Source organism: Adiantum capillus-veneris, chromosome 21 (assembly GCF_014529385.1).
Source record: "Adiantum capillus-veneris isolate H3 chromosome 21, ASM1452938v2, whole genome shotgun sequence".
NCBI lineage: Eukaryota > Viridiplantae > Streptophyta > Polypodiopsida > Polypodiales > Pteridaceae > Adiantum > Adiantum capillus-veneris.
In genome coordinates this window covers 70,654,971-70,799,149 of record NC_140951.1, presented here as the reverse complement: position 1 = coordinate 70,799,149, position 144,179 = coordinate 70,654,971, and the positions used below count along the sequence as shown (strand labels likewise).

The 144,179-nt window shown below is 42.7% G+C and overlaps 1 protein-coding gene across 2 annotated transcripts; it reads right to left on the bottom strand.

Moving 5' to 3' along the window:
* Nucleotides 1-74,192: 74,192 nt before the first annotated feature.
* On the bottom strand, nucleotides 74,193-133,444 carry LOC147431138 (pentatricopeptide repeat-containing protein At4g21300-like). Of its 2 annotated transcripts, XR_015185675.1 has the most exons (3): nucleotides 133,070-133,444; nucleotides 75,301-78,160; nucleotides 74,193-75,141 (listed from the first exon to the last, which is right to left on the bottom strand). XR_015185675.1 is itself a non-coding variant. In XM_086493781.1 (2 exons), exon 2 carries the CDS (start codon nucleotides 77,862-77,864, stop codon nucleotides 75,387-75,389), a length of 2,478 nt encoding a protein of 825 aa, XP_086349907.1. In that variant the 5' UTR covers nucleotides 77,865-78,160; nucleotides 133,070-133,444; the 3' UTR covers nucleotides 74,193-75,386. The 2 variants fall into 2 exon arrangements, 1 of the variants encoding a protein (XP_086349907.1); XM_086493781.1 differs by having other exon boundaries at nucleotides 74,193-78,160.
* Nucleotides 133,445-144,179: the final 10,735 nt, after the last annotated feature.

Here is a 144,179-nt window from a genome sequence, read left to right as displayed (position 1 = left end):
ACTAAGAAGGTCACTAGACGCCTATAGTCATCTTGGTCAAAAGGGTAGGCTTGTGCAATGGGAGAAACGCTCTCTACTAAGTATGGATCAGACGTGGTCAAGAGACGTATCAACCATTCTAACTCCTCAAAATTCCTCTCACATGCTAGCGTACCTATCAAATCCCATTCACATGCAAGCACTGGAAAGACCATGTGAAATATTTGTGAAAAGTAACGAGGGTACCTCTCACCCAAGGCAGGAGTGGATGACTCTAGCATACTAGCCATATCTGTTCACGCAAATAGATGATGGTTAGAGTGCAAATATTACAAGGGTCGTGTTCTTGTGCATAATTTGGTTTTATGATTTTGTGTTATGGCTCTTGCTCTTTTACTTTTTTATCTTGTTTTTGTGAGTATAAGGCTTTATATATACATTCCCTAAGATTGGAGATTAAGGGCTCAGGGGGAAAGGTTGAGAGGGAAGCAAGTGAATGATGGATGTCCACAAACACTCCCCCCTTCCTTGGGTAGATCATACCGTTTGAAATGATGTCGTCACCCTTTGAAACCAATTGTTCCAGTTGGTAATAGGTGAGGATTTTTGCCAGTAGTTTTCTATTACCCTAGGTGCCTCGTCAAGTTGCAAGGGCGGTAAGGTACTCTCCCAGGATCGAACTTGAAGTGGTTCATCAGGTGATTCTTGAACACTGGGAGGTGTGGATTCTTTTGTAGCTTCATGGAGGTCCATTACTATAGATGGAGGCTGTGTAGAAGCTTTTACCTCTATGGATGTATTACATGAGGAGCTAGAAGCTTCATGGAACTCCCCCCTTCCTGAGCTAGGTGGAATAAATTGGTTTTGCCTTGGAGCCCAAACTAGCTCTGGACTAGGTGTGTAGCATTCTGTGATCTTTCCCTTCCCATGGTCTGCCATTGGCTTTAGCGTTACACTGTTTGACTCATATAGGTTTGTTTTCGATAGGGAAGGACACATTTTACGTTTAGGTACCCAAATTTGCTCATTTCCATCATAGTAGCCTTGGGCTTCTAATAGTTGTTTTGGAATCCATCGTGATTTGGTCTTGACTCTCCTAGGGCGCGCTCTTGGTTTTCCCGGGAAATTTTTTCTTGGAATGTATGGGAGGGTTGAGGTAGTTGGAAGTAAGGCCTTGGGGACCCATTGATATGTACTCTTAGATCGTGCAGGTTGAGTACTTGCAATATTACTGCTTGCTGCAACTACAAGTGTTGAAGTGCTAGATTCATGGGTAGACGGCAAAGACGAGTTAACCACCTTGGCTTGTGAATGTTGGCTATCCTTCAACTTTTCTAGAGTTTGCAACGTAGGTGACTTTGCTTGAATGATAGGGATAAGAGTCGGTGGTCGCGTCGTGACACTACCAGTATCCCAATTAATAGTGAATTTGGTTGCCAACATCCACGTGCGTCCCAGGTTAATGTTGCCTTCCATAGCTCCTGCGGGCATGACTAGAAACCTCTGCACTATGCTTCCATTGTCATAGACAACAGGTGTCTGAAGGACTCCAAGAATAGCAGTTTTCTTTTTATTAATTCCCGTGACTTGCATCGTATTCGGGGATAGGGTCGGTTTCTCTAATTGACACCAAACTCCATAGGATAACAAATTGTGTTTAGCTCCCGTATCTAATAAGGCATTGTATAGTACTTTTCCATAGGGGCTATTTAGCTCAATTGGGTATCGTAGGGGTGGCTCAGATTCTAATGAGTCGTCATCTGTGTCCTCGAAAAATGCTTGCGTGATTCCCAGATTAGCCTCTCGTTGGCGTCTAAGACGTTGTTGTCGTTCTCGAGCCTGAACTCTTGCTTGGAATTTTTTAAAGCTCTGCTTGTTCCTTGGCAGCCTTCTTTTGATGGATGGCTTGCAACTCTTCCTGGCTTAGAGGATCATAATATCTTTTGAATTTACTCCCATTAAGGAATCCAATGGTTTCAACTCCATCTAGAGTCTCCACACGAATGGTACCTTGCGGGGTAATTTCACACACTCGATATGGTCCCTTACCAACGTATTTCAATTTCTTCTTTTCATTACGTACCCCGTACATAAGAACTTTATCACCAACCTTGATGTCTTTATCCTTTATATGGCTATCAAACCACTTCTTTCTCCTATCCTTCTCCACTAGAGCATTTCGCACAGCTAATTGCCTCTCTTCATCTAGCCTTTCCAGGATATATAATCGCTCCACTAAGGGGTTACCATCCCAACCTTCTTGAGAAGCTACTCGAAGACTAGGAATGACAAACTCCCATGGCATAACTGCTTCTTGGCCATACACCATCTTAAACGGTGTGCAATTAATAGCAACTTTATACGCGTACGATAAGCCCATAAAGCTGATGTAAGCTTTAGGTCCCAATCAGTGCGATGAGCCTCGATTGTCTTTGTCAAAATGGAGATGAGAGTTTTGTTGGTACTCTCAGCTTGGCCATTTTCTTGGGGATAATAGGGTGTAGACTTGTGGTGAGATATCATGAAGTTTGATGTGAGTTCTTTTATTACTTCATTCATAAAATGAGTTCCATTGTCACTCACAAGTTCAAAGGGGCATCCAAAACGTGTGATAATGTTCTCAAAGAGGAACTTAGCTGTTGTTTTTGCATCCGCCTTTCGTGTTGCTTTTGCTTCAACCCATTTGGTTACATAGTCGGTAGCGACAATGATATATCGTGATTGCGTGTTACGTGCAGCCGGACTAATCAGTCCTACAAAGTCTAAGCCCCACTTTTCAAATGGTTGGGTTACCTTGATGGGATGTAGAGGCATCCTATTACTTCTTTGTGGCTTCTTGAAGCGTTGGCATTCATCACATCCCTTTGCAAAAAGTGATGCATCCTTAAACAGAGTGGGCCACCAATAGCCTGACTGTAAGATCTTTCGGGCAGTCAAGTTTCCTGAAAAGTGAGCACCAGCTACGCCCATGTGTGCCTCTTGTAGAATATATAAATACTCATCCTCGCGGGCACAGCGTCTAAGAACATCATCTTTTCCTCTCTTATAGAGAGTTCCAGCCAGTAAGCAATAGGGTTCGCATTCCTTGATTAATTTTTGAGCTATATCTTTTCGCAGTTCTTTGGGTGGAAAACCATTAACTGAGAAGTTAACAATCTTTTCACTCCATTCAGGCATTGTCTCAACAATGAACAAAGGAGTATCAGGCAATTCATCATCAACCCCCGTAGGAGCTTCGCCATTAGGGATACGAGATAAATGATATGCCATGACATGTTTCCTCCCAGGCCTCACAACAACGGTGAAGTCAAACTCAAGAAGAATTAACAACCATCGTGTAATTCGACCTGTGGAACATGGCTTGTTTACCAAATATAGCAATACTTGATGATCAACATAAAACACAAACTTGGTAGCAAGAAGGTAATAGCGAAATTTCTTTACTGCGTAAATCATAGCTAGATCTTCGCGCTCTGTAGTAGTGTAGTTCATCTCAGCATCATTTAATTGGCGACTTGCAAAGCTAATAGGGTTGTCCAATTTATGTTCTCTTGGTTGAGTTAGAACACACCCAATAACAAAATTTGATGCATCAATATGCACATGAAAAGGTACATTCCAATCAAGTGTTCGCAGGATTGGAGCACTTGTTAGGGCCTTCTTTAATAACTCATAAGATTGATGACATTCTTCCGTCCAGTGAAACTCGATAAGAAGCTTGTACAATGGACGCGCTATCTCGGCAAAGTTTATAATAAATCTTCGATAATAACCAACATGGCCCATAAATCTTTGAACTCCTTTATAGTTCGTAGGTGGTGGCAAATCGGCAATGGCTTTAATCTTACTCTCATATGTGGATATCCCGTTCTTGGACACTATATGCCCTAGAATGACTCCATGCTTAACCCAAAATTGGCATTTGAAAGGGTTCAATGAGATGCGATAAAATCTGCACCTTTCAAATATTTTTCGTAGATATAACAAATGCTTCTCCCAAGAAGAATAAACACAAAGGTCGTCTAGGAAAGCTTCACAAAACTCCCTTAGAAATTCTTTAAACTCAGTGTTTATTAATCGTTGGAATGTAGCAGGGGCATTCGTTAAGCCAAAAGCCATAACACGAAATGCAAACACTCCAAACTCTGTGATAAAAGTAGTTTTAGCTTGGTCCTCTAATGCAATTGTGATTTGATTGTAACCAGAGTACCCATCTAAAAAGCTATAAGCTTCCTTGCCCGCAACTCTTTCAAGCACATGTTCTGAATATGGCAAGGGATAATGATCTCTCCTAGTGGCTGCATTAACTTTCTTGAGGTCCACGCACACTCTTAGTTTCCCATTCTTTTTTGGCACAATGACTATTGGAGAAACCCATTGTGAGTGCTCAATAGGGTATATGAATCCACATTGGATAGTTTTTCAATCTCCTCCAATTTTGGCGTACTTAGGATTCATTGGATAGGGTCGTTGCTGGACGGGTTTAGCAGTGTTGATCATGGGAACTATATGTTGCACCACAGAAGGTGGAACGCCCTTCATGTCATGATATGTCCAAGCAAAGATATCCTTGTATTCCTTGAGGAGCTCCTTAAGTACAGCCTCTTCAGTTTCGGTAAGGTCTTTAGCAATAAAGACTGGTTTAGACTCCTCACCTGGTTCTGCTAATTCTATCTCTTTAACTACCGCTGGACCATCATAGACTCCACTGCTTTCATTGGTAGGTATTCGTTGGGCTTTGGCATACACAACCTTTCGCTCCCCCGTGGTATAAGATTTAAAATGTTCAGGAGCCGTATGTAAGTCAACAGGCTCTTGTCCTGACGGAGACCTTTCTTTTAGTTCTGCCTCCTTTTGTTGTTGTGCTAACTCTCGGTTTTGACGTCTTCTTATAGTTAGACTCAATTTCGGCTCTGTAACCTCCAATCGAGCGAGGTCAATGGGTCGCGGGCTGCACCACATGACACTCTGGAGATGTTCACCCCAATTGTCTACTAGCTTTCGATGAGCATCACATGCCCCTAGATAGCTAAGCCATTCTGCAGTAGATCTTTCCTTGTTTATCCTAGCTCTCACATTTGCTCGATATCGTCGTCTCTTATATGACCTTTGTTTCTTGTTAAGGTTTTGATTTTGGTAAATGTTTGAACTCGACTCGCTTGATAGGTCTTCGCTTGTATCTTCTTCACTCTCATATAAATTACCATAGATGGTCGTTCTAGACCTTGATTGTTCAGTTTCTATACTTGGCTCACTCGATGTTTCCTCAGGTTCTGAATCCATTTCTTCCTGAGATTTCGTTTTCGATGTGTATTGGCCTGAAGCCTTTGAGGAATCATTAGTTTCACTCTCAGGTAGGTGTGCCTCTTTCTTATCATCGGATGTTACATGCGCTACACCTAACATGTTTACTGGTGCAATGTGTGGTATCTCTTCCTCATTTGGTGTTACCCAAGTTGTTCCTCTAGCTCCCCATGTATCTATAGTTGCCGCTAGGTGTACCCAATCGACATTGTCTGACTCAGCCATTCCGGATAGGATATCCATATAAGGAGAGTTCTCCCCAATATCCGTGTCTTCGTTACACGTGTAACAATATTGTAATGGAGCTGAGTGAATTGTTGTGTCTGATCGATTATCAATGATGAATTTATTTCCTAGAGGATGCGTTCGACCACTTAAAAGATCAACTCGAATGACAGAGTCTTGGAACTGTAAGTAGACGTGGTTTTTGGACCAGTCATGCACCGTTTTTGCTTCCCTCATGAATGGACGCCCTAAGATCATCTCAAATGACATAGGATGCTTGGAAAAATCCATAACAATGAAAGTCTGCCTTACCTTGTGTCCCAAGACCTTGATCCTGAGATCCTTAAGCATTCCAATAGGCGTAACAATAGATCCATTAGCCATTTTTACCACTACGCTTGTGGCTTCAAGGTGAGGTCGCCCCATAGACTCCCAACAACTCTTTGTCACCATGCTGACTCCCGCACCACCGTCAAGGACCCCCTTTACAGTTAATCCTTTAGTAGTGATTCGCAGAGTAGCATTAGATTCATCACCTTCAAAGTATTGCCCCAACTTGTTAACGGGTACTTCAATTACAGATTCATGTCCCGCTAGGTCAGATGGTGGTGCTAAATGTTCCTCATCATTCATTACCGAGTCAGGTTTGTTCATATGTGCAAACTGTGGTAATCCGGCCTGTAATTCTCCATTGAGGAAGGCTCGAAGAGCTGAGACTAGCTCGGGGTCTTTATATAGTTTGGACATGATGGTGGTTCTAACTTCTGAAGACATGAAATCCATCAATTTGGCAACATTTAATGGCATCTTGTGGGACGTAGGACCCTGACAAGAGAATGGTGAAGATGGAATCTCCACTTCCTCAAGGGGGTCGGGCATTCCCTCACCAAACATTCTCTCTAGTAGGAAAGGTGTGTGTCCACTTTTAGATGTCCTACCCTCACTCTCTTCCCGAATGATACTGGGTATAGCTAACGGCTTGTAGTTCTTGTGAGGTTGAACTTGTGTGGGAAACACTGTGTCCGACATCTGGATATGTTTGGGTTCGGGTTCTAATGTTCGTTGAGTTTCTTTCACCAAACACCTCAGTTGTTGGACTCGTTCAATTTCCACTGTTGGGTTTGGATAGGTTCCAATCGTTCTCTTGCAATCCTCATTTTTCGTCTCTCGTGGCTTATCTTGGGGGTTCGCAACTAGGTGGTTTAACTTTGAATACTCTTTTGGTGTTCGTCATAATTCCCTCTCGTGATCCTCCTCACTGGCTTTTTCCTTTGTAGTAATAGTTTTGGTCTTCGTGGTCTCTATCGAATCTGAGTCATCCTCAGGGTCATTCATATACACGGGATCCTCTCCTGTCCCTATGTTAGTCTTTGAACTAGGTTTTGAGCTAGAAGCATTAAGGGATTTTTTTCTTCGTGTTTTCTTCTTTCTCGCTCGGCCAATGGATGCAGCATCTCTCTCTTCGAGGATGTAATTTTGCTTTTGGAGCATCGACCGTGTGAGTGCATTCACTGGTGCTATGTTTATAGTTGGTGGTGTCCCATCAACGATCTCTATTATGTTCAATGGTGTGATTTTAGGTGCGTTTGGATTTTTAGGACACTGTGCAATCAAATGATCTATGCCACAACGATTACAAATGAGTATTGGCATTGCCAATGCACTCCCTTGACTTGTTTGCATTAGTGCAGTATTCTTTTGCATTCTAATGGGGCAATCAGCTACTCGATGTGGTCCACCACATTCGTAGCACTGAAGAGGTGGTCTCTTGGTAAAACTATTAATGTTTTGGCCTCTTGCTGCTAGCGCAGTAGCTTGATATACCGGTTTGATTTGTCCCCAATGGTCTTCCATATAGTACATGGGACACTCCTCAAGCATGTCGACTCCATAGGTGATACTAGAGTCTATGTCCTCTTCACAATCTACATAAGTACTAGATGACTCGCAACCTATTTGGTTCATAGGTGTAACTCTTGGATGAGGGGGTTGCGGTCCTAGCACTGGAGGTGGCAACGGTGTGGTTTGGACCACATTTTGGGTTCTAGGGACCATGTGCTGTAATGACAATTGTTGCTCCATGGGTGGGGTAGGCATCAATGCAGGAACTCGAGGTGAGTCTGCCCAAGCTATAGGCGGTCTATTTTCCATGATGCGTTTAAGCATTAGGCAATCCTTCGCTTGATGGCCATACCTACCACACGCGTTACAAGTCCCGTTAAACTTTACTCTGAAAGTAGGGCATTCACTCGTAGTATGTGGGCCCAAGCAAATTGAGCACCATTGTTGCTCCCTTCTTGGATACATATGAGTGTTTTGTGGAGCACGATTACCCCTAAGGCTTTCTTGGATGGCCTTGGTGAGATCTGCCAAAGTCATCTCAGATATCGTTTGCTCTTTCACGATTGGCTTTATCTTCATTGGCTCATGCCCTGACGCTTGCGAGCTACTAGACTTCGGCTCGACGGACACTGTTTCTCTTGCAATCATTAAATTATCCTCCAATTGGATTGCATTCATGGTGACTGCTTCCCAAGTAGTGATACCTCTAATGACTAGGCCATTATAGATACTTTCATGTCGTAGTCCCCTAATGAATCTATCGAGCAATTGGTTGTTGTTGAATCGCTCGTTTGGATTGCATCGAGAATTCAAATTCTTTAGGCGACTAATGAAGTCTCTCACGGATTCACCTTCTTCTCGTTGGGCTTTCTGGAGCTGAGAGGCTACACCCCAAAGTACTCCCTCTCGTATGTATTCTTTTAAGAACAGTCTCCTAAGAGTAGAGTAGATCGTTTTCTCTTCTACTCTTAAGGTTCTATACCAATCTCCAGCCTTTCCGCTTAGGGTCAAACTCAAAGCCTTACACTTATGTAGCTCATTGTGCTCTTCCAAGGAATCGCACACATGTTCAAAGACTTCCATATGCTTTCTAGCATCTCCGTCTCCACTGAATTTCTGTGTGAGTTTAGCTACTTGAACTGCCTTGCTCCTAGGCTCTCTATCAGGTGCACTATGCATGTTTTCCGCAATAGAGCGACCGATAGTTTGAGCAAATGCTGCCAAATCTCCTATTTGAGCAGGTATAATGGGTGTATGTGCTCCTGGAACCACATGTGAGATGGGAGTTGGCCTTGGCCTTGGCATACGCGCGGCTCTTGGGTCCCAAATTTTGTATGGTGGTGTACCAGACGGTGGTCCAAAGTTTATAGGTGTGGCCCTAGGCATAGGGGGTGCCTGATATGGCATGTTATTATAAAATGGCATAGCTCCACTTGTATAAGAGCTTGGATAATTCCATTGTGGATTGTAAGCTCTTGGAATAATCGGAGGTGTAGGAGCTACATGAGGCTAAGGTACGACATGTGCACATGATTGATACATACATGTAGGTATAGTTGGGGGCACTGTGCTACTAGGCATCGGCGCAGTGTTAACAAATGAACTCCATGGTGTACTTCTTGTCATGCTCACCATTGGGATATGCATGGTAGCCGTAGTGTCATTAAGAGAAAGATGAGCTAGATTTGGGAAGGTAAAGCTGCCACTTGTGGGCTCAGATTGTACTGAGGCTCCTGGCGAAACAACATATGGAGGATCAATGGGGCTCACTGAGGGAGTCTCCATTTGTGACAGGGTTGGTTGGTTGGCCTTTCCCGTATCCAAGAATCTCATTAGGCATGTTGAAGGCATGTTGATCCCTGTGTTCTGTCTTTCTAACTCGACAATCCTATGGAGGACATCACAAACTTTCTGTTGTTGCTCATCTATGCTAGTAGCACCCGATGTGGATTGTAGAACATCTAACCAACCCACATGATAGGTGTGTCCTGTGTACCAATCAGTTAAAGCTTCTGCTTGTAGGTCATACTCCCAATTTTCGTTTAGGAATATCCAATCTAGGCCTGGCGTGCTGGAGGTTTCCCTTGAAGTGGAAGCATTATTGCTCCCCATAGCTTGCCCCTCCGTGACTGCTACCTTGGGAGCACTCGGTTGCTCGACTGGCATGATTGTTGTCATAGGAGCCTTTGCTTTCAGGGCTTGACTTTGTTCTAGCCTTAGTAGGTTCTCAATTTCCCTCTCCCTTGTTGCTTGCATATAGCGTTCGATCTCTTGTACTTCGGCAAGACTCCTACCATCGGGTAGTAAAACCTCAGAGGGAGATAGTCCTAAAGGATCAGGAGGTGCAGTGGATGGAACATTCACATGCACACTCTCAAGAAGCATAGGGTCCATTTTAGGCATGAATGACGAATTTACTTCCGCACTCCCTTCATTTATTTCATTAACCGCATGTTCGGAGCGAGTAGCTCTACTAAGGGTCTCTTTTAAGCGGCTAAACACGCTGTACCCGGGCCGTGGGCCCATGGCATGCATGTCTTGACTTGAACTATCAGGGTTTGGTGTAGGATACCCCTCCATGACTTCGTAGTCAGAGGAAGAATCACTAGACGCGATATGAGGATCTTGGGTCGCGCTACCTTGAGTCCCGGCCGAAGGTCCAGAACCTAGGGTGGAGGAATAATGGGTGCCCGCGTAAATGGAGGCACTACCAATATGCTCATGCTCTAACACTCGTCTAGAGCGTAGGTTCATATGACTTGGATCCCCTAGAAGTGTCAGTGAGGGCCCGTGAAGGCTGCTCACCTAGTAATTTTGGGTGTTTTGCAACCCAAGTCTTTTCTTATTTTTTGATTTTTTGGTCCTTTTTTTCTGACCCAGCTATAGAATAGAACATATGATAGCTCAAAACGAGCGTCTCGGTCAGAGAGACGTGCCGTGCTTTACAACCCTCCGTTTGGTCACTTTATGCCCTCGGAATCCCTAAAACCGTCAATTTCTAGTGGGGAACTAGGCCCAAATTAGAAAGTCTAAGGGTGCAAGTGGGAAGAGAAGGGAGGAGAGTGGAGGACTTGCCCCACATGCTCTCATTCCCTCTTTAGGGGGTAGGGTATATATATAAGAGTGAGTCTAGTATATATCACAAGACTGAGGACTGAGGCCTGGGCTTGGGCTTGGGGAAATGATCCCGATCAAAATATTTTTTTTTTAAATTTTTTTTTGGGCGACGACCGCGCGCGGTTTTGGTGACCCTTTCTTGGCCACACACACTGTCACCTACCTACCCTCCCAATCAACAGCTCACAGCTCACAGACAACTCACTACCTTATCTACTTACTAACAGTGCTGCTAACCACTAACTAATCTACTAACTAATCTGTTAACTGCTTACTGATAGTGAGCTAGCTGTCCACCTACTTCCTCTCTCACTACCTTACTGTGCAAAGACTGTGTGCAGGCAAACCTTGACAGAAAACTGTGTGCAGACTGTGTGCAAGCAGAAATTGCTAACTGCCTTCCTACTTATTCATTCACTGCAAACAAGCTAACGACTACTAATTGTGCAAAGACTGTGTGCAAACAGAAAACACAACATTATGCAGAAATCGCAGAACTTGCAAACAACACAGAAATTAACAACTTGCAGAAAAACAACTCATTCCTCTTCCTCTTCCTCTTCTTTCCTACTACAAACAACTCATAGGAGAAGCACAAAGTGCCTCTTGGGCTTAGTGCAGGGCGATTCCCCGGCAGTGGTGCCAAAAATGTGCGCTCCTTGCCGCACTGTCAAAGCAAGGGACTTGCCGATACACCGTGTGCGAGCCACAAATGGCTCCAAGCACACAACAAGACTAATCTAGCAAGCTCAAAAGAGGGCAATGGTGTGTCACTCACCGCTCTATGCTCCTGCCGTGGAGGATTCCTCGCCACGATGAAGAAGAAGGCAGTTGTGCCACGCTCAACCGCTTCGCCGCCGTCGTGCCTTCGTAATGCTCGATCGCACACACACTCTCCCTCTCTCTCTCTCACACATACACACACACACACACGAGGAGGTGAAGAGGAAGAAGATGGAGATGGAGATGGAGCAAGAGCACTCTTCTATTGCACAAATGAGAGAATGAGTGAATTTTAGGTTTAGTTGGCTTTTATATGAGCTCACCCCATTCACACTTGGGCGCCCATGATTAGCCAACTAATCCCTTGAATGTCCCAGTTAGAGTGCGCCTCTCATCGGCGATCACTCTTACCCTTTTCCTATTGGTCCGACAAGCCCGATACCTGACTCTACCAAATACATAATACACGTCCGTCGTAGGTGATGGGGTGCCCGTGAGCCGTGAGGGTTAACACCCATGTCGGCATGGTAGCGGGCAAGCACAGACGTGCGGCATGCCATTGACAAAGAGAGGTAGAGTGCATCATTGCCCATGTCGGCATGGCAGCGGGCAAGCACATACGTGCGGCATGCCATTGACAAAGAGAGGGAGAGATTTATATGAATGTGCATGCAATGATGTCAAGCTTATGGAGAAGATTGGTGAGAAACTGCACTTTAGCGGGCACAAGAAGGAAGAAGAGTAGCAAAAGAACTGGCATCACCCCTACACCTGCAGGAGAGCAGTGAATTAAGCATGCAACCGAGTATGGAGAGGAGTGAGTAGTTCACCCTCCAAGGGGTGCTCATGTAGAATTATCTCCATATGGTGACAAGCATGTGGTAGGGCATGTTGGAGGAGAGCACTGTCGTAAACAAGGTCTTTGACTTAAAAAGGTTAATATCTTTGTTATTTTTTTGCAATATACGAACTGCATTGTAAGTCTATTAACAAATCACGGATTTTTCCATAGAGAGAATCTGGTGGCTGCATTTGCCCTCAGCTACAATTGTATACAACTAATGTTAGAGTAGTGTTAGTGATCCAACAAGAAGGTTGTAATAAAATTTAACTAAGCTAAAGTAAGGCTATATATAGAAACCTACTCTAGTGCTCATCTCCATTCCAACTCTTGCATGTGTTGATAGAGCCATGTTCCCCTCGGTGCTTCTTGATGTTGTTTATAGAGCTTCTTCAAGGATGCAATATTCATCAATGATGCATCTTGCATGAGAAATTTATCAAGCTTTGTAGCTCTAAACCCACTCCCCAATACCTTTGGCCATTACTATCCTACTCCATGCCCGCAACCTTTAGTGGAATGCATTGTTTCCATTCCGTTTAAACACCCTAAGCCCTCTAAAGTTTATGCTTTGGAATGAAGGACGTTTTAATCATTTTTTTTCTTGCAGTAGATGCCTATCCTCTCCTTTGTCCTTGTCATAAAAACTAATATCTAACACTCCCAAATGATTTTCTCAGGTTAAACTGATCATTTAATATGGGGAAGTACCAGGAGACTAAAAGCTAGAATATTGGTAAGGCTGCAAACCGGTCTCTATTAGGGATCCAAAGGAGGGAAAATAGGGATTCAAAGGGGGATAGCCTGCAAAAGAGCAATGTGCTTCAATGGGGCTTAAAAGTCCTAAGGTTCAGCTCCATTAAGACTTCCATAGGCTAAGGTTCCAAAAATTAAACCTTTTATCGAATGGCCAAAGCATAGGGGAATTGGATGGTAATGGGGAAGACTAAAAAGCCTTCCCACATCCCTAGGAAGGAGGGGGCGAGCCCATTTTGTAGGGGATGAGAGAGAAACACACACACACACACACACACACACACACACACACACACACACACACACACACACACACACACACACACACACACACACACACACACACACACACACACACACACACACACACACACACACACGCGCGCGCGCGCACACACACACACACACTCCAAGGCTTCCCCTTTACACAAAGGGAATACTAGACACATGTCAAGCTCCTAGGCCAGTTGCCCCCAACCTCCCCTCAAATCCTATTAGATGGCCATAGAGGTGGACCAATGAGGATTAGGCTAGTGTAAATTTAGTCTAATCAATTTAAAAATGCTTGATAAAAGAACCAATAGAAATTAAGCTCCCTAGGACATTCTACCAAGGGGTCCAATGAGGATCCAGTAGCCCAATGGCTTGCCTGATTCTTATTGGCCAGAAGACAAAAAGGTCCAATGAGAGTTTAGATGAATTATTTAAATACCTAAAGCTCTCACAAAAGGGGAAAGGGGGACACTTGTCAAAAGGCTATCAAATATGCTTCTAATTTGTGATTGGCCACGCTTTACAGGAGCCAATGGGAGGCCAACAAGAGCTTTTAGCAAGAGGGGTCAACCAAGACGAGAGTAGGGGCTGCATTTTACACTAACTCAATGCTAGATGCACACACACACACAACCTATGTGTGTAAGAAGAACTCCATCTCGTTCTCTAAGCATTGAGAAGTAGAGGCCTACACCAACAACTCTTGGCTATGGAATGCAAATCCAGCCAAGAGCCAAGCTTCACGGCATGCTCATCTCCTCTACCATGCTAATTACTAAGCTAAGCTATGCTATTAGAGTGATTATGTGAGGAGAATACTTCTTTCTCGTAATATACCTCTTCTTCCTCTCAATCTATCCTCATTCCCTGCTAGCTCTCACCATTTTTGAAGGTGTGTGAGGTCTTGGGACTGAGGCTAGGGACACTAGTTGTGTTTTTCAAGCATAATTTGGTGTATGAAGCTTCCATCTTCATTGCACAAAAAAGTGTTGTCAAGGAACACAAGAATTGTATTGTACATAAGTTTCCTTTGATGGGAGAAGCTATAATACAAAGCCTTTATGGAGGGGGGACCGGCTCCAAGTAAATCCGGTCCTCAACTGTCGTCAATTGTTCCATTTCTCTCTCTTTTCAAGTATCGTCAATGTCAAATTAGCTAGGTGTAAATTATTATGTTGCTTTCTCAAATTAAGTACTCTCTCTATGCTCATTAGGAGCTTGTTCTTAATGAAATGCTCACTATGTTATCAATTTCTGCTACACACAGGTTATTAGTGCATTAAATGCTACATTGGTATCAGAGCTATTGGTTTCTCTTTTCTTGCTCAAGAAGAGAGGCCCTCAAGCTTGCTAAAAATGGTTGGTGTTATCAATTGCAAAAGAGTAAGTAGAATAGGGATTTTTTGTCCTTGAAGCATGCCTGCTTTATGGAGTTAACAGGGACACCGTCAAGAGCTTTGGTCTTAATAATGGAGTCTTACGGGGCTTGCTTATGGCTTAACCATTATTGAGCTATTAGAAGCTTGACATGAACCGGTGCTCTCTTGGCTCTGTTGAACCCTCTCTTCTATTCCTTGCAATAATAATATTCAAGCCACAGGTATAGATGCTTGAGTGCTTATCTTTGAAGGTAAAGAGGAGTAGAAACTAGGGCTTGAAGTTCCAAAGTAAAAGTAAAAGTTTACACCTAAAATTTGCTAGTATGGATGACAAAGGAAAAGAGATTGAAATGCATGTTGATAGCTTTGATTTTGCTAATGAAAGAGCAACTAATGATGCCCCTATGCTTGTAAACTATCTTGTTTCTAGGCTACAACAAGCTCTGGGCAACCCATCCCTCCAAGGCAAAGTGCTACAGCAATTGCGCACCCATGGTATTCTCCAAACTCCCCACCAAGAAGAGAGAGTACCTAGGAAGCCTCCTTGTGAGACTTCCAAAAGAGGCCTCTCTCCAATAAGGGAAGAAGAAGAGGATCCGTACGAAGGGCTCAACAAAAATCTACTACTTGATGACGCATCTCCTTCCCAAAGGAGAACTCAAGTTTCAACAGTAGAGCGCCCACCGAAAGAATGAGAAAGAAGTGAGTCTTCTGCCACCTCGGTGGAGATGGCTCCATGAAGATGGCGGCAAAACGCTCTCCAGCACCCCCTAAATAGAGAAGACCATCGCACACTTCTCTACACCATAATTCAAAGAGGGACAAGAGAAAACAAGAGAAGAAAAAGGCAAGAAAGAGGTCACCCTCTTCTCCATCTTCTTCATCCTCTTCCTCTTTTGAAGAAAGTGATGGTGCAGACAAGGAGGAATAAGAGAAGAAAAAGGCGAGAAAGAGGTCACCCTCTTCTCAATCCTCCTCATACTCTTCCTCTTCTGAAGAAAGTGACGGTGCAGCTCTTGAACCACCTAAAAGAAGAGGACATAGGAAGTCCTATGCCATGTGGAAGAGGTAGTCCAAGTTCAAAAATTTCAAAGAGGTGGGAAAAAACATCTCTTTCCTTACCTACGATGGCACCTTTGGTGCTACAGACAAAGTCTTGGTCTTTATCCAACAATTCGATGCAGAGTTTGGAGATGAGGGCTTCACGGAGTCCTCTAAGCTACGGCATGTGGCGATGCATTTTCAGAAGTCCGCCAGGCAATGGTGGTCTAGCCTATGGGCAAATGGTGAAGCTCCATGAACATGGAAAGCTTTAAGAGCTTCCATCATGAAGCAGTTTTTGTCTACTAATGCCAAAGACAAAGTACTCACTGAATGGTGAAACTTGGAGTCTCTCCCTACGAATCTATTCACAAATATGTAGACAAGTTTTGGGATTTACATCTCAAAGCCATTGTCTTAAAAAATATGGATTTTGGAGAGCAAAAACAACAATGTTGTGTGGGTTTAATTGAGGATATGGCTGAGTATGTTAACTCCCAAAGGCCACGCACCATATCTGCGCGGTCATACACCATACCATGGTGGCTTCACAAATCAACTTCCAACAAGGGGCTAAGAGAAATCTTAAGCCCACAAAAAACAAGGACCATAACGAGCCTAAGGGGAAGGACAATGTCCAAAAGTTTCCCAAAGTCAACGCCAACAACAAAAAAGCTAAGGAGAAGGGGGTTTATAAAGGCAAAAATAAACTCTCTCCTGAAGAGATAGAGCATTATAAAAAACATAACTGTTGTTTCAAGTGCGGGGAGCAAGGGCATGCTTATCGTGCTTGCCCCCACAAGAATACACATAATGAGCCTCCTAGAGCTACATTGGTCAAAATTCAAGAAGAGGATGGTCATCACAAAGGATCTCCTCTATGCCATGTTGGGGAAAGGTAAGAGAACATGATGCTTTTATTCTCTTTGACCCTCGTTCTACTCACAATTTCATATCGACAGAGTTGGCCACCAAGCTAGGCATCCAAGCCTATGAGATGGGAGATGTCCTACCTATCGATGGTGCTTTCAAGGTGCAAGAAGCCTCAGTCACTCCCTTAATTGGGAAATTGAGGCTCCATGTCCAAAGCTATGTGGACAAGGAGGATTTCTTTATCTCTCCTCTCAAGCACGAGGACGCAATCCTAGAAGCACAATGGTTTGATCGCATGGCTACCAATGTTAAATTCCCTAAAAGGGAAATCTATTTTAAGTTCAGGGGAAAAGATATGTACATAGATGCTAAGGAGTTGGGTAGTACCATACCTCTTGTACTTAAGAAAGCTTTTAATAAGTCAATAAAGAGCTCTATTTCCGTGTACATGATTTCTGTTAAGGATTCTCAAAATGAACCTAATGCTTTAGCAAAAGAAAATATAAATAATCAAAAGGAATTAGAGTTATCCAACTTCCTCAATGGGTTCCAATATGTTTTTATTGACAACATCCCTTGTGAACTACCTCCCAAACGAGGCAATGACGACCATGCAATTTAACTTCTTCCAAGAAGTTCACCGCCTAATAAACCTCCTTATAGAGTTTCCCAAGCTCAACAAGAGGAGATTATGCGGCATGTGCATGAGTTAGTTGAGAAAGGCATGGTTAGGCCTAGCTCATCTCCATTTTGTTCACCTGTGTTATTAGTGCAAAAGAAAAACGGCACATATTGTATGTGTGTCAACTATAGAGAACTAAATAGGATCACTATCAAAAATAGGTTCCCATTCCACGGGTAGAATACCTATTTGATAAGCTACAAGGGTTGACCTACTTCAGTAGGATTGCCCTAAAAAGTGGCTACCATCAAATAAGGATAGTTGATTAAGGCATTGTAAAGACCGCATTTCACGCTACGTTTGGTCTTTACGAGTACATTGTCATGCCTTTTGGCTTGACCAATGCACCGGCCATATTTAACCGCTTGATGGAGAAGCTATTCAAGCCTCACCAAACCTTTACTGGAGTGTTCTTTGATGATATAATCATCTACTCTAACTCACTAGACAAACACAAGCAACACCTCAGGTAATATTTCAAGTTTTACAAGAGAAACTTTATATTAATTGAAAGAAAAGTGAGTTTTTTTAACAAGAGATTCAGTACTTAGGTCACATTATCTCTCAAGATGGCATCCAAATGGATCCATCAAAGCTAGAGGTAATAAAAGGATGGCCTAATCCAAGAAATCTACACAACTAAGAAGCTTTATAGGTATGTGTGCATACTATAGACGCTTCATAGAAAAGTTCTCCCAAATTGTAGGACCATTACATGACCTAAAAAAGAAAAACGTTAGGTATATATGGTCCACCAAGGAGAACAATGCTTTGAAAAGATTAAAGAGAAGCTTATCTCTCAACCTGTGCTTACACTGCCGGATCTCTCAAAGCCCAATGCGACGCCTGTGGTGATTGCCTTGGAAATTTTTTCCTCCAAGCAGGGCACGCCATAGCCTATGAAAGTCGAAGGCTCGACCCTGTTGAGCAAGCTCTAGGCATATATGAGAAGGAACTCTTAGCAATTCTACATGCTCTAGACTCATGGAAGCACTATTTATTGGGGACTCCTTTCATTATGTGGATGGATCACCAAAGCCTTCAGTACTTCATGACGCAGACCAAGCTCTCTGACAAACAAATGAGGTGGGAAAATTTCCTTTTGCAATTTCATTTGATATTGCTCACATTGCTGGCAAGCATAATCAAGTAGTTGATGCACTCTCAAGACAATCGAGAGTGAATGCAGTATCCATAGCAACTCACAATGATCTATCTTCAATGATAGATGAGTACGCTATTGATCCCGATTTTGAAGATGTGATTTTAGCCCTTGCACTAGGGAAGAAAGAAGAACCATTTACTCTACAAGATGATTATCTTCTCTATGGCAATAGACTATGCGTTACTAACTCACTACATGAGAAAGTAATGTATGAATCTCATGCTCCTCCTTATGTGGGGCATAGAGGGATTCAGGCTACCCTAAAAGGGATAGAAATATATTTATATTGGCCTGCCATGAAAGAAAACCTATAAGAGTATGTTCAAAATGTGTGGTATGCCAAAAGACAAAGTTTAATAGAGGGAAGCGGCTTGGATTGCTTCAACCTTTGCGAATACCTAATTCACCGTGGGAGAGCATATCCATGGATTTTATCTTTGGTTTGCCCAAGTCTATCCATGGGAATACATGAATATGGACGATAGTAGACAAGTTTAGCAAACAAGCACATTTCATACCTGTCAAAAAGACTATCAAAGTCCATCAAATGGCAACCCTCTTTATATCACAAATCTTTAAATACCACGGCTTGCCAATGTCCATAGTGTCAGATAGAGATCCTAGAATGACCATTAATTTATGGAAAGGTCTCTTTGAGAATTTAGGTGCAAGGCTAAACTTCTCTTCGGCCCATCATCCTCAAACGGATGGCCAAAGTGAAATAGCTAACCTAACCATTCTTGATCTACTAAAAGCTTATGTCACAGAAGTAGATCAAAAGTCCAATGGGAGAAGTACTTAGTGGAGTATGCTTTACAATAACACTATACATACTTCCACGAGAAAAGCACCTTTTGAGGTAATTGAGGGAGGATCAAAAAGTCCCTTGCTACTCAAGGTACATGGGAAGATCTTCGCCTGCAGATGAATATAGCCGAGACCTGCAAGAATATTTCCAAAAGATTAAGGATGCTATATCCATCTCTTAGTAAAGGCAAAAGGTTGTTGCCGATAAGCACAGAAGAGCCCTAGCCGTTAACAAAATGATTGGTTCTTGCTAAAGTTTCCCAAGGCTTGGATTAAGGCACACAATGGGCAAGAATCCTATGGAACACCAAAAGTACTATGTTAAGTTAGCAAAAAGGTACTATGGTCCCTTCAAGATTCTTAGACCAATCAATGAGATGGCCTATCAACTCAAGTTGCCCAGCCATTGGCTCATACACAATGCTTTCCATATGAACCTACTAAATCCTTACAAAGGAGAGCCACCTCAAGAACCAATTATTGCGGACCCACCGGGGATGGAGGACCAAGAAGAGGTGCTGCAGCCCGAGTCCATTCTATGACACAAAGACAAGGTATTACGAGGCGGTAAGACTATCCGAGGATATGGTATCAAGTTTAAAAGTCATCCTTTTGAAGATGCTAGATGGATGCAAGGCATACAATTAAAGGATAACCTAAACCTTGTCAATGCTTACAATGATTCCCTAGAGTAAGCAAATGTAAATATGTATAAAGAAAGAAAGTTTTTCTCTTATAAGACTCTCTTTTTCTTTATTGTGCACACATGTTAATAAGAATTCATGCTTAGGATCATGTTTGTGGAGACAACGTCTCTTGAACACCAAGTAGAGCTTGTCACTCTACTATGGAAGATTGATACTGACTAATGTGCAGACATGCTTGTGACAGCTAAGGCTCTCAAGCACCAAATGGACTAGTCATCCATTCTGGGACAATGTCGTAGGGTAAAATATGGGTCTTCTACCCACTAGCAAACGGACTAATGACTAGGCTTTATCTTCTCTACCTCATAGTCACGAATGACTATGAGAGAGAGGTATTGTCATAAAAATTAATATATAATACTCTCAAATGTTTTTCTCATGTTAAACTGATCATTTAATATGGGGAAGTATCAAGAGAGTAAAAGCTAGAATATTGGTAAGGCTGTAGACTGCGGTCTCTGTCAGGGATCCAAAGGAGGGAAAATAGGGATCCAAAGGGTAGCCTGCAGATCAATGTGCTTCAATGGGACTTAAAAGACCTAAGGTTCAGTTCCATTAAGACTTCCATAGGCTAAGGTTCCAAAAATTAAACCTTTTATCCAATGGCCAAAGCATAGGGGAATTGGATGGTAATGGAGAAGACTAAAAAGTCTTCCCACATCCCTAGGAAGGAGGGGACGAGCCCATTCTGTAGGAGATGAGAGATAAACACACACATACACTCCAAGGCTTCCCCTTTACACAAACCACATGTCAAGCTCCTGGGCCAGTTGGCCCCAACCTCCCCTCATGTAACATTTAATGGCCTAAAATCTTTTGTGTAGCGGAATTTAGCATGACATAGTGGGCATTTCATTAGAGTTGATTCCTAATGAGAATTACAAGAGTGCTTGGGTGGAGAGAGCAACAAAAAGCATAACACCTAGTTAGATAGCATTGACAATACTTTCAAAAGAGAGAGCAATTAAGCTATTGACAACAGTTGAGGACCGGATTTGCATGGAGCCGGTCCCCCCTCCAAAAGGCTTTGTATTATGGTTTCTCCCATCAAGAGAGACATTGTACAATACAATTCTTTGTGTTCCTTCAAGACTAGCTAGTGCAATGAAGATGGAAGCTTCATACACCAAGCAAAACACTTAATCAAACACAACTTGAATTATCCCCGTTCTCAGACCCAAGACCTCACACACCTTCGAAGATGGTGAGAGCTAGCAGGGTATGAGAGTAGATTGAGAGGAAAAAGAAGTATCTTACGAGAAAGAAGTACATCTCCTCACATAATCACTCATATTAGCATAGCTTAGCTTAGTAATTAGCTTGGTAGAGAAGATGAGCATGCATTGAAGCTTGGCTCTTGGTTGGATTTGCATCCACATGCCAAGAGAGTGTTGATGTAGGCTTCTATCTCACAAGCTTGGAGTAGGTGATGAGCTCTCCATTAAAGCTTGGGAGGAGATAGAGTATTTTCCCTTCACACATGGTCAAGTGTGAGAGTGTGTGTGTCCATGCCAAGCAAAAATCAGCCCCCTCTCTCTCTTGGGCGAGCCCTAGCTGCTAAGTTAGGCTGGCTTTTGCCTCATTGGACCTCCCCAGGTCAAGCCAATAGGGATTAAGCAGCATAAGTGATAGCCTTCTGACATGTGTCCCCCTTTCCCCTTTTGTGAGAGCCTTAGGTAATTAAATAATTAAACTAAACTCTCATTGGACCCCTTTGCCTCCTGGCCAATAGGAATCAGGCAAGCCATGGGGCTCCTGAATGCTCATTGGACCCCTTGAGAGACTGCCCAATAGTCTTCTAGGACACTTAATTCTTATTGGTTTCTTTTATTAAATGTTTTTAAATTAATTAAACTAGATTTACTCTAGCTTAATTCTCATTGGTCCACTTCAAGGGTCTTCCAATAGGAATTGGGCACACCTTGTGGGCATCTGGCCTAGGGAGCTGACATGTGTCCCTCATTCCCTTTGTGTAAAGGGAGCCTGTGTGTGTGTGTGTAGCTTTCTCTCTCATCCCCTAGCTTTGGGGCTCGCCCCCTCCCATGTAGGGATATGCAAAGACTTTTTGAGCTCACACTAAGCATCCAATTTTCCCTAGGGTCAACCTTTGGACACAACCTTTGAATTTTGGAACCTTAGCATTTTGGAAGTCTTAATGGGCTGAACCTTAGGGTCTTTTTGGCCCATTGTTTCACATGGCTCTTTTGCAGATGGCCCCCCCTTTGGATCCCTATTTTCCCTCCTTTGGATCCCTACTGTGGCCGGTCTGCTAACTTAACCAATATTCTAGCTTTTTCTCCCTTGGCACTTCCCCACATTAAATGATCAGTTTAATATGAGAAAATCATTTAGGAGAATTAGATATTGATTATTATGACATTACCTCTCTCTTGAAATCATAGTCGTCCTCGACTATGGTGTAGAGAAGATAAAGCATATGCATGAGTCCTTTTCTTAGCGGGTAGAGGATCCCTATGTTACCCTACGACATCATTCCCTAATGGATGACTAGTCCATTTGGCGCTTGAGAGCCTGAGGCTGCCGCAAGCATGTCTGCACATTAGTCCTATCAGTCTTCCATAGTAGAGTGACAAGCTCTACTTGGTGTTTGGGAGACGTCGTCTCCACAAACTTGATCTAAGCATGCATACTACTTCATTTTTGTGCACAAATCAAGAAAAAGAGAGTCTTATAAGACAAAATTTTTTTTGTTCATTTTTAACATTTTGTACATTTGCTTACTCTTGGGAAGCATTGTAAGCATTGACAAGGTTTAGGTTATCCTTTAATTGTATGCCTTGCATCCATCTAGCATCTTCAAAAGGATAATTCTTAAACTTAATAAGATATCGTCTGATAGTCTTACCGCCTCTTAATACCTTGTCTTCATGTCGGAGAATGGACTCGGGCTGCAGCACCTCCTCGTGGTCTTCGATCTCCGGTGGGTCTTCAATAGTTGGTTCTTGAGGTGGCTCTCCTTTGTAAGGCTTTAAAAGGCTCACATGAAAAGCATTGTGTATGAGCCAATGATTGGGCAACTTAAGTTGATAGGCCATCTCATTGATTGGCCTAAGAATCTGGAAGGGACCATAGTACCTTTTTGCTAGTTTAGCATAGTACTTTTGGTGGCCCGTAGGATTCTTGCCCGTCGTGTGCCTTAATCGAGCCTTGGGAAACTTTAACAAGACCCAATCGTTTTCTTTAAAGGCTTGGGCTCTTCTGTGCTTGTCAGCAGCAGCCTTTTGCCTTTGCTGTGAGATAGAGATAGCATCCTTAATCTTTTGGAAAGATTCTTGTAGGTCTCGGCTATACTCATCTGCAGTGAAGATCTTCCCATGTACCTTAAGTAGCAAGGGACTTTTTGATCTTCCCTCAATTACCTCGAAAGGTGCTTTTCCTGTAGAAGTATGTACAGTGTTATTGTAAGCATACTCTACTAAGGGTAAGTACTTCTCCCATTGGGATCTTTGATCTACTTCCGTTACATAGGCTTTTAGTAGATCGAGAATAGTTAGGTTAGCTATTTCACTTTGGCCATCAGTTTGTGGATGATAGGCCGAAGAGAAGTTTAGCCTTGTTCCTAAATTCTCAAAGAGACCCTTCCAGAAATTACTGGTCATTCTAGGATCTCTATCCGACACTATGGACATTGGCAAGCCATGGTACTTGAAAATTTGTGAAATGAAGAGGGTTGCCATTTGATGGGCTTTGATAGTCTTTTTGACAGGTATAAAATGAGCTTGTTTACTGAACCTGTCTACTATCGTCCATATTCCCGTATTCCCATGGATAGACTTAGGCAATCCAAAGATAAAATCCATGGATATGCTCTCCCACGGTGAATTAGGGATTGGCAAGGGTTGAAGCAATCCAAGTTGCTTCCCTCTATCAAATTTTGTCTTTTGACATACCACACATTTGGAAACATACTCATGTATGTTCACTTTCATGGTAGGCCAATAGAAATATGTTTCCATTCCCTTTAGGGTAGACTGAATCCCTCTATGCCCCGCATATGGGGGAGCATGAGATTCATACATTACTTTCTCACGTAGTGAGTTAGTAACGCATAGTCTATTGCCATAGAGAAGATAACCATCTTGTAAAGTAAATGGTTCTTCTTTCTTCCCTAATGCAAGGGCTGAAATCACATCTCTAAAATCGGGATCAATAGCATACTCATCTATCATTGAAGATAGATCATTGTGAGTTGCTATGGAAACCGCATTCACTCTCGGTCGTCTTGAGAGTGCATCGGCTACTTGATTATGCTTGCCAGCAATGTGAGCAATATGAAAATGAAATTGCGAAAGGAAATTTGCCCACCTCATTTGTTTGTCGGAGAGCTTGGTCTGCGTCATGAAGTACTTAAGACTTTGGTGATCCGTTCGCAGAATGAAAGGAGTCCCCAATAAATAGTGCTTCCATGAGTCTAAGGCATGTAGAACTGCAAGGAGTTCTTTTTCGTATATGCCTAGAGCTTGCTCAACAGGGTCGAGCCTTCGACTCTCATAGCCTATGGCGTGCCCTTCTTGGAGCAAAACAGCCCCAAGGCAATCACCACAAGCATCACATTGGACCTCAAATGGTTTTGAGAGATCCGGTAGTGTAAGCACAGGTTGAGAGATAAGCTTTTCTTTAAGCTTTTCGAAAGCATTGTTCTCCTTAGCAGACCACGTATACCTAACATTTTTCTTTGTTAGGTCATGTAATGGTCCCGCAATTTGTGAGAACTTTTCTATGAAGCGTCTATAGTATGCACACATACCTATAAAGCTTCTTAGTTCATGAAGATTCCTTGGTTTAGGCCATCCTTTTATTACCTCTAACTTGGATGGATCCATTTGGATTCCATCTTGAGAGATAATGTGACCTAAATATTGAATCTCTTGCAAGAAAAATTCACTTTTCTTTCGATTAACATAAAGTTTATTCTCTCTTAAAACTTGAAATATTACCTGGAGGTGTTGCTTGTGTTCCTCCAATGAATTAGAGTAGATGATAATATCATCAAAGAACACTCCAGTGAAGGTTCGATGAGGCCTGAACAGCTTCTCCATCAAGCGGTTAAATGTGGCTGGTGCATTAGTCAAGCCAAAAGGCATGACAATGTATTCGTAAAGACCAAATGTAGTACGAAATGCGGTCTTTACAATGTCTTGATCAACTATCCTTATTTGATGATAGCCACTTTTTAGGTCAATCCTACTGAAGTAGGTCGATCCTTGTAGCTTATCAAATAGGTCTTCTACCCGTGGAACGGGAAACCTATTCTTGATAGTGATCCTATTTAGTGCTCTATAGTCGACACACATACGATATGTGCCATCTTTCTTTTGCACTAATAGCACAGGTGAGCAAAATGGAGATGAGCTAGGCCTAACCATGCCCTTCTCAATTAACTCATGCACTTGCCGCATAATCTCCTCTTGTTGAGCTTGAGAAACTCTATAAGGAGGTTTGTTAGGCGGTGAACTTCCTGGAAGAAGTTCAATTGCATGGTCGTCATTACCTCGTTTAGGAGGTAGCTCGCAAGGGATGTCGTCAATAAAGACATCTTGAAACCCCTTGAGAAAATTGGATAACTCTAATTCCTTTTGGTTGCTTTTATTTTCTTTTGCTAAAGCATTAGGTTCATTTTGAGAATCTTTAACAAAAATCATGTACACGGAAATAGAGCTCTTTATTGACTTGTTGAAAGCTGGTGTATGTACAATGGGGATGGTGTTACCCATCTCCCTAGCATCTATATACATGTCCTTTTCCCTGAACTTAAAGGAGATTCTCCTTTCAGGAAATTTAACATGGGCAGCCAGACGGTCAAACCATGGTGCCCCTAGGATTACATCCTCATGCTTGAGAGGAGAGATAAAGAAGTCCTCTTTGTCCACATAGCCTTGGACATGAAGCCTCAATTTCCCGATTAAGGGAGTGACTGAAGCTTCTTGCCCCTTGAAGGCACTGTATGCGGGTAGGATATCTCCCATCTCGTAGGATTGTATGCCTAGCTTGGTGGCTAACTCCATAGATATAAAATTGTGAGTAGAACCAGGGTCAAAGAGAATAAAAGCATCATGTTCTCTTACCTTTCCCCAAGCATGGCATAGAGGAGATCCTTTGTGGTGAATTTGGTGAATCTCCTCCTCTTGGATTTCAACCAAAGAAGCTCTAGGAGGATCTTGGCGGTTGTTCTTTTGGGGACAAGCGCGGTACGCATGCCCTTGTTCGCCGCACTTGAAACACCGGTTATCTTTACGATAACGCTCAAGCTCTTCAGGAGAGAGTTTATTCTTTCCTTTGTAAACTCCCTTCTCTTTGGCTTTGTTGGAATTGCCCTTAGGAGACTTTTGGACATTGTCCTTCCCCTTAGGCTCATTGGAACCTTTGTTTTCCGGGGGTTTATTATTTCTTTTACCCCCCGTTTGGAAATTGATTCGCGAGGCCACCATAGTATGGTGTATTACCGCCGATATGGTACGTGGCCTTTGGGAGTTGACATACTCCGCCATTTCTTCGGTTAAGCCCGCACAAAATTGTTGCTTTTGCTCTCCAAAATCCAACCTTTTGAAGACAGTGGCTTTGAGTTGTAAGTCCCAAAACTTGTCTACATATTTGTGTATGGATTCATTGGGAGAGAGCTTTAAGCTTCGCCATTCGGTGAGTACTTTGTCTTTGGCATCGGTGGCCAAAAACTGCTTCATAATGGAAGCTCTTAAAGCCTTCCATGTTCGTGGAGCTTCACCGTTGGCTCGTAGGCTAGACCACCATTGTCTGGCGGACTTTTGAAAGTGCATAGCTACATGGCGTAGCTTAGAGGACTCCGTGAAGCCCTCATCTCCAAACGCCGCATCAAATTGCTGGATAAAGGCCAAAACTTTGTCTGTAGCACCGAAGGTGCCATCATAGGTAAGGAAAGAGATGCTCTTCCCTCCCTCTTTGAATTTCTTCAACTTGGACGACCTCTTCCATGCGGCATAGGATTTCCTATGGCCTCTTCTTTTTGATGGTTCAAAAGTTCCACCATCACTTTCTTCAGAAGATGAAGAATTTGAAGAAGGTGGAGAAGAGGGTGACCTCTTTCTCGCCTTTTTCTTGTCTTGATCTTTGTCGTCTTCACCATAGCTTTCATAAGAGGAAGAGGATGAAGAAGATGGAGAAAAGGGTGTCCTCTTTCTCGCCTTTTTCTTCTCTTGCTTTTTATCATCCCTCTTTGAATTATGGCGGGGAGAAGAGTGTGATGGTCTTCTCCGCTTTGGTGGTGATGGAGAGCGTTTAGCCCGCCGTCTTCGTGGAGCCATCTCCGCCGAGGTGGCGGGAGACTCGCTTCTTTCTCGTTCCTTCGGTGGAGGCTCTTGAGTTCTCCTTTGGGAAGGAGATGCATCATCAAGAAGTAAGTTCTTGAGCCCTTCATATGGATTCTCTTCTTCTTCCCGAATCGGAGAGAGACCTCTTTTGGTAGTCTCACAAGGAGGCTTCCTAGGTGTTCTCTCGTCATGGTGATGAGCTTGGAGAATCCCGTGAGCACGGAGCTGCCGTTGCACTTCACTTTGGAGAGATGGATTGCCCATGGCTTGTTGAAGCCTAGAAACAAGATAATTAACAAGCATTGAAGCATCATTAGTAGCTTGCTCATGAGCAAAATCAAAGTTATCAACATTAATTTCACTCTCTTTAATATTGTCAGCCATTCTAACAACTTTTAGGTGTAAACTTTTTAGGTGTACTTTGGCACTTCAAGCCCTAGTTGCTACTCCTCTTTACCCCTTTAGAAAAAGCACTCAAGCTACTGTACCCACGGCTCGAATACCATTAATTGCAAGGAATAGAAGAGAGGTCTTTCGACACCAAAACAGCACCGGCTCCTGTCAAGCTTCTAATAGCTCAATAGTGGTTAAGCCGTAGGCAAGCCCCGTAGGACTCCACTATTAAGACCATAGCTCTCGACGGTGATGCCCCGTTAACTGCACAAAGGCAGGCGCACTGCAAGGCTGAAAAATCCCTATTCTACTTACTCACAGGCAATTAATAATACCAACCATTTGTAGCTAGCTTGAGGACCTCCCTTCTTGAGCAAGAAAAGAGAAACCTTGAGCTCTGATACCAATGTAACATTTAATGGCCTAAAATCTTTTGTGTAGCGGAATTTAGCATGACATAGTGGGCATTTCATTAGAGTTGATTCCTAATGAGAATTACAAGAGTGCTTGGGTGGAGAGAGCAACAAAAAGCATAACACCTAGTTAGATAGCATCGACAATACTTTCAAAAGAGAGAGCAATTAAGCTATTGACAACAGTTGAGGACCGGATTTGCATGGAGCCGGTCCCCCCTCCAAAAGGCTTTGTATTATGGTTTCTCCCATCAAGAGAGACATTGTTCAATACAATTCTTTGTGTTCCTTCAAGACTAGCTAGTGCAATGAAGTTGGAAGCTTCATACACCAAGCAAAACACTTAATCAAACACAACTTGAATTATCCCCGTTCTCAGACCCAAGACCTCACACACCTTCGAAGATGGTGAGAGCTAGCAGGGTATGAGAGTAGATTGAGAGGAAAAAGAAGTATCTTACGAGAAAGAAGTACATCTCCTCACATAATCACTCATATTAGCATAGCTTAGCTTAGTAATTAGCTTGGTAGAGAAGATGAGCATGCATTGAAGCTTGGCTCTTGGTTGGATTTGCATCCACATGCCAAGAGAGTGTTGATGTAGGCTTCTATCTCACAAGCTTGGAGTAGGTGATGAGCTCTCCATTAAAGCTTGGGAGGAGATAGAGTATTTTCCCTTCACACATGGTCAAGTGTGAGAGTGTGTGTGTCCATGCCAAGCAAAAATCAGCCCCCTCTCTCTCTTGGGCGAGCCCTAGCTGCTAAGTTAGGCTGGCTTTTGCCTCATTGGACCTCCCCAGGTCAAGCCAATAGGGATTAAGCAGCATAAGTGATAGCCTTCTGACATGTGTCCCCCTTTCCCCTTTTGTGAGAGCTTTAGGTAATTAAATAATTAAACTAAACTCTCATTGGACCCCTTTGCCTCCTGGCCAATAGGAATCAGGCAAGCCATGGGGCTCCTGAATGCTCATTGGACCCCTTGAGAGACTGCCCAATAGTCTTCTAGGACACTTAATTCTTATTGGTTTCTTTTATTAAATGTTTTTAAATTAATTAAACTAGATTTACTCTAGCTTAATTCTCATTGGTCCACTTCAAGGGTCTTCCAATAGGAATTGGGCACACCTTGTGGGCATCTGGCCTAGGGAGCTGACATGTGTCCCTCATTCCCTTTGTGTAAAGGGAGCCTGTGTGTGTGTGTGTGTAGCTTTCTCTCTCATCCCCTAGCTTTGGGGCTCGCCCCCTCCCATGTAGGGATATGCAAAGACTTTTTGAGCTCACACTAAGCATCCAATTTTCCCTAGGGTCAACCTTTGGACACAACCTTTGAATTTTGGAACCTTAGCATTTTGGAAGTCTTAATGGGCTGAACCTTAGGGTCTTTTTGGCCCATTGTTTCACATGGCTCTTTTGCAGATGGCCCCCCCTTTGGATCCCTATTTTCCCTCCTTTGGATCCCTACTGTGGCCGGTCTGCTAACTTAACCAATATTCTAGCTTTTTCTCCCTTGGCACTTCCCCACATTAAATGATCAGTTTAATATGAGAAAATCATTTAGGAGAATTAGATATTGATTATTATGACACCTCAAATCCTATTAGATGGCCATAGAGGTGGACCAATGAGAATTAGGCTAGAGTAAATTTAGTCTAATCAATTTAAAACTGCTTGATAAAAGAACCAATAGAAATTAATCTCCCTAGAAGACTATTGGACAGTCTACCAAGGGATCCAATGAGCATCCAGTAGCCCAATGGCTTGCCTGATTCTTATTGACCAGAAGACAAAAAGGTCCAATGAGAGTTTAGATAAATTATTTAAATACCTAAAGCTCTCACAAAAGGGGAAAGGGGGACACTTGTCAAAAGGCTATCAAATATGCTTCTAATTTGTGATTGGCTAAGCTTTACAGGAGCCAATGGGAGACCAACAAGAGCATTTAGCAAGAGGAGTCGACCAAGATGAGAGTAGGGGCTGCATTTTACATTAACTCAATGCTACACTTACACACACACACACACACACACACACACACACACACACACACACACACACACACACACACACACACACACACACACACACACACACACACACATACACACACACACACACACACACACACAACTCATGTGTGTGCAAGAAGAACTCCATCTCCTTCTCGAGGCATTGAGTAGAGGCCTACACCAACAACTCTTGGCTATGGAATGCAAATCCAGCAATGAGCCAAGCTTCAATGGCATGCTCATCTCCTCTACCATGCTAATTACTAAGCTAAGCTATGCTATTAGAGTGATTATTTGAGGAGAATACTTCTTTCTCATAAGATACCTCTTCTTCCTCTCAATCTATCCTCATTCCTTGCTAGCTCTCACCATTTTTGAAGGTGTGTGAGGTCTTGGAATTGAGGCTAGGGACACTAGGTGTGTTTTTCAAGCATACTTTGGTGTATGAAGCTTCCATCTTCATTACACCAACGAGTTTTGTCAAAAGGAACACAAAAATTGTATTGTACAAAAGTCTCCTTTGATGGGAGAAGCTATAATACAAAGCCTTTATGGAGGGGGGACCGCCGGTTCCAAGTAAATCTGGTCCTCAACTGTTTTCAATTGTTCTATTTCTTTCTCTTTTCAAGTATTGTCAATGCCAAATTAGCTAGGTGTAAATTGTTATGTTGCTTTCTCAAAGTAAGTACTCTCTCTATGCTCATTAGGAACTTGTTCTTAATGTAATGCTGACTAGGTTATCAATTTCCGGTAGACACAAGTTATTAGTGCATTAAATGTTACAGTCCTAGCTTGACTTGTATATCCTATGGGCTATTTCCAAACCTTCTCCTTGCCTACTCACCACCTTTGGCATAGCTTTGCCCGTAAAGCTACCTTCTGATGCCTCATCACTTATGGACCATTGAGGACTATAGAACATAACAAATTGCATTTTTCTTTAGCTTATGGTCTACAATCTAACATCTTCAATCAAATATTTTGCAGTCAAACATTGTAATACCCATGTTTCCCCAATAAAGAACACCGGCATGTATTGTCTACCTGGTCCTTCTCCCAACAATGTGAGGAATTGTTGACTTTATTTTTCCCTGTAAAGATGGACATTAGCATCCTTCTCGTGCTCATGGAGCAAGTTTAGAATGGTGACCTTCTTGAAGAGGAACTCCTTCAAGTTTCTTTACTTGGGGTCAGTGCTTCCACCTAGAGGAATTCCTTCAAGTTTCCTCTCTTGGGGTCAATGCTACCACCTAATTTGGATGTGGCTTTTTATAGTCCATGATACCAGGTAATGCTTCTACATGCAAACATATGGATATTGTTCCTTGTCTTAATCCTCTTCAAACCTTGACCTTTTTTCATTTAGATGTAATATTTTCACTTCCTCTTTCAATCTCTTGAAGTCCTCTAGCCATTTATTTTGCCTCAAATGTCCTCCTTCAACCAAGAAATAACCTTCTACTCCTGTTTTAGTGAGACTTCTCTTGCTTATGACCTCACCCCTAATATTTTTGGTTATGGTCCCTTTTACACCATGCTAACTCATCAAGGTGCACCTTTTTTTTCCCTTTTCCATTCACCTAGTTTATGTATTGATTAAACCCAAATAGACCCTAAGCTTGAAGCCAATCCCACCACCCCACAAATTCAATACTCACAACTCTAATCGTTGTCTACATCTCAAAACATCCTAGCCAAATGAACTTTCCTATAACTGGACTTCTATTTCTCCCTACCATGAAACTCTAAAGTCCCTTCTAATGAACCATTTTTGAAGTCCCTATTTGATTACCTTAGTTATCCCACCTTCATTGCTAAAACCACCCCTCTCCAAAATATGTTTCCTTTGTCCCAAACCCTTTAGCCTCTACTACAAGTATTCAAACTTGAGTTCCTCTTACTTGGGGTGAATGCATTGTACCATACCTACATTCCCGCTTGATACATCTTGAGCTTGAAAGTAAGAATCTTTAGTGTCTACCCTTTTCTTACTACCCAATTCTTTGTAAAGTGAAGCAATGTTGTTGTAATATTTTCCTAGGGTACACTTTGGTTTTTTATTATAGTTCATGAAAAGTTTTAGGTTAAGATACACACTTTTGGTCTTGAAATTTGGAAACTTTCTTGTCATGGTGACGTATAGATCTCGCCCTCTCTCTCTCTCTCTCTCTCTCTCTCTCTCTCTCTCTCTCTCTCTCTCTCTCTCTCTCTCTCTCTCTCTCTCTCTCTCTCTCTCTCTCTCTCTCTCTACAAAATTGTTTCCAAAAAATCTCAAAAAATAGTGTCGTATTTTGGAGAGCACGAAATGAAAATCTCATAGATATAATACACTCAAGTGATCACTTTGTTGATCCATCTCAAAATTGTATGCTAATACATACATCCATACCCACAAGCCAATTTTGCTATGTCTGAATTGTTTCGATCTAAGGAGGTGCTCTAGCAGTTTGTGGTGTACCTTGCAAGTTGTTGCTGCACTCTTTGTGCTTTAGAATCTGCAACTTTTCTTCCTCTTGAGCCTATGCTTTATTATCTTGGGCTTGATTCCTCCTTTTTATTGAGTTGTGGATCTTTTCCATCATTCAACCTGCATCCATTTATTCAACTTGCATCCATTTATTTAGTTGGGTATCTCTTCTTCCTCTAATGTTGGAAGATTTATGGCTCCACTTGATGATATGTAATGAATCATGAATGGGTCATTACCTCGCTTTTTTAATTCTTAAAGTGTTTTTTTAAGGTGCATACTAATACATGGTCACCCTTTCTAAACTCCTCGTGTGATTACATGTTGATCATGAAACTCCTTCATGCATCTTTTTTATGTATATATACTGCAGTAGCTCTCAAGCTTCATCTAGCCTTTTGAGAGCATCTCTAAAGTCTCTCTGATAATTTGTGACATGTCCACTCTAAGTCCTTGGCTACTCATAGTGTGGGAATCAAGAAATCTCAGGGAAGTATAGCATTAAGTCCAAACACCAAATTAAATGGTGTCATTCCAGTCAATGTTTTGTAAGCTACTCAATATGCCCATAAAGTTGAATGTAGCTTTTAATCTTAATTGGCTCTCAATCCATTCACTATCTTTGTGAGCACCATGCATAGAATTTTGTTTGTGCTCTCCACTTTTCCATTAGCTTGAGGGTTATAAGGTGCTGATTTGCGAGAATTATCTTGAACTCATACAACAAGAATTCAATCACTTCATTTAGAAAGCGAGTCTCTCTATCGCTACCTATTTCAATAGGTAGCCCATATCTTGTAATAAAGACATTCTCATACAAGAATTGAGCTATCTTTCTTGCATCATTCTTTTGGGTAGCTTTTGCTTTGACACATTTGATCAGATATTGTGGCCACTATGATATATTGAGCATGTGTACAATATGCGGGAGGTGCTATTAGTTCTACAAAGACTATACCCCATTTGGCAAAATCTCTTGCTCCCATCATAGGTCTTAGAGGTATTTAATCTCTCCGCATAGGTACTTTTATTCATTGGCATTCAACACATCTCTTCACATATGCTTCAACGTATATGAATAAGGTAGGCCACCAGATTCCTACAAACAAGAATTTCTTTTGCAATTTTGTCAGAAAAAAAGATCCACCTACTTGTCCAACATGAGCTTACTCAAGAATCAAAATGTATTCACTTTCCATGGCACACATCTTAAATTGATCGTCCTTTCCTCTCTTGTAGAGGTGATTCTCTATCAATATGTAACTCTCTGCTTTAGTCTGAAAGGATTTTATTCGTGCTTTTCTCAACCCCTCTGGTAAGGTTCCTATCTGCCAGGTAATCCACAATATATGAGCTCCACTTAGATGCTACCTTAAGTTAAAACAGTGTCACATGATCTACAGGTGCCTTTATTGCACAGATATTGCACGAGCTAATGTAGTCATGGAACATCTCTGCATTCTAGGCCTATATACATCTGGTCTCATCAATCTTAAAAAAAATTGCGCTTTTTCATTGTGAATTCCCATGTTTTTCACATGAGCTTGGCCCGAGTACACTTTTCATAGCCTCAATATACCATCACTTCCTTTCTTATAAAACCTTCTAGCTATTATCATAAGTGCTCGGGTTTGCACAATGATGATTGACTACCTCTCAATCTAAAGTGATCCAATGGTGAGAAAAGGTATGCCATGTTCACTCCACCTTGGCACCATTTCAATGTTGATTAGGTAAGAATCTAGAAAGTCATCATCAACTCTGGTGGGTGCTTCTCCATGAATTAGTCTTGAAAAATGGTCAAATCTATGATTTGTGGTCCCCTTTTTCAACATGACTGTGAAATCAAACTCAAGCAATATTATGAACCATCTAACACTACGTTTTGAATTGAAAGGTTTGTTCACCAAGTATAATAGTGCTTGATGATCGACAAAAACACAGACGTCCTCGAGAAGGTAGTGTTTTAGCTTCTTCACTGCAAAGACCATTCCTCACTCTTCTCTTTTGTGGCCATGTATTTTTTCAGCACTATTCAACTATCTGCTCGAGTAATATACAAGAAAATCTATGTTGTTCTCGCCAGACTTGCCAATATGCATCCTATAGCATAAGCTAATGCATCAACGTGGACATAAAAGATCTTTGGCCACTCATGAGCTTTCAAAATTGGGACAAAAATCAAATTTTCGTTCAATAATTGTAATGCTTCTTCACATTTATTGATCCACTCAAACGTCACAATAAGAGAGTACAAAGGTTTGGCAATGATTGCATACATATATATGAATCTTCTATAGTATCCACAATGGCCCATGAAGACTTGTACCTCCATAAATTTTGTAGGTCTTGGTAGAACTACAATCACTTGAATCTTCTTGAGATTCATGGAAATGTTGTTCTTGGACATAATATGCCCTAGAATTTTCCCTTGTCTCACCTTAAAGACTCTTTTTTTTGGGTTTAAGCAGATGCAATAGGTTTTGCATTTCTCAAATATCTTCTTCAAGTGTTCTATGTGCTCCTTTCTAAAGAGAGAATGCACATAGAATTTGTCCATATAAATATCTAAGAATTGTCTTATAGATACTCTTTGAAAGCATAACTCATTAACCTCTCAAATGTGGCAGGGGCATTCGTTATCCAAATGGAATCACTCTGTAAGCAAATATGCCTCATTCTATGGAAAAGGCTATCTTATGTTGATCCTCTAGCTCTATAACAAGCTGTTGTAGCATGAAAAGCCATCAAGAAGCTATAAGCTTCCTTTCGTGCAGTTCGCTCTATCACATGATCAGTAAATGGTGGGGGATAGTTGTCTCTAATAGTAGCTTCATTTACCTATTTGATATTCACACATACTAACAATTCCCCATTTTTCTTAGGCACTACCACAATCTTGTAGATATAGCTTGTCTATCTCGAGTGCATCCATGGAGCGAGCCAAGAGCAGTGAGCCTATAGCAAAAATGAAAGACCAATTGACCAAATAGAAGAAAGCACAAAGTAGTTTGAGACAACCCCACTATAGTAAAATGAAGCCCCATGTATTTAGGGTTTAATACTTCTATGAACAATACTCCCATGAATGTTAATACTCCCTAAGCATATATTGGTAGGGCTATGGAAAAAGTGCATGCACCATGATTTCTTTTAAATCATGTGAAAAATTTATAGGGAGGAAAATTGGTAGAGAGCTTGTGCGCGCGCGCGCGCGCGTGTGTGTGTGTGTGTGTGTGTGTGTGTGTGTGTGAGAGAGAGAGAGAGAGAGAGAGAGAGAGAGAGAGAGAGAGAGAGAGAGAGAGAGAGAGAGAGAGAGAGAGGAAAAGAGAGAGAGAGATAGATGATTTGAGATGTACTATTAATGTCTGCAAAAGGCCCAAATGATCTATGAGACAAAAACATACAATAATCATACCTATGATACAATTATTTGGAACATGAATGGAACAAAAGAAACAATCTTAAAAAATTATGATTGGTGGGTCAAAATGTGACAGTGACAAGCTAGAGGGGGTTTTAAGAGAGAGAGAGAGAGAGAGAGAGAGAGAGAGAGAGAGAGAGAGAGAGAGAGAGAGAGAGAGAGAGAGAGAGAGAGCATGCCATTCAAAGTTGATCATTGGAAAGCAATGGAGATTGCAATATGGACTGGAGAGAGTGCCATGGTTGAGTTGCAAAGATTGCAAAACTCTTTAAATATGTTATGGATGGAATCTATCATATTCTTGAAGGAATAACTCAGAAAAAACCCGTTTTAGTGCCTACATCTTACAAAAAGTTTATGCTGATTCATTTCAAAACACCTTATGAGTGGGTTACAAAATGGACTAAGTTAAAGGAACTAAATAACTGTGTTCATCTCGAGACTATAAGTTTTGCTATCTTGTCTACCGTTCCAAAAGGAGTCAAACAAAATAAGACATCACCGAGGCTATAGCCCTTATAGCTGATTTGGATGGATTCAGTGACTGCCTTTGTTAGCATATCTTTAAGAATGGCCTTCGGAATTTGTGCTTGATGGATATGCATGCTGTTGTTGACATCTTGTACAATCAAGTACACAAAATAAAGATATTGCAAGCAAGAAAGGAAGCCTTCTTTGCCAATCTGCCTTGAAAATCAATGCATGAACAAGATGGGACATTCTGTATTATAACTTCGATGCATGATGTAGGGGCTCTATTGTGACTTATCAGTAGTTCTATGGTAAAAATCTCTTTCTCTCCTTCCACTTCTACATGGCTTTAAATCAGTTTTGCTGGCATTTCTAATGCTGCATTAATTTGAGCATACGTAGCCTTCAATACCCCTAGTCGATAGGGATAATTTTGATCTTCATTGTTGTTGGCATGGGACTCTCTCTGATGCACTTCTTTGGGGATCAATGATTCCATTGACACTCCAATCTCAAAACCTGCCTTCACAAGTGCACAAGCTTCTTGGATATTGATTTTGGTGCCCTTCGCAATAGGCCAGACATGTGGAGTGCACTCTGGTGGGTGTATGATGCTTGTTACCATTCTCCATGTATGCCTCACATATGTGTTGCAAAAGTAGCAAAACTTCTACTTCCGCCAAAAAGATAATTGACAATCACTCCAAAAACATGGAGCTAGGTCTCCCGATCTCCACCTCAACCCATACTTCTTACCAGTTGTCCAATGGTTATACTCCACTCTACTTGATGTTGGTATCCTGCAAATAGCCCACTTTGTGTCATGGAAATTTTGCTCTAGAGCTTGCAACAATTCACTGCATGGTTGCGCATGTGCTGCATTTGACATCTTATCTTGAGTGACATAATTATACTTAGGCATGTGGCTACAAATGCTTGTATCCATATCCATTAATGGTCGCTTGGCACGCATTGTCCTCTTTTCACCCTTGAAATTAACTCTATTACTGAACATTGGAGTACCCATGGAAGCATCATCCACTACCCTAGAGGTGGCTACTGATGATGGACTAGTCTACATCCTTGACATGGCTCTGTCAACTAGAATGTTCCCCCCCCCCCCCCCCCCCCCCCCCCCCCAATATATTTACCATCAAAGAATGCTAGACGACGGGCACACTGAAGATAGGCATTAATAAGACCAGTGACACATGCATCATACAGACTAATTTTTTGCTTGTACCCCTCTCCAGCCAACCAACTTGCATGTTTGCTCTCAGAGAGGTTGCTCCTTGGATCAATGCATTCATTATGGGCTCCCCATCCTTGACCATCAAATGTCCCCAATGGCTAACCCTAAAATGCCACCAACTCAACCAACTATCTAGCTTTGGTATGTTTTTATATATTGTCTTTCCTGTTGTCCACCAGCTCCTAATCCTACGAAATTGCTCGAGTGCCACATCTGTTGTCTCATCTCCACTTCTCATACATCTCTTTATGCTTTGATTGGTAATGGGAGTGGATATACCTCTGTGTGTGCACACTCAAATTATCCTCCCAGTGCCAGAGACAAGACCTTTCCCTACCCACCATTTCCTTCTTGTCCCCAAACACATATCTCACTGCATTCCAATTTGTTCCTGCGTCATTTGACATGAATCCTTGGAAATTGGTTGGGCTACCTGTGTGCTCAATCATAACCTAGTTCATAGATTCCCAAACATTATTTGTGCTTTCTCGTCCTCTTCTCTAAACTCACATGTTGCAATTGTTAGAAGCTCTCAAATCCTAATAACATTACAAAGCCATGAGCCAAGGTATACAATAGTTTACATAATTAGTATCCGCATCCACTTATTTATATCCATATACTTATTTTTTACTTATGTGTGATCATAAACATGTGCTCTTATTGTGTGCCAACCTCCTTCTATTTGATGGACATGGTCAAAACAAACCCATGATAGTCGCAGGTTTCCATGTCCATCTCTACCCATCCTTCTGACCACATCTACCCCTGAACCTGGGCCAGTAGTAGACATCTTGAATATGAAGGACCACTCTTGTGATGTTGATGCTTGCAATGGAAATCGAGAGCCATGGAAGAACGGAAAGTAGCCCTTTCTCTTTAGTTCAAGAAGTGCATGATATCCATCACCCATTGGTCAAGTGGTCCTTCTACACTGCTCACCATTTGCTTTACCCTAAAACATACATAATCATGGGTGAACCAATTTTTCAAGGAAACAAGTGTTTTGGTGCTTATAAGCTAAAAAATTACTTCTTCATGTTGACAAGGGTAACCAATTCTTGGGACATCTCATGGACCTCCTTCTCACTTATAAAATCCCCACTTGTAATATTGTCATATGTGAAGGCCTTGACCACCATCTCTCTAGCCAATATCATTTGTACCTTGCTAGGACCTGTTCTTTTGTCCATTGTCACCACCTTAGCTACTAAGGCTTTTATGTTCCAAATTGATGCTCTAGACATTCCCTTAGGGACGATGTGTTTGTGCTTTCCATGGTGCATAAATAGCCTGCTATGGCAAGAATGCCCAGGCATAAAGTAGTAAACTACTGCTGGACGATCTTTCACACACATGGGAACATGCTTGCAAAAAAAGAACTCCAAATTTCCATAGCTCCCCATGGCTAGGCAGCCATTCTTTGGGAGCTTGGACAACTGACCATTCCAATGTTGCTTGTTAGTTTGATTAGTCCTGCTCCTAAATGAGCATCGCTCATTCATACATTGGAAAACCCCTCCACAAAAACTCTTCCTAAGGACAAAAAATTTATTAGTTCTTGTTTGAGTTTTTGGTTTTGTCCACAAATTTCCCTCATACTTTTTCTCCATACCCTCCATTGCCTTCCCCTCAATCATTTCATAGATGAAAAATTCCTAGTAGCTTTTTGGTAGATCTTTGACCTTGCCCTTGTATTCACACTCTTGCATAATAGTGTGAAGCACATCATTGGGAGGGAGTGTACGGATAATCTCGAATGTAGAAAATACTACCTCAAAATCTAGTGTTTCTTCATCTAGCTTATCAAATTCAACATGATCTTCATTTTCCTCACCATCATCAATTTGTCTGCAAGAGTTAAAGATCTGAGACAAAGGAAGGTGAATTTGACAACAAATGAGAGCACGTGGGTTGAGCGTAGGTGGGACAAAAATGGGAGATGAATGTGTGTATTGATCAGATGTTTGTGTGGAGACATGAGGCACCAATGCACACTGTTGAAGCTTGCATTACTACTGGGTCGTGGTAGCAGTAGAGAGAGAGAGAGAGAGAGAGAGAGAGAGAGAGAGAGAGAGAGAGAGAGAGAGAGAGAGAGAGAGAGAGAGAGAGAGAGAGAGAGAGAGAGAGAGATTCACTTACATGTTTGCAAGAGAACGATTGCAACACAGATAGAGTGAACGATAGTATGGAGAAGAGAAAAATGATAAATGGTAGTATAGACGTGGAGCAAGATTTGTAGTGATAAATGTGCCGGCCGTGATGATTTCAACTCGCCATAATGATAAATGGTAGTATAGAGGTAGAGCAAGATTTATAGTGATAAATGTGCTGACCGTGATGATTTCAACTACCCATAATTTAGTTCATGGCAATAACTGACCATAATGACTATAATCTAGTGAATCAGAAAGCTGATGTTGTCCTTTCCAACGTGTCTGGTTCAGTCATTTAAGGGGCTTTTATCTAAATTTCATATAATTGGAAATTTTCATTGTTCAAAGTGTTTATGCACTTCACAAGATCGAATTGTGAGGATGGTAAGTGTGAGGTAGATATTATGACTAAGAGAAGGAAAATTGTGCAGGATGCAGGGGATTCTGGAGCAACATACAAGAGAAGAGGTAGACCATCGCAGCAGGCCAAATTCAATAGGTGAATGGCAAGATCAGGTACTCAAGAGTATTCTCAAGTAAGTCAAGACGATGTTGAAGATGTTGAGGATGGTGGTGGTGCTGAGGAGCTGATTGATAGTATTATTCATGACTTGGAGCAAGAAAACCTTGAGAAGGCGGTGGATCAAGTTACTATTGAGAGAGAGGAGCAGGGAGCTGATATTCAGAGAACTCAACAAGATTATCAAAATGAGGAGGTGGCAGTTGAGCAACATGACGAGGTGACTGAGGGGCAACATGACGAGGAGGAGGGGCAACATGATGATGAGGTGATTGAGGGGCAACATGATGAGGAGGAGAGGCAACATGATGATGAGGTGACTGAGGGGCAACAAGATGATGAGGAGACAGAAGGACAAAATATGTCCAATCTTGCAGGGGGGAGAAGAAACAAATTAGAGGTGTTTGGTAAGATCCTTGAGACCTCTACACCACAAGCATTCCTTGAGAGAATCAAAGTCACGTTTTTTGGACCATCCCCTAGGATCCCATTATGCAGGTTACTGCCTAGTGAAGCCATTAGGAAAGTAAGCCCTTCCACCGAAAGATCACTCACAAGAAGTTTTATTAAGATGGGAGGATATCTTGAGAGCAAGGGGGCCTTTACTGTCTCCCTTATTGACCTAGAGGGGGAGGAGACACCAATCACTCAAGAAAGGATAGATTCTTGGGATGGATGCTGAAAAACAGTTAATGAAAGGTTTGAGAGGTCCCTTGATTTAGAGACAGAGTGGGGTCCCTACTTGAAAGGAAAGATGGTCCATGTCCTAGATGGAAAAAATTGTCTACATGCATGGATGGAATGCATTAGACAAGGTATTCTTTAACTTAATCTCCTTTAAGAACTTTTGTTGTGTTGATTGCACTATTTTAATATAATTGTACAATTATGCAATACAGGGTTTAAGAATGACATGTCTAGACATTGCTCTATGGTCTGCCACTTTTTGCAGTTTGCAAAGACTGATGTAGGGGAATTAATGTTCTCCTTGGCAAGATTGAACAAGTAAGAACGATGTTGGACATCTACTATTCTCCTTGAAAATTTTAATTGTTGTTTTAATGCTATAGGATGAACGATTATGCATATGTGCCAACAACATTTGGAGATAGGTTGTTCCAATTGAGAAGACTAGGAGAGGCAGACAAGACTACTCTCTTGGATGGTTTGGCTATTGAAGACAGAGCATGGGTGGAGAAAGAAATGCAGGTTGTCTCATCTCGGGGAAAAAGGAGTTGGTTTACACTCCCTGTGCAAATAATGACATGGTTGCTCTTTAGGATGAGATGGAATAGAAGATTGAAGAGTTGGCTAAGGGAATGGATGAAATTGGTAGGGCCAAGGGCATAAAGAAGATGGACATTACCTATAGGGGAAAGACCTCCAAGCCTGGAGGATTCACCATGGAAAACTTACCGCACCATGTAAGTGCAAGGGAGGGGTTTTTTTTACAAGTTGCATAAACGTATAAGTTAGGGGCAGGCCCCCAATAATTTATCTCCCAAGCTTAAAAATAAGGGCGGGGTATCATATTTATTGCTGGGGGGGAGGAAGTGATGAGAGAGAAAAATGAGAGGAAGTTTTTGTGTTTCAAAATCATGGCTTCCCAAAAGAGTCTTCCATTGAACTTTTGAATCAATAGCTACAAAGATCCATGCAAGAACTAACATTGCTTTGTATTAATTGCTTGTTTTGTGATTATAATTCATTTTTTGAGAGATGAAATCTATGAAGAGTTTGTATAGACGCAAATTTACACAAAGAACCTAGCAAAACTTTATGATCATGTTTTTTGAGTAATCTAGATGGGGCACAATTGGACGAGTAGCTAGAGTGCAAGCTGAGCGGGTACATAATCAAACTAAGACATATTGAGGTACATTAGTTATCAACATAAGTGGTTCCTTAGTACGTTGCCAGTCACTATGCTACACACTCTTTGATTAGTTTTACTCAGTTAGATCATGTGAGACCTAAATTTTATATGTAAGATAGGGGTATGATAATTTTTTGCATTGATTGTCGTATAAGGGTATAAAGGGGGGTCATATTCCCTAGTATGATTCGTATATAGGGATTTTATTAAAGTTGTCCACTCGTAGGTGGTGTCCCATTTTATATATAGAGTGAATCCCCCGGGACTCCAAGTATGCAAGGATTGCAAATTCTACAAATGGAGAGAATTTTTGGTGTGCTACTCTGTCCTTGCCTTGGGATGAGTTGAGTGTGCATATTGCAAATGAAGAGAAACTTAACATGATTGGAAATGCTTGCATAATAGATGTGGATAAAGCACACATTGTGAAATTGCTAGATAGCTCACAAGTATCAATTTGATCCTTGGAGTGCCTTCCCAATGACAAAGCAAAAGTTAGGGACTGGCTCCACATGTATTGCTTTTGGTTGCAAGTCAATCAATATGGTCTCGGTCTATTACTGGACATTCAAAATGTTGATCGAGTAAGGCTGCCATTGGAACATCAATTTAGCAACTTTGTCATGCTTTGTCAAAGAAAGTACTTCAATAGAGCATTTCACGTTGTGGAAGGTGGCATTAAGTCAACCAATGCCATGAACGAGCAACCCGGATTACACAATGTAGCCCATCGAGTTGTTTATAGGTTTGTTAATTTGTATGGTTCAATTTTTTAGTCCTCACTAAACTAGTACTCAATAGTTGGTGTGTGTTTAGATGTCTACTCAAGGAGATTGCACAACATATGCTCGATGAGATGCCCCCCTTGGCAAGTGTGTGGACATATGCAGATAACCCAACCTTCATGTATTCTAATGTGAAGCTTGGAAGGGTAAGTGATGCATTACATCGCATTTTTTATGTTAAACTCTTGACACATAGGGAGATTATGCTAAATAATAGTTGTTGATTGTGCAATCCTTGTCCACCATAGAGAAAGCCAAGTGTCCGTGGTGGCTAGACATGGTTAAGAACCATGTTCTGGATGAAGAGTTGGAATTATTTCAGCAACATAAAGTAGCCCTTCAACTTACAACTACTACAAATAGTGTCCTGGAAGAGGAGACGATGACAACTTCTCAAGTAGTAGCATCCACTGCATCAACATCATTTCGTAAGACACTTCTTATAAATCTTGGTAGGGAAGTCATGCATAGGGAATTACAAGCAAACAAGGCTTTAGAGGATGGCAAGATGCAAGGGCAACATCAAAGTGCAAGTAGCAGTGGAGGCCTAAGAGAAAATGATGACATAATCAATCAACATTGGAAGCTACAGGTGGTGTTGATGCCTTTGCTTTGTCTATCTAATTTGATCCATGGAGTGTTGTCATTGTTGATACATTTTCTTAAATCTAAAATCTTTGATTTGTAGGCACTATTTACGTTTTCAACATTTCTGTTGAAGAGCTTGTTCATATTATTGAATATCCCCAACAAGCAGAGCAAATGGGGCTTGAGGTGTTAGAGGCCTTCGATGTAGTTTGTAGCCAAGGCACTGTGAAGGGCACTTAGCTAGACTTGTGCGTAGACCTCATGTTTGTAGATTTTCCGTCTAACGTGGCTGTCGAGGGATGCTTTTTAAATAAAGTTCCCTTCTGGAACAAGGTAGGGGATAACCTATGTGACACCACATTTTCAGCTTGCAGACTCGTGCTTGAGTGATAGGAGGTTTTATGTTTGTTCGTATACCATGGAGGAAGGGGTGAAAGTTGAGAAAGTTGGCAAGCAAAAAGGGTTTGTGATATATCATCGTCAGGTTGTGAGATGCACATCACCTATTGGGAAGAGGTTGGGACCCATTGTCACACAGGTATGAGTAATTTATTCAATGTGCAATAAAATTTAATGTGACATCCTATTCTTTAATGACATGTATGATATGAAGCTTTCTATTTGAACATGTGAATTGCTTGATCTTGTCTGCTTTTGTTCATTGCTCGACAACTTGTGTGTATCGTATACATCATGATCAGTTTGCCAGAATTGAACCTTAGTGGTGACCTTCAATTTGGATAGGACCTTATCTTTGATATGTGAGTTGACTCTATCATTTGCTTGTTTATATGTTTAATCCATCATTTACTAATATATATATATATATATATATATATATATATATATATATATATATATATATATATATATATATATATATATATATATATATATATATATATATATATGCCAGTAAAGTAAAATGTGTATTCAATGTCAGCGTACCTAGAGAAAATTTAGTAAAGAGGAAAGGAAAACCATGGAGGGTTGGTTGTCAAAGAGGTCAAAATCTTATGAAGTACATAATCGCACTTTTTAGCCGTCCACAAGATGTAGTCCTTGACATATTTGCTGGCACGGGTACACTTGGGTTGGCAGCTGGCTTCATGGATAGACATGTTATTATGTTTGGGAGGGATGAGCGCATATATGATCGCTTGCTGAAGCCATTTGGAGTCAAGGTATGTTAGGAGTAGGCTCGTTGATTATAAGCTGATTGACAAGAGGGTGTGTATTAAGCAATGTGTATTTTTTTGCAGATGGATTGATTTTAAAGGGTCTCAATGTAGTTGATGATTGGATCCTGCCAAGCTTCACATTTTCTTTTTGTTGTTTTCTTAGATGATTGTGCTCAAACTTAGACTCACTGTCAGTGTTGCAGATTTCTTCAAGACTAACTTTCTTTTATGGTTGTATAAGACGGGTCGAATATGGCATATCGATGTTTGATGGTTATATTGTTAGTCAATCTTATCGTGCTATTAAGATTGGTAGAAAATTTATTGTGTGATTTTACGATCATCATAGTGTTTATTTTGGCTAGCTACGTTGTCATGGTTGTGAAAAATTGCTCTTGTTAATTGTGACGGTGGTTGTGTTTGTGTTGATCAATTTGTATTCCATACAATTGGCTCTATCTCAGCAAGTACCAAAGGTGGTTGAGGAGCTGCTTGTCAGGATGTTATCTCGTGGAGTGCACTGATTGCGGGATATGCCCAACACAGGAAATCCCATGAAGATTAGGGTTGTTTTTAACAGATTTAATGCGAGGACTTCTCACGGAGTGCACTGATTGCGGGATATGCCCAACACAAGAAAGGCCAAGAATAGGAGCTAAAAACCCTGTTTTTTTGGGCTGATTTGATGGCTGATCTGGGGCTGTTTTTTTGGGCTAAAAACGTTGATTTGATGGCTGATTTGGGGTTGATCTGGGGCTATTTTTTTGGGCTAAAAACGCTAACTTTTTAGGCTGATTTGGGGCTGATCTTGTTTGGGATGTCGTCTCATGGAGTGCATTGACTGCGGGATATGCCCAACATGAGCGGAAAAGGCGAGAAAGCTTAGGGCTGTTTTCAACATATGCAATGCAAGGACTTCTCATGTCAACAAATGCAATGCAAGGACTTCTCATGGAGTGCACTGATTGCGAGATATGCCCAACACGGGAAAGGCCAAGAATAGGAGTTAAAAACGTTGTTTTTTTGGGACGATTTGATGGCTGATTTGGGGCTGATCCGGGTTGTTTTTTTGGGCTAAAAACGCTAACTTTTGAGGTTGATTTGGTGGCTGATTTGGGGCTTATCGTGTTTGGGATGTCGTCTCATTGATTGCACTGATTGCGGGATATGCTTAACATGGGAGAAGCCAAAAAGCTTAGGGCTGTTTTTAGCATATGCAATGTGAGGACTTCTCATGAAGTGCATTGACTACGGGATATGCCCAACACGGGAAGTCCAAGAATAGGAGCTAAAAACGTTGTTTTTTTTGGGCTGATTTGGGGCTGTTTTTTAAGGCTAAAAACGCTAACTTTTGAGGCTGATTTGGTGGTTGATCGTGTTTGGGATGTCATCTCATTGAGTGCATTATCTACGGGATATGCCAAACATGAGGGAAAAAGGCGAGGAAGCTTAGGACTGTTTTCAGCATATGCAATGCAAGGATGTCTCTCCAAATGCAATCACCTAATCTTGCATCTTCAAGGCATATGGCATTATGCAAGACATTAATATGGACGAAATATGATATTGTTAGTCAAGGGTTATTGAAAAACGATGTCTTTCTTGACATTGCCTTAGTCGATGTGTATGCCAAATGTGCACTACCTCAGCAAGCACAAAAGGTGGTCGAGGAGTTGCTTGTCAAGGATGTCGTCTCATGGAGTGCGCTGATTGCGGGATATGCCCAACATGGGAAAAGCCAAAAAGGTTAGGGCTGTTTTTAGCATATGCAATGCAAGGACTTCTCATGGAGTGCACTGATTGCGGGATACGCCCAACATGGGAAAGGCCAAGATTAGGAGCTAAAAACACTGTTTTTTTGGGCTGATTTGATGGCTGATTTGGGACTGATCTGGGGCTATTTTTTTGGGCTAAAACCGCTAATTTTTTAGGCTGATTTGGGGCTGATCGTGTCTAGGATGTCGTCTCATGGAGTGCATTGGATGCGGGATATGCCCAATAAGAGCGAAAAAGGCGAGTAAACTTAGGGCTATTTCTAGCACATGCAATGCAAGGACGTCTCTTCAAATGTGATCACCTAATCTTGCATCTTCAAGGCATATGGCATTACACAAGACACTAATATGGGCGAAATATTTCAAATGATATTGTTAGTCAAGGTCTATTGAAAAACGATGTCTTTCTTGGCATTGTCTTGGTCAACGTGTATGCCAAATGTTCTCTACCTCAGCAAGCACAAAAGGTAGTCGAGGAGTTGCTTGTCTGGGATGTCGTCTCATGGAGTGCACTGATTGCGGGATATGCCCAACGCAGGAAAGCCAAAAAGCTTAGGGTTGTTTTTAGCATATGCAATGCGAGGACTTCTCATGGAGTACACTAATTCTGGGATATGCCCAACGCAGGAAAGGCCAAAATTAGAACCTTTAAATGCTATTTTTTTGGGCCAAAAACGCTAATTTTTGAGGCTAATTTGGGGCTGATCTTGTCTGGGATGTGGTCTCATGGAGTGCATTGACTATGGGATATGCCCAACATGAGCAGAAAAGGCAAGGAAGCTTAGGGCTGTTTTCAGCGTATGCAATGCAAGGACGTCTCTCCAAATGCTATCGCCTACGCTTGCATCTTCAAGACATGTGGCATTATGCAAGAGTTTAATATGGGTGGAAGAACTTCGATCATTTTGTTAGTCAAGGATTGCTGAAAAACGATGTTGTGCTTGGCATTGCCTTGGTCAACATGTAAGTAAAACGTGCTCCACCTCAACAAGCACAAAAATTGGTTGTCGTCTCATGCAGTGCACTGATTGTGAGATATGCCCAGCACCGGAAATGCCATGAAGCTTAGGGTTGTTTTTAGCAAATGTAATGTGAGGACGTCTCTCCAAATGCAATTACCTAATCTTGCATCTTCAAGGCATATGGCATTACGCAAGACACTAATATGGGCGAAATAGTTTAGATGATATTGTTAGTCAAGGGCTATTGAAAAACAATGTCTTTCTTGGCATTGCCTTGGTCGACGTGTATGCCAAATGTGCTCTACCTCAGCAAGCACAAAGGTGGTGGAGGAGTTGCTTGTCAGGGATGTCGTCTCATGGAGTCCATTGATTGCAGGATATGCCCAACACGGGAAAAGCCAAAAAGCTTAGGACTGTTTTTAGCATATGCAATGCGAGACTTCTCATGGAGTGCACTGATTCCGGGATATTCTCAACATGGGAAAGGCCAAGAATAGGAGCTAAAACACTGATTTTTTGGGCAGATTTGATGGCTGATTTGGAGGCTAAAAATGCTGATTTTTGGGGCTGATTTGGAGGCTGATTAGGGACTGATCTTTTCTGGATGTTGTCTCATGGAGTTCATTGACTGCGGGATATGCCCAACACGAGAGGGAAAGGCGAGGAAGCTTAGGACTATTTTCAGAATATGCAATGCAAGGACGTCTCTCCAAATGCGACTGCCTATGCTTGCATCTTCAAGACATGTGGCATTATGCAAGAGGCTAATATGGGTGAAAATTTTGATCATAAAGTTAGTCAAGGATTTTTGAAAATAAGATGTCGTGCTTGGCATTGCCTTGGTCAACATGTAAGCAAAACATGCTCCACCTCAGCAAGCACAAAACGTGTTCGAGGAGTTTCTTATCTAGGATGTTGTCTCATGGAGTGCACTGTTTGTGGGATATGCCCAACATACGAAAGGCCATGAAGCTTAGGGTTGTTTTCAGTAAATGTAATGCGAGGATTGTTTCTCCAAATTCAATCACCTACGCTTGCATCTTGAAGGCATATGGCATTACGCAAGACACTAATATGGGTGAAATAGTTCAAATGATATTGTTAGTATTGAAAAACGATGTCTTCCTTGGAATTGCCTTGGGCGACGTGTATGCCAAATGTGCTCTACCTCAGCAAGCACAAAAGGTGATAGAGGAGCTGCTTGTCAAGGATGTCGTCTCATGGAGTGCACTGATTGCGAGATATGCCCAACACGGGAAAGGCCAAAAAGCTTAGGGCTATTTGCATATGCAATGCGGGGACATCTCTCCAAATGCAATCACCTATGCTTGCATTGGAAGGACATGTGGCATTATGCAAGAGGCTATTATGGGTGAAAGAATTCCAATGATATTGTTAGTCATGGATTGTTGAGAAATGATGTCATGCTTAGCATTGCCTTGCTCGACATGTATGCCATATTTGTTCTATCTCAACAAGCATGAAAAGTCGTTGAGGAGTTTAGGGCTCAACAGTTTAGGGTTATTTTCAGCAAATGTAATGCGAGGACGTCTCCCCAAATGCAATCACATATGCTTGCATCTTCAAGGCATACGGCATTACGCAAGATACTAATATGGGCAAAATAATTCAGATGAAATTGTTAGTCGAGGGCTATTGAAAAACAATGTCGTGCTTGGCATTGCCTTGGTCGAAATCTATGCCAAATGTGCTCTATGAAAATGTTATATAATGGGCTTGGGAGTTGGTTGACTCTTACAATGTTTTATGGTTCTCTAGCTTTTGTAGACATGTAGAATGTCAATTCTATTTCACCCACGAGCAAGATACAGCTTCTTCACCAAACTTGCCATTGTAGTGCTCTCCCCAACTAGGATTTTTTGTGCATGCCGCTCGCTCCTATTGCACTTAGATTCTTGATGGTGATAGTTGCTCGCTCTCATGGGCTCGCTCAATGGCCACCCTCGTCTATCTCCTCCTTGATATTTTTAGATACGGTTTTTTTATAGGTATAAGGATGTTGTCTGCGAGGCTTTGTATCACTCTTAGAGGTATAGTATGTTGACAAATGTTTGGGTCTACCCCCTTAAGGTCCTTGTAAGATCATGCAAACACACCTCTATACTCTTTGAGCATAGCTATTAATAGGTGCTCTTCCTCCTTCATGAGGTCAGTGGCAATATATGTCAACTTTGGCTCCTCTCCTTGTTCAGCTAAATGAATGCACTTGGCCTTCTCAGGTCCATCATAGGATGTTCCTAGTTCCTTAAGTTCTTGCATCGAGTTTTGAACCACAATCTTTTGATCTTGTATCATGTATCTTTTGTAGTGTGAGGGTGCATCAAATATGTTAGTGTCTAAGCCCTCTTCACTTTCCATATCATTCGTCCAAAAACTTCTTTCAAAGTTTGTTTCGACTTTTGATATTCTCGTTTTTGCTAAGTTTTGGTCATCCTTGATGACATTTCAGTTGTGTCTTTTGTTTTTGGTTTGCTTTGTTTCTTAAGATTGTTCCTTGTTGAAGTAGGTTTAGTGTATCCTTGTGTAATTTTGTCCTTGACACAATCAGTGTTTCTATGAGCGTCAAATATTGCACTTTGTTCTTCATAAGAGGCACAGGTTTTGTTTGTGTTTGTTTTTGTTTCCTTAGTCATTTTGTGTGATGCCTTTTGGGTCGTATGAATTTTTTTGGTTAGGGAAATCATAGAAGATTTCCTCTTTTTTGTTTGGTTTTGTTTCATTTTGAGAGCTACTCAATAGATCATCCAATGTATCTATCTCTACAAGAACATCATCTCGTGAACCTTGGAATTCTTCTTGTTGCTTTTCTTGCGTAGGTCTTTGATGGAAACTTCATCAACTATCCGTTTGCACTCCACAATTTTTTGTGCATCCAGGACCTCTATCTCTAACCTTGATTCCATGATAACACTCACCATTTGGAAGGGTGCTATGTCATAGCCCTCTTTGTCACAAGATCTCACCGGGATAACTTCGTTCAAGCATACATCTAGAGATACTAGTATCTGAGTCCATCCAAAAGATTCAAATAATTTCTCAAGTGATGGCTCTTGGATATACTCTTTATCTTCTAGTGGTCTCTTGAGAATGCAGTCTTCTCTTGCTAGGCATTCACATTTGAAAGCTCCACACATCCAAAGATGTGCTTTGTTTTGTAACCATGCAAGTATTTCCTTCTCGTTGATCGTACTTGAGTCAAATTCCTCTACAAAAGTTTGACTAACCTCTTTGTAGCTATGGTCTTTCATGCTGATCCTCGTGGTAATCTTCTTGTGTTGTGTAGATATGGTGGTAGCCCCAAAATTGTACCATTTTAAGTTGACACATAAATGATCTCTCTAAAATGACATCAAAGTTGTTGCTCTTGCCAAAATCGACTATGGCACAGGTATGCTCGTAATCTATTCTGCATGAGGATACTATAAGTTGTTCCAACATACCCACTGGTCTCTATACATATCCGTTTGCAACTTGTAGTTTCATTCTTGTTTTTCTAAGAGCTAGTCTTCCCCATTTCTCCCATATCTCCTTTGCAAAAATGGCCACTCCAACACCGCTATCTAGTATAGCAATTGTTTTGATCCCTTTGTGCACCAATGGCAAGGTAGTATTTCCTTCTTTCCCTTCACAATAATCACCCACCTTGCTTACAGGTACTGGTTTAGCCTTTGGTTTATCTGGTGTCAGTTTACCCATTTGGCTATCTACGAGAATGTCATGATGAGGAATTTTTAGCGCCATCTTTTCCAAGTTTTTTCCCACCTCCTCATAGATGCGGTTTGATTAATAATAGTCTTGAGATGGTTATCGTGCATTGTATAGGAGTTGACATAAATTCACATAGGCTTTTGGTGTCCATGATCTTTGGAATTGGCTTCCAATGAGAGGACACTACCTTGACCTCGAATTTTGTTTCGTGCTCCCCTATGAAAGATGACAAAGTCTTCAATGTTTTAGTCTTACTCTCCACAGATGCTTCTGTTCCTGCATCATCGTATAGAGATTTCATATCTCTAGGGTAAAACTTGTGATCCATATTTATCTCAAAGATAGGTTCAAACTTAAAAGTTGCACTATCATCCTTTCTATTCTGTATTATTTCCAATAAGGCTTGTGGCCATGGCTCTTTCAATTTTAACATTAGCATCATCACTTGTGACTTGGCGTCATTTGTGGTATTAGCCACTACCCTATTATCCAATGGTGTTTCAGTCTCATGCTTCACTTGATCAATTGTTTTGTTTCTTTGTGCTCAATTTCCCTATCATTTTTGTGGATTAAACTTCAATGTTTAGCGATGTTTGGTTTTTCTAGCTCCATTGGAGCTTGAGCGGTCTCTATGAGCCTTTTGCACAGTTTGAGTCTTTGTTTTCCAACCTCAGGATGCAGATATGTCAACTATCTATGTTCTAGTGAGATCTGGTTGGTTTCAATCTAGCCTCCTAAGCTTTAATAGAACCTCTAAAGGTTCCATGACTTTGTCTACCAAGACTGAACCTCTTGATGATATTTTGGATGACACCGCTCCTTTTGCTCATTCCTTGTTTTCTTTTTCATGTTTAAGTTGCACTCTGGCTTGTTGCAGCTCTTTGCTTTCATTTTGTCTCGATTGGCTTTTCAAAATTTTCTTTGAGTCCTTACTGATTACAAACTCTCAAATTCTGTTTGAATTGGCAGTTTGTTTTTGTCCTCGATCAGTGTGTTTCTAGTAGCTTCTTGAGGTTGAGTTCTAGTCACCACATTTATTGGAATTGTAGGCTTGATTTTTGATCCACTTGAGCATGGCAAAATCCCTATGTGTTCTTTGTTGTTTCCCCTTGTTGTTCCGATTTTGGGATAATTAGAAAGAACATGGTCAATTCCGCATCCATCACATAGGCCATAATCTTTTTACACTCACCCTTGTGTGGAAAAAATTTTGCCCAATGATAACCTCCATGTTCATAGCACGGATTTTCCAATTGGGATACTTGCGGTGCCGTCATTGGCCATCCTGACCTAGGATGATATTCTTTATTCTAATTTGTTATGAGCATGAGTGTGTTTTATCCATTGTATACTGATTTTTTGTTAGTTATACAACATAGGATGGCTCTGTATCATCATATGTACTTATCCAAGAAGGATAAGCTTCATCAATATACACAATACTTTCAGGTTCTCTCTCGTAGATCTCCATTGATTCTTCATAATATGATGTCAATGGCAACATTGTCTGATTAAGAAGTGTTTCTACCGACTGTGTATATCTAATGATTGCTTTGTTCTCTTGAGGTAAAGGAGGCTCCTGACCCAACACTAATTGAGGGCTTGTCCCCCCTTGGGCTATGCTATTCTAACCTATATAATGCCTTGGTGATGGTGGCAATGTTCACATCCTCGGTGGTCCTTATGGTCTTTTTCTCACGTAATTCTTGCTATGAAAATACTCATTTGTCTCCATATTGGTCCACTTTTTCTTGATCACTTACCGCTTAAGACCCATGATGCATTTGCTAATACTGGTTGTTGTCATACATTTGGGTTCTATCAATAGCCTCAGTTCATTCTTCTGACCATGTCTTCAACCATTTGATCAACATTCGGCATGGTTAGAGCTTGAACACTCCACTTTGTTGTGGATTCACTCATAGTAGAAGAGGCATTGCTGATCATAGTGTTTGCATCTTTCATTACCTCTCCATAAATCTTACAATTGTTCACTTGATACAATGCTCCTCTAGTGACTTGCTCAAACGTGGTGCAAGCTTTCAAGGGTAGGTCCTTTTTTAGAGTCTCTTTTCTAAGCCCTGTATAAAGAGAACTGACAGTGTCTTGTCTTGCAATAACTCTGATATAGGGCATCTCTCAATGTACTGTTTGAAGTGAAGCAAGGCAAAGCTTCCTTCATTTCTCGTTCTCTTTTTGCTTCAAGGCATAGATTTGGGACACAATATTGTTCTTGATTCCATGTTTAGAGGATTCTACAAAAAATTCACGCAAAATTTTCTCTATGTTTGGAAAATCTCTATTATTCAAAGTTTGGAACCATGTCAAAGCTGTTCCTTCAACTGTCAGCCCAAATCCTTTGTATTGAGTGTGGAAATCTACCACTTGTTTAGCTCTGAAAACTTGTTTGAAGAGTGAAACATGCGTTTATGGATCTTCCAATCCATTGACTTCTTGGAGACACACTTAGCTACTTGAGGTGGTTGCATTCATTTGTTTCGGCAACCATTTCTCACAACTCCACATTCTCTTGTGAGCACATCTCTAGCCTCGTAATCCCCACTAGGAACTCTAGTTGGAGTTTGTTATGTGGCTCTCTCCTCAGGTCACACATCTCTTTCTTATGTCCAGGTGTTTGGAACTCTTGTCGTATAGATCACGTGGGAGCTTCACTACCCCTATAAGTAGTCATTGTAACTCTTGAACCCAAAGATCCCATTGGTCTAGGTATTGAAAATGTGGTTGACTAAATGAGTCTGCAATTCTTGTTCTGTACAAACTCAATCTTTTGGTTTTAGGTCTTGTCTCTGATAGAGTAGATCTGAACGTGCTAGGAGTGACATAATACTGATGGAGTGGCCTCAAAAGTATATCTCTAGTTCTCTCCGATCTACTGTCAAATATCTTCACCCATACTTGTCAAGTATGATTTATCTCTACCTTCTATGTATGTAAAAACATACATTTTTTGGTGCTCTAAAAACTCTCTTAAGTAGGGCTCATTGCACTTGTAATAGAGCATTTGCTCACCATTATCATACTTGTACAACCCCACGTGAGTGTTGTCAGTGTTGAATTGTGTCATTTCATTAATTCGCCTTAGTTTTGTATTTGGAATGTATAACTTAGGCAACTTATCTTTAGGTTCTACATCAACTTTATCTTTTGTGCCTGCCATTCCCCATTTGTCAACAATACAGGGATTTTGCACAACTAAGTACATTATTTACTCATCATCAAAGTATCAATCACCACTATAGTCCACAGGCAATAGGTCCTTGAACTCACTAGGTCTTTCCTCTAACTTTATGTAGTAGCGATCCCTACCCTCTTCGTAAATTTTTACACTTTGGTCATTTTTAAACTAATATTTCAAGTGCAACAGTTTCATTGTGGGTGTTGGTTGGCATGTTCCTGCTCCCATGTTTGTTCCCTCTTTGAAACTCTCACTTTTGAATCCCTCAGCCATGTACATCACTAGGACTAGCTTTTGGTGATTTTTCACAATTTCCTTAATTTAAGTGTGATTTGACTTCAAATTGACCCCAATATTTGGATTCAATTGATTGAAGCCACTATCAGTCAGATGGTCTTAATTTTGGTTCACTCTGTCTCTATGGGACATGGATCACGATCCATGTTCCACCACAGAATTTGGTGAAACTTATCAATTTACTCCTAGTGATTTTTGTGAGGCCCTTGGGCATCAACTTTTTGAGTTTCCATTAGCTTTTAGTTCTCTACCATCAAATTTTCAAAAGTTGCGGGTTATGGTCTTTTCACCCAAAATATGATTTTAAGCCCTTTTTTCTCTGATCTCTTCAGCCCAATTTGCTGGTGATAGTTTCCACTTACCCTACTCCTATGTTTTAAAAAGAAATTTGAAAAAAAAAAAAAACAAATCAATGCAAACTAAAGTCTCATAACAAAAATCAAAACAACACTCTCAGAGCTCAAGAAAATTTGAAGAATGAAATGCTTTTTTAATCTCACTCACAACTCTTTTTGCTTCTCAAGGATAGATCTAACCGATTTCTCAACTCTAGACTCTATCAAGCACTAAACCAATGTCTAGATGCTTTACTACTAAAGTCCAAATTGAATGAATAATAAATCTTTGGAAAAGAAGGCTCTAAATACGCACTAGGTCACTCACAACCTGGGGATCATTCCTTGACAAATGATGCCAATGTTAGCGGATCATCGTGATGCACATCTATAGCATAGCTATCTGGCACTAACATAACAATGCCAATACTTAGGAAAGTGACTCGAATGGGGCATGGAAACTCTTTGAGGTTGTCAGCGCTCAAGAAGTGAACCTAGCAAGCAAACACATCAACTCAATAAGGTAATCACCACTCCCAAATTGGAAAATCTGTGTATTTCCTCTCACCAATATAGCTCATCATGCCATTTTGATGACTAAACAAGCTCAAATTGTCACAAAAATTTAAGAGAATCTCAATTAGGTATAAGGGGACAAATCTACAAAGTCTAGTGTCCATTTGACAAGGTACCAAAACCACGATCCATCATGTACTAGGTCACAAAAATTGCAACAAAATAGCATAAACAGGTCGCCCTAAGCTCTAATAACACTGTCCTCTGATCAAAATGTCAAAAAACAATGATTTAAGCACTCAAATTTGCATATAAGACTTAAGATGCATAATTGTAAACCAGAACAGAACTTTCGATGATTACTCTTATATAATAGAGCAAGAGATAAGGAACACAATGCAATTCTTGGATTTGAATTTGGAATACCAAATCAAGAGAAAAATGTATAACAAGTTGGAGCAGAGTAGCCGCTTGGCAGTTGTACATAGAGCTCTTCTTTTCACAAAGATATTGATCATAAAGATGTGTCCAAACTAAGGCTTTTGAGCTTTATACCTAAGGCTTTCAAAATGGCACGCTCGGCTACTTGGACTTTGAGTACACAATCAAATAGAATAGCTTAGAGTTTCACATCTTTTGGATCAAAGTTACAAATGCTCATTTATAAGGCTTCTTAAAACAAAAGATATATTACATTAAAAAATGTGGCTTTGACAAAATGTGGTTGACTAGGAGGGCGCCCATCAGCTGCATTGGCCAAACACATAGATTTTGCAATACATGCATCATGAATAGGTGACAGTGATCACTAAAAGACCATTCCATATCCTTCTCAAAATTTTCCGAATCTACATTGAAAGAAGCATCTACATTAATTGCATTTGCCTCTTTAGCTTTAAGCTTGGGGCATTGCTTAATGAGATAATCCTTTGACTTAAAGTAATACATTCTAGCTTCTTTTTTCCTTCATCACCAGAATTCTTCGACGTATTGATGTTTGAACAAGTAGTAGGGCAAGCCTGCTCTCTATAAAAGCATTGGAAGTGCTATGTAGCCACAAAATTATTTAATAACACGCTGCTTATCTCTCTCTTTTTTTTGTATTGGTCTCTTGTAGCAATATAAAGATAAGAGCATCAAGCTTTACTCAACTTTACCCTCTATCATAAGCCTAAAGGTGGAGGAAAAAGTCTAATAAGAATGTAGCAATGTCTAATAAGAATGTGGAAAAGCCTCAAGGACTGCTTGCACAAGAGCACTGCCAAGAATAATCTCACCAATGATAAATAATTTCTTATTAAGAATGTAGCAAATGTCTAATAAGAATGTGGCAAAGCATCAAGAAATGTTTGCACAAGAGCACTGCCAAGAATAATCTCCATTGGTAATTAATTTCTCATTGAGATTTTTGATCCTAGTAAGAAATACATTCTTATTGTCTTGCTTGTGCATGATCTTGGACTCTTTCTCCTTACACAGGTAAGCAACTTCTACCAAATTTTTTCCCACATACAAAGAAGATAGCCTATCCCAAGCCCATATTTTTTGTTTGTGCCGAGAAAATCTATGGAGTAGTAGAACGCTTAACAAAAAGTGCAATCAATGCATGAGACTTAACATTCTAAGCATCCCACCATGCTTTCTCAATAGTAAACAACTTGCAGCAGAATTGCTAGAACCTACACCATCATCCATACCTGGTCTTATATCATAAATGTGAACAATGTCCCAAAGGCCTTGTGCAAAAAGACATGTTACATCATGTATGCCCAAAGTGGATATTTGCCCCCATCCAGTTTTTCCTCAATAGATAGCATGCAAAAAACATCATTGTTGTCGGCCATGGCCGATGAATACGTCTGATGCTAGAAGCACATGTATCAAAAAAAATTTCATAAAACAAACCTCTACTGTATAACATAGCCCACAACAGACTACAAATGTTTTGTTTTATAGAAATATAAGCTGAGTCATCCTCTAAATACTTTTAGATCTGGAGATGTTTCTACATTTGTAGGCTCTTTTTCACTGTCTATAGCTCATTAGAATGATAGCAATTAGATTCATAGTTAGGTTCCAATAGAATGGCCTTGCCCTTACATTGACTATGATCTTCCTATTCGTCGGCCTGTGGTTGGGTGTATTCTATTGAGTTTCATTAGCTGGTGGTGGTTGATCATTGTAACGACCCTCCCTAGCCTAATCTAAGGATGAACCTTCAGTTGTTGCTGCTCCACTGGTGGTTGACCCTGTATTATGTCCATCTTGAGTGTCATCATCATCATCGTAGTCCTTTTGTGTCTCTAGTCCTGGTTCTGATCATCCTCATCCATGTCCTCATCCTCATAATCTTCATCTTTATTCTTTTGATTCTCTAGATACTTTTCCAGTTCCTGATTGTACAGCGTGTACACACTAGCTTTCTCTTGATGGTCGGATTGGATGATCTCAATGAGGTTCTCCAGATTAGTGAGACTTAAGGTCAAATTTCCATTCTTGTCCACTATCTATATCAGAGAATGATAATTATATTTTTCCATAATAGCATCCCTCATGATGTGATGTTTACGAGTAAGCTTTTGGTAGTCCTCTCTTTTCTCTTCCAGCCATCTCTCAAAGTGATCAACATCGTGTTGAGACTCTTCTTTTACCTCCTGCATGACTCTGTTTTCTTCGTTGAGTTCTTCTACATCTCATCCACTTCCTTTGTCTGTTATTGTTGCCTAAGTTCAAGTTCTATAATTTGTTGTGTCCAGATCCATCTTTCTCCTTCTTCAGCTTTCCAGCTCAGTGTTGGTCATTTGAAGCTCATCTTTCAACTTATCTACTTTTGAATTAGAAATGGATATCTGCACTTTCATCATTTGGCCTATGGAATTGACAATTGTGTTCTATGTAGACTGTCACGGTTGTAGCACATCCTTGCGTGATGACATTTGAATCGGTCTGATCCATCTCATAAACAATCATTGGAAAGGCATATGGTAATTCCGACCAATCTAGTTTATTCATTACTAATCTCCCTTTTAGTGGTTGTTTCTGAAGGCGTTGAAGCCTATCCATTGTTACTATGGGGAGTTGGTTAGGGTCAATTGTCGATACGCTGCCCGATGATTGTTCCCCTCCCCCTCAGGTCTGCCTCTAGTTTGAGCTTGATCCATGGTGATAGCTCTTCCCTTTGTCTGCTTCTCTTGTTGCTTCTACCCAGTGGCTTTGATTTGTGTTGTGTCTGTTGGGATTGTTTCACTGCTCACGGGTTTATCTGTTCTCGTTTTAAAACCTTTCAGGAGGTCCACTATTTTTTTCTTTTTGCTTGACGACCCACGGTTAATGATCGTTCTTTGCGAGTTTTCACTTTTTATTTCCCTTTGCCATTGGATTTCTTTGTTGCAGCATCTGCCTATTCCCCAATCTTGTTAGCCTTCCAGTGGCAGTTTCTTGAGATGAATTGAGTGTGATCTATGGTGCCCTATCCTTCGTCACCTTATCCTAGAGTGTCTAAACAATAATGTGTACTGGTGCCCAGCAGAGGAACTGCCAGATATTCCAGGCTTTAAATAAGTTCTTGGATTTAGCCTTGGCAGTCTATTGCACTATGCTAGTGTAGAAGAATTGGCTGATATTGATACTAGCTTCTGGGTTCTGAATCTTAGCCAATAACATGGAAAAGAGCTTTTCAAAGAGATAAGTGGGATTATTCTTTAATCTGATGTTTTTTGTGATGAATCTATAGATTGCATTGCATTCTACTATTGCTATTGGGATGCCCTAAGCACCATCTTTCCTTTTCTTTCTGGTCTGGTCATCTTCTTGAGAAATTTGATGACTTTGTTGCTATGGCTAGTGTGGGTTTGGGTGCATCTAGAATTCAAAATACACATGGGCTAACTCACCAGGTGTGATTTCCAGGGTTCTACCATTGACCAGTGCCTTGCCCTTGTCTACCTGGTAGGTGGTGAGCACCTTTTGGGTAGTCCCTGCATTGATTAGTAATGATGCGGCCTCTACCACTACTTCTAGGCACCACAATTTTAGCAGGTTTTTCTCTTTCTCTTGAAAAACATATTTGGTTACCTTGTTGTGGGCTACTACTCCTATGGCTTTTGCTACAGAGGCGTTCAAACTCTTTGCTTTGGCTATCATGGTGTCTAGCATCTCTTGCATCTACTCCAAAATTCTCTTTCGGCCCATGCACAACTCGGACGAACAACTTTGGGTAGAAGAAGACTTACTTGTTGTAGTGTTGAAAGAGCCGTATAGCAAGTAGTGAGGGGTTTTTGTTAGTGTATCTGCAAATATCGAGGTTGTTTGTTGCTCTTGTGAGCTCAAAGAAGTTGTTGTAGGTTGTGATGCAAGTGGCACAAGAGGATGTGAGTAAACGGAAGATGGGTGAACCCTTCACATAGTTATACACACCCGTTCCATGAATGCACCACTCCTTGGTCGTCTCGAAGTTATGCACATTGTTTGTGATGTGTTGTTCATGAAGTTGTCCACCATAATTGTTATAAAAAGATCTATTTTATGATTGTGGTGCTTATTTTTTGTTGATGATCATTAGGTGATGTGACTAAATTTTCCCACTAGTTATGAGGCTTATTCTGCATTGGTTCTGGTTTTGGTCATAAAGTTTGGTCTAGTCTGACATGAAACAGATCCAAGGGCTCTTCTTCATATTCATGTTGTGCATCTGATACTGGTTCTACTGGGATCTCTTCTGTCCTTGCATAGTATAACTTGATCTTGGGTCCATTGTATACTACTAAAAATAGTAATTTTGATAGACCTTTAAGTCTCACCAAGCCATTCAAGAATACATGATCCACTTCGTAGGGTCCTAGCCAAGGTATTTTTAAATTTGGCTTCTTCAATCCTAGTTTAGATTGATATAATAGTACTAGATCACCCCTCTAAAAGTTTTTGTACCTTTATCCTACTATCATGCCAGTGTTTCCTTTTTTGTTGGACCACTTCTTGTTATAGCAGGGCCCTCTATCTAATTTCATCCGGTCATAAAAGCTCGTCTAGTCTCTACTTCAAATGTGGATTAAAGTCCATTCCATATTCAACTGCCATTCATAGACTAGGAAAAGTAAATTCCATCTGTACTACTACATTTGTGCCATACACCATCCTAAAAGGTGTCATGCCAGTAGTGACCTTGTAGGCAGCTCTATAATCCCATAACACTGACTGAAGCTTCGTGTCCCACTTATGTGATTCCTTCCAAACTTGTAACAAAATTTGCATGAAATGATGAAATTGCATGCTTGTGCAATACTACTAGCAGTGGAAACGGAGGTCAAAATGAGCCTCAATCAAAATAACGATAGCATCAAGGTCCAATATCTTACTTGAAGGTTATGTCACCCTATTAACCCTCACCCAAATCACCTCAATCAAAATAATGATAAGATCAACATCCAATATCTTACTCAAAGGTTTGTCACCCTATTAACCCTCACCAAAAATCACCTCAATCAAAGAATGTTAATTAGAGTGTTGTTGGCGATGTTTCCCTGGATGTCAAAGCTGACTTTGATACCAATTGTTGAAAATACAACTAGAGGCATGCATGCAAAGATGGATAAGGTGATGGAGAAGCTCAAGATCACACAACACAGGAAGTTGCATTACTAAGTGTGCTAATACAAGGATAAGAATTTCCCTAGAGTGATGGAAGCTGGGGAAAAAAATCCTAAAGAGGAAAAAATGTGTGGCCTGATGGTCTTAAATGTGTTCATACACATCGCTATCATAATATGGTAACACCATTTATATATGTGCCCTCGATGGAAAAATAAACTACAAATGACAAAGTTGGAATGTCAGACAAGGCATGTAAAACAAAATCAAAACACTTAATTGACTAGAACCAAGTTTCTTATATTGACTAGAAAATCCAAGACACTCCTAACACATCTTATGCCAATTGTACAACTTTAGACAAGCAAGCTTTCCTTCCTTTGTGAATTTCATCCTCAAAGAATGCATTAAACTTGTTAGCATTTGTAAAGACCATATAAGATCCTTCATCTTGTAGGCTTGGGCCTTTGAAAAAAACCAAGGAGCCCAAGCAACTTCATCCCCATCCATAGTATTGCATGGCCAATAAGATGCTCCAATCTGGCCAGCATGTTGGAAAATCCACCTTGGGAAAAAGTATCTCTTTCTTTCCAATGAGATGGTCTCATAGAGAGCTTTCCGCACTCTTGAATATGTGCATTGGGTCCAACAAATGGTTGATTTTCAATCTTGTATAGTAAGGAAACTCAAAAGTATTGAGAACCTATTCACCCTTCGCAGAAGAACATCATGTAGAAACTTTTTCTCCAACCAAAGGGGACAGAGCTGCAAAAGTCTTTTGAGCCATATTTTTAAGAATGAATCTCATCCATGTTTAAGAGCTATAGTTTGAAGGTCTTGCAAACATGCTCTACTAAGATATCATCCTCATTCATATGAGAATAACCCAATTTAATTTTGAAACTTATATTCCAGCCTCATCTTTGCTCTCAAACAAGACATGCAATATACCCCAAGCATCAATACTCGTCCTACATGTCTTCATGTTGGATGAGACATGCAGTATGTCCCAAGCTTCATTATTCATCCTACATGTATTCATGTGAGACACATTAAGTGTCTTATATGTCAAAGAACTAAATGCCAATTAATCACGTTGTCATACCATTCTCAAGGCACTATGTGAAAAACCAAGCTCAGAATGTATCTTGGGTTTTCTCTCAATTCATAGTTTATGTGGAGGTTCAATAATGACACTATTTTGTTGAAATGTATGTGAAATCCATCGGATGAGGTTTGGGCCAAATTTGCAGTTAATTTGGTGCATTTTATTGAGTCAATATTGCACATTATATAGTATGTATGCCAGATATGGATAGAAGAAGATGCATTCGAGTTATTTGCTGCTAGGAATAGTGTTGGTTGTGTGGAATTTTTTGTTATGAATGTGTCAAATCTCTTGAAGCTCCAATAGGATCTCAGACAGGCCCTATACGACACACTTTTCACTACTTATGGTCTTCTAAAGTTCTTGGATGCCTGCCACATTGATTGTATGATGGGGGTTTTGTTGGCCCTCCAAAAACACCAAATTAGGCTAGACTTGGTTGGGTTTAACTGCATCTAAATTGGGATTAAAATGGTGAAGATATGGCCAAAATTCCAATTTATTGGTTGCTTTTATGTGGTTTTTAGAGGTTGAAGAGGGAAATCTCCAAGAGCTACCACATTGGTGAAACCAAATTGTGTTGACACCAAAAAGGGGCCAAACATAGGGAATGCAAGCCTATTTGAAGGTAATACAATGTTTGTGCTAGGATTTAATGCAACTCGGTACCAACCCCTATATGAATTGGATGCTTTATCCCAATTTTAGAAGGTTGAGTCAGATATTTTTCCACTTTTGGTTTGTATGGTTTGGAATGTAAAAATTTCAGGTGAAATCTTGGAAATTACAAGTTTGAATGCACTTTCCAAGGTGTGCTTTATAGATTTCCATTTGGACTTCTTGGCAGAAAGTTATGGTCGATTGGAAATTACAAGTTTGAATGCGCTTTTCAAGGTGTACTTTATAGCTTTCCATTTGGACTTCTTGGCAGAAAGTTATGGTTGATTGAAGATGCGATGTAGAATTGGACCTTCCAGTAAGTGTGGTTATGGAGCCAAAAGTTTAGAAGAATTAGCAAAAATTCTAGCCTTGGTTGTGCTCTTCAATGCATAATTATAGGTTGGAAATTGGATAATTTGGCCAAGAGTTATGGCCAATGCAAAAAAAATGGGGCTTGGGGGAAATAGTCTCTTGAAGCATGCAAAGCAGGTTGGTAGCTTGAGGCCATGTGGCCACTCGTTGAGTAGAAAGTGGTGGAAATCTAAATAAATAACTAATGCTTATGGATGCAAGAGGAGAGAGGCCAACTTCTAGGTTTTCAAGAGAAAGGAGAAGCTGCAGATGGTGCCGTAATTGGCTTTTGGGGGCCAAAAAACACATTTATTCTCGTAACTTGCTCACTCGATATAAGAATAGAGCAACCCAAAACTCTCTTTTGGGGTTTTTGCACATGTCAGATGCAATCGTGCATGTAGATTTGCCGAATTTGGACTGTAGAATTTGTTGTTGCATCATTGTATATGGGTTCTTGATGAAGCCAAGCAACACACATAACTTCTTCTTTGGTGCTTTTGTACGTGTCAAATGCAACCGTGCACTTAGATTTGTCAAATTTAAACTGTAGAATTTGTTGTAGAATCATTTTGTATGGATTATTGGTGAAGTAAACACACATAACTTCTTCTTCGTGTCTTGTTTGAGTCTCTTCTTTATCATTTTGTCTTGTGCATAATGATCGTGGAAGTAGTGGCTCTAGGTTGTGATATTATGTGCACACACACACACACACACACACACACACACACACACACACACACACACGTAGAATTTGTTGTAGAATCATTTTGTATGGATTATTGGTGAAGTAAACACACATAACTTCTTCTTCGTGTCTTGTTTGAGTCTCTTCTTTATCATTTTGTCTTGTGCATAATGATCGTGGAAGTAGTGGCTCTAGGTTGTGATATTATGTGCACACACACACACACACACACACACACACGTAGAATTTGTTGTAGAATCATTTTGTATGGATTATTGGTGAAGTAAACACACATAACTTCTTCTTCATGTCTTGTTTGACTCTCTTCTTTATCATTTTGTCTTGTGCATAATGATCGTGGAAGTAGTGGCTCTAGGTTGTGATATTATGTGCACACCTTAGAGGATTTTCACTACTTTGCTACAACCCCAATGGGGCTCAATGCTTCAAGTGCTTGTTGAATAAAGGAAAAATTGGGGTTGTGGGTGGATGAGGAGGGACTTGGCATGTGAATGTGTGGTGGATGCCAAAAATAGGATTTCGATCCATGGAATTTTGATTCACTATCATAGGTTTCTTTGAAGAAAAGGGGAAATAGGGAGCTTTTGGCGAGGAAGAATCAAGAAAAGCGAGAATTTTCATAGATTTTGTTCACCCATACTCTCTGGCTAGAGGCTTTTTTCTTCCAAGGAAGCATCTATCTTTGTTTGAGGTGGTACTTCATCAAATTACTTGGGGTTTTGTGAGCTAAGGGAGCAATGTCGTGTTCCTCTGTCTTGGATCTATGCTTGGCAAACAAGAGTGCTTCCAAAAGGGGGTGAGCCTACCAATTGGTTTGTTCAAGATTTTTGATTTTGGATATTCAATTGAGGTGTACATTGAGAATGGGATGTATGGTCAAGTTGAAACTTTGGATTATCAAATATCATCAATTGGAAGCTTCTATTGTTTGTAGGCCTAAATTTGATGTTACTTCTCTATTTTATACTGCTAAAATTCCTAATCTATGTTCTAAATCTTTGTTAACTCTTTCAATGAGTGTCAAATCATCATAATATTGTGTTATTAGTACTTGATTATCATTATCTACACCCTATTCTCATGGTTTCAAACCCTAAGCTATTCTCCACCCACTACCAAAGGCCCGGTGCCTACCTGGTCTCCCCTATAGAACAATGCACTCCAACAAATCTGGCAAACCTGACGTGAAACCAACCAAGGTGGGTAAAGTTAGCAAGAGTCAAACCACTATTCACCACCCACTACCAAAGGCCCGGTGCCTACCTGGTCTCCCCTACAGAACAATGTTCTCCAACAAATCTGGCAAACTTGACGTGAAACCAACCAAGGTGGGTAAAGTTAGCAAGAGTCAAACCAAGATCATGGGATGCAATTGTAGATGTTGCAATAGTTTGTTGCACTTATGCACCAACAACATCTACGCTTATGCCACATTTAATTTTGCTTTGGTTGTGATGTGAGAATTGCGAGTATAAATTTACAAGATTCACAATGCACATGGAAACACATGGACATGATTTAAATAATTATCACTCGAATGGTAATAGGACACTTTTATGTCCTGTTAAGTGACCATTTTGCTTGAATTATTTGAAGAATATGAAAATGAATTTCTAGGTGCTATGTATCCACAAAGTTGCCTCATGAGCTAAAAAAAACTTGACATTTTTTTGGAATATAAATCTCATCATTAACCTTACTCTTGCACAACATTTTTGAACCTAAACTATGTGAAAAAATGGGTCTTGTTTTTTGCTTTTTCTCAAATTTTTGCAATTATACCACTCTAAACTTCATGTTTGTGAAGCTTATATTGCTAGAGGATAAGACCTCATAGTTATCAACATCTTTTATGCTTCTAGGGAGAGCTAAGTGTTAAAATTGAAAGTTATGACCAACTTACAAGAATTGCATAATCCTATTTTTTGGCCAAAATTAGCACTTTTATTATTTTTTTGGTGGCTTTCCTGATACTCAAATTCAATTTTTTAGTGTAAGTGGCATGTATAACGTAACACTAATCTTCCTTGAGTTTTGAGGGACCTAATATGCTATATAACATAGTATATGATGATGGTTGAGTTTTTTTATTGTTGAAGAATACGAGACATTTTAATGTAGCAAGTATAAATTTCTCAATATTTCTAGTTTCTTAGGCCAATTGTGTGTATTTTGTAGTTAGTAACCATATCTAGTCATAAACTATAAATTTGGCTAGATATTAAGTAGTTTCTATGGGATTCTAGAGGTCATAATGCTAAACCCAGTTTTGTCATGTTTGCTGTATTTAGCGCTTCATCATTGTCCCCAAGGTTCCACTTAGTAAGAGATACATTATTCTTTTGACATGCTCCATGGCTCCTTTTGAATCCAAAGGCCCAAAGGGAACTAAGAAAACATGTATATAGTATCAATATTGAGCGTGACTATAGAAACTTTGATGATAGGTCCACAAAGTGGAAAAAATGTAACTTTTTTGTACGTATTTTATTGCCCCAAAAATAAATAGTGAGGCAAAAGAAACCATATTTTTTTATTATCAACCCATTGAAGTTAACTAGGCATTTTATCTCATGTCCTACAAAAATCCCTACTCTTATTTATATGCAATCAACCATAAGAAATGGCTGTTTTGGGAAAAATGTATTGGTCCATCAACTTTGGAGGCTTGTTGTGACCAAGAGATGAAGGCTTTTACAAGTTTCTCATTTTTGCCATATGTAGTAGTCCTTGAACTATAAGCCTATGAAAGGATTTTTCAAAATGAGTGGATCTACTATGGTTTGGGTACTTTCCTTAAAACGCTGAAAGGACACTTTTATGTCCTGTTAGGTTACCAGACTAGTGTTAAGAAATCTCTCAAGAAAGAGTATTTTATCAAAGTTAGGGAGCATGTAACAAAGAAAATTTTCACAAGTGGGGACTATTTGCATCGAAATGGCTATGGAAGCTTGAGAAAAAAATTAATCCTTTCTCCACATCGAGCATAAATCACTTTATCTATAGAAAGTGGATTTATTTCTACATGCTACAAACCAAGATTCACAAAAGAGCTTGGTGTATCTTCTTCAGGATCTTGAAATTGAATTGGGCTTGAATTCAAATTGGAAGAATGTGATTGAAGTAATTAACATGATTGTCAAGAGACAGAAGAGACTTGACAAACTGATCGGGGAAAGTGCAAGTGGTGATGTAGTTGAAGGAGATGTACCTTTGCAAGTGACAAACAAGGGTTTGAGGGTGGAGGAGCTAATTTTGGATGAGCTTGTGAAAGGTATGAATGAATTGAACCTTAACCTAAAAGTTGTCAAGCTTAAATTCGAATTGGAAGGAAGTGATTAAAACAATGAGCATGATTGTCAATATAGAAGAGAAGTGACAAACTGATTGGGTAAATGCAGGCATTGATGTAATCAAAGAAGATGTACATGTGTAAGCAATAAAGAAGGGTTTGAAGGTGGAGGAGCCATCTTTGGATGAGCTTGTGAAAGGTATACAAGAATTGAACCTTAACCAAAAAGCTATTAGGCTTGATGATAAGAGTTCAACATCAGGATCAAGGTAACAAGATCCTCAAAAGTGTTGTGGGAATTTTAACTTCATGTGGTGTGATAGCCAGAATCACATAAGGATGAAGTACAAGAAATTTGAAGAGACAAGGAGTAAGGATGTGGTTTCAAATTAGGAGAAATTTGGACTCCATTTTGGGCCCTGTAAGAAATGCCAACTCAACATAGAGAGAGGTAATTCTCAAAAATACAAAAGTATTTTATTTCTCACAGTATATAGATAAAATTTTGCTCGATCACTCAAATGCATGCTCATACGAGAGTGTGCACAAAATCCTATGTCCATGAATCTTAAAAAGTGATGTGATGTGCGATGAGAGAAAACACTAAGAGATGTTTTCAAAGTAAAAAATTGATACCACAGATGCATTTGGAACGTCCAAAAACCTTAGGATAGTACTTAAAAACGCTCAGATATGATGTCCCTAGCTCAAGATATAGTCTTTTTAAGCCTAGGGCCTCAGGAGGTCAGAACCAAGTGAATAGAGGCCCAAGAGACCCCTCATGGGCCTCTATTTGCTTGGTTTTGACCCATTCATAGTCTTAAATAGTACTTATCAATCGCTATCAAGTATGCTATGTTCGAATTTGTTTCAGTGCTTGTGCAAGATGTCACTATCAAGCGCATTACTTTTATGGTGACGATGACAATTTCACCAAAATGGCTTTCATGGACATTTTCAAAAATCAGGAAAATGGATTTTTCTACATAATGTTAGCCTTCTTCCTATTGGTTGAGGAGCATTCTCTCACTAGAGCTAAAAGGCCCAAAAATGAATCCATTTCTTTCCCAATAAGTTTACAAAGATGGTAAGTTTACTTAAGGGAAATAGGTCTACCCCTTAAGACCAATTTGAAGAAAATTATGGAGGAGATACCACATGAACATAAAGTTAGTACTACCATAAACATATTGTAAGTATTATTGAAGCGCTACCTTATGGTTTACAAGTAGAGAGTAAATTTGAGAATAAGTATACCAAAGAATCTTATGGAATAGAGAGACAAACAACAAAGACATGTTTTTTTGCAAAGATGGGAAGATTCACTTCAATGAAATAGGTCTACCCCTTAACACTAGAATGGTAACAGGACACTTTTATGTCCTTGGACACTTTTGTGTCCTGTTAAGTGACCATTTTGCTTGAATTATTTTAAGAGTATGAAAATGAATTTCTAGGTTCTATATATACACAAAGTTGCCTTATGAGCTGAAAAAAACTTAGCATTTTTTTTGGAGTATCGATCTCACCATTAACCTTACTTTTGCACAACATTTTGGAACCTAAACTGTGTGAAAAAACAGGTCCTGTTTTTGGCTTTTTTTCAACTTTTGGCAACTATACCACTCTAAACTTCATGTTTGTGAGGTTTAGATGGCTAGAGGTTAGGCCTTTATAGTTCTCAACATGTTTGGATACTTGTAGGGAGAGCTAAGTGTTAAAATTCAAAGTTATGAACAATTTACAAGAATTGCATAATCCTGTTTTTTGGCCAAAATTAGCACTTTTATGATTTTTTTGGTGGCTTTCTTGGTATCCAAATTCAATTTTGATTGTGTAAGTGTAATGTATAACATAAATCTAATCTTCCTTGAGTTTTGGGGGACCTAATATGCTATATAGCATAGTATATGATGATGGTTGAGTTTTTTGATTGCTGAAGAATACGATACATTTTAGAGTAGCAAGTATAACTTTTTCAATATTGCTAGTTTCTTAGGCCAATTGTGTGTATTTTGTAGGTAGTAACCATATCTAATCATAGACTACAAACTTGGCTAGATATTGAGTACTTTCTATGGGTTTCTAGAGGTCATAATGCTAAACCCAGTTTTTTCATGTTTGCTGTATTTAGCACTTTATCATTGCCCCCAAGGTTCCAATTCTAAGAGATCCATTATCCTTTTGACATGCTCCATGGCTCCTTTTGAATCCAAAGGCCCAAAGGGAACCAAGAAAACATGTATATAGTATCTATATTGAGCGTGACTATAGAAACTTTGATGATAGCTCCGCAGAATGGCAAAAATGCAACTTTTTGTACCTTTTTTTTTGCCCAAAAAAAAATAGTGAGGTAAAAGCAACCATATGTTTTGGTCACCAACCCATTGAAGTTAACGGGGCATTTTATCTCATCTCCTACAAAAAACCCCACTTTTATTTATATGCAATCAACTGTAAGAAATTGCTGTTTTGGGCAAAATGCACTGGTCCATCAACTTTGGAGGCTTGTAGTGACCAAGTGATGAGAAAAATTACAAGTCTCTCATTTTTTCCATATGTAGTAGTTATTGAACTATAAGCTCATGAAAGGATTTTTCAAAATGAGTGGATCTACTATGGTTTTGGAATTTTTTCCCAAAACCCTGAAAGGACACTTTTATGTCCTGTTAGGTTACCATTCTAGTGTTAAGACCAAATTTGGGAGAGGAGACATAAAGAAAATAGGTCTCCCAAATTTTGTTTAACCCTTAAGACCAAATTTGGGAGAGGAGACATAAAGAAAATTATGGAGGAGGTACTACATGAACATAATGTAAGTATTGTTGAAGCGCTAACCTATGGCTTAAAAGTGGAGAGTAAGCTTCAAGATGAATTTACGAAATAATCCCATGGGAATGGAGTTTTTTTGCCATATGCCATGAAGAAAGCACAAAAAGGAAAGTTTCCCATCAGCAACTATGTGAGGTGGGCAATTGTATAAGAAGAATAACTAGGGCTCTCAATGTATGCGTACATAATCAGTTCTCAAAACAAAGAAGCTATTGTTGAGGAGAAGTGTAGGATATTATAGGAACCTTCAAAAGGGCAGTAAGATCAGGTAGAAGGAAGGGGAGTCCAATCCGGGTGTGTCTCTAGTTTTGCCAGAGATTTTGATGGAGGAGGCTGAAAAACAGAAAAGGAAAGGTAAACCACAAGGTCCATCTTATAAATTAAAATCCGACATTGATTTGGCTATAGATATGAAGAAGATGCTTGAGGAGAGGATTTCCAATAGTAGGGTGGAGTTCACTTTGAGTGAAAATTTAAGGATCGCAAAGCCATAATTCCATGACAATATCATTGATATCGTGAAGAGGAAGCGAAATACATTGTAGGGACCAAAGAACTAGCTTGTATCTAAGAGGAAAATTTCCTATCTACATGGACCATGGATGGTGTCGCCATAACATTAAGGTTACCATAGGGGATTTGAATGATGAGCAAAATTTCTTTGTAAAGGAGAATTCTACTTATCCACGTCTTTTGTGTCATCCTTTCTTTTCTGTGTGTAATGGAAACTAAATTTTTGGATGATGGATTTACTTATGCCAAGATTTGAATCGGAGGTAGTAAGAAAGATGTGTAATTTTTTACTATTTTTCTACATCATACTAAGAACATAGACAGTCTCCAAGATCATCCTTTGTCAAAATTGATAAAGGAGTTGAACAAGTACATGGTTGAGTGCCATTATAAAGCGACACTAAGATAGTGCTATGAAGGAAAACCTCTCGCCCATGGAAATAAAGAGGTCTTTTCTTTAGGATTCTTGGGATCGACATTAGAGGGTTCAATTTTTTAACAAGAAATTCAATGAGTTATGCATTGGAAGCAGCAATATGTTTACAATGCTCAAAATGCTTTTCAAAATATAAAGTTAAAGTTTAGTTATTGTAAAGTTTACCTACAATGATAAAGCTAGAGTTTGCATTGTAAGGTAAATCTATCTATTAAGTATGAATTTATTTTGGAGTTTAAAGAAGGATTGAATGCAGACAAAGTGCATGTTAATACTGAGTAGAAAACAATGACAAAGAAGGTCAAACATGTAGTTGTACCATTACCAGAAGAAAGTGATGCAGTTATGGAGAAGGCTTCTCATAGTAGGATTCAGGTAAGATTGGGCAATCTTTTACCAAAGAAACATTTTAAGTGTTGAAGATTGGCAATGAAGACTTCTTGAAAAAAGCATGGAAAAGCTTTTTCTTTTGAGCCATGTAAAATTGGTTATGTGAATTTGAATGTTGTAGCTCCAATGGTAATAGTCATTGTTCCACATTTGCCTTTGAATTTGTGGCCTATTCATGGTCCAAAATCTCATCTTCTCAAATTGTTCGAGTTACTCAATGAAAAGATTAAGATAGGTATTTTGGAACCCTCTTATGCTTCTTATTCCAACAATTGGTTTATAGCTCCCAAGAAGAATGGCACATTAAGGTTCATAAAGAATACGTAGTCAGTCATCTAGGTAACTATCAAGAATGTGGGGAACATGTCAAATTGTTGACACAAAGGCTTTTGCATAAAGAGCCATCCATTCCATGGGTGCCGTGTGAAGAGGGCAAAAAAGATATGGAAAAGAAAAAGAGGGGGTGCAAGATTTTGTTTGCTAATCATATTGTTGATTGTGATAGGATATTATTCAAGCTTGAAGAGGTGAATCTTTCTCTTTTATGCCAGAATTCTATGTTAGGGGTAAAAGAAGTTTTGATTGTGGGACACTTTTGTGACCATTTGGTAGAAGGCCAAGCCCAGTGAAAGTTGATGCTATTCAATGAATGAAGGAGATATACACTTTGACTACAAACATTTAAACTTTAGGTGCATGTGTCTTTTATTTTCTATGGTAAGAACTATCCAATTGTCAACATGCCATTAAGAACTATATTTCAAGATGAAGAAGACATGGTTTTTCGAAAGTGAGGATGTGGGGTTGAAGTTCTTTACTTCCTCACAATTGCATGCAAGATGTGGAAATTTGGTTTATACACTTCAATGCTTTTCTGAAGACATGTATAAATGTGAATATTTATTGATGGGATAGTATTTGAGCATATTGAAGAAACATGAAGGCTAGAGTGATAAAGAGTTTAAGCACATTCAATAGATGGTTTTTTTTGGAAGAATTCAAATCAAAGAAGAGGAATGCCTCAACAAGGTGGTTCACAATAAGGAGACACAATTATAGATAATTAAAGAGTTCCACAAATCATTATGGGTAGAATATAAGGGTGTCTGAGTTACTTTTGCCAACATTAAGAATCCGTATTAGTGGAAAAGAATGTAGAAGGATGTGGTGAAATTTATCGAAACTTTTCCAAATGTACTCGAATGTAAAGCATTGAGATGGATTGAATCCAACATATCCATTATCTATGCATTTCAAGTGGCTTGTTGATTTGATTACCATGCCATAGGTTTATGGAAAATGAATACCTTGTGCTTGTGAGGGAGGATTTGAAGAGAGGGCTTTGAAGATTAAAGCTGAAAGTGTGGTATGCAAAAGTTTTCTTGATATGTGATATACAAGTATGGATGTATTGGCAAGATTACTATCGACAGTAGAGGAGAACTAGATGCCAATGAACTCAAGAGACTCTTTGCTCATATGGATACCAAACTAGCTCTTACTACTATAATTGAAAAGAGTGAAAAGGGGCATCCTAGCATCATCAAAGCCTTGGCTAAAGCATGCGAAAATAGAATTCGAGATTGGTTGTTGCCTTGTGCTTTATGGGCTTCAGTTATGGATAATAATGGAGAAATCTTGTGAGACCCCAAGAGGGTTGTCACCGCGCTGCGATGACCCCAATGGGGCTCGATGCTTCAAGTATTTCCGAAGGGTTACTGAGCCTATCAATCAGTTTGGATCAAGATTTTTGATTTGGGATATTCAATCAAGATGGACACCAACAATGGCATGTACAATCGAGTTTTAACTTTGGGTTGTATGAAATCATCAATTGGAAGCTCCGTTTTCTACCACTATTATCCTTAATCTATGTTCTAAATATCTATTATGTCTTTCAATCAATTTCAAATCATCATTATATTTTGTTATTAGGACTTGATTATCATTATTAGCACCCTATCCTCAAGGTTTCTAACCCTAAGCTATTCTCCACCCACATCCGGAGAACCAACGCCTATCCGATCTCCTCTGCATAACATTGCACTCCCACAACGATGATCCTACACTCTAATATCAAATGTAGTAGTTATTGTGAATTACTAGAAGCTCCACTACCTTGTTACGGAGTAGCCATAGCAACATTACATGGATAGTCCTTGCACTTGTTACATGATCCCATCTAGCAAATACTTACTTGACTAAGAATGACAACATGTGAAACATAGCCCACATTTTATCACATATGCTTTTGCTAAAGTCCACGCTTTTTATCCGTGCTATAAAACTACCTTTTCTAATATATTGCTTCGATGAAAATTTTGTCAACAACAATTTTATGAGGGATAAAACTTACATCGCCTCTTGAGAATCTCCCTGATTCCCAGATAGAATGTATGGACATGAAAACTTTCTCTAGTTGCTCATTGCCATGCATGAGTAGTTTCTCTTGCTAGTCTAGAGAGAGTCAATTACATCATAAGCCTTTGAACTTGTATTTAAAGCATATAGAATAGTTAGTGGGTTCAAGTGTTCAGTTCATTGCCTGCAATCAATGCTCAAAAGAGCCCAAAATGAGCTTTATGACTTTTTGCAGGAGAACAAGGGATGGACACTGAAACTAAAGATGGTAACTACAACTATTTGGGTGAATGTTCAAGGGGAAATGGCGAAGAGATATGGAGGGTATTGGATAAAATTCAAGAAGGCCAAGCCTATTTAGATAGTATCTATGCCAAGATTGATTCCCTCTCAAGAGAGGATGAAGCCATTGGTGTGTTGAGGCAATGCCTCTCTTGTATGATTTGGAAGTACCATGGTTGTCCTGTGTGCAATTTGGAATGTTTTGACATGTTTTTATATTTTATCTCAATGCTTTATTAGAGTTCACTTTTTGAGGCTTCTTAAGGCATTACAGATCATCAAAGCCCAGTAACGATAACACCTTTGAGCAAATCACAAAACGGCACATAAGTAAAATTCCAAGCATATTCCAAGATTTGGCTTAAAATTGAGGGTGGATTTGTGGGATTCTTTATGACCATGCTTGCAAAGTGTCTTCTCGACGTTTATCACTGCTTCGAGAACCTACTTCGAGAACTGGGTTAACAGTGTGGCCTCAAAGGCAAGGAAAGAGGCTGTCCCATCAGAAAGAGCTAGAGTTGGATACAAGCTTCGGCCATTAAGGCCCTTTCTCTGGAGTAAAGGGGTATAAGTTTGTCTCTCCATTTGTTACAAGGGAGATCTCTGAATGAAGTACAAGGGGACATGGATACTTCTTTGACAGAGTGACGAGAGAATTTGGCTAGGAATTCCATTTCATATAAAAATGAATATGAAGCCTTAGACTCAGATACAGTATACAGAGCTTCCAACCTTTGTATCCATGCATACCAGATGAATGAGGATTTGAGTTAGCCCAAATATGTATATAGGTCAGGACTACTTTGAAGGACGTCGAACTGACAGATGCCGAGTCCAGTCGAAAGGAAAACTGGACAGATTCTCTTCACTCAACCTCCCTCTTGCTTCGAAAAACACGTACTCCTTGCGCATATGGTAGAAGTTCCTGACAGAGAACTTGTCCCAAGAAAAAATAGTTTGCTTAGATGAATTAATATGCCATCTAAGTTTTCTTCATCGGTCTCAAAGCATCCATGTTCCTTGATGGGCATCCTTCTAGAGGTGTAATGCTACTCCCAATGAGTCTTGGCAGTAACACAGAATTGGAATGGCAAAATGCCAGTCTTATAAGAGTCGCACATTCAATTAATGGGCAATAAATGATTTCCTCTTCATTATAAGAGCATCTTGGACCCTGACACGCAGCAGCGCATCAAAATGATGTTGATTTCTTATAGTACACCATAAACTAACCAAGAGTCAATTCACCATCGTTCATCTGCACCACCGTCGCAAGAAAACTCCGTTTCAGGGTCTTTCAGATCAGAAACTCTGTTTTCAAAGTCATACATTTCCCGTTTCCTTCATGCCGTTTCTTAATGGCTTTACGAAGGCTACATACAAAATATAGCTCTAAGAAGGCGTTTCTAATCCGTACCATTGGAAAGAGCAAGCTGTTTCCGTCTTAGATGACCTTGCAGACATCGTCTCCCGTTCGCGTTCCATGTGATTATGATCTGCACACTACAAACTCAATAAATTAATTGATCCAAAGACTGCCTGTGGCAAATAACCTTCCTCTCTCAGAAGTGCAGTCAAGCTTTTCAATTTCGTACTGACACCATCAATCTGCTCACTGGTCTTGTTGTCACCAACAACAAAGCTGTATTTTTCATCTTCAATCTCTAAACATGCCATGCCGGGCTTCTTCCACGCATTTGCATTGTGGCCGATGCCCTCTAACAGATCTGAATACTCCTTCACAACCTCAGAGTCATATATGTCCAACATGTTCGCAAAACTAAGAGTGCTTCTGCTGTCAAAGGATACAATGCCATTAAAGTATGGCCCTGCTAATTCAGTGTTTTTGTAGGTCTTGCAGTGATTCAGCAGAGAAGCAAGTGCTATAAAATCTGGACACAGAGGCATGGTGTCCACAATATCTTCTGCCTCATCAAAAAAGCCAGCACGCCCAAGAAGATCGAGTGTGCACATGTAGTGCTCATACCTTGGCAAAATATAATATGTGTTTGTCATTGAGGTGAGGTGAAACAGGGCTTCATGGACTAAGCCCAAATGATTGCACAACGATAGAATGCTCACAAATGTAACATCGTCTGGTGGAACGCTCTGACCACACATAACTTTCAAGCAATTTAAAGCAGCTTCATAGTCAGAATGCTTTGCACAACCAGCAATCAAAGCGTTCCATGTAACGATGTTTTTCTCTTTTGATCTTTCTAAAACTTTGCACGCATCCTGCAAAGCTCCACAGTTTGCGTACATGTCGACTAAAGAGTTGCTTAGAGGCAAGTCTGTTTCTAGCGCCATCTCCATGATTTGGACATGGATCAGCATGCCTTGATCTACAGTAGCTATGTTTGCACACAAGCTCAACAAGGCTATGAAAGTTATTTCATTTGGATCCACGCCATCATCTTGCATGCCATTGAAGAGATTGAGAGCTTCTGCATTTCTTTCAATCCCCACATGTCCTGCAATCATGGCACTCCATGTTACCACGTTACCCTTTGAAAATCTGTTAAAAACGTTGGATGCATCAGAAAAGCTATTGCATTTTGTATACATGTCTATTAACGTGCTTGCCACAAACACATCGAACAGCAGACCACTCTCGATAATCCGGGTGTGTATAAGCTTGCCCAAATCTAAAATGGTAAGATCTGAGCATGCTCTCAAAACACTAGCATAAAGCACTTGATTCGGTTTAAAGCCCTCCAACTGCATTTTTTCAAAAGCATCAATAGCCTCTATACCCAGATCATTCTGTGCATAACACGCAATTAATGCACTCCATATTATCAAGTCTGGTTTGTCTGACTTGGCAAACACTTTTCTACCATCTTCCACACTTCCCCACTTAGCATACATGTTGATAAGAGAACTTGAGACATGCAAATTCATTTCAAGCCCGCTCTCTATGATAATGCTATGAAGAAGCATCCCTATTTCTGCACGAATGACGCTCGAACAGCATGCCTTCACCACAGTCGAAAAGGTGACCTCATTTGGTTCCACACAAGTACGTTGCATATCCTGGAAAACTCTAAGAGCATTGGAAACATGTCCATGTTGCACAAAACCTGCAATCATAGCATTCCAAGTCACCACATTACACGTTAAATGACTACAGAACATTCTGTAAGCATCATCCAGACATGCACATTTTGCATACATATCGATAAGAGTGCTATGTACAGCGACATTGGAGTTGAGCCCACAAGCAAGAACCTGAGAATGAATTATTTTACCCTGGCTCAAAGCAGCAGCATCAGAACATGCTTTGAGCACAGTGACGAAGGTCACATGAGTCGGGAATATGCTCTCAGTCTGCATTTGTAAGAAAAACTGTAGGGACTCATCTGTATGTTGATGGCGATTACAGCCTTTTATTACAGTATTCCAAGCAACCACAGTCCTTTCTTGCAGGCTATTAAAGATGCTTATGACCTCTTCTATATTTCCATACTTCGTATAGACATTCAGTAGGGTGACTGGGATGTAAATCCCACTGTATAGCCCGCACTCAATCAGGTGGGCATGAATCAAAAAGAGATGTACTAGACTATGACAAGCCTTGAGCACTGCAACGAAAAAGTGGGCATCTAGGCTAAACCCCAAATTGTTCAGCTGGTTGTAAAATGAAAGAGCCTGTTCATGATTCCCAAGCTTTGTATGCGCTGATATGATTGCATTCCATGCAAAGACATCCCGCTCTTGCACTTTCTCAAAAACTTGGTTCGCCTCCGCAAGATTTCCACACACAGCAAACAGACGGATCATGTGACAAGCCAAGAATGGATTCGACTCATAACCACGCTCCACAATCAGAGAATGCACCTTTCTACCTATGTAAAGGTTCTTTTCGTTAACACAAAATTCAAGAAGGTTGTATAACGTGGCCACTGACACATGCAAGTCTGGCTGTGCTACTTGCTTCACTCTTTGAAACGCCTCATATAGACTCAACTTCTCAAACATTTGCCAGTGTGTTTCCGACAAAGTTGGTTCTTACACCAACATTGACTACTCACACTTCAAGTCAAATTTATGGAAATATGACTTGAGCGAAAACACTTCAAGTAGATCAAAATACACCAACAGCTTCATGTACTGTATATTTGAAGCCTTTTGCATAAAGTCTATAATTTCTAGTCCTTGCCCACCAGTTCGAAATATTTCCATTTAATCCTCATCAGAGGAGCTACAGATCCAAGGGACGAATTATGCTTCTTTGAAGCTGATATAACCGCACATAATTTGAAGGGAGAAGTCACCTGTTAATCCAATGCACAAAGACCAGCCATAGCAGGTTTGAGTTACAGAATAAGGCATCTTGATGTTACCAAAATGAAATGTGCGTGGTCAAACAACCAATCAAACTACTATGTAGCAAGGGTAGAAGTCTAATAATGGACATAAATATGAAAAGCCCATAACTAAGATGGAAAAGCAGTCATGCTAGATGTCACAAATTAGTGATGTGGCAACACATTAAAGGGATTAGGGTTTAATAACCCTGACCCTACCAACTTGGAAGGTTGTGGTCGAGGGGCCTAAGCCCTTTCAAAAAATAAAAGCTGACGCAAAATGCTAACGTGGCCGTCCGTACAGATTGAGCCGCAAAATGTGGAACCCCTATTGACGTGGCACCTGTTCGGGTAGGCCAGAAATTACGGAGTTAAAAGTTTGCACCAGCTTTTGGGGGTACGGATTTCATAGCAGATGCTTTTAGGCCAAGGGACTTTAAATATGTAACTGGGCTCTCTCTACATTCCAGTTGTAGTGGAAGAAGAGCTGAGGCCCCGCCATTGTACCTTTGCGAAGTATTAAAGAAAGAAGTACCGAACGGGGCACCAGACTTTGCGGCCGCCGATGTATGTCGATTGTCCTCTTCTTTCTCTCTCTATTTCAAGTTTTGTTGTTGCAGTTTCTCACGTATGTTGATTTAGATCTCTCACTTGGAGTGTCCAAGCCTGTTACAGTGGAATCAGAGCCTAGGTGATTCTTTTCTTACGGAGGATGCGATCCTTTTCTGTGCAGCACACATGGGTTCTATCAGTGAATCCAACAGACAAGGAAGTGTTCCACTGACTACCCAACTACAAGGAGATGAAGAGCAGCAGAGGAACGGAGGGGAACAACAGAGATTCCAACGGCCAGTTTTGGATGGGAGATCTCGACAAGACAGAGTACCGACATCACTTGCAGGTTGACACGTGCCAAACGAATAATCAAGCACTCCAAGGACCCGAAATACATAAGCATATGAAGAATCACCCGCTTGGTGAGGTTCGCTCACAAAGGGAGACGCCGTCCACTCACCTCTCAAGTGGGCTATGAGGACAAAAGCAAAGGCGAGTGCAGAAAAGTAGAAACTGTACATGCAAGAAGAGTTTGACTACGCTTATGAACAGAAAGTCACTAAGTTGATGAAGAGCACAAAGCAATGTTGGAAGAGGAGCAACTCAGAGGGATATCTCGGCTACCTAGGCCGGAAATCAACAGGAGGCTAGTAAATCCAAGAAATGTGTTCAATTCAAGGATGACCCCAATTCCCGTCTTCCCCCTCGTCTTCAGACAATTCAAAGAGTTCTTCCTCGAGTTCTAGTGAGGAGGAAAAGAGGCGGAGAAATGGAGAAAGACAACGAATAGCAAGAAAACCAAATCCAAGAAGAAATCTGGAAAGCACCGCAAGCATTCTGTAGCTCCAAGGAGGACATTTCACCCTCTTCTGACAGTTCAAAAAGTGATCTTGCACCTTCGGGACTATCTATGGAAAGAAACAGAACCACCTTATGCTACCAACCCGTATGACCTTATGCTAGCAACCCTTAAAAAGTGTCAAACCGTATGATTACCTGGAGAAAAAAAAAAAAGAAGACCAAGGAGTTCAAAGATGGGGTCAACCCATACAGTTTGACACTTTTTAAGTTTCAAGGATAACCATCGAGCGTTGGCATTCTTTCAGCAATTCGACATCGCTTTTTATGGGGGGCATTTCTCGAAAGCCTCCAAGGCACTAAAAGGTAATGCACAAACATGGCGGTCAACCCTCCTTTTACACAAGAAAGCACCTAAGTCGTGGCTAAAGTTCGAAAGACTCTCCAATTTGGCATGGTTAATAAGAAGTATGAAGAGGTCGTCTTCACAACTTGGGGATGATGAAGGAAGACACTTTGGTTACTTATTACGAGAGGTTTTAGATGCTTCTTTTCAGAAGATTCCCTTTGTGGAGCAGATGGAGCGGTTTTGTTGTGGTCTTCCATAAGAGATCCGGCGGTACTGCTTGAACCCCTTGACGTTCTACAATATGCTCTCAATCAAGTAGGGATTCTTGATATTGGTGAGATGCACCTTTCGATCACTTCAACGTCTGCATCTGCTATAATATTAGCTGAGCTTTGCCAAATTCTTTCGGCAGTTTGTGAATGTCTTCGCTTTTGCTTCACCCTTCAAACGCGTTATGCCTCTCTCTCTCTCTCTCTCTCTCTCTCTCTCTCTCTCTCTCTCTCTCTCTCTCTCTGGCATGAGGTCCATCGTAAAGCCGGATCTCTACCTGATTTATTCATAGGCTTGTGTATAAGCTCCAAGGATTTGGGCATCTGCTTAACACTTCCAAGTTCCTACACAATTCTCTCTCTCTCTCTCTCTCTCTCTCTCTCTCTCTCTCTCTCTCTCTCTCTCTCTCTCTCTCTCTCAGCCCTGATATTCTGACCTTTCCTCCCTTGCGCGACACAGGGCAGCCGCAAACCGTTTAGTGCCTTGAGGTAAGGGAGTAGCCCCCTCCAAGGGGGTTGAGGGGAGGATCCCCCCCTTTGGCGGGTAGCTCTCTAACACCCCCCCCCCCCCCCTTTTTCTACATACACACCCGCACCATGACAAGGAAGAAGAAGAAGACTTTTGCTAACATCCTGCACAACCAGATCGCATCCCTCCACCAATCATAAAACCAACAGGATGGGAATCTTACCTGCTACAAGAAATGAAGAAACTTCAGAATGAACTCAGTCTTCTCAAACAAGAGCTACAGAAGAAAGAGGAACACATAGCAGACCTTCAAACAAAAGTACAAGAATTGACAACAAAGCAAACAGCAATGGAAGAATTCCCACCAAAGGTTGAAGAAGACCAATCTACAGCTAGGGTAACTCCACAAAGCTTTTCTGATGAAGTTTTGTCTGTTATTAAAGAAAAATAAGACATATTCGAATTGGAGGTCTTCCCGATTTGTGATCGTTTGCACTCTCTCACTAAAGGAATGGAAGGCTCTCCCTTCCATAAGTAAAAGGAACCTTGAGCACAGTTTGGAGCACTCATCTTGAGCAAAGTTCATCATTCACATCCGCTGCACCTTACGTTGGTATCAGAGCTTTGGCAGTGTTTTGTATCACTCAAGGAAAGAACCACAAGATTTTTCTTTTGCTTGTTGCGGTCGCACGTAACCCAATTCCTCTTGAGCGTGTCGATTCCTAATCGTGTTTTTGAAGAGAGACAGGAAACCCAAGAAAGAAGGGCTTGTCTAGCCTCCCCTTGTTTCTCTTTTCACTCATTGAGAGCGGACCGTGCACTTAGTGGCCGGCCAATCGATGTGAGGTGGGAAAAAGCAACCTTGGTGTGAGCGCAAGGCCGCCAAGCCCGCGGGAAAGAGAAGAGCTCGGGTAAGAGAAGATTCTTCTCTAACACAGATTGCAAGCGAAAGAAGAACCTCTAGACTCAAGAACCCAAGTTCCTCGTGAACTTAAGAACCCAAGACTTTAGTGTATGGTGATTACCCAAAGCGGAATGGATACTTCGCATGGAGGTAATGAGCATGGCAGTGGCAAAGAAGAATTTTCCCCGCCAGGAGGTTTTTCTGACCCTCCCCCTTCCCCATCTACGCCAAGGATTGCACCAAATCCTATGGAGGCTTTGGTCAAGTCGATGATGGACATAATGTTACACCAAGAAGCGCAACGCGTTACCTTGGAGCGTGAGCGCCAAGAAAGACGGGCATCCTTGGATCGCGAAGCGCGCCTGGCAGTCGAGAAACGAAAGAAACAAAAGCAGAAAGAAAGGCAGCTATTGAGCATGAGCGTGATCAAGCGCGCTTGGCGGCCGAAGAAAGAAGGGAGGCGGCTGAAGAAAGACGGGCAGCCTTGGAGTCAGAGCGTGAGATGCAGAGAGATCTACGCATACAAGAGTTGGTCCAACAGGTTCTCACCTCGAAACCTGAGCCGGCCAAAGATGTTGGTGGTTCATCAAGTGGCACAAGCCGAGATTAAGACTCCAACAACCCCGTCACCAAGAAGTTGACATTTAGTAAGTATGACGGTAAGATGGATGCTAGTGTTATTCATTCTTGGTTGCATCAATTTAATGCTTATTTTGCGACAACTAAGAAGACAGGGAATAGCAAGGTTTTGACGACGGCCATGTACCTTGCCGGTGATGCCATTAATTGGTACCACGCATGGCAAGAGGCACAGTTGACCGCGCACCTAGAGGAAACCGAGGAAGGCGCGCCCCTTTCTTTCAATTGGGCCGACTTCCAAGACAAGCTCAAGGCGCGGTTTATGCCACCACAGTACTTAGCGCGGTTGAAAGAAGATTGGCGCAACTCAAGGAGAATGGTATGCCAGTCATGACCTTTTCTAACCGTGTTTTGTAGCTCGGCACCCAATTGCGCAAATCAGATGATGAGCGAAAGAGGCTTTTCTTTTTGGGTTGGACGAATATATCAAGTTTGATGTAGAAGTCTTTGAACCAGTGGATCTCAACAAGGCGGTAGCAATTGCTCTCTCCCAAGAGACGAAGCACAACAAGGGAAAGCCTAAGAAAAACAAGACCTCTCCAAGTACCACTCATACTTCTCAGAATCCGCAGAGCGATAAGAACGGTAAGAATGGTAACTCTTCTAATCAATCTTCCTCTAGTCTCTCAGAAATGAACCTAAGGGTAAAGCTAACACAATTGCTAAACCTACGCTCACTCCATATGAAAAGGCAGAAAAAGGAATTTTAGGAGGATACATCACGTCAGAAGAACAAAGCATTTATTCTAAAGAAGGTCGAAATTATCATTGTCACATCAAGGGTCACATAAAAAGAACATGTCCTAAGCTTGATTCTATAAATCTAAAGATCCCACAAAACCCACTTCCTTTGTCAATATAATAAATGAGAACAAGAGTGTGACCCAAGTTGCTCGTGATCCTCCCATTGATGAGTCTCTCATTAAATGTTATGGTCATGTGAAGGGTCAACGTTTTGTCATATTGTTTGATCCAGGCAGTATACATGATGTGATTAGTGACTCTCTTGTCGAAAGAGCCCGCTTGGAGGTTAGCAAGACATCTCCTTTCGAGGTGTCGGGCTTCGTTCCCGTATGGACTCTCTCATCACGCAAGAGTGCTTTGATGTTTTGTTCAGTGTTCAACAATTGTCCTTCCGCAGGAAATTTGTAGTATCTCCTCTCTTAGGATGTGATATGCTTTTAGGCATTCGATGGTTTCATCAGCATAACCCTCTCATTGATTGAGCAATTAATACTTTCACTTTCAATGCCAAGAGTGACTCTCACATTGTCATTCGTGGGGAGCAAGTTGTTCATTCTTCATCTCTCATTTCTAATGTGCAGGCGAAGATTGAAAGAATCAGGATAAGGAGACTCTCTCAGTCTTTTCTTTTCTAAAGCATGATACGCATGATTTGCATGATCTCACGAGCATGATGATAATAAGCATGATGATTTGCAGGATAAAGATGTGATTGTTCACAAGGATGATGGTTTAGTTGATGATTTTTCTAGTGAAGCTAACCTCATTGCAGATTCAATCAATCACCAAGAACTGATCTTGGCTCTCGAGTCGAGGTTCCAAGAACCCCCACAGGAAGTATTATGTGTGCGCATGATTAATCGGTACGCAATGTTTGCGTGTTTCATTCGTGATGGTTTCCTGTATTTTAGTCACCGTCCTTATGTGATCCCTTTTGATAGGCATGCCATATTGCACGATAAACACGATTCACTCATGAATGAGCATAGATGTATGCGGATTACTCATGAAAAGATGAAATGTTTGCATTCAAGGAATTCACATTCCATGTCTCTTCCTTGGCATGACACAGTATTTGAAAGAGCATAAGAAAAATTGACAATCAAGCATCGGCATGTCCATTGTGATTTGCCACAATTGATACATTTAGATTAGAAAGACACGTTTCGACTCCATTATTTGCGTGTGTTTGATGAACAGTTTGGCACTCCATCTATATGTTCATCTACATTGCATGCACAGTCTTTAAAGCATAGTGACACGGGGACGGGGACGGGTCTCAAGGATGTGACGGGTCCCGGGGAGGGGGACGTGACAAAACAAGGGACGGGGGACGGGTCAGGAGACGCGTGTTAAAAAACACTTGTTCTATACTAGACAGCACTAGGAGCACAAGATTGCAAAGAAAAAGTGGGGTGGTTTGCACTCATAAATACCAAAATATAACATGCGGTAAGAAAGCCGCGAGCACGCGCCGCACATGTTGACGTGATGATCAATTATCATACTCAAAGGGAAAAAAGTAATGATGTACAAGTGAAGAGTGGGTTAGAAGAGTCTGGTGGGAGACATTGGCATATAGCTCAAGACTCTGAAAAGCCTAAAAAAAGGGTGTGGGGTCCCCTGTCCGCGTCCCGCTTGCAAGTGTCACCGGGGACCCGCATCCCCTCTGCGTCCAATGTGGGGGACCCGTCCCCGTCTCGTCCCGCGTCCCCGTGTCCCCCGTTGCGTCCCTACCAAAAAGGGCCACGTCCCCGGGTCCCCTGTTTCTATGCTTTATAGAAGACTAGAATTTTTCCAGTCACTTTACATGGAATGGGTATGTTCATGTTTTTGTGTTGGAAGTGGTTTCAGGAATTTTCACCCTCGGAGATTCTTGAAGAAGGTAGACGCATGACTATCGACAAAGTTGAAGCATTGAAGGAGCCACAGATGACTTTGTGTCGCTTTCGGCGCGGCCCAAAGAAGCAAGCGTTGCAGATCTTTATGAAGTTCAAGTATCGCACGACCCACACATCAAAGTGGGCTGGCAAAGAGTCCTTTGCAGGATTCCAGACATTGTTGGCGATCTCCCTCGACGCCATACAGTTCGGTATCAGTACCTCACTTTGAAAAGGAGGGGATGTCACGTTCACATCCCGCTATTCCCAGATTTCAACATCTGCGTTTTCAGCGCATCGTCGTTGCGTCGTCATCATCGCCATATCGTCACCGATATAGAGTCTGAATTCAACAGATACAAGATTTGCAAATTTCATCCCTTAGCGTTTTCAGATTCCAACCCGTCTCGTCATCGTCCTCATCGTCGTCGACATCGTCGGCACGTCCATAGCATTGTAGAGATTTGTGCAGTCAATAGTAGACCGCTCTCGCCATAGAGAGTGGGGCCTTCGGAGGAGGGTTTGACAACATTTTGGTGTCGTATTCTTCTCTCTCTATCTCTCACTCTCAGCATCTTCATTCACAATGTTTGCCACTTTCTTTCAAGGTTGGATCAAAACGTACGTACTGATCCGTCCCATTCCGTACAGACGTTATGTACAGATCCGTACCATACGGAACGATCCGTACGGTTTTTTCTTTTTTTTTGGGGGGGGGGGGGGGGGGGGGGGGGGGGGGGGGGGGGAAGCCTGTACAGTGCTGATTTAAAATAAAAATCCAAATCTCTTGCAATAGTTACACAGTATATGGTTGTCTTGTAAAACGTGTCTTTGAATGTCTATAAGTTGTTGGCTTCTCTCTTGTTTTTTATTGGAAATGTCCTAGAAAATTTAGTACTTTGCGGTTTTATTGCAAGGGTACGTATTTTTACGTACGTAAAAAATTTTCCTATACGGAACAACGTACAGTACGTACATATACGCCACGTACAGTACGTTTGGTACCACCTTGCTTTGTTTGTGATCATTTGCACTCTCTCACTAGAGGAACGGAAGGCTCTCCCTTCCGTAAGTAAAAGGAACCTTGAGCACAGTTCGGAGCACTCATCTTGAGCAAAGTTCAACATTCACTTCCGTTGCACCTTACAGTTCGGGGGGGTTTATTTCTACTTTTTTTTTATTAGATTCTGTGATTAAACGAAATAAATATTTAAGATCATGAATATTAACCTCATCAGGTGGATCTGACATGGCTTGATCTTCACCACGCACTGATGATGTAGAACTAGCATCCAGTTGAGTTCTCGGTTGTGTCAGGGCTTTGACTTCATTTGATAAGGACTGGAGGATGGACCCGAATTGGGCCTGTCGTGAAGCTTGGGCCTCAAACTGTTGCTGAATAGCGACCAAGAGTGCAGCTTCATCCACCTGTCCCTGCTAGTCTGACATGACGAGCTCACAGCTCGTAGCGAGGCGAGGCTAGAAAAGACCATCCTGTAGGCAAAGTAGGCGGTGTGCGTAGTGGCTCCACAAACTCGGCGAATGCCGGGTCGTCCTCCGTGAAATCCTCGATCTCGTCGAGCTCTGGAGTTAGTGGAGTGTAATCTATTATGACTTTCTCTGCGTCAAAAGGAACCAATGTGTGGGAAGTCTGGATCTTGGAGAGGTTATCCACATAACAGGCTAGAATAAGGTGTGCGACGAATGGGAAACGAGTCAAAAGGAACTCGTAATGTAGTAACTCTACCTGCTTGCATCACACCTCCTTGCATCCAAGGAACTCTCGCTGCTGCTGCACGCTCCCCCCCCTCTTGCGCCATCGCCTCCCCTCACCCCCCTTCTCTCTCTCGCCCTCGCGCTGCCATCAGCCCCCCTCGCGCTGCCCCCCCCTCGCCCTCGCGTTGCATCCCCCACCCCCTCCCGCCTTGCGCTGTCTCCCCCTCCCAACCCTGCCCGCCGCCTAGCTGCCCCCTAGCCCCCCCCCCCCCCCCCCCCCCCCCCTCCCCCCCTTTGTCCGCATTATCCCCGAAGGTTTCTTTGCGCCTGGCTCTGCAACATTTGTTCTTCGGACAAGTGTTCAGCGTCCTCGGTTGCAGATTGTTCTTCTCCGTCCGCCTCTTCGACTCAGCAGTAGACACAGATGGAGGCTCCAGCTCCGCCAGCGAGGGACTCGCCTGAAGCCCCCTCGCCCGACCCCGCTGAGCCCACCATTCGACTTGCTCTTTCGCCGACAGAGCAAGCGAGCCTTGCCGCAGAGGTAGAGCGCTTGCATGCGACTTCTGTCATCTGCAAGGTTCTCGGCACCCGTCCTAGAAGAGAAGAGCTGCGAGACCTTCTCCAGGCCCGCCTTCTCGCAGAGGTGGGCAAGATTTTGGATGTTCAGATCCTCGGACGGGGGTACTACCAGATCGAGTTCGAGACTTCTGAGATGGCCTCCAAGGTCATAGCTATGAGTCCACTGGCTATCCGAGCATCACGCGCCCACTTTCGACAGTGGCGACATGGTTTTGACCCGACTTCGGATGTGCTAGTAGAGGACGCAGACATTCCCATCTCAATCTGCTTTCCGGGTTTACGGAGGGAGTACCTTCCACTTCTCTCCAGGATTGGCTCCGCCATCGGGACTGTTCTGGAGACACCTCGTACGGCCGCATCAGTAGCTGCCAAGGCGGCTGGCATCCCTTCAGTTCGAGTTTTGGTCAGAGATACCCACACGCTCCCGAAGGTCATCCTCTTGCCTCGGGTGAGTGGGGGTTGGTTTCGACAGAGTGTGGAGTACTCGGGTCTCCCGAACCAGTGCTTCATTTGCAGACAGATGGGCCACCTAGCGAAGGCCTGTCCACGGAGGAGGCCACGACCTGCACCTCAGCCTCAGCCCCAGCCTGCCAAGGCTGGGCCGCACCCTCAGCCAGCGACACAACGCACAGATTCTGAGCCACCCTCCGAGCCTGGGGCTCCAGCGGAGGAGGGGTGGCAGCAAGCCCGTGGCCGTCGACGCCAGGGGCCACAGAGACAGCCTGGCACGCAGAGTGGCCCTCAGGTGCCTATTCAGCAGCAGTGGGTTCCCACGGGGATTCGCTTTGGTCCTCTTGAGCAGGAGGAGTCCCCTACGCCAGCCTCCACCTCCGCTTCACCCTCGCCAGCCTTCCCACCTCCAGATCTCCCCTCTTCCTCCTCATCCCCTCCTCCGCCCTCTGCTCCCGCCCACTCCCCTCCTCGACCCTCTGTCTCTGTCGCCCCACCCCGCTTCTCTTCTCCTCCGCCCCCCCCTGTTCCCGCTCCCCCTCCTCTTGCTCCAGTACCTCAGTCGACGCAGGAGACTGGTCTCTCGCCGGCGGCTAGGAGATCTCTTGGCATTGCTTTTGCCACGAGTCGCCTAGCGAGAGAGGGTCAGCCCTTCTTGCGGCCCCCTCTGCAGATTCAGACATCTTCCCTTGCAGCTATCCCTCGTGGTCTGACGAGCATTAACCTCCGACGCCGTTGGGATTTCTTCGATTACGGATTCACTCGCTTTCTCGACGATTCCGCAGCAGACCACGAGGCAGCCTGCTTCAGGGTCCATGCTCTGTTCCTCGTCGCTAGGGGGACAGAGGCCTTGGACTCGGCAGTTGGTTTCTCCTTTCCCCTTTGTGGTAGGATCGAGACAGAGTGGTCCCTCGACTCAGTGGAGGGATGGTTGCATACACAGGTTCTCGAGTTCTCTCACCACATGGGAGAACTTGGAGTTACAGATTTGCTGCAGACTTTGTCTGGCCAAGTTTGCGGTGACACCCCCAGACTCAGAAGGATGTAGGCACATTGTGGTATACTTTTTTGCTGATACGCAGTGTTTGCCTTGCTATGTATACATACATGAGGACTCCTGGACAGAGGAGGTTGCTTTACGCATCGCTCACTCTGCTTGGGCTTGGGCCAGACACTCACTACAGGCTCGCCTATCTAGAGGACGCTCGGATGCGGATTACTCCCCATCCAAGCCTGCCTCGAAGATAGCCAATCTTGCTGCAGCGGCAGCATCTATTCTCTCTCGCTCCCCATGAGGATCGTCTCGTGGAATGTGCAGGGATTAGGTGGGCCCCAGTTTCAGCGACAGCGGGGCCGATTGCGTCAAGAGCTGCAGCGTTGCCTTGTGGGAGGAGAGATTAATCTCCTTATGCTTCAGGAGCACCATTTGTCTGAGAGCCGCATTCGGCGATGTGGTCAGATTTTGCAAGGACGTTATGATACCTTTTGGTCAGCTGCTTTTGGACCTGGAGGCATCCAGGGTGGGGTATGTATGACTATTGCGGACTCACGACAGCAGGCCATTGTGGGCAGAGGGATTATTGTGCCAGGCAGGGCTCAGTGGATCACTCTGCAGGTTCAGGGTGACCTTGTGGGCTTCCTGAACATTTATGCGTCCAATGTGGCGAGTGCTCGTGCAGAGTTTTGGTCACAGATTGTTGAGTCTCTGCCACAGGTTGACCATTGGTGTGTAGGAGGGGACTTCAACATGTTGGAGGACCCCTCTGACAGGATCGGAGGCAGCCAGGCTACTGTGCATGGAGTCGAGTTAGCAGCTTGGGAGAGGTTGTGTATGACTTTGAGGGTCTCGGATACATGGCAGCATTCAGGCTTTGTGAGGCCTTCAGAGAGTCTTGCCTTCTCTAGATCGGACCGCAGAGTGGGAGGAGTGAATCTATCGCGGATAGATCGCTTCTACACTAGTGACCACTTCAGTGACATGGGGGGATCAGTGGGCATCCTGGCAAGGACATCCTTCTCGGACCATGCACCAGTGATCCTCACAGTGGCAGACAGGCAGAGGAGTGGGAGCACTCAGAGAGAGGGTCGAGGCTCTTTGGACAGAGGGCATGGACAGCCAGGCTCTACCGGCAGACAGAGTGGCCTCAAGCCTAGCTCAGCTTAGCCACTTCTTTCTCCACGAGTCTTTGGCTCGACGGGCTGCAGCGAGAGAGGAGGAGCAGCGTCTCAGAGGAGGCATTGCTTCATTACAGAGGATGCAGGAGCAACATCCAGACAGTCCATGGTTGGAGGAGCAGCTACAGCAGGCTCAACAGGAGCTTGCTTGCACAGAGGAGAGGCGCCATGAGTTTGCCTTTCACCAACAGGCATCTCAGTGGACTCACGTAGGTGACAGAGTGACAAGTGCTTTTTTTGAGACAGTGGGACCTCGGCACTCGCATGCCAAGGTCAAACAGCTGAGGAGACCCGATGGGTCAACTATTTGTGAGCCTGAGGATATGCGTGCAGTTGCTACTGACTTTTACCGTGAGCTACTGTCGGCTGAGCCTCAGTCAGAGAGACAGGATGCATGCAGGGAGCAAGTTTGGGCGCAGATGCCTTGTCTGACTGAGGAGATGCGCCAGAGGCTAGAGATACCTCTTCAGCTTGAGGAGCTGCACACGGCTCTTAGGGCCCTTCCTCGTGGTAGCTATCCCAGTGAGGATGGGCCGACTCCCAGCTTCTTCTTGGAGTACTGGGACTTGCTTGGCCCAGATCTTTGTAGTGCCTTTCAGTACATTCTGCACACAGGAGTGATGCCGGATAGCATGAGTGAGGGCCTGATCTACCTCATTCGAAAGGAGGGTGGCTCCTTGGATGAGATTCGACAGTGGCGCCCTATCACCATCCTCAACTCAGCCTACAAAATTCTTGCCAAGGCTCTGAGTTTGAGGATTCAGCCACTCTTGGAGAGCCTTATGCATGGGACTCAAACAGGTTTTGTCAAGGAACGTAGTATCCTTGACAACATCTTCACTTTCTGGGAGGCTTTTGCCCTAGCACGTCTCCGTGGGGAGGACCTTGTGATTCTTCTTCTCGATTTTGAGAAGGCATACGACAGAGTTGACTGGGACTTTCTAGAGGGCACGCTTCGCAGGATGGGCTTTTGAGATGCTTGGATCAGAGGGGTGTCAGCTTATTACAGACAGGCTCACAGTCAGGTGCTTTTGGCGGGAGGTAGAGGTGAGCGCTTCATGCTCACACGATCGGTCAGACAGGGTTGTCCTCTTGCCCCCTTTCTCTTTCTGTTCTATGCGGAGGCGATGAGCAGATTTTTGGTGTCACAGCAGGTTGGTTTGAGGGGCTTAGCACTCCCTATACGGGGAGATGAGCTTCTGGATGCTGAGTTTGCCGACGATTCAGCCTTGTACTTAGAGGGCCAGGAGGCCAATCTACACAGGTGTGGACAGGCTCTGGAGACCTTCTGCTGTGCATCGGGCGCACTGATCAACTGGAGAAAGACAGTGGCTTTCTCGGTTGGCAGTGCTCCTGTGCCAGAGTGGATGCCAGGAGAGGGTTTCAGGTGGATTCCTCCAGGGACTGCAGTACGATACTTGGGTTGTCAGGTTGGTTTGGATTTGTCCCCCGAGCAGCAGATTGCTCCGCTTCTCCTGTCCATCGGGAGAAAGCTGTTACATTGGAGCTCAGCACGACTTTCGTTGGCTAGTAGAGTAGTAGTTGCCAACCAGGTGTTGTTGGCAACTATGTGGTACATCACTTCTTGCTGGATCTTCTCGAGTTCTTGTATCAGCCAGGTAGAGAGGCTGATCAGGAACTTCCTTTGGTCAGGACGCGACACTCAGATTGCCCGAGCCAAGGTGGCTTGGTCGGTCATCACACTCCCTTGCTCTCAGGGAGGGCTTGGGATCATTGATCCAGCACAGCAGAGCAGAGCCCTTCTTGGGAAGTTCGTCGTCAGAGGACTTCTTCCAGGCGAGGAGCCCCAGAAGGAGTTCTTGCTGCAGAGGCTTCGTGCCAGGGTGCCTCAGTCAGGAAGACCTTGGCAACTTTCGACCAGATGGATCTTCACAGAGTTGCGCCGAGTTGGTTTGAGCAGGAGACTGGAGGATCGATTCGCTATGAGTTTGCTTCGTTCTTGGGAGCTCTTACGGCGTGGCCTAGAGCAGAGACAGCCGACATGCACGGAGGAGCGCCTACGGCAGCCCCTCGTCTGGAACCCCATGGTTAGCACCCAGAGAGGCCAGCTGGTTGCGAGTAGGCCTCATGTTTCTTGGGGTCCCATGGCAGCAGGTCCAGCGCGCTCTCTAGGTGACTGGCTAGAGTTCACAGGTCTGTCAGAGGAGGTACAGGCTGTCCAGCTACAGGGCATGAGAGGGGTTCAGAGCATGTGTCAGGACATCTCAGAGTCAGTTCCCGCTGAGTTGCTCACACCTCTCGAGCCAGTAGCACCCCGATGGATGGGAGCCTTCACACGACTGGAGGTTCTCATCTCAGTCAGGGCCTGTTTAGAGATTGTCCCAGCCCTGTTCTTCGAGCTTCAGGGTGGGGGATGATTACAGCAAGTTGCAGTAGAGGCCCCGCAGGTAGCAGAGTGCTGCTTCCAGAGGATCCGTGTTGTGGTCATCTGTGGGAGGACTTGCGTCATAGACACTGACCCAGCAGCTCTTGAGACAGAGCACTGAAGGCTATGGGCTTGGGAGTGCTATCCATTGGCACGAGTGCAGTGGGATCCTGGTGAGTGGCTATGGAGGGACCCCTTCTCTTCTGCAGACCGCCCAAGAGTCCCTTTCTTTCAGTACACTATTCGGCTAGGACGTCATATACTTGCAGCGCAGAGAGAGGCCCGCCCCGGTACAGCACGTCATTGGCAGGAGGAGGGCCTCACAGTTGAGTTCTTGGCAGCTTTTTGGTAGAGGCTGTGGGACTCCAGACAGCCGAGGCGCGTCACTTTGTTCCAGTGGTTGGTTGCACACAGAGCCACTGCAGTTGGGAGCTGGCTTGTGCATCGTGGTCTCTCGGCCGCATGTACAGCCTGTGACCAGTTGGTGGAGAGTCAGCGTCACTGTCTTTGGGACTGTCCCTCGGCCCAGCAGGTGTGGCTACGAGTTCTTCGGCTGATGCCTGCCCTCTCCACAGCTCGACAGTACACTTGGGGGGCAGCAGCTTGGTCCACCCTCACGGGCCCGGCACTTCAGTTTGAGCTATCTTCCACCAGCAGGATGATAGTGATTAATGGGGGACGACCTACACTCCAGCCTGTTACAGATCTTACTCCACAGGAGTGGAGCAGTGAGAGGGAGGAGTGTTGGAAGCTCATCAGCGGCTTAGCTCTCTGGTTCATCTGGCGAGCCCGCTGTTTCCGCATCTTTGAGGCTCGCCCTGTGCCACCAGCAAAGACTGTTCGTGACTTTTGGCTAGAGCTGATCCATACTCTCAGAGGACAGCTTGAGGGACTACAGGGCAGCTCCGACCGCATGCGGGAGCGCCGAGAAGCTTTCCTTCGACTCTGGCGCCCTGGGCCTTTTTACACCATGGTGCAGGGGGTGCTCAGATGGCACTACTGTCCACCTGTGTGGCTTTTCCCTCCTCCCATCTCTTGATTTAGCCCCATTGTATATATGTTGTTTTTTCATTGGGAGACTCCCCATCATGCTTGTTGTAGCCCTCTCCTGCAGAGGTGGATGTAGCCCTATGGGCAGTTTTCATTAACTAATAGAAGGATCTTTTTCTCAGAAAAAAAAAAACTCTACCTGCTTGCATCGAATGGTAATCCGCCAAACTGACCACCTCTGGAACCCGAAACGGTGTAGCGAGATGTGCACCAGGTACTCTTTCAAGAGGGTTAGGAGGTTCGCGAGAGTACGTGGGAGACGGAATTCCCACGGGTACGTACGGAACTACCTCCTCAGGGACGGGTGCAGGAATAGGTACGGGTGCACAGATCTCTGTAATTTCTGGCTTTGGAGAATCCAGAATGAGTATGGTGTCAGGTTCCAGTGAATCGGAGATGATGAGAATCTCGCGGGCGAGAAGAGGTTATAGTGCAAGAGCCGGTAAAGGCAAAGGAGGATTTTTTGGAAGGATTTCTTCCGGCAGATCATCTACGTACGACAAGTACGGAACGGGCACATCGTACACGTCGTCATCCATGAGGAGGTGAAAACCAGGACGCATGACGCGCTGCGAGAGGAGGTGCGTGCAGGAATGCCAACGCTGGAGCTTTCCTCTGTAATGCGGGTTCGTACAGATGGTTGTGCTGATTGCATTCGATTTGAATAAGTCATGCTTGAGTTATTTTTTTTAATGAGTATCTATTGGCCAAACACCCAAGTTTGGGACGGGCGGGCAAGTTGAAACATTTTTAATGTTTTATACTTAAGTGCAGCCAACGTAAGAAACCAGCAGCGTAAGAAATCAGCCAGCGAGTAAAAAAAACGTCAAACGCTGCCAGATCATTATCGCTTGGGGAAATTGTGTTGACACTTGGTGAGTGTTGTTGCTACCACTTGGGAAGAGGTGTGGATAAATAGAACAGCTAAGAGTTACCTCATACACGTAGGCAATTGGGCACCATCTTTCCTCTGCTGCCATACAAGAGGTGAGGATTGCGGGAAGGGTAAGCAACAGCGAAGTTAGGTAGACACCCAGTCCAGAGGCCCGGGAAAAAATTTTGCTCTGATACCACTATGAAGAACACGCTTACTATGTGTGTTTATTCATACTTAATCTTAGATGAAAACTGAACTCTGATTAGAACTTGAGAACAAGAGACTCAAAGACTGAATGTGTTTGATTGATTGAAATGTGTTACAAGGGCGTGCTTATATAGAATCTAAAGAGACATGACCATAGGTCAAAAGACATGACTCTAGGCCAATAGTCGTGTCCCTCTGTTGTAGAGTCGTGACCATTTGGTGTAGAGGTGCAGCCATTCGCTGAAGAGGCATGGCTATTCGCCGAATAGGTGCGACTCTTGGGCGAAGAGGCACATCCTTTTGAGAACAGGGGTCTCTGATCTGGTGCGTCTTCGTATCTGCAAGAGAACCAAGCGAGGAAGGTAATACAAACATAAAGAATACATCACAATCTTGACATTACGCCCTACTCACTCATGAAGAGGGAGTACACCTGCAAACAAATAGTTCGAGATCATAACATGAAAACTTTACCTTCAAAGTCCGATGCTCGAAACGCAACTCGGTTCTCGAAAAGCAATTCCCTGGAAGAGATCTCTACACACAGAATCCTCTCATCCAATCCTACACACAGAAGAGGTGTGCTCTCAGGTTCCTTCTCGTAAATCAGCCTCGTCTACGACGTTCACCGGCTGAAAACAGAGAAAAACAGCAGTTTGTCGCAATGGAAACACTTTCCGTAGGCTCTTCTTCGCGATAGAACTCGCCTACATAGTCTTGGCGTCATCCGGTACTCTGGTGGCAGCCATGGACATCTCCGAGGTGAGCGTCTTCGCGCTTGAAATCTGCAGCAGCTTTCCCCTTTGCTTCAGTGCTGGCTTTTTCAATCTGAGAGTGGAAGAGAATCTGCTTTTAGTGTTCCTGGCAGCCGGTAGGAAAAGGGGAGGGAGCAAGGCGCCATAGAGAGGGAGAGAGGGACTGCTTTTTGCTGCGCCAGAGAGAGGGAGAGAGAGAGAGAGAGGGGGGGGGGGGGGGGGGGGGGGGGGGCGATCGTGAGCTGCCTGGAAAAGCAAGAAGAAGAGAGCGCTGGGTTTTTGCTCCTAAATTTGCCAGGTGGCTGCCCACTTATTAAGTGGGCGGTCGGCTTGTTTTAAAAATGGTATGAACCTGCCCAAAAACTTAATAAAACCATATAAGCTGAAAACAATATATACCTAGATGAATCCAGGATAAGCCCAGATTCACCCTTAAAGGAAAGTGCAAGGTATAGACCCATGGTCATCTTCATCAAGTGCTTGATCATCCTTGTGCACAATCTTAACACAGTTCGGGATTTCTTCCCGACTATGGAATATTTTTTTTCCAATGCCCCCCACCATGTGACATACCAGGAATTTCCATCACCTAGTCCTTTACTGACGAACTTACGGTATAATCTCTATAACAAACTTGGACACTCCAAGTCAAGATACTATCGTGACACAGCAGAGATTCACTTCAAAACGGTTCACAATTCACACTTGAGTCGACACGGCCCGGTGTAGTTCCGTGCCAAGAGGTATTGGCCCCAAAGACTGGCGCCCCTTTTGGTATTTCTTTTTATATTAATCTTCGAGCAAAGTACAACTCCCGCGGGTGCTCGCTCTCAGACTCTGCGTCTAGATGCTCGGCAGAGGGAGTCCCCCTTGGGTTCTTAATAAAGGTTACAAGGGATGCTAAAAGCAAAGCCCCAAAAGCTTCAAAATCAAAAGCTTCTTTTAAAATCAACTTAAAATAAAACAACTTTTCCCAAAAATTGCATAGAATTTTCAGCCTTGCTTTACCGTACAATTCAGTGCAAAAAGCGGACTTCCGTACACTCAGCCACGTCAGCATGTCAGAGGAGAATGCGCCGCAATTCACGGGTTTCCGTACAGCAGCTGCGTAATTTTCGGGCCTATTTTCTGGCTGTCCACTGTTGCCCCAATTGTAAAAGGCCATGACACGTCACCAGTTTGTGACATACCCCTCTCTTGAAAGCATTGTAATTGCCCTTGATTATGCCTGCAAAACAAACAGAGGCCATAAACTGTCTTAGCAGACACTGACTGTTAGTACCGACACACTAGGGAAACACATCTAGCACATGTACCAATCGACAGTCACATCACAGGACATCACTTGACATCACATTCAAAATTCATTCGGATCTCAAACCATGATTAATCGGCAACGTATTTAACAATCGATTCTAGATCCACTCGGGACCTCATAGATGCCTGATTAACTAATCCTTATTGCAATCACATCTATCGAGATTTTTTAGACGGAAATGCTACAGTCATTTCGTCTATCAGTTCCTGTACTTAAACAAGTCAAGAACAAGTCACTATCATGTTCGGGAATTCCAGTTCATAAAGTCATTTAGCAGAATACTGTCAGCTCACCGTATCCCTGAAACTCAAAAGAGACATCAGTAACTTTAGTATCAAAAAAAATCGGAGCAATCTGTTGACAAAGGAGTGGAGCGACTCCCCTCTCGTGTATACCCACTCCACCAAATTCCGCCCAAGCTGAGTTCAGGGTTCCATTTGCAATACACTATGCTAAACCAAATGCTTCAAGGTAAAGATTCACAATCTGAGGAGTATCTGCCAGGTCCTCCTCCTCCATTCACTTCGCATTCAATGCAAAGTAGCCAAGAACCGTCTTATCGCTTTACCTTTTATCTTTTTGTGTCAATATCTGTTCTAGAACAAGTATCTGCTCGTTTTCCTCCAATTCGGGTTGCTCATCTGGCTCCCCATCATCGCCTTCAAAAGGCTTCAAGAGACTCACATGCAAACATTGTGAAGTCTCCAAGTGTCGGGCAGCTTCAGTCTAAAGAAGACATCATTTATCTTTTTGGGAATCTGGAAAGGTTCATAATATCTCATGCTAAGCTTTCGAGAAAGCCGCTCCTTTCCCTTTTTTCTTTCTCAGGCGTGCCTTCTCAAAATGTAAGAGCACCCAATCGTTCTCCTTCAATTTCAAATCGCGACGATGTCGATCTGCTGTGAAACCGGCCTGTTCAATCCAAAAAGGGCGGTAGACTTTAGACTTAAACCTTATTTGCTTTCACCCATTTAATTTGTCGCCGACTTTACCTGTACTTTCAAGACACAACAAAGGGGAAAGGGATACAAGCTGCTAGAATGCACCTGTATGAGAAGACCAACCAAATTGGCCCCTAACTTAGGCGCCCCTTTCGGTATTTCTTTATTGTTTAAAAGAGAGAATAAACGCTGTGGTTCCCTACAAGCTGCCCGCACAAGCTTGGCTGAATTTCAACTGTTCCGGCCCGATTTCGACAGCATAACTATACTAGAACACTTCACAGTCAGTATTCCCACGCATTGACTGACTTTCCCGACGCATACGGGCACTTTGCTAGACTTGGCGAGAATCTGCAGCACACTGAATTCTCTGTTTTCAGCCCCGAAAATGCGCCAGATCACCTGTACAGCTGTCCCCTCGCATCCCCGAACCTACTGGGGGTATTAGGGACCGTTTAGGGCCAAAACCCTAAACCTGCAAAAATACACAGCAGACTGTAATTTACTGTTTCGGGCTCCGTTTCGCGTGCCGGTCGCATCCGTAGCAAGTCCTCGAGCTCCCGCACTTGTAGGGCTACTTGCCCTTTGAATCGGACGAGATTTCTAGCGTGAAACCTCTCCGAATTCACCTGTACCTGCGGGGGGATTAGCCACTAGCTAATCCAGTACCTGTGCAAGAGGCTCTTGCCTCGGCAATCACGCATGAACCCACACAACTGTACATTGGTCAATTGAAAAGCCCACTAGTGGGGCATAACATACTACCATAGGGGAGAGAGAGGGCAGTGCGTAGCGTGCAAGGCATAACTCCTGGCACCGCACTGTACATAGGAGGGAAAGGAAGCACTCCATAGCTCTTAACCTGTGACAAAATCTGCAAATGAGCCTCTTTCCCCTTCAAATTCAGCGCCACCTTCTCTTGCATGAGGAAAGTGCACAGAAATGTGCCACTTGGCACATTTACAAGTCATTTCTCGTTTCGGGGTTGCCGCCTAAAAATCTCCCAACCGGTTGCCTCGTTGACTTCACGGCAGAGTAAGAAAATGTTCCCCTTGTCATTCCGAAGGTAATGATGCAAACACATTTTCAGGTCCCAAAATAGCAGTTCCCTAAATTTTAGGAGATGCTGCCATTGTATCTTTCTAGGTCATCTGACCCCCTTTGTACACTGCAGCCACACCCAGAATTGAAATGTAGCCTCTGTAGCAAAGGATTCCACTTTGGCTAGTCAATGACCCCACTTTGGCTAACCATCGTCCTTGTCCAACCTTAGTGCTCTCTTGCCCTCAGGCCTGGACTCCCTCTAGACAGTCCCACACTAGCTATGCAATGCAGGGCAGTTAGATTTCCCGAGGGGTGTTTCCAAAAAGTGAAAGTAAATAAATAATAAGAAAGAAATCAACAAAAAGGATAGGTAGTAGTCACACGCTGGTGACATACCCCCCTCTTGAAATCTCAAACGTCCTCGTTTGCATCTATGTCGTACCCAATCACCAAGTGAAAATACCACTTTACGACGGTGACGATCAACTGCTTTCTTTTGCTTTGCCTGAGTCTTTTCTAAGGCCACTTTGACCTTCTTGTACATTTCATCCATGTCCTAAACATACTTATCAGCTTCAAATATCTTGTCCTTTGTATGCAGTATATGGGAGGAACTTTCTTGCCACCTTCAACTATCTCAAAAGGTGCCTTGCCAGTTGATGAATGCACTGTATCATTGTATGCATACTCCACCAATGGCAAATACTGCTCCCACTTTCCTTTATGTTCTGACACATAGCACTTCAGCAGATCTAGGACAGTAGATTTTGCCTCTTCTAACTGCCCATCTGTTTGAGGATGAAATGACGAAGAGAATTTAAGCGTTGTGCCCATATTCTCAAACAAGCCTCTCGAGAACAAACTTGTCATGCGTGGATCACGGTCACTAACAATCGATTGTGGCATGCCATGATACTTGAAAATATTGCTCATAAACAAGCGTGCCATCTCATCTGGCTTTATCTACTTCCTGACAGGAATAAAATGAGCCTGCTTGCTGAATCTGCAAATGATGGTCCAAATACCATCGTTTCCTGTCTGCGTTCTCGGAAGATCAAAGATAAAATCCATAGCAATACTTTCCCATGGTTTGTCTGGAATAGATAGTGGTTGCAATAACCCTAGTGCCTTTTGCCTGTCAAACTTGACCTTCTGGCAAATTAGGCATTCTCGCACAAAGGCATCCACATCTCTTCTCAATGTAGGCCAGTAGAAGAATGTCTCAACCGCTTTAATTGTAGCATCGATACCACGATGCCCTGCATACGGTGGGACATGACTCTCTTCCATAACTTTGCGTCGCAATGGCTTTGTGACACACAATCTGCCATGCATCATCATGAACCCGTCTTTAAGAAGATAGTGTTCATGACGTTGTCCATCCAGTAGCTGCTCGAAGACCCTTGCAAAATCTTCATCATTTCAATATTGTTCCCTCATATCATCAAGTGCATGATGATAAGAAATTGACACAGCTGAAATTTGTGGCGTCCTTGACAAGGCATCAGCCACAACGTTCTTCTTGCCTTCCACATGCACAATCTGAAAATGGAACATGGACAAGATATTTGCCCATCGCATATGCTTCTCAGACAACTTTGCCTGTGTCAAGAAGTATCGCAAGGTCTGATGGTCCGTTTGGACAACAAAGTCTGCACCTAGCAGGTAGTGTTTCCAACTTAAGAGCGCATGAATCACAGCAAGTAACTCTTTCTCATAGACCTGCATGGTCATCTCTGGCCCTTGCAAAATTCTGCTCTCATAGGCTACTACCCTACCATCTTGCATTAGCACTGCACCAATGCTATTACCACAGGCGTCAGACTGGACCACAAATGACTTCCTAAGATCTGGCAACACAATGACTGGATCTGAAGTCATCTTTTCCTTTAAGAGATTAAAAGCTGAAATCTCTTTCTAAGTCCATCTAAAGGTGACTGCCTTCTTTTGAAGAGCATGTAAAGGTGAAGCAATCTCAGCGAAATTTCGCATAAACCTTCTGTAATAGGAGCATAGTCCCAAGAAACTTCGGACATCGTGCACCGTCTTCAAATCTGGCCATGACTTGATCGCTTCAACTTTAGCAGGATCCATTCTGACACCATCCTTTGAGACAATGTGTCCGAGAAAATGAATCTCTTCCAGAAAAAATTCACTTTTCTTTGCATTGATGAGCAACCTATGACTGCGTAGCTCTTTGAACACAATGGCCAAGTGATGCCTATGCTCCTCTTCATTCTTTGAGTAGACTATCATGTCATCAAAGAATGTACCAACAAACTGCTGGTGTGGACGGAAAATTCTGTCTATCATCCTATTGAACATAGCAGGAGCATTTGTGAGACCAAAGCATAGTCACAAGGGACGCATTCCGGAACGGGAAACGCGGGACGGGGGACGGGGCTCAAATGGATTTTTAGTGTAAAAAAGAGGGCGGGACGGAAAAGTGGGGACGGGAAGCCCGAAAAAGGGCGTCCTCTGTTACTATGGACCAAAGGGCATCACTAAACATTCGTAAAGGCCAAACGTCGTTCTACAAGCAGTCTTGTGCACATCCTTTGATCTAATGCGGATCTGATGGTACCCACTCTTTAGATCTATCCTGCTAAACATAGCTGCTCTTTCTAATTTGTCCAGAATATCATCAATTCTAGGTATAGAGAACCTATTCTTGATGGTATTCTTGTTCAGTGCACGGTAGTCGATGCACATACACCATGAGCCATCCTTTTTCTGCACCAACAACACTGGAGAACAGAATGGGGATGAACTTGGCTGAATCAGCCCCTCTTCTAACAGCTCCTATACTTGACCCATTATCTCTTTCTGCTGCGCCGCACTAACCCTGTACGGAGGCTTATTTGGTGGGCTATTGCCAGGCACCAAATCTATCGCATGGTCCTCGGGTCTCTCTAGCGGTAATTGAGACGGTAATGAATCGGAAAAACAGTCACTATATTGTTGTAAAAACATTGACCTTTCTTTATCTAGCACAGATTAATTTGATTCATCACAATCTGACACTTCACGTGCAAAAACCAAGTACGCAGAAAGATGCTTTTTCATTACAGAAGTAATAGCAGAAGCTGATACAGTGGGAATAGACTCCCCTTTAAGCTTTACATCCAGAATGTGAGTCTTTCCCCTGCTCTGTACAATGATCTTTTTGTTGTAGGCATCCATGATTCCCTGTACATGAAACAACCAAGGAATACCTAGCAACACATCACATCCGTCCAGTGGCATGATGTAAAATTTTTCAGCATCTACATAGGACTGGATATGTAGTCGCAACTTTCAGACGATAGGTGTCACAGCCTCTGTATGGCCAGGACATGCCAAACCTGCCTCTGCTGTATACCCCATCTCTTCAGGTCTGATTCCCAACTTTGAAGCCAATTTTGGGGAAATGAAGTTGGCTTTGGCACCTGGATCAAAGAAGATAAGCACTGTTTGATCCCTGACCTTTCCCCATGCTCTGCAAAGCTCACTTGTATCTGAATTTGGCATGTCGCCCACCATATCCGGCACTAGACCAACCATGGGCCTCTTTCCCTTCCTGTCCTCCTTGTCTTCAGAATCAGCTGGCCTCTTCTTTTGAGGACAATTGTAAGCAATGTGACCAGGCTGCTCACAGATAAAGCATTTGTTCTCTGACCTCAGGACCTTCTTTTCCTCTTCCGACTTGCGAGAAAAACGTCTTTTCCATTTCTTTGCTGGTCCCTTTTTTGATTCAGCCGTAGCTTTGCCTTTCCCTGCGTTGGCTGACTCCTGAGTTCCTTTAGGAACCTCATTGGGAACGTACTACTTCGCTGAATTTTTCTTGGCTGATCCTTCCTTGACGCCAGTATTGAATTCACAATCTTCTCCCAGCAAACCATTGCTAGTGTTTACTACCTCGATGAGCTGCGTCAAAATAGTGACTTTGGTCTTCGTGCAATACTTTCTCAATCCTTTGGGTAGGCCACAACAGTATTTTTCAATCTGTTCTGTCAATGGCACAAACCTATAGGAAGTTACTGCAAGTAGAGCTTTCCAAAACTTCCGATTGTAGTCATCCAGATTCTTGCAAGTGGCAGCATTAAGTTGGTGCCATTCTGTCATGACATCTGCTTCAAAGTCATCAGATAACCATGCTGCTGCAAAAATCTGCTTCAAGTAAATCCATGTGGACGGAGCTTGCCCTTGAAGCAATAAAGTTGTCCACCATTGTCCCGCATTCCCTGTCAAGAAAGTGGCTGCCTTGCGGATCTTTGAAGCCTCTGTAAAGTTTCCCCCTGTATAGGCCTTGTCAAACTGCTGGAGTAATGAGAGAGCCTTCTTCCTGTCATCAAACCCTGTAAAGGTCATGAATGTCACACCTTTGCCACCTTCTTTGTACGGAGTTGGCCTCTCTAGCGGCGTTAAGTTGTCATATGGAAGTGACTGAAACATGGGAACACTGTTCGGGTTCATCTGTGTTCCTTGACCGCAATTAAGTTGACCTAGAAATGCCATATTTGGCTGCTGATTTGTAATTCCAGCCATACCAAAATTTGTCGGTGGCATCCCAAATTGGCCCTGAGTGCTTTGAAACCCTGGTAGCATGCCTGTGACACCATACATGGGGTTAGGCATCATCGTTTGAGCACTTGAAACCGGCCCGTAGGGCGGTAGGCGTTGGCTTTCACCCGAAATTCTTTACTTAAACACACACACAGAGCACTTTGCAAAGGAGACCTGTAACGAGAATTAACACTTCATCACACACACGGCTCGGAAGCTAGAATGCTCCGAGCAGACGCCGACAACCTGTAGGCCCCAAAATTGGAGCCCCTTTCGGTATTTCTTTATTCTTTAGGAGGGTAAATTACAAGGTAAGGTCCTGGGAATCCTTCACGTGTATCCCCCTAGATACCATTTGATTTCGCCAAATTTCGGCAGCATAACAACCCCAAAACTTGCGCGAAACCAATTCCCCTGCTGGAACTCGCTTGCACTGTCGTATACCCTCTGATTCCTGTCCAAAAACAGTAAATTCAGCACGCTGTATTTACTGGTTTTTGCCCTGTTTTCAGCCCCAAACAGTCCCCTAACTGTCCTTTGCCAGTGGGGCACGATTCCCAATGATCCTGGCGTCCGTACGGCTGAAAAACAGTGAATTTACAGCGCATACACAGCGCTGATTTTGCAGCTGTACAGTGAGGTTATGACCCTCACCAGTGCCTGCTTTGGAGTAGCAGTTAGCTACCCCTGTTCCTGCTCAAGGAGGCTCTTGCCTCAGCACAAAAGCATGAACCCACACAACTGTACATCAGTCAAATGAGTAGCCCTCTTGTGGGGCATCACATAACTGCACGTAGGGGAGAGAGAGAGCAGTGTGTAGTGTGCAGGGCATCACTCCTAGCACCACACTGTACATGAGAGGGAAAGGAAGCACTCCATAGCTCTTAACCTGTGACAGGTTGCAAATGAGACCTCTCCCAGCATAAAAATCAGCGCCCATTTTTCTGCAAGAGGAAAGTTCACCAAAATGTGACACTTGGCGCATTTTCAAGCATTTTCTCGTTTCGGGTTCGCCGCTTAAAAATATCCCAACCGACGCGTCGGTTGACTTCGCGGCAAAGTTATAAAGTGTTCCCCTAGTCATACTGGAGGTAATGACGCGAACACATTTCACGGCCCAAAATAGCAGTTCCCTAAATTTTAGGAGATGCTTCCGTTGGGCTCCCACTGGTCTTCTGACCATCTATCCTCATTGGGACCGCATCCAAAAGTGCAATGTGGCCCAACTGTCGGATACTTTTTGTTGGTAGTCCCACCTTGACTTTACGTCTTAATTGAGTTCACTTCCTAGTATCCACCAACTTCCTAGTTCACTTCCTAGTGCGACGGGGGGACCTATATGATCTTGCTCTGAGCCTAGACATCCTCTTACCATACGAATTCCAGTGCCGACCACTTCCCGTCTGCGGGTGAATCTACCGTTCACATTGGCCATACAATGTCCGACCGTTTGCTACTTCAAAAAGAGGGTCTTAAACAAATAAAATAAACCCCATTGGAAAGAAACCAACAACCAAGGTTAGCAGTTGCCACATCTCTGTGACATGGTTAATAACTGCCACGTCCTCGTGACATACCCCCCTCTTGAAATCGCAAACGTCCTCGATTGCATACCATAAATACACGCCACTGATGATCTTGTGCTATTAACACTCTTTTATCATCGCATGTATCCGCAAGAAAGGTCGTAACATACATAGATACAAATGACTTAATGAGGCCTTCATACTTTTGCCATTTCCATCTATGGCACTGAATTCATATGTACATTTGATGTACTAGCTCTATCATTACCCCTCCTTTGCACATGTTGGGTTGGGGCATAAGTAGGCTGTAACCCAAAGGCTTCAAGGTAGAGCTGCAATACATTTGGTGACTCTGACAGTTCATGCTCTTCCATCCACTTTGCATCCATAGGCGAATAGTTCTTGAACTTCACCAAATAGCGTCTTGCAACTTGTCCTTTAACTTTTCTGTCCTTATGTGCCAAAACTTGCTCAGGTACCAAGATCTCATCAAGTTCTTCAACTTCTGGCCGATCCTCAACTGGCATATCTTCTGGCACATCACCCACGAAGGGTCTTAGAAGACTCACATGAAACGCATTATGAATCTTCCATGCATCAGGCAATTTCAGCCTATAAGCCACATCGTTGATCTTGTCAAGCACTTGAAAAGGCCCATAGTAACGCATGCTGAGCTTAGGAAACAGCCGTTCCTTGCCCTTCATCTTCTTTAACCTTGCCTTTTCGAACCTTAAAAGAACCCAATCACCAGGTGATAGTAGCAATTCACGACGGTGACGATCAGCAGCCTTTTTCTGTTTTGCCTGAGTCTTCTCCAAGGCAACTTTAATCTTCTTATACATCTCATCCATGTTCTCAACATATCGATCTGCCTCAAAGATCTTGTCCTTTGTGTGCAAAATGGGAGGAACCTTTTTGCCGCCTTCAACAATTTCAAAAGGTGCTTTGCCAGTAGACGAATGCACCGTATTATTGTACGCATACTCAAGCATAGGCAAATACTGTTTCCACTTGCCCTTATTATCTGACACATAGCATTTCAGCAGATCTAAGACAGTAGAATTGGCCTCTTCTGACTGTCCATCAGTTTGTGGATGAAACGAAGACGAGAACTTGAGCGTAGTACCCATGTTCTCAAACAATCCTCTCCAGAACAAACTGGTCATGCGAGGATCACGATCACTGATAATCGATTGTGGCATACCATGGTACTTAAACACATTGTACATGAACAAGCGTGCCATCTGATCAGATTTTATCTTCTTCCTGACAGGGATAAAATGGGCCTGCTTGCTGAACTTGCAGATAATGGTCCATATACCATCATTCCCTGTTGGCGTTCTTGGAAGATCAAAGATAAAGTCCATAGCAATGCTTTCCCATGGCTTATCCGGAATCGGCAGTGGTTGTAACAACCCTGGTGCCTTTTGCCTGTCAAACTTGACCTTTTGGCAAACTATGCATGCTCGCACAAAGGCATCCACATCTCTCCTCAAGGTAGGCCAATAGAAGAACGTCTCTACCGCTTTAACTGTTGCATCAATGCCACGATGCCCTGCATACGGTGGGACATGACTCTCTTCCATGACCTTATGTCGCCATGGCCTAGTGACACAAAGTCTGCCATGCATCATCATAAAACCATCTCTGAGGAGGTAGTGCTCATGATGTTGCCCCTCTTGTAACTGTTCAAAGATCCTTGCAAAATCTTCATCAACAGTATACTGTTCCTTCATGTCATCTAACTCATGATGATAAGGAATTGACACAGCTGAAATTTGTGGCTTTCTTGATAACGCATCAGCCACAACATTCTTCTTGCCTTCCACATGCATAATCTGGAAGTGGAACATGGAAAGAATGTTTGCCCATCGCATATGCTTTTCGGATAACTTTGACTGTGTCAAGAAGTATCGCAAGGTCTGATGATCTGTTTGGACAACAAAATCAACACCTAAGAGGTAGTGCTTCCAGCTAGAAAGCGCATGAATCACGGCCAAGAGCTCTTTCTCATAGACTTGCATAGTCCTCTCTGGCCCTTGCAAAATTCGGCTTTCATAGGCTACTACCCGTCCATCTTGCATTAGCACTGCTCCGATGCTACTGCCACACGCGTCACACTGGACCACAAATGACTTCCTGAGATCTGGCAGAACAATAACTGGATCTGAAGTCAACTTTTCCTTTAAGAGACTAAAAGCTGAAATCTCTTTTTGGGTCCATCTGAAAGTGACCTCTTTCTTTTGCAATGCGTGAAGAGGCGATGCTATCTCTGCAAAATTTCTGATAAACCTTCTATAGTAGGAACACAATCCCAAGAAGCTTCTGACATCGTGCACAGTCTTCAAGTCTGGCCATGTCTTGATAGCTTCGACCTTTGCGGGATCCATTCTAACACCATCCTTTGAGACTATGTGGCCCAGAAAGTGGATCTCTTCGAGGAAGAATTCACTTTTCTTAGGATTGACAAGTAACCTGTGACTGCGCAGCTCTTCGAACACAATGGTCAAGTGACGCCTATGCTCCTCTTCATTCTTCGAATACACAATCATGTCATCGAAGAATGTTCCAACAAACTGTTGATGCGAGCGGAAAATCCGGTCCATCATTCTGTTGAACGTGGCAGGAGCATTTGTTAGCCCAAACGGCATCACTAGAAACTCATAAAGACCAAATGTCGTTCTAAACGCAGTCTTGTGCACATCCTCTGGGCTTATACGAATCTGATGGTACCGACTCTTCAGGTCTATCCTGCTGAAAATTGCAGCACCCTCTAAACGATCGAGAATATCATCAATGCGAGGAATAGGGAACCTATTCTTGATGGTATTCTTATTCAACGCACGGTAATCAATACACATGCGCCATGAGCCATCCTTCTTCTGCACTAGGAGCACTGGGGAGCAAAAGGGTGAAGAACTAGGCTGAATCAGCCCCTTCTCTAATAACTCCTCAACCTGGCCCATAATCTCTTTCTGCTGCGCCGCACTAACCCTGTAGGGAGGTCTATTTGGTGGGCTACACCCTGGCACCAAATCTATCCGATGGTCCTCAGGTCTCTCTGGCGGCAATTGCGACGGTAATGAATCAGAAAAACAGTCACTAAACTTTTGCAAAAATGCTGACCTTTCTTTATCTAACACAGATAAATTTGACTGATCACTATCTGAGACATCACGTGCAAAAATCAAGTACACAGAAAGATGATTCTTTATTACAGAAGTGATAGTAGAAGCAGATACAATAGGGACTGACTCTCCTTTAAGCTTTACATCCAAGGTGTGAGTTTTGCCCCTATGCTGTACAGTGATCTTTTTGTTGTAGGCATCCAAGACTCCATGCACTCGGAACATCCACGGGATCCCCAACAAGGCGTCACAACCTTCCAGCGGCATGATGTAATACTCTTCAGTGTCCACATACGACTGAATATGCAGACGCAGTTTTCCAATGATGGGAGTAACACACTCTGAGTGGCCAGGACATGCCAACCCTGCCTCTGCTGTGTACCCCATCTCTTCAGCTTTGATGCCGAGCTTCATAGCTAACTCTGGTGAGATAAAGTTGGCTTTGGCACCTGGATCAAAGAAGATGAGTGCCGTCTGATCTCTAACTTTACCCCATGCCCTGCATAACTCACTGGCATCTGTGCTGGGCCTGTCACCCACCATGTCTGGCACTAAACCTGCCGTGGGTTTTGGCTTCTTGCCTTTCTGGTCTTCTTTATCCTCTGAGTCAGCTGGCCTTTTCCTTTGTGGACAATTGATAGAAAAGTGACCAGGCTGCTCGCATATAAAGCATTTGTTCTCAGCCATTTGGACCTTCTTTTCCTCGAGCGACTTGCGCACAAAAGGCTTCCTTTTCTGTTTCTTTGCCTGCGCTCCAGAAGTCCCAGCTGAATCCTTGTCTTTGGTGGCCTGTTCACACCCCTGTGACGCATCAGGAGCCGTTTTCACAAAGGGCTTCTTCGCTGAATTTTTCTTCTGCTGCCCTCCTTTATCACTGCTCGGAAATCCACTGTCCTCTCCTTTCAACAGGGCAAGACCAGTGTTCGCAACTTCCATAAGCTGAGTAAGGGTAGCCACTCTGTTCTTTGTACAGTAATCACGAAGCCCTTTAGGCAGCCCACAACAATACTTCTCTATCTGCTTTGTCAGTGGCACAAATCTGTAGGAGGTCACTGAGAGTAACGCTTTACAAAACCTCCTATTGTACTCCAGCAAGCTCTTGCACGAAGCTGAAGTAAGCTGGTGCCAATCTGTCAGGACATCGGCTTCAAATTCATTTGATAGCCAAGCAGATGCAAACATTTGCTTGAAGTAAACCCAAGTGGCGGGTGCCTGTCCTTGCATTAACAATGTCGTCCACCATGTAAGCGCATTGTCCTTTAAGAAAGTGGTAGCTTTCCTAACCTTCGAGGCCTCTGTAAAATTCCCTCCCGCATAAGCTGTATCAAACTGCTGGAGGAAAGTGAGTGCCTTTGTCTTGTCCTCGAAACCACTGAAGGTACTGAACTTTACTGCTGCACCACCTTCTTTGTAAGCCTTCGGCTTCTCTAGTGCCCCCAAGTTGTCATACGGAATGGTCTGCAACATGGGCACTGTGCTAGACATGATCGGCACGTGTTGGCCATTCACATTTTGCGTCAGAGGTGCGATATCTGGCTGCTGTCCAGAAAAACCAGCCATGCCAAAATGACCCTGTGGCACCCCAAACTGGACCTGGTTGCCGTGGAAACCTTGCTGCATGCCGATAGTACCATACATGGGGTTTGGCATGATGCCTTGCATACCCCCGAACACTGTTCCTGGCATGTACGGCTGACTTCCAGACGCATAACCAGCCATACTTTGGAACACTGATCCACCCCCGAAATACCCAGGATGTACCGTGGGTGGTGGAAAAACTGAGTGCATAGCCTGGTATCCAGCTCCCTGCCCATTCAAGACAGCATGCTGGCTCTGAAAGGTGGCGGGCTGAACTGGCATAACCTGTGGAATAGGCGTTCTAGCCACCTGTTCAAGCACGGGAGGAACCTGCTTTGGAGCCCCCGACTCCGCAACATGCGAGTGTTCCCTTTCCTCCTGCGCCTCATGAAGTACCTGGGCTTGAGCTTCAACAAGCTCCGTACGCGGCGTAGGTTGCCTATTTTGCTGTTGCACTGGTGGCGCTTGCAAGAATTCCATAAACCTCGGATTCTGCACCAGCTGCGAAAAGACATTCACCGCGGCAACTAACTGAGTCTTAAACGCATCATCCTCAAGTTGCCCTGTCATAAAGCCCTGTACTACTGGAGGGACATTCACGTTGACAGTAGGTACAGACTGACGTGGCCGTGAGCTCTCGCCAATCTCAAAAACCATAGGAATCTCCTGCCTGTCCTTTGGAGAGGAACCCTCTTCCATAATTCCCTTCCCCTTGTCGGCCATAGTGTAATCCCCGTGTTCTTGCACTGTGTGTCTTTACCTTGAACAATCCAGGCTCACTCTTTGAGGAAAAAGTGATTGATGTCCCGACAACGGAACCATGAAACCGGCCCGTAGGGCGGTAGGCGTTCGCTTTCACCCGAAATTCTTTACTTAAACACACACACAGAGCACTTTGCAAAGGAGACCTGTAACGAGAATTAACACTTCATCACACACACGGCTCGGAAGCTAGAATGCTCCGAGCAGACGCCGACAACCTGTAGGCCCCAAAATTGGCGCCCCTTTCGGTATTTCTTTATTCTTTAGGAGGGTAAATTACAAGGTAAGGTCATGGGAATCCTTCACGTGTATCCCCCTAGATACCATTTGATTTGGCCAAATTTCGGCAACATAACAGCCCCAAAACTTGCGCGAAACCAATTCCCCTGCTGGAACTCGCTTGCACTGTCGTATACCCTCTGATTCCTGTCCAAAAACAGTAAATTCAGCACGCTGTATTTACTGGTTTTTGCCCTGTTTTCAGCCCCAAACAGTCCCCTAACTGTCCTTTGCCAGTGGGGCACGATTCCCAATGATCCTGGCGTCCGTACGGCTGAAAAACAGTGAATTTACAGCGCATACACAGCGCTGATTTTGCACCTGTACGGTGAGGTTATGACCCTCACCAGTGCCTGCTTTGGAGTAGCAGTTAGCTACCCCTGTTCCTGCTCAAGGAGGCTCTTGCCTCAGCACAAAAGCATGAACCCACACAACTGTACATCAGTCAAATGAGTAGCCCTCTTGTGGGGCATCACATAACTGCACGTAGGGGAGAGAGAGAGCAGTGTGTAGTGTGCAGGGCATCACTCCTAGCACCACACTGTACATGAGAGGGAAAGGAAGCACTCCATAGCTCTTAACCTGTGACAGGTTGCAAATGAGGCCTCTCCCAGCATAAAAATCAGCGCCCATTTTTCTGCAAGAGGAAAGTTCACCAAAATGTGACACTTGGCGCATTTTCAAGCATTTTCTCGTTTCGGGTTCGCCGCTTAAAAATATCCCAACCGACGCGTCGGTTGACTTCGCGGCAAAGTTATAAAGTGTTCCCCTAGTCATACCGGAGGTAACGACGTGAACACATTTCACGGCCCAAAATAGCAGTTCCCTAAATTTTAGGAGATGCTTCCGTTGGGCTCCCACTGGTCTTCTGACCATCTATCCTCATTGGGACCGCATCCAAAAGTGCAATGTGGCCCAACTGTCGGATACTTTTTGTTGGTAGTCCCACCTTGATTTTACGCCTTAATTGAGTTCACTTCCTAGTATCCACCAACTTGCTAAGTGCGACGGGGGGACCTATATGATCTTGCTCTGAGCCTAGACATCCTCTTACCATACGAATTTCAATGCCGACCACTTCCCGTCTGCGGGTGAATCTACCGTTCACATTGGCCATACAATGTCCGACCGTTTGCTACTTCAAAAAGAGGGTCTTAAACAAATAAAATAAACCCCATTGGAAAGAAACCAACAACCAAGGTTAGCAGTTGCCACATCTCTGTGACATGGTTAATAACTGCCACGTCCTCGTGACAGCACCCCCGAACACTGCTCCTGGCGTGTAAAACTTATTTCCAGGTGCATCGATACCACGATGTCTCAACCACTTTAACTGTAGCATCGATACCACGATGCCCTGCATACGGTGGGACATGACTCTCTTCCATAATGGCAAAGACTTTCAAGGCGCAATGGCTTTGTGACACACAATCTGCCATGCATCATCATGAACCCATCTTTGAGAAGATAGTGTCATGACGTTGTCCATCCATTAGGTGCTCGAAGACCCTTGCAAAATCTTCATCATTTGCATACTGTTCCCTCATATCATCAAGTTCATGATGATAAGGAATTGACACAGCTGAAATCTGTGGCTTCCTTGACAAGGCATCAGCAACAACGTTCTTCTTGCCTTTCACATGCACAATCTTAAAATGGAACATGGACAAGATATTTGTCCATCGCATATGCTTCTCAGATAACTTTGCCTGTGTCAAGAAGTATCGCAAGGTCTGACTATCCGTTTGGACAACGAAATCTGCATCTAGCAGGTAATGTTTTCAACTTAAGAGCGCATGAATAATGGCCTGCAGTTGTTCTTTTTCATAGACTTGCATAGTCTTTTCTGGCCCTTGCAATATTCTACTCTCATAGGCTACTACCCTGCCATCTTGCATTAGCACTGCACCAATGCTACTACCACAGGTGTCGCACTGGACCACAAATGACTTCCTAAGATCTGGCAACACAATGACTGGATCTGAAGTCATCGTTTCCTTTAAGAGATTAAAAGCTGAAATCTCTTTCTGTGTCCATCTAAAGGTGACTGCCTTCTTTTGAAGAGCATGTAAAGGTGAAGCAATCTGAACGAAATTTCGGATAAACCTTCTGTAATAGGAGCATAGTCCCAAGAAGCTTTGGACATCGTGCACCGTCTTCAAATCTGGCCATGACTCGATCGCTTGAACTTTTGCAGGATCCATTCTGACACCATCCTTTGAGACAATGTGTCCTAGAAAGTGAATCTCTTCCAGAAAAAATTCACTTTTCTTTGCATTGATGAGCAACCTATGGCTGCGTAGCTCTTTGAACACAATGGCCAAGTGATGCCTATGCTCCTCTTCATTCTTTGAGTAGACTATCATGTCATCAAAGAATGTACCAACAAACTACTGGTGTGGACGGAAAATTCTGTCCATCATCCTATTGAACGTAGCAGGAGCATTTGTGAGACCGAAGGGCATCACTAGAAATTCGTAAAGGCCAAACGTTGTTCTAAAAGCAGTCTTGTGCACATCCTCTGATCTAATGTGGATCTGATGGTACCCACTCTTTAGATCTATCCTGCTAGACATAGCTGCTCCTTCTAATTTGTCCAGAATATCATCAATTCTAGGTATAGGGAACCTATTCTTGATGGTATTCTTGTTCAGTGCACTGTAGTCGATGCACATACGCCATGAGCCATCCTTTTTCTGCACCAACAACACTAGAGAACAGAATGGAGATGAACTGGGCTGAATCAGTCCCCTTTTCTGTACATGACCCATTATCTCTTTCTGCTGCGCCGCACTAACCCTGTACGGAGGCTTATTTGGTGGGCTATTGCCTGGCACCAAATCTATCGCATGGTCCTCAGGTCTCTCTTGCGGTAATTGAGACGGTAATGAATCGGAAAACAGTCATTATACTGTTGTAAAAACATTGACCTTTCTTTATCTAACACAGATAAATTTGATTCATCACAATCTGACACTTCACGTGCAAAAACCAAGTACGCAGAAAGATGCTTTTTCATTATCAAAGTAATAGTAGAAGCTGACACAGTGGGAATAGATTCCCCTTTAAGCTTTACATCCAGAATGTGAGTCTTTCCCCTGCTCTGTACAGTGATCTTTTTGTTGTAGGCATCCATGATTCCCTGTACATGAAACAACCAAGGAATACCTAGCAACACATCACATCCGTCCAGTGGCATGATGTAAAATTTTTCAGCATCTACATAGGACTGGATATGTAGTCGCAACTTTCAGACGATAGGTGTCACAGCCTCTGTATGGCCAGGACATGCCAAACCTGCCTCTGCTGTATACCCATCTCTTCAGGTCTGATTCCCAACTTTGAAGCCAATTTTGGGGAAATGAAGTTGGCTTTGGCACCTGGATCAAAGAAGATAAGTGCTGTTTGATCCCTGACCTTTCCCCATGCTCTACAAAGCTCACTTGCATCTGAATTTCGCATGTCGCCCACCATATCTGGCACTAGACCAACCATGGGCCTCTTTCCCTTCCTGTCCTCCTTGTCTTCAGAATCAGCTGGCCTCTTCTTTTGAGGACAATTGTAAGCAATGTGACCAGGCTGCTCACAGATAAAGCATTTGTTCTCTGACCTTAGGAGCTTCTTTTCCTCTTCCGACTTGCAAGAAAAACGTCTTTTCCATTTCTTTGCTGGTCCCTTTTCTGATTCAGCCGTAGCTTTGCCTTTCCCTGCGTTGGCTGGCTCCTGAGTTCCTTTAGGAACCTCATTGGGAACGTACTACTTCGCTGAATTTTTCTTGGCTGATCCTTCCTTGACGCCAGTATTGAATTCACAATCTTCTCCCTTGAGCAAACCATTGCCAGTGTTTACTACCTCGATGAGCTGCGTCAAAATAGTGACTTTGGTCTTCGTGCAATACTTTCTCAATCCTTTGGGTAGGCCACAACAGTATTTTTCAATCTGTTCTGTCAATGGCACAAACCTATAGGAAGTTACTGCAAGTAGAGCTTTCCAAAACTTCCGATTGTAGTCATCCAGATTCTTGCAAGTGGCAGCATTAAGTTGGTGCCATTCTGTCATGACATCTGCTTCAAAGTCATCAGATAACCATGCTGCTGCAAAAATCTGCTTGAAGTAAATCCATGTGGACGGAGCTTGCCCTTGAAGCAATAAAGTTGTCCACCATTGTCCCGCATTCCCTGTCAAGAAAGTGGCTGCCTTGCGGATCTTTGAAGCCTCTGTAAAGTTTCCCCCTGCATAGGCCTTGTCAAACTGCTGGAGGAATGAGAGAGCCTTCTTCCTGTCATCAAACCCTGTAAAGGTCGTGAATGTCACACCTTTGCCACCTTCTTTGTACGGAGTTGGCCTCTCCAGCGGCGTTAAGTTGTCATATGGAAGTGACTGAAACATGGGAACACTGTTCGGGTTCATCTGTGTTCCTTGACCGCAATTAAGTTGACCTAGAAATGCCATATTTGGCTGCTGATTTGTAATTCCAGCCATACCAAAATTTGTCGGTGGCATCCCAAATTGGCCCTGAGTGCTTTGAAACCCTGGTAGCATGCCTGTGACACCATACATGGGGTTAGGCATCATCGTTTGAGCACCCCCGAACACTGCTCCTGGCGTGTAAAACCAATTTCCAGGTGCATGACCAGCCATGCTCTGGAATACCGATCCACCTCCAAAATAGCCAGGGTGTACTGAAGGTGGTGGGAAGACTTGTTGCATAGCCTGTAGGTTGCTTCCCTGCCCATTAAAACCAGCTATAGGCTGTTGAAAAGTGGCTGGCTGAACTGGTACAGCTTGAAAGACTGGCATCTCAGCCACCTGTTCTTGCACCTTAGGCACAGGTTGTGGAGACTGCATGTTCTCCGTCAAGTGTACAGGTGTTTCCATTGACTCTGCAGTATGAATCACCTGTGCTCGAGCCTTAACAGGCTTTTGAATATGATCCAGTGACCCAACTTGCTAAGACAGAAGAGGAGGTTGCAGAAAGACTAAAAACCTCGGATTTTGCATTACTTGTGTGAACATAGCCACAGCAGTAGCCAACTGGGTCCTGAATATATCATCATCCGTCTATGGCGGTCTTGAAGACTCACCCACTTCATGTGTCTGTTGACCCTGCGAAGAGGAAACCTCTTCAGTCACATCATCTGGTCTGTCAGCCATGATTGCAATTTCTGTGTTTGGTCTATGATCCCCTGTGTCTTCAAGCCCAAACTGACCAAGGCTCACTTCTATGGGAAAAAGTGATTTAATCCCGGCGATGGAACCATGAAACCGGCCTGTTCAATCGAAAAAGGGCGGTAGACTTTAGACTTAAACCTTTTCACCCATTTAATTTGTCGCCCACTTTACCTGTACTCTCAAGACACAACAAAGGGGAAAGGGATACAGGCTGCTAGAATGCACCTGTATGAGAAGACAGACACCAGATTGGCCCCTAACTTAGGCGCCCCTCTCGTATTTCTGTATTGTTTGTGGTTCCCTACAAGCTGCCCCGCACAAGCATGGCTGAATTTCAACTATTCCGGCCTGATTTCGGCAGCATAACTATACTAGAACACTTCACAGTCAGTATTCCCACGCATTGACTGACTTTCCCGACGCATACGGGCACTTTGCAAAACCTGGCGAGAATCTGCAGCACGCTGAATTCTCTGTTTTCAGCCCCGAAAATGCGCCAGATCACCTGTACAACGGTCCCCTCACATCCCTGAACCTCCTGGGGGTATTAGGGACCGTTTAGGGCCAAAACCCTAAACCTGCAAAAATACACAGCAGACTGTAATTTACTGTTTCGGGCTCCGTTTCGCATGCCGGTCGCATCCGTAGCAAGTCCTCGAGCTCCCGCACCTGTAGGGCTACTTGCCCTTTGAATCGGACGAGATTTCTAGCGTGAAACCTCTCCGAATTCACCTGTACCTGCGGGGGGATTAGCCGCTGGCTAATCCAGTACCTGTGCAAGAGGCTCTTGCCTCGGCAATCGCGCATGAACCCACACAACTGTACATCGGTCAATTGAAAAGCCCACTAGTGGGCCACTATAGGGGAGAGAGAGGGCAATGCATAGCGTGCAAGGCATCACTCCTGGCACCGCACTGTACATAGGAGGGAAAGGAAGCACTCCATAGCTCTTAACCTGTGACAAAATCTGCAAATGAGCCTCTTTCCCCTTCAAATTCAGCGCCACCTTCTCTTGCATGAGGAAAGTGCACAGAAATGTGCCACTTGGCACATTTACAAGTCATTTCCCGTTTCGGGGTTGCCGCCTAAAAATCTCCCAACAGGTTGCCCACTTGACTTCACGGCAGAGTAAGAAAATGTTCCTCTTGTCATTCCGGAGGTAATGACACAAACACATTTTCAGGTCCCAAAATAGCAGTTCCCTAAATTTTAGGAGATGCTGCCATTGTATCTTTCTAGGTCATCTGACCCCCTTTGTACACTGCAGCCACACCCAGAATTGAAATGTAGCCTTTGTAGCAAAGGATTCCACTTTGGCTAGTCAATGACCCCACTTTGGCTAACCATAGTCCTTGTCCAACCTTAGTGCTGTCTTGCCCTCAAGCCTGGACTCCCTCTGGACAGTTCCACACTAGCTATGCACTGCAGGACAGTTAGATTTCCCGAGGGGTGTTTCCAAAAATTGAAAGTAAATAAATAATAAGAAAGAAATCAACAAAAAGGATAGATGGTAGTCCAACGCTGGTGACATGCTGCCTTTTTTTGAGATTTCTGCAAAGCCTTCCGAACCAAGTCCAAGTCCTTTGTGAACTGGTCGGCTTCAAAGAAAAATCTTATCTTTCGTGCTAAGGAAGGGTGAAACCTTCGTAGCAAATTCAATAATCTCAAATGACACCTTCCCCATCAAAGAGTTAATCATGTTTCTGTAGGCTTATTCCACCAAAGGTAAAAACCCTTTTCCCATGAAGTCTTCAGATTCAAAGAAGAAGACTTCAACAAATCCAGTACCACTGAATTAGCAATCTCTAATTGCTCGTCAGCCTACGGGTGGAACGATGACGAGAACTGCAACCACGTGCCAATCTTCTCCCAAATAGCCTTCCAAAATAAACTCGTGAATCTGGGGTCTCTGTCGGAAACAATCATCTCAAGCATGCCACACTGTGTTTTCAGGAGATCAAAAATGAAATCATCTGGGCAATAAACAATCGTGCCCACGCTGTGTTTTCGGGAGATCAAAAATGAAATCCATTGCAATACTTTTCCAGGGGCAGGTGGGTATGGGTAAAGGCTGTAACAATCCCTATGCTTTATGCCTGTCAAAACTTGACCTTCTGGCATACCAAGCAACTGCGTACCAAAATCGTCCACGTCCTTGAGTCTCGGCCAAACAAAAGTATCTCTCCACACCTTTCAAGGTGGTAACAATGCCGCGGTGACCCGTAAAAGGTAGACACTGGCATTCGGTCATAACCTTTTCCCTCAACGGCTATGTAACGCAAAACATGGTTTTTTGCATCAAGTAGCCATCCCGAATGGAATATCCCGCTACTATCTCCCCATTCCGTATCCGAGTGAAATTATTTGCAAAATTTGTATATGTGGCATACTGATCGACCATATCCTCGAAGCTCCTATGATGTATTGCGGAAATAGCCAGAACCAAAGGCTTCCGAGACAAAGCATCTACCACCAAATTCTTTTGTCCCTGCACATGGACAATCTGGAAGTGAAACAGTGACAAGATGTTCGCCCACCGCATCTGCTTTTCCGATAGTTGCTTCTGTGACAAGAAGTAGCGTAAACTCTGATGGTCTGTGAAGATAGTAAAATCCGCTCCGAGTAGGTAATGTCGCCACTGAGTAAGAGCATAGATAACCGCCAAAAGCTCTTTCTCATAAAGCTGTGCTATCAATTCCAGCCTTGAAAACAATCAACTTTCGTAGGCAATGACATGGCCTTCTTGCATTGAGACCGCACCCAGACTACAACCACAAGCATCACAATATACTTCGAATGACTTCTGCAAATCCGACAAAGTCAAAACTGGTCCTATAGTCTATTTCTCTTTCAATGTCTCAAAGGCAGTCACCTCTGTGGGTCCCCACAAGAAAGGGACTCCTTTCTGTGTCAAGATATGCAAAGGGGAAACAACCTCTGCAAACTTTCTAATGAACCGCCTGTAGTACGAACACAAGCCGAAGAAGCTTCTAACTTCATGGATATTCTTCAAATCGGGCCAATCACGGATAGTCTCTATCTTGGCCGGGTCCATCTGCACTCTTGCTGTTGAGACAATGTGTCCCAAAAAGTGTATCTCGGGTAGAAAAATTCAATTTTCTTCGCATTAATCACCAACTTGTGATCTCGTAATGCCTGAAAGACCTGTAGCAGATGTTCTCTATGTCTTGCCTCATCCTTGGAGAAAACAATGATGTCGTCAAAGAAAGTGTCAACAAATAGTCTGTACTCTCGAAAAATCATGTCCATCATCCGGTTAAATGTCGCAGGAGCATTGGTTAGGCCAAAAGGCATCACCAAAAACTCAAATAACCCAAAAGTCATCTGAAAAGCTCTCTTGTAGACATCTCTCGGCGCGATTCGGATCTGATGATATCCGCTCTTCAAGTCGATCCTGCTAAAACACAACGATCCTTGTAGTCGGTCAAGAATATCATCGATCCTCGGAATCAGAAATCTGATCTTGATGGTAATTTTGTTGAGAGCTCTATAATCGATGCACATTCTCCAAGATCTGTCTTTCTTCAAAACCAACAACACTAGAGAGCAATACGGTGAAGTACTAGGCTGGACAAGACCCTTTTCCAAGAGGTCTTTCACTTGGTTCATAATCTCTTCATTCTGGGCTCGGCTCACTCGGTAAGGTGGCCGATTCGGTGGTGTGCTTCCAAGTATCAGATCAATGGTATGATCCTCAGGACGAGCTGGTGGCAACTCGCCTGGCAGGCCCTCTGAAAAGCAATCGGCATGAGTGTGGAGAAAATCCTGGCGTTCTTTATCAAGGTCAAAACATATTCGACCTGCAATCATCATTCAGTTCTCTCCAGAAAATCAAGGAAAGAAGCTGAATTTCATCAAATACAATCTTTGTGCCCTTCATTAGTCAACCACGGCATTGTTCTTTTGGTACCAAGGGATTTTGAGGAGGACGTCACAACCTCCCAAGGGCATTACCTAGAAGTCCTTGTGCCCTAAACACCCCTAACATTGCAAACCAAGTTTGCCAATGATCGGTGTAATGGCATCATCCCATCCGGGTGCCGCTAGAACTACCTCCGCTTGTGGCCTCAGCCTGTCGGGCGTAATCCCAAATCGAGCCGCCAATTCAAGTGAAAAGAAGTTGGCCTTGGCTCCTCCATCAAAGAAAAATAAGGGCTTCCTGTTCTTTCACTTTGCCCTAGGTGCGGCAAAGTTTGTACTTTCGTTCATCTGATTCAGTTTTGGCCCCACGCAATGTGGTACCAGTTTTGTTTTCATCTGCCTTTTCTGAAAGTTGGCTCTACTCTTTATTGACTTGACACGTCAGCAGTTTGTGACATCCCCCCTTCTTGAAAGAGAGTAATCATCCGTGATTACAGCATATCTGCAAAACAACTCAAGTTCGCTGTAAAAAAAAATTCTGAGGGACAATCAGTTTGCTATTTTTTTGTTAAGGAGTTGGCTTCTCCTTTCGGCTCTTTTAATCAAGGAGTTGGCTTCTCCTTTCATCCAAATCAGAACTCTTGATATACCGGCATAGGCAAATTAGCCATCACACTCAGACCGCATTGATCTTCCACAGTTGTCTTGATGCACTAAAATTACATACCCAAGCAATCTAATCCAATTAGGAACATTCAGCAAATGGCACACAATGCAACACAAATGCTAACATATGCATGTTACAAGACATAGAAACATAAAGTCGCCGATGAACACTCCCCCGGCAAATAACCATCCCGGTTCGGGCCATGAGCTGTTCAACGACTCCCTCATCACTCCTCCCGCAAATAACCTAAAAAGGTCCGGGCCATGAGATATAGAGGCCTTTTACAACCAAACGTCCCCCAGACGGAAGCCTGTGTCGTTTGGAGGTGCTAAGAGTAAGGACTCCTCAGACTTCTTAATACTCCTCCCGTAAATAACCATCCAGGTCCGGGTGATGAGTAAAAACAACACTTTTCAATCATTCAATACTCTCCTCGCAAATAACCACAAGGGTCCAGGCCATGAGTATGAACAAGCATTCTCAAACATTGTTTCTCACTACTCCAGTCGGGAGTAAAAATCACCAATCATTGAAACCAGTATCAAAACCAGAGTCAGACAATTCAAATGGGCACCAAGACAGGTTTAAAACAGGTACCATCCATTTCAGACAAATTTCAAACAAAGTTTCAAACAATCAAAGTTCAAAAGTATCTAACTATAAAAACAACTAGATAGTTCACTCAGGGTTTTATTCGGACAACCAAACTTTGAGGACGACTGGCTTGCCCTTCTGCATCACGGTGATGGTTCACTTCCGAACCTGGAGAGTCGCATCATTCTTGTCATGCCAAGGCATGCCCAAAGAACGTCACAGTTGCCCAACTTCATAATGTGGAAATCGGCTTTTCCATGATAATCTTGGATAGTCACTGGAAGAGCACCAATGAGCGGTACCACTTTCTGAGTTTGCCCTGTGGCTAGCTCAGCTTCAATTTCTCCACCCTCTGCATCATAATCAAAGTGCATCTGCTTCAAGAATTCGGGTGAATGAAGTTCTCTGTAGCTCCTGGGTCAAAGAAAATTAGGGCTTTCAAACCATTGACTTTGCCATATGCTCAACACAATTCATTTGTACTTTCAAGGCATATGCCATGTATGTCAGGTACTAATCCAATGGCCGGTTTAGCTCGTTTGGCTGGACATGGTCCTCGGTTTCTGTCGATTGTCGGCGCGGGCATCGGCTCCGCTGGTCTGTCAGTGCGTTGGGGACAAGCAAAATAGTTATGTCCTATTTGAAAGCATCCAAAACATCGGCCTTCTTGTAGTAAGGTATCTCGTTGTTGAGGTGTCAAACGAGGCCTTTGCGGTTGGCTTTCACGAGACTTTCGAGAATTTGTTCTTTGTTGGCGAGAGTTGTGGTTAGTGGTCGGAGGTTCTTCTGTGGTAACTCTAGCTTTCCCTTCATCAGTTTGTAGCCGACCGCAGCATGGTCCATAAGCTCTTGCATTAGAAAGACAATATACCTGCAATGGTGATGGTAGTCCAATGGTGTAGCGCTCGCACTGGTCCTCCAAGGAAATGAACTTGAAGGACACCGGAAGGTACACGTCGAGAAACCTTTGGTTATAGTCGTCCATGGTTTCGGTGGCAAGCATTTTCAAGTTGCCCCACTCTGCCAAAATCCGGACTTCAAACATGGAAGTCATGTAACTGCGTGCAAAAACTGTCTTGAAAGCTTGCCAAGTCCTTGGAGCATACGGTTGTGTCGCAATTGAACTCCACCATTGCATAGCATTATCTTTAAGAAATCTTGCTGCTCGAGAAATCTTGGATTCTTTTCCATAGTTCCCCAAAGCATAGATGTAGTCGAATTGCTGTAGGAACTGCAATGCTTTCTTCCGATCTTTCACCTCGGAAAAAGTGAAAAATTTGATTGTCGTGCGGCCATCCTTGAAATCTTTGGATTGGTTAGGTGCATATCCCGGGTATAGATAATAAGGGTATCCATATGGGCTCCAACCGTTGTAGCCTGGTGGCGGTGGTGGTAGTGAAGGTGGGGGCAATGGCGGTGGCAAAGGCGGTTGCACTGGATCAAGGACAGATGGTTGCACCATATTCCTAAAGACTCCCCCGATCGGAATAAACGGCAGAGAAGGTTGCCGGTTGGAAGCTCTCGTACTTTCTGGTGCCGGAGGAGAAGGTACCACTTGTGGCATCAGAGGGGGTAACATGTAATTCAAAAATTGTTGAAAACTTTGCAGCATCGGAAGATTCTACTCAGGATGCCACGAAAGAATATAGTGAAGCTCGTTGATCTGTTGAATCCATGAACGCTATGTCTTGGGTTCTTTATGGCTTATGCCATGTAAGACATAAGCGAGGAAGACGGGAGCGCGCCCGATGCGCGATGAAGTAAGGGTGGGAGTGGCTAATAAGTCCGGGGTCGGGACCCGAAGATACTTCAAATAACAATTTCCACTAGTCTCTGGTGTGCTTTGTCTGCTCTTTTGTAGGACCAGTATGCACACGCCTGATGCTCTGATACCATTGTCACAAGACGGGCACCACGTGCCAATAGAAAAGAACAGACTGAACAGACTTTTAGCACTTCAATAACAATTGAACTGAGAGAGAGAGACAGATAGACGACACGACACGGAATGGCGGAATTCCACCCCAAAGAGTAGTGGCCCTAAACCTTGGCGTCCCTTTCAGTACTTCTTTATATTTGCATCAACACAGTACAAGCCGGTACTCCAGACTCTGCACCTTCGCCAGGAAGCATGCCAAAGAATGAGCCCTTTGCACATATTTAAAGGCCCTTGGCCTATGAAAAGCAGTTTACATGAAAAGCCTTCAAACTTAAAAGCTTCTAGTCCAAAAGCAGTGTCCAAAAGCTGCCAGCGTAAATCACGGAATTCCGTACAACTACCACGTCAACAGTTAGCGCAAAACACGGAAATCCGTACAATCTGCCACGTCATCAACCAACGAAAAATCCGGAGCGTCCATACAACTGCCACGTTATCAATTTTTATGCAAGTCTTAGTGTGTGTGTGGAAATCCTCCTTTATTTTAATTCCTTTTATGTCACTGGGGCCCAAGTTGGTAGAACTTCTTCTTTTGTTACTTGTTCTTCTTAGGGTTTAGGCCCCTCGGCCGTGATTTGAAAGTTGGCTCTGCTCTTCACTAACTTGACACGTCAGCAGTTTGTGACAATGTCCGTTCCGGATGGTCGAATACTTTTTCCCGATGCTTCTTGTCATTCATCTGATGTGACGCATCAAAAGTACCCATTCTTGATGGCCTTATAGATATTCCCATTCACAGTGCTCCCGTCATTACTCTGAATGACGCACTAGAAATATCTGTACTCAAATGTCTCCAGTGAGAAAAACCCTCTCACTTAAAATTCCAATAATTCATTTAATATTATTTTTCTGTCAGATAAAGCCAATTTAGCAGGTGTCCCTAGATGCAGTTCTCATGCACAGATGCAATGCAAACACAGATTCCTCACGAGAAAGCATATACTCTTCCTGGAAAACACTTAAAAATATTCTGCATTTTAGAAAAAGCATCTCAAAACATATCTTTATTCTTGTGCTTGCATTGTTACGCATATTCCTTTTTTCCAGTTCAGTTTTCTTGCTAGACCAATGAAATATTCCCGTGTCGATGCTCCCGTCACCCATCATGTGACGCATCAGGAATATTTGTTTCTTGGTCTCTCCTACCGAACTAACAGTTTAACCCTTCCCGATGCTTAATGTCACCCATCACATGGCACCTCGGAGTTGTTCGTTCTTGATGGCTTTTAATAATTCCAATAGATCTACAATTCCTAACCATTATGTGAAAAAGACACTTGCTTTTGAGCATGAGGGCAAGAACATTAAAATTTTTGTTGATGCAGGGGATTGGCTATCCCCTATTGTAAGCCATATCTCCATTAAAAAGGAAATAAACAAAGGGCATCACCAAATACTCATACAAACCAAAAGTCGTCCTGAAAGCTGTCTTGTAGACATCCCCAAGAGCAATACGGATATGATGATAACCACTCTTTACATCAATTTTGCTAAAGTGAGTAGAATCCTGAAGTCTGTGTAGTATATCATGGATCCTCGAGATAAGGAATTTGTTCTTGATTGTGATTTTATTGAGAGCTCTATATTCGATGCACATTCGCCAAGATCCATCTTTCTTTAAAACCAATAACACAGGTGAACAGAATGGTGAAGTACTAGGCTGGATGAGACCCTTCTCAAGAAGTTCTTTTACCTGGTTCATTATTTCTTCATTTTGGGCTCAACTAACTCGATAAGGTGGCCGATTCGGTGGTGTACTATCGGGAATCAAGTCAATCGTGTGATCTTCAGAACGTGAAGGAGGTAACTCACCTGGTAAGCCTTCAGAGAAACAGTCGGTCTGGGCTTGCAAAAAAACGTGTTGTTTCTTTTCCAGGTCTGACATATTTGACCTTTAATTATCATTCAATTCTTTCAAGAAGATCGAGTAAACAGAAAGATTGGATTTCATTAATTTGGAAACGATTGAAGCCGAGACGGACTTGCCCTTGAGTTTTACATCAAGTACAATCTCTTCGCCCTTCTCATTCTTCAAGATGGCTATCCTTGCCCTATAATCGACCACAGTGCTGTTCTTGTGGAACCAATGGATTTCTAAGAGGACGTCACACCCTTCCAAAGGCATGATGTAAAAGTCCTTGTGCTCTAAATATCCCTGACAATGCAACCGTAGTTTGCCAATGATAGGTGTAATGGAAACATCCCCTGTGGGTGCCGCTAGAACTGCCTCGGCCGGTGGCCCCATTTCCTCGGGAGTAGTTCCAAGTCGAGCCGCCAGTTTGGTTGAAATGAAGTTAGCCTTGGCTCCTCCATCAAATAAAATAAGGGCTTCGTGGTCATGCACTTTGCCAGATGCTGTCAGGCGCAACGGAAGTGTTTAAGGGTTTAGCTCAGATCTCTGATCTAGTACTCCGCACAAACACAAGGGACACTTTACTTCAGTTAAGAAAACTGAACTGAATGGAATGAAAGAGAGAGACACAAGATAGAGAGAAAAGAGACGACACCGAATGTCGAGTCCCAAACCCTCAAGGGCCCCCTTGCTCTGTTGCCAGAGCAAGTACTTGCTTTATTTCTTGCACAAATGCTGATACTATGATGTTAAAATTTAAATGCTGATGATGTTGAGATGCTAATGGGTTCTCAATGCTACTGATGTTAGGTACTGCTGATACTGGGATACAGGGGTATTGCGGGTGCTGATGGGTATTGAGGGGTATTGCGCGTGCTGATGGGTATTGAGGGATAGTACGGTACTATGGGTACTGCAAGTATTGAGGAGTATTGCGGGGTACTGCGGGTATTGAGGGGTACTACGGGTATTGTGGGTATTGAGAGGTACTGAGGATCCCTATGCTTAGCTAGGCAGGAGCCAAGCCAGAACACAAGGGGTGCTAGATGCTAGGGTACTGTGTTGATGATGACGACGACGACGACGACAATGAGGCTATGGCTGAATCCTGAAAATGCTAGCGATGTCGATGGCTAGAATCTGCAACCATGACGAGGCTAGGAGCTGAATGTTGATGGCGATCATAGGCTGAAATCGCTGACTGTTCTTGGCTGAAAACGCTGATGCTGAAGCATGCTAGGTTCTGCTGAGGAAGGAGGCTTGGTACTGCAGGTGCTGCTCCCCCTTGGTGCTTGTGCCCCTTCCTAATTCTCTAGCGCTACATACGGCTGCTTATAAAGGAATCTTATATTGGTCGAGCAGGCACAAAAACAGCCCACAATCTCTTTTAAAATCCCCTTAAAGTCACTTATTAATTAAGTGCACGTTTATGAGGTGGTTCACACGTGGCTAAGTGCACATGCTAAAATGCGGTACTGTGCAAGAGAGGGTATGCAACTATGACTTGCCTGGACATGCACGTCCTACTAGAGGTTCACAAAGTGTCAGGCTAGGTCCTAAGCTAACTATGACTGATGGTAGACTGTAGCAAAAGTTCGTCCATGTAGAGCAAGTGAAGTGCGCCGTGACACATGCTCTACAAAGTTCGGTACTTTTGTCCATCGGATCAGGGTCGGTCCCCACACAGTCTGATACTAGTCCTGCTTTCGTCTTTCCTTTTCTTCTGAGCTCTTCGGCTGCTCTGGAACTCTCTCGCTTGTCTTCTGGTTGTCCTTTGGGTGCCTTTGTGTGGGCACCGAGCCGACACGTGCCCGCGTTCTCCACATCCGAAACACTTCCCCTCTTTGAGATACTCAACTCGCTCTTCTGTTATCAACCGAGGGCATGGGTCTTTCTTTTTTTGAAGCTTTCCTCTCCTTCGGCTACCGTTGTTCGAATTTTGTCCGGTCCTTGCTTTTAGGAGTTGATCAATGGGGTACGTAAGAGTACCCGCATGCATTGCAAACCCTTGCTTGGCATGTCCCATTAGTTGTTGTATGGACTCGGACTTCTGCAAACAAACAATAATCCCATATCTCTTTAGGTAGGTCACAACAAAATCAATCGATTTGTTGCTTAAAGGTGATCTTTTTTGAAAGAAGAGGCCGGCAAAAAAGTATCCCAAAATCTCTGGCAGTAAATGTCCAAAGTATCTTCCTCGGTGATCCGAAGATGATTCCAAGCGGTGATCACGTACGTTCGTACTCTTGAATGAGCCAACAAGAGGTAAAAAGTCGCTTGAATTGTAGCCACTTCGTTGGTGCTTCCTTTCATAACAGTATGGTAGACCATGTTTGCGCGTTTCCCTTCAGATAAGATGATTCCCTCTTGACCTTGGAGTGCTCTAAATAGTGTCCAAACAAACAGTTTTGCCAAATGATCGAGCTTAACTATCTTCTTTACCGGAATGAAGTGAGCCTGCTTGTTGAATCTGTCGATGACTGTCCAAATGCCATCGTGCCCACTTTGAGTCTTGGGAAGATTAAACGGAAAAAAAAAAAATCCATGGCAATGCTTTCCCAGGGACGGGAGGGTTGGGTAAAGGCTGTAGAAATCCTGGTGCCTTATGCCTATCAAACTTGACCTTTTGGCATACTAAGCAACTGCAAACAAACTCGTCCACATTCTTTTTGAGCCTCGGCTAGTAGAAGTAACACTCAACACCCTTAGAGGTGGTATCGATGCCGCGGTGGCCCGAAAAAGGTGGACAATGGCACTCTGTCAGAACCTTTTCCCTCAAAGGCTATGTGATACACAGCATCGTTTTCCACATCAAATAGCCGTCCCGTATGGAATAGCCCGCAACTGTGTCCCCACTCTACAACCGGTGAAAGATGTGTCCAAAATCAAGATACGTGGCGTACTCAATTCGGTTGAGATAAAGTTGGCCTTGGCTCCTCCATCAAAGAAAATAAGGGCTTCTTTGTCTCGCACTTTGCCCCACGCTCTACAAAGTTCAGTACTTTCATCCATCTGATCAGGGTGGGTCTCCTTTCCTTTTCTTTCACGCTCTTCAACTGCACTGGAACACTCTGGCTTGTCCTCTGGTCAAGAGCTCTATCTAGCTCTTTCTGCGAGTGTAGCTTCCGCTTTTCTGCACTCGTCTATCCTTTCAGCTTTCCTCTTGACCTAAGAGGAGAATCAATGGCCTCACGCTTGTCAGGTGCAGTGGAAGTGTTTAAGGATTTAGCTCGAATCTAGTACTCCGCACAAACACAAGGTTGCTTTACTTCACTTGAAAAGAGAAACTGAACCGAAGACAATGAAAGAGAGAGACGCGGAGAGAGAGAGAGAGAGAGAGAGAGAGAGAGAGAGAGAGAGAGAGAGAGAGAGAGAGAGAGAGAGAGAGAAAAGAGAGACGACACGGCATGTTTGATCCCAACCACCCTCAAGGGCTCCCTTACTCTATTGCCAAAGCAAGTACTTGCTTTATTACTTGAACAAAATGCTGATACAATGATGCTAAATGCTGAGATGCTAAGATGCTAATGGGTACTTGATGCAGATGCTTGGGACTACTAGGATGCTAAGGGGTATTGCGGTAGATGTTGGGTACTAGAGAGGCTAAGTTCTAGGTATTGCAGGTACTTGGTGCTTGGTATTGCGGGTGCTTGGTACTGGGTACTGCAAGTACTTTGGGTATTGAAGGTACTTGGGTGCTAAGAACACGGAGGTCCTGAAGATCCCTACACTGAGTTAGGAGGCGCCAAGCCAAAACGCAAGGGGTGCTTCATATTGGGAGACTGCATCGACAACGACGATGAGGGGTACTTGTGTTGTGGTGTTGCTGAGGTTCTAATGGGTACTCTGGACATGCTTGCTACTATGGCGACGATGACAATGATGACGGGTTAATCTGCTATCGTCAAGGACGGTGATGGGCTAAAAAACTGAAACGCTAGTCCTGCTAGATGGTCTGAAAACGTTGTTGATCTGTAAGGCTGATCGCTGAATTCAAGGTGCTTAGGGCTGAGAAGTGTTGGTGGGAGAGGCTGAGGGAAACACAAGGATGGCTGAAAACACTGACGACTTTTGGATACTGGATGGTCTGAAAACGTTGTTGATCTGTAAGGCTGATCGCTGAATTCAAGGTGCTTAGGGCTGAGAAGTGTTGGTGGGAGAGGCTGAGGGAAACACAAGGATGGCTGAAAACATTGACGACTGTTGGATACTGCTGAGAAGAGGTGTTGCGGATACTACTTCTTCTTCTATCTCTTCTGCCTTATTTGGCACCCAAAGGGCTTCATTTATAGGTCTTTTAGCCATTTGTCCTACCTACTTTTAATTAGTGTCATGTCAAAGCCACTTTATTAATAAATGACTTAAGCGACTCTTCATATGCCTATATGCTTAAGTGACTTAACTGTGCAAGTGAGGATATGCAACTATGACCGGCCTGGACATACGTCCTGCTAGAGGCTCATAAGGCTGCTACGGTAGGTCCTAGGCTAAGACTGACGCTAGACTATAGCAGAAGCATGTCCACGTGGCGCAAGCGTAGTGCGCACGTGACATCCCCCTGTTAAAGGTGAGACACAACTGCCGAACTTCTACCTATGGATACTTTCTGTACTTTTGACGTTGAATGCTTCTGATGTTGAATGCTTCTAATGTCTGTGGATGCATAAGCCGATGAAAACTTCTCCAAACTTGTGGATATTACGTATGTAGGTATTGTTGCAATGTAAACACCGGCCAACCGAGTTACTAGTAGCCTTACTACTGTCGCAGAATACCAGCCTTGGTGCTAACTCTGCCTTGCGAGCAAGTACTAACCACTCGAATAGTCATGTCGTGAAAACATTGCGGGTGAAGATGAAAGGTAAGGGTGCTCGAAGGTATTTCCAAGGGGTGCTTGTCGACGGAAGTGGATGCACGCTACATGCGAATGCGAATGCAGAAGAGGGTTAGGGCTCCTTTCTTCAACTCCTTCCATATCCGCATAGGAGGCAAGTAGATCTTGGTACTCAAGATCTGGATTTTCATGTGTCCAATGTCGATCTTCATTCAAAGACATAGCAATGAAGACGGGAGCACGCCTGATGTGCGATGGACTAAGCGTGGGAGTGGCTAATAAGTTCGGGATCAAAGCACGAGGGATTTTTCAGGAAAAAAAACTGGGAGAGGTTCTTTGGGTTCTTGGTTCAGCTTGGGTTCTTTAGGTTCTTGGTGTCCTTCGGATACTTGGGTACTTGGGGTTCTTCCCTTGAGTTTGCGAAGCCAAAGCACGCACAGAGCTCTGATACCAATGTCAGGTGCATCTGAAGTGTTTAAGGATTTAGCTCGAATCTAGTACTTCGCACAAACACAAGGTTGCTTTACTTCACTTGAAAAGAGAAACTGAACTGAAGACAATGAAAGAGAGAGACGCACACAGAGAGAGAGAGAGAGAGAGAGAGAGAGAGAGAGAGAGAGAGAGAAAAGAGAGACAACACGGCATGTCAGGTCCCAACCACCCTCAAGGGCCCCCTTGCTCTATTGCTAGAGCAAGTACTTGCTTTATTACTTGAACAAAATGCTTATACAATGATGCTAAATACTGAGATGTTGAGATGCTAATGAGAACTTGATGCAGATGCTTGGTACTACTAGGATGCTAAGGGGTACTGCGGTAGATGTTGGGTATTTGAGAGGCTAAGTTCTAGGTACTGCGGGTACTTGGTACTTGGTATTGGGTACTGCAGGGTACTTTGGGTATTGGAGGTACCTAGGTGCTAAGGAAACGAAGGTCCTGATGATCCCTACATTGAGCTAGGCAGGCGCCAAGCCAAAACGCAAGGGGTGCTAGATGTTGGGATACTGCATCGACGACGATGACGAAGACGATGAGGGGTAACGTGGAGGTGGATGAGTCTAAGCCAACATTTGAGCATTTAAGTGCTTTAACAGGGATTTTGAGTCAGTTGCAGGATTGCCACACTTCAATGATAAATTGAAGGCTATTTTCTTGTTGATGACTTTGCCTGATAGGTGGGAATCTTTGGTTGTTTCACTTAGCAACAACCCTGCTTTAACCTTTGATGGTGTTCGAGGCTCTATCTTGAATGAAGAAACGAGGAGGAAGTCTAGTGGTGAAAGCAGTTTGAGGCAGATCTGAAAAGAGGGGAAATGCAACCAATAAAGGCAAAAGCAGGAGTAAAAGCAAGGGAAAACAATAGGATGTGACTTGCTATCAATGTGGGCACAGAGGCCACAAAAAGCCCGATGTCGATACTCCAAGAAAGAGCAAGAAAGAAAGAAACAACAGGAAAAAAACGAAGGATGACAAGAAAGATGATGACAGCTCTTCCTCAAAAGAAGTTGCTAAAGCAAATGTAGCATCTACAGTGTTCATTGAAGAGCTTCCTGACACTGAAGAAGTGCTTGTTGCAGCCTCATGCATTAATGTAGATGTCATGGCAACAGCAAGTGATATGCACATCACCAAAAGGGAAGTGATTGATGCTTCACTTTCAGCTCGTGATGGGCTATCCCAATCTTGGATAGTGGACAGCAGTGCATCTTTTCACGTTACTCCCTCTTTGGAGTCGTTTTCTTCATTAAATGTAGGTTGCCTAGGCAAGGTCTACTTGGGCAACAACTTTGCATGTGAGATAGAGAGTGTTGGCACCATTAATTTGGCTCTTGAAAATGGCCAAGAGTTGATTTTGCAGGATGTATGATATGTCCCTGGCATTAAGAAAAGTTTGCTATCTGTGGGGCAAATGGATGCAAAAGGTTATTTCACTACTTTTAGTGGTGGGTCTTGGAAAGTACACAAAAGTTCTATGCTCATTGTTAAAGGCAGCAAGAAGGGGACTTTATATTACTTATATTGCAAAGCATTACCTGGCAAGTTTTTGGCTATAGCGGAAGTCCATTCTCAAATGGAACTTTGGTACAAAAGACTTGCTCATATGAGCCAAAAAGGCCTTCAGGTTCTCTCCTCTTTAGAGAGATTTGATGTAAAAGGCCATGGTCTCGACTTTTGTAATGATTGCGTACATGCAAAACATGTGAAGTCTCCTTATTACTCTGGTGTCGCTAAGAAGTCTAATGCTCTTGATTTAGTACACTTTGATGTATGCACTATGCCTGTCAATTCATATGAGGGTGCACAATATTTGTTACTTTCATTGATGATTTCAGTAGAAAATCATAGGTGCATGTGTTAAAGAGCAAAAATGAAGTGTTGAATGCTTTCACACGATTTCATGCTTTTGTTATAGCACACAATGGGCTTAAATTGAAAGCAATTAGAACGGATAATGGGGGAGAGTATGTCTCTAATGAGTTCAACAAGTTTTGTAAGATGCATGGCATTAAGCGGGAGTTGACGGCTCGTTATAACCCTGCATCAAATGGTGTGGCTGAACAATATAATCGCCCACTTTGTGAGAGAGTCAGATGCATATTTTCCACGGCTGATCGCCCATAAGAGTTTTGGGGCGAGGCTCTTAAAACTGCAGTTCATGTATGCAATCGCTCTCCGAATCGTGCTTTGAAGGATGGCATTTCTGAAGAAGTTTGGTCTGGCAAACCTACTTCATATGACCATTTGCATGTCTTTGGTTGTGAGGCCTTTGTGCATGTACCCGTAGAACTGCGGACCAAACTTCACATAAAATCCATCAAGGGCATCTCCACGGGATATGGAGATGAGGGGGAGATGAGTTACAAAGTTTGGTTATCTCAGAACGAGAAGATTGTACGCAGCTGAGATGTAGTGTTTAATGAGGCAAAGTTGATGAACAATGCTACACAATGTGATCTTGACAAGAAGAAGGTCAAATTTCAACATGAACAGCTAGTCATAAATCAGCCATAAGCTGGAGATTTTGTTCCTATTGGTGCTGAAAATGAGTAGCAACTCGTCGTGCTACTGCTAGAAGATCATGGACAGCCAATGGATGCACAAGATGGGATAGAACATGATGAAAATAGATTACACCAGCAAGGAAATGCTGAAAATCAACCACCTAATTGTAGTGTGCACATTCCTTAGGATGTAGACCCATTGCCACAAAACATGACCATTAAGTAATAAGGTCTACACGTGTCAAAAGGCAGCCATAGAGGTTTCAACCAATCATTTGCATACAGAGAATTCATCTCATTTTGTGTAGCAAGCTCTCACTTACTCTTGTCCTCACATGATTGTGCCTCTTTATATGTTAAGAGGCTCATTTTCATCTGTAAACAAAATGCAATCCAAAGAACATGGGAGCTTGTACCTTTGCCTAAGGGAGCTTGTACCTTTGCCTAAGGGTAGAAAAGCTATCCGTAACAAATGGGTTTACAAAGTGAAATGTATTAACGAGAAGTGTCACAAAGTGATGACGTGGCATCCCAACTTATGGGGTCCCGTCTGATGGGGCCCAGGAGACACTAAAGTAATAAAATAAAGCAAGGACCAAAAATTGTGTGGGCTACCGACGTGGCACATCATTCGGATTTCCATAGATCCACGCTAGCTTGCTTATAGAACATGAAGCTTTTCATGTAACTGCTTTTAAAAGGCCAAGCCTTTATAAGAATTGCTAGGGCCTCATTCTCCCTCAAATTGGCTTGGGAGCAGAGAGAGGACCCTCGAACACTATACTTTGCCAAGCGTTATTTACCGAAAGCATAAACCCCTCCTCTGCACTAAGGATATGGCACAAAGATTCCAAAGAATCTCCTAGTTAATGAAGCCAGTAGGTAGCCACGAATCCTGACAAAGTACTATTTTTGCTGAAACACATTAAACCTGACAAACAGAAGAGACACCACCCACCCAAGGTGACTACGCAGGCGGCAATTCACAGGAAACAAAACTCAGGTACTGACCTCTGCGGCTTGTTTAAGGCATAGCAGCACATTTTGTTGTTCTGTCCCCAAACAATAGGAGCCCACGTTCTTGAAACAAGGTTCCATTGTAGCGCATGAGTAGCCATATCAAATCCAGCACCAAAAAACCCAAGGTTCAGCTTCTCGTGCATGCTCTTCTGGATTCTGAAAGGTTCCTTTGTAGGAAGGGTGGTCTCTAAGGAGAATGCTCAGTTGCGCAGGGGTGTGCTGTGGTGTTGACATGAAGTACCCACCAGACTGATGGGCGCCCTCCCCCCAGGGCCCGCGCATGCTGTTGATTGCAAGATTCTGGAAAGATCATTGAATCTAGGCATTAGGTATTCTCAATCTCTGGGAAAAATAAAAATTCTTTCAAAACATATTAAGTGCGGAAGTGGAGGGTGAGTTTAGGAAATGAAAAGGCGAATGGAATTGGAAAGTCAAAAGACATATGAAGGTCAAAGGTCAAAAGATGTAGGAAAGTGAAAAGTCAAAAGATTATTTGTGTCCATATAAAGAGGTGTTCAACTTCACATTGTATATTTGTGTTTTTTTTTTCTTTTATTTTTTTTTTACATTTTTTTCTCTTTAAAGTTTCTCTCTCTCTCTCTCTCTCTCTCTCTCTCTCTCTCTCAAAGTTGTATTCGTTTTTCTCACGTCCAGTTGATATTGTTCCAAATGTATGTGCTTCGTCATTGTCCGGTGTTGCGTACTATAGACTAGTGCATCGATTTTGTTGTTGTCGAGGAAATCTTTGAATTATGAATATCTTTTAATTTTTATTTTTGAGCATCTAGAGAAATTCTTTCGTGATAGGCCCAAGAAATTTTAGGGCATCTATTTTTCTTTTGTGATAGATGTCATTATTTAAAAGCATTTAGAGAAATTCTTTCATGATAGGCCCAAGAAATTTGCAAGTGGTGGACGATGAGGCAAGGAGCACGGAGAGGGGCAGGCAGTTAGCCAAGGAGAAACACGATGCACAGGAGCTAGTGACGCTAGGGAGGAAGCGGTGAAACCCGTGGAAAATATAATGTTTTTTAAAAGTTAAAGAACACCTTGCAATCACAAATTGCTCTTGGCATGCTGATTAGGGGGTTGGATTTAAAGCGTTTGTGTCAGTTGCGAAAGTTTTAAATCTGCAGGATCTTAGAGTTTTACTCTCTAGTGAGGCTAAGGAAGTGGATGAATCTCCATAGATTTTTTATTTTTTATTTTGACACACCAAAGGGCCCTGAGGAGAAGGTGCTTATCCCTTTCAAATATTAGCCATGTTACATGGTCGGGCAAGGGTCGTGCACCATCAGGCAAGAGCCACGCATAGGCATCACCGTGGCCACCTAATTGATGCACCGTGTGCTGGGAACGACAAAGACAACTCGTAGCAACTAGCTGGAAACCTCCTCCTCGGGTGACCCACCACAAGAGAAGGATGCACTCGAGTGTCCAAGGGCAAGAGCCCTAGCAACGTAAACACCAGGTGAGCACACAGGTGTCCCTCTAAAGTGTGAACCAACGGGGGATTTGAACCCACAACCCGTAGATTGAGAGGCCAAGGCCTTATCGTTAAACCAACCCTTTGGGGATAGGAATCTCCATAGATTCTTGGCAATAAAAGTTGAAATTTGTCAGTAGTATGTTTCGCCATTTCAAAAAACTGAAAAATCTTGCAAAACATTTAAAATACAAAATCGAAAGGTGATGGTGTAGGAAATGAAAAGCCTTGAGGTATTGGAAAGTCAAAAGACTTTATGTTCTCTATATCGAGCATGCTTCATTTTCTTCTCCTTGTATCCTTGTAGTTCCTTGTTTTCCTTTTCTAGCCCTTTTGAATTTCATTAGTATGTATGCAAGCCTTTTGAAATAATTGGTTGCCAAAAGGCCAAGGTCCTAGAGTTGCTTTCTATTTTTTGGCCTTCAGAAGGCCATAGAAGAGTGGGTGGAGAATTGGTGCACTTTTTGGACCGTTGATTAAGAATCACAGATTGACAACACATGTCAGGTGAGCTTATTTTATAATGTATATGGATCTTTCCATCATTTCAACTTGGTTTCTTCTTTTAACGCTCAATTGACTTCCTTGTTTAATAAAGGTTATATTTTTTTTATATAGTATATATGGATATTTTCATCATCGTAATTTGGTCCCTTTATTTAATGTTCACTTGACTTTTTTTTAATCTTTGTTTAGTTTATAAATGGGTCTGTTCATTCAAGGATTTAATTACTTTTTTGTCAGCTTTTTGATTTAAAACATACTTTTTTTCTTATAATTTTTTTTTCATTTACAGACAATTGCTAGCTAAAAAATTATAGATTGTTCTTAAATAAAAGAATTTTTTCACCACCCACTAAGATTTTTTTTAAACTTTTGGTTTTGATATGCAAATGTCACCTTATTACTTTAGTGCATGTATAATTATTAGGGATTAGCTTTATAATTTTTTCACAACTAGCAATTTGTTTTCAACTTTTGGTTTTGATATGTAAATGTCACCTTGCTACTTTAATGCATGTATTATTTTTAAGGATTAGGTTTAGACATTTTCTGTATTCATTTCTATCCTAAAGATATTATGTATTTATTTCATTTAATAACATGCATCGTTTTACTGTGTGATTTGTTTATTGATATATTTATACAAGATTTAGATCAATTCTTAAACTCTCACTAATATTTTATATGCTTTATGTTTTCATGAGGTCGATTAATATAACACTCATACATAAGGGCATAAGGAAAAGCAAAGATTTTTTTGTGCAATTCCTTTACCATTGAATTGAATTGTTGCATGTTCTCAAGATGGCATTTAAACATTTTTAGATTCTAATGTGTGTATATGGAAGTGCCCTCCCATTCTCTCGCTTTGTTGGAGTCAAGGTAGGTCTCTCTCTCTCTCTCTCTCTCTCTCTCTCTCTCTCTCTCTCTCTTTTGTAGGCCATCGTAAAGCTTTACCTTGTTTGGCTTAAAATAGAGTTTTGATTTATTCATCTAGAATTGAAAAAAATCAGTGAGATTGGTTTGTAGAGATAGTGGGCAATTATTGATATGAGAGGGCGTTGAGTCAATGGTGACACCCATTGAGTGTGATCCTTTTTTTTTGGGTGATTTTATAGGTTGATGGAAAGTGTTAAATGATGGTCTTCTTATAGACTTAGCATAATGGGTGGCTCCACAAATCCCAAGAGTTACCTTGTCATTTTGAGAAAGTCTTCACTAAAAGCTCTAGAGCTTAGGGATGTAGAGTTTTTAAAGTGGGGTTTAGAGCATAGGGCTCTAAAGCTTAGGGATGCTTTTCTAATTCAATTCCCAGCATGCTTATGGTAAAAAACAAAAAACAAGGTGAGGAGTCACGATGGCCTGCTAAAGTTAAGTAGGGGTGAGAGTTTTGGGGACCAAGCAAGAGATGCAAAGCAGAGCAGCCAAGTGCTTGCCACGACTCTTTTGGCTAGGTCATGTCAATGGATTTCCCCAACAATGTCCAAATTAAATTTTATCTTGAAAGTGGTGGCATATTCTCCTTTGTGGTGTAAATTTCCTAGTCAAAGATAAAATTTCTCTTTTAAAGATGTGTTAGCTCTTATTTTTAAGGCGAAAGTTTGGTAATTATAAGCAACAATCCAAGTAAAAATGCTTCTATTTTCTGTGTAAACCTGGTCTCATCTCCAAAAATAATCGATCTCAATTCGACCAGGTAGGCAATTTAATAATAATTTGATTTGCAATAGAGTAGCTCAGAAAATCAATAATTAGCACATGGTTAAAGTACATTAAAGTGTGTTTAAAATCTTTTGTCTTATGAAGTCATCAAATTTGGTAAATTTAATCTTTTTAATTTTACTTGTAGCTTGTTTTAAGCTCTCTCTCTCTCTCTCTCTCTCACTCTCTCATACCTTTTCATGTGAAACAATGAAATCTTTTTTAAATTTTAAAGTCTCTTTATTTCATGGCCTAACATTACTCGACCTTTTTTATTTTACTTTTTTAATTTATTATTGATTTTCTAAAATAAACCTGAACTAAGAAAGGAGTTAAGCATACATTTGATGTGAAGTATTGAATTAACTTTTTTAATAACACCTCCCTTACACCTAGCCAAGGGATGCTATTTGAAGGTACTCATCGACACACTAAAAGTTGAATGAGATTTCAATTGTCAACATGAAAAGACATGTTTAATCATTATAAGAAATAATAAAATTTGAAATGTGAGTGGAAGGTACTATTAACAAACCAAACAGAAATGAAAGAAAAAACCTAGCAATTAACAAGGCCCTCATTTTGAAGCAAAATGGACACGTGTCCAACATCGGTTCAATGTGTATCGACGGTCCAAAATTTGCACCAATTCTCCATCCACCCCACTATGGCCTTCTGCAGGCCAATTAAGGGATGTAGAGCTTTCAAAGCAGGGTCTAGAGTTTAGGGATGTGGAGCTCTCTCTCTCTCTCTCTCTCTCTCTCTCTCTCTCTCTCTCTTATTATGGAAATTATTTGATTTTATCACTTGTTTTTTTGGAGGCCATTCAGAGAGACATAGATCACAAGAGACTATCATTTGTACCCTACCCCGCACTAAACAAAGAAAAAATCAAAATTTTCTCTCAAGATACTCATAGTATGATTCATACTCTCTCTCTCTCTCTCTCTCTCTCTCTCTCTCTCTCTCTCTCCATCTGTAGGGGAGGATTCTCTGTTGCAGGAATTGAAGCTAGCTGCTCATACAAGGATGTCTCAACAGAGCTCTCGGTTCACAGAGCTCTTTGTCTACTTTGTAACGCACTAGTTGTAGCTCTCTCTCTCTCTCTCTCTCTCTCTCTCTCTGGGTCTTTCTCTCTATGTAGTATCGAGGGAGATGAGGGTGGAGCCTCATGCAAGCTAAGGTTTTGACCCTTTTTTTGGGTTGGTGGTGGAGGGGGGAAATCTGCCAAATTAATATGTTTTATTATCATAGGAGCTAGTAAGTAAGTATTCTACTAATTTGATAAAAATAGTGTAAAATTATTGAAAGCCACCTCAAATTTTCAAGAAATCCTTTTGAAAAACTCATGAAAAGGAATTGTGTAAGGTTCCTAAAATGATTTATCATTTTACCCAACACTAAAATGTCTGAACCCAAGGACTGGGTTGACTGGGTTGACAAGTAATTGTGGTACAACATGCCCCATTCCAACTTCTAAGCTTTATATGGCACACGAGAGTACTTTTAGATCACGTCCGCATTCTATACTATAAAATGAAAACGAAGTGAAGTAATGTAAGGCTATGGAGGGAAGGACTTTCACAAACAAAAAACAAAAGAAGATTTATGCATCCTCTAACTAGCCTATGATGTAAACCCTTCAACCCCTCAAGGCTTGACACGAGCTTGAGGCAGATTTGTATATTTGTTGGTGGCATTCTAATACAATCACTCACAATTGTGAGTTTTGCCACACACAAAAAAAAGAAAGATTTCAATGCATCCTGTGTGAAAAGGTGGGCACTATTGGAAATAATAAAATATCAAATGTACCCCAAAATGACTATGCACCAAGGAGTACTTTTTTGTAGTGATTGAAAGCACATTTAGCTTACGAATGTTGTCGTTGTGAGGCCTTATAACCATTGCCAATTATTTTGCCTTTAGTATCTCACATTTTGGCTCTTGTTTTAAATTCATACCATGATTTGTGATTACCATGATAGAGAAGTGCTTTTATGTAGCAACACGAACATACTCGCTCACATGATACAATGAGCATCTGTGAAAGCTATCAGGGCCACCTGGCCGCACTTTGAACCCATGACTCGAGTCACAGAGGGCAAGTGCTGAACTAACCAAGCTAGCTCCTGTGGACAACGTGCTTTACCCTTTGCATTTGAAAAGGGTGAGAGAAAGGCATCACCTTTACCTTCTCTTTTTTTGAGTTGTAACTCCTAAAGCAACACTACTTCGAGGAGGGATGCATTCAAAGGGATTGATGAGCTTGGATTTACCAAATCATTAATTGTGTCACTAAGGTTTGACTACAGTAGCAGTTTGTAAGAGTCCAATATTGGAAAAATGTGCTTTCATAGTATATATGTTGCACCATCAGGCTTGACTTCCATGAAGGCTATTAGAGAAATGCATGTTGGGGTAACATGATTAAAAACAACATTTGAACATGATGCCGCTACATTAAAGCATAGATATATTTGTAATGCAAAATGAGTTATACTTGCACAATCTTAGTTATGAGCATCATTGTCTGGGAGTCCACATAGGTCAACACCTATCACATCTCTGAAAGAGACTAAACCAAGACGAAATGTCAATCTTGAGATGCGAATGACTCGACTAGGGCATGGAGGCACGCCAAGAGGTTGTCAAGATCTTGTTTAAACTCTAATGCATTCCACTACGACACTCGATGTGTACTCAATACACTGAAATCTCAAATCCTTCCTACAGGTTCTCACCAAACTACATACAAATCCTTAAACAATTCATCTCCAAATGACACCAAACTTCATAGGCAATATGTGGGGGCTATGTTGAACATAACTGGGTCATCAAATCTACAAGAAACCTCATGCAAAAATTGCACTTTTCTAGTGGCAGCCTTATGCAGACGAGCTTTTCGAAATTGGGATATGCCCACTGGGTTCTTCTAAGTGCCAGAAATCACATGCAACATACAGATTCTCGATATGACACTCAGATAGAGAGAAATGTCACTTGGAAGGTTGTAGATGAAGTTTCTCGATCTTTGTGCGACGCTTGCAATGTAGCTATCCACACGTAGAGCTATCCACATGTAGCTATGACACTCAGATAGAGAGAAATATCACTTGGAAGGTTATAGATGAAGTTTCTCGATCTTTGTGCGACGCTTGCAATGTAGCTATCCACACGTAGAGCTTGCCGTGGCAAACACAGTGGTGTCCTCAGAAATTTGATGCGACAGTAGTGCATTGTAGTGTGAGCAATTCAAATACACAGTGCAAGAGAGAATACACGATGTACAGAGAGAAGCCTTATCTGTTCTTCTTCATAATAATCATTGTCCCAAAAAACATTACAAGATTTCCTTTTATACCCTTGCTTGGGGTCTTATGGTACAAAAGCAAGAATTACCGATCTTCTCATCAACAATTACATCCAGGGCTTCTCATTACAATTAGTCCTAGATTCGGATTATGGGGAAGTCTACATCATTGAGAATTACGCTTACAATTGTTGAGGAGATAAAGTAAACTAAAGAATCTTTGTTGGAATCTTCCAACACTCCTTCCCTCCTACTTCATTCATCCCTAACATAAATCAAGAGCATTGTTGGAATGGCAGATAAGGTTACCTTTGTTGATAGCACTTTTATGTTTCTTAGAGACCTGCCTGGTACTCTCTTGCCAAATCTCTATCCTCTGGATCAAAGGGCCGCATAGTGTCAATTGAAAGGTTCTCCATTGCCTGGTAGCTCACAAAACACGCTCTGATGTCGTTGAATTCAGGTCCAAACATTGTAGTGTTCATTGTGAAGAATCCAGTGTAGAACACTTCTTTAAAAGTGTCCATGAAATAAGATGGCATGAACATTAGGCGAGCAAAGAAGCCATGCAAAATCCACTCATGAGGTTGCTGATTGAGATCATAAGCTAACCCTGTATTTCCTTCTGGGAAAGACATCCATGGTGTTTCAGATACCCAGGGTCTGTGGTACATAGTTATGAAGGCCACCATCATTCTATAGATCTTTTGTAGCATTTGACATGACAGATTTGGAAGCCCTTCATATTTCTTGAATGTTGTTTGTAGAGTGATAAGCATGTACCTTTCATCCATCGTTTGCTTGACTTTGGGCCTTGGCAAAATTGGATAATTGAGCCACTTGTTGCGGTGCTCCATTTGGATTGTTTCATGTCAAATCCAAGTCCTTAGTCTGAGTACTAGGCAAAAAGTAACATCCATCTCTATAGTTGTTGGCGCTCTGACCATATGAATCATGTACTCATGATGTTTCTCTAGCCATGCCAGTCGCCATTTGGGTTGTTTTTATGGCGGTTGAACTTCCAACATCTCTTGTTCTATTGCAGCTTTCTTGCAAATACATTCATATTTTATGAGTGGGAATGGAAGAGATCGTGTATACCATTCCTCATTGATTGTTGATGGTCGGAGGACCTGCAGATTTACTGAGTGAAGAATATGTATCTCCCATTCCATAACTCTTTTCCAGTGTTCCTCTTCTATTCTAGCTATCCGCTCTTTCATCACTTGTATAGCTTCTTCAGTCATGCGGTAAGCCTTTTAACTCATTGTTTCAGATAATAGTCTTTCTTTTGTTATGTTGGGTACCGAGCTGCTTTCAGGGATATCACATGTGGTTTGTTGCTTTCCCTTACTCTAATCCCTACTGGGTTTTGAGCGGGTGGGCTGAGCTATTCACCCTTGTTGTTGAGTCGTTGGCTGCCCTTGTCTGATCACTTGCTCTCTTTGAGTGTCTTCGTGTCCTCCAAGTTGGTCATCATCTCCATGTTCATGTGTGTCATGGAATCTTGTTTTTTGCAATCTAGTTTTGCCATCAATGCAACTATTTAAGCCTTTAAATCTTTGTTCTCCCTTTTTAGGGTAGTATTTTTCACTTGTAGCTTCTCTTCTCTGGCTAGGACTGCATTGGTGGCATCCTGATGCGTCCTTTCCTGCACCTTGATGGCTCTCTCTAGCTCTAAAATTTGTGAGCTTTCATCAGATGGTCTTGTGCTCGTCTCCACCAATCTTCCCAAGCAAGGGTTAGCCTTGATCTTTTCCACAATTTTGCGTTGAAACGTGAGCTCTTCCTTGGCGTTGACTAATTGTATGTCCACCATGGATAGTTGATTTTCTAGTGCATCTGCATGGTTGCACACATCTGTAAATACTGATTGCAATTCCCTGATCCCATCATTTTGAACTACCACAACCCTTTTTGTAGCCCCGATTTCTTCAGAAGCTTCATCTAACTTCTGTCCTTGTGGTAGTAACTGATTTTGCGATTCATGTGCTTGTTGTCGAGCTATTTGGGCATCTACTATTAATTCCTCCTATTAATTTTGGAGCATGTGAAGCTCAGCATAGACCTTTGTGAGCTCCTTGTGTAGATTGTATATCAATCATGGGCGTGTCCTTGTACAACTGCATTATAAAAAATCAGCAGCCACCCGTTACAGTGCTTGGTAGCAAGGGTCTATCATGCTCCATTGTCCTAGCAAGGTGCTGGGGATTGGCACTATTTTTTGTACTTGTTCTTGTACTGTAGGTGGATTCTGTGATTTGGGGTAGCTATTCTAGCCTTTCATTTCTTCGTTTCAAATTCAAACTCCCCTTGAGACATGTCATCAGAGCCAGGTGGGAACTCTCAGTGGAGTTGGTGTCTGACTTTGGTCTCTCCTATGTTCTCTTTGTTTCTTCTGAGACCTTTTTTGCATGTTCCTCTGTGACATTTTCTTGTTCCATTTGTGCCCACATGGCTTCTAAATGTTCTTGAGTGACAGGTGGAGCTGATGGGTTTTTGGTGCGAGCTTTGCATGGCACCCACTTTTTTGCAAAGTCTCCCTCATCCACTTGTTACTTTCTGAATTTCTCTGCAAATCTTTCCTCTCGTGCTTGCTTTTGAGCTTTCTGCTCTTTGCCTGGTTTTGGCACTGGCATGGATTTCTTGCCCTTCCTGTCTACTAGCTCCTCTTGTTTTTCTTGCTCTTTTTTAAAAGAATTTGATTGCCGTTCTTTCCGCTTAGAGAGAGTTGTGGCAGTGGTTTGAGTTGAGCCTGACTTTGTTAGTTCCTCCTTACTTTCTTATTCTTGTCAAAATCTATGGAGCTGACAGAGACACGAGGGATTTGCATGTTTCTTTTACTTTGCTAGTAGCACTAGAAGGTACTGGGCATGGTGATGGTTACCAATGTATTTGGTTGGTAGGCCCAGGTCGTAGCTACTATATGGTTAGGGGTAGTGTACTTGCCTGGTCATTTGTCGTCAATATGGAAAAACTGCATGAACATTCGCGTGGACTGAAACTCGACTGCGACGAAAATTCTTATCCATATCACACCAAACCAAATCCAGGGCCAATAGAAGTGATGAACATCAAGACCATGTGACCAGCACTTTAAAACACACACCAGGGCTTAAGTCAGTGAAAAAATTATGATTTTTGCACTATCTTACATGGAATTTTAATTTTTTCAGTTGTTTTGAGTCATCACCATTTGTACATGAGTTTTGAACATCAAGGACATTAAACAACAAACCACCTACATGACAAATGATCATACATCAATTCAATCTCTAATTACTCTTTGAATTACAACAACTGTCCACAGGAGCAATGAAGTCTGAAGCTAAACGTGGCAAGAAGAGAATGAGTTGCAAGAAGAAGCTTGAGAAAATTCCCCCATTCACCCTGCTCAAGGTCTCTTTCAAGGAAGCCTCTACTTATCTAGAGAGAAAGACTCAAGCTTGAAGGAGCATGAGTCTATGAAGCAACTTATAGAGACACGGAAAACAATGTGATCACCATCCCCATGATCCCTAGAGATGCATACACTTTGACAAGTAAGCGACCCATAGAAGAAGCATTGGAAAAGACAGACATGCTCAACTACTTCCATTTGCCCCCTTGCGGAATCAATATCCAAAGAGCCCACGAGCTCTACACCAACATCACAGAGGAGGGAACATCAGAAATCACAACCCTTGATGATGAGAAAGTACAGGTTAAGATCACATCAGAGCTAATTTCAGAAGCTCTGAGGCTATCAGACAAAGGAACAGTTATGAAAGGAAAAAAAGAGATGGAAACAAAATTGTTCATGAAAAAAGGAGCGGCAGTTGCCTTTGCAAATATGACATGTTGGGAAGATGAGCGCTCTATAGTTGATGTGGTTATGACTTTTTTCCATTCTGGCTTCATAAGGATGTTCCACATGCTCCTCCAATCCCGTTCCCATTGTTACAATGTCTTTCTTCTTGATGAGAACACTCTACCTGCAAAAATCGTGATTTTTGCACCTTTTTCCATTTCAGGCTTCTGCGTGTCACCAGACTTGGTGGGTATGCTTCCTACACTGCTTAGAGATTATTCCTTCCTCTGTATATTGATTTTGATCC

Coding starts and splice junctions, on each gene's coding strand:
- LOC147431138 (XM_086493781.1), bottom strand. CDS start 77,864: ATGTTTGAGAAGTTGAGTCTATATGAGGCGTTTCAAAGAGTGAAGCAA.